Source organism: Eulemur rufifrons, chromosome 2 (assembly GCF_041146395.1).
Source record: "Eulemur rufifrons isolate Redbay chromosome 2, OSU_ERuf_1, whole genome shotgun sequence".
NCBI lineage: Eukaryota > Metazoa > Chordata > Mammalia > Primates > Lemuridae > Eulemur > Eulemur rufifrons.
Genome location: NC_090984.1, coordinates 4,180,771 through 4,284,670, shown reverse-complemented (window position 1 = coordinate 4,284,670; position 103,900 = coordinate 4,180,771). Strand labels below are relative to the sequence as shown.

The window sequence follows — 103,900 nt, the reverse complement described above, 5'->3', positions numbered from 1 at the left end:
TGTCTGAGACTTTCCCGGTGCTTTTGCCCTGCATATGTAAAGAGCTCACACAAAACAGTAAGACAACAGTCCAGTAGAGCAATGGGTCCCTGGGCAAAGCCGCTCGGCCTCCATCTCCGTGCTGTGGGAGGCACGCTGGCACACCTGCGGAGGAAACCTGGCAGTGCCCGCTCAGTCCAGGGCCGGCCCGAGCAGTGGCGTTTACAACTCATTGATCACAACCAGAGACTCCTTTGTCCCCTCTCCAGTCCCACCGCTTTACCTGACCAGCCTTCAGTAACAACAAAACTCAGGCCAGCGGCTTCTCAGTCACCCCACGTGATGCAGACAGAGGGCACGTGTCACCCATCACTGCCCTTCCCAGGTCCTGACCACCCAGGCATTTATCCAACAAAGGGTCACTGAGCCTATTCTGGGGACACAGTGGGTGACACGTCGTCCCCGCCCTCTGGTGGGAGACAGAAACACGTGACTAGCTGCGTGGCTTACATACCTCAGTGAGGCCGACCCAGTGACAATCTGTGGAGTGTTCTGGGCAAAGCACTCAACTGCTCGGCCCTGAGGTGGGAAGGAGCCAGCTGTTGGTCGCCTGCGAGGTCCTGTCTCCAGGTCCCAGGCTCCCCCTTCAATGTTTCAGCCTTCACCAGGTGGAGAGGCCCAACCAGGGCAGCCACCCCAGGGGGGGATTAGCTTCGTGCCTGGAATTTTCCAGGCCTAAGGCGGTTTCCTGGAGACAGATTCCCTGGCTGAGATCCCGATCTCTTTGGGGCAAGATCAGGGCAGCATCAGAGAGGCCGCAGACTGGCAAAAAGGGCCCCAGAGCCCCAGTGCAGCAGACCCGCCCCTCTAGGGTGCCCCCTCGTGTCTGCTCTCAGACTCTCAGGCGCCACAGCCCCGGGTTCCAGGTGGGGACGGAATCTCAACCCCACCCTCTCCAAGGATTCTCCCCAGGGCCCAGGGTCAGAAGGGAGCCACTGGAGGCCAGCGTCTGGCCAGACAGCTGGGACAGACTCAGGGGCCCTAACGCCTACAGTGCAGCCTGCAGCCAGGGTGGCCCGACAACCCCCACTAGACTTGGGTGGAGGTGAGCACACAGGAGGGGCCAGGGGACAGGGCCTCAACCTCTCCTGGAGGATCCTGAGGATTTATTTGTGTGCACGAGGACTATCCCAGGACGCAGGAGGAGACCCTGGGGGCTGGCCTCTCAGAGGACCCTTTAGAGCTCTGCAGAGCCAGCAAAGAAAACAGGCCGGAGCACCCTCGCGTTCTCGAGTTTATTTGAGCAGCCCCGGGAGGCCCCGCACCTAGAAGAAGGTGTTGGGCCTCTTGGTGGTGAAGCGCGGCTTGTGCTGACGACGCAGGACCCGGTGGGGCAGCGGGAACTTGATCTTGGAGTCCTGTGAGCAGAGGGGAATGAGGGGGTTGGAGGACTCTTAACCCTGTCCTTGGGGAGTCACTGAGGTGTGGCTGGCCCCAGAGGGTTCCTGCGTCGGAGCAGGAGCCCCTTCCCAGCCTCCCGGGCCCCACCCGCCAGGCCTGCAGGGCACTCACGTGGAACTGCTTGACCGCCGGCCGCCGGCACTTGCTGGCCGCGATCTCCTCCACCTTCATGATCTGGATCGAGTGGGCCCGGGCTCGGTGCCGGGCGCCCATGTCCCGGTCTGCGGAAAGGGGGAGGGGGCAGGGAGACCGAGTTTGCCGGCAAATCTATGCAGCGCCTGCCCCGTGACCTGGCATGTCCGGTCAAACACAGCAACTGCGTGGGAGCCCCAGCTTGGGGCTGACTGGGGGGCTAGGTGGCCACAGGCTCTGGTCCCAGCAGGCACTAGCCACGAGGAATGTAGAATCTCCAAATTCACTTTGAGGGGCACAGCCACAGCTCCCCAAAGGCGACAGGATCCACTTGCTGTTTGCACCTCTGTTTAAACCACTGTTACAAGAAACAGCGATTCTTGGGTTTAGGTGCAAGCAGGGAGGTGTGGGGGCCTCAGGGGCCCAGTGGGTGAACTCCTAGGGCTGGCACACTTGGTGCCAGCCCCCAACACGGACAGAGGCTGAACTAGGTTTTAAGTGGGTTCCCCAAAGCAGCTGCGATGTGTAGCCTGGAGAGGCAGACCCCAAAGAGGGAAGCATAACAGATGTGACGCAGGACCCAGCCTGGCCAGGTTCCCTCGGAGTCCCCAGATGCACCTGCTGCCTGGCTCCAGAAACAAGCACATCTGGGCCGTGGAGCATCCTCTACTCTTCCCGCCACCCGGGAGCCTCTGGCATTTGCCCTGCCTCAGTCTGAGGGGGCCGGGGGAGTCTAGCTGCGGGAGGCGGGGCCCGGCAGCTTACAGCACTGGGTGACAGCACCCGCCGTGGTCAGGTCCCGGTACTCCCGGTACATGTTGTGGGTCCCGCTGCGGGAGTCATAGCGAAGCCAGATGCCGAAGTTCTTCACGCGGAGGGGGGATTTCTCAAACACCTGCCAGGGAGAGGACGCAGGAGGAGACAAAAGCAACAAACAGGTCTCGCCCCGGCCCCCCGGCCTCCCTGGGGACCAGACTGCTGTGCCTTAGTTCCCTGGTGCCCGCACCTTCAGGCACCCTCGGGGAACCTGCCGTGTGAGGGAAGCTCCCCCGCGCAGCGCAGGCAGAGCTCGACTCCTCCCCACACAACTCCCCTGAGCCTTGCTGCTACCAGCGCCCAGGTGATAGCGCCCCTGCCCCTTTTATAGATGCAGCCCGGGGAGGATGACAGCCACCCCCTCCCTGGGTCCCAGGCTTTTGCGGGTCCAGTCCTGTGGCCTAAACATGAGCATGGCCCAGGGCTCTGTGGGGCACCATGCCCCATAAGAAGGTGTGAATCCACTCCATACCTGCCCACAGTAGACGATTTCTCCTGAAGATTTCTTCATCTTCTTTAGCTGAGATACGAAGTACCAAAAGCGGGACTTTGCGACAACATGGTTAGGCGCAAAGATCCGCATGCGGTAGAGGGGTGGCGTGTGGCATTTGGGGGTAGGCAAGCAGCGCCCCACTACTTTGTACTCTCGCAGCTGAAAGGAAACGGGGGTGAGGTAGGGTCAGCACCCAGAACCCCCAGAAGCAAAGGGGAGATCCCCTGCTCCCTTTCCCAAGCCCAGTGACGACAGGATTCAAGAAATCGAGGAGGCAGGTAAGTCCCAGGGGGCTCTGAGTGGAATTCTGGTAACTGTGGGTCACAGCACTGACCTGAGCTTTATCCAAAAAATGAAGTGAGGACAGGGAGGGGGTTCAGAGAGTATTACTTGCGATGCCTGCCTGTCCTTTGCCCTGGCTAAGAGCTTCAGGCCAGGAAAGCTAAACCCTACCCCACGCCTTCCTCCCTGCTGCAATCCTGGACTGCTCTGCAGTCCCTGTTAGCCACTCTGCAGCTCACAACATCGAAGCATCATCCTCTTTCCCTCGGGGCCCAGAGACAGCGAGCAGGCTGGCACCTTGCAGCCCACTCTGGGTGGAACCAGGACGAGACCCCAGGCCCCTCCCTCCCCAGCCCTGGGCTCCCCGCACTGCTGCCATTCAACCCTCAGCCGCCGGTTTTCCCAGCTGTGGTCCAAAGGTTTGGACCAGAGAAGGTTCACTGTAAAAGGTGAGAAAGTTGCCAAATCCCGGTCCTATCATATGGCAAGAAAAGCTTCTTCCATAAATAATTTGTAAGCTTTTACTAATGTCAATGAAAATTAGCCCCAACTATCAGACTTGGCTCCTACCTCCTGCTCTGAACCTGACCGCCTCCAGCCCGCACATTCAGGAAAGGAATGAGGGAGCCTGCCTCTTTCCCAGTGAGATCTGTACATGGGCTCACTCGTCTGGTTTTTCTCATGTCTGCGCCACAGCATCATCTGATTTTGCCTAGTGTATGTCACAGCGATAAGCCCGACACTCCCCGTTTCAGCTCCTTGTTTATAATTTTTATCTGCTTTTCACAGCCATGCCATAGTGCTCCCCCAACATGTCCGCTTTGCAGATGGGGAAACTGAGGGCTGGCGACTCTACGAGTTGCCGTGGCACGGGCCTCCATGCTACGCGACTTGTTCCCTCTACTGGAAAGGAGACCCAGCATTCTTGGTCTCCGCGATCTGCGAGCCGGACCAAACCACGCACAGGCCTCCCCACGCGGCGCCCGCCATGTTGGCTGCACTTGCGGACGGAGGCGCGTGGCCAAAGGAGACTCAAAAGGGGTTGCGCAGCATCGACCCGACCCACACCACCTCCCCAGGTCCCCGATGGGGTCCGCGCCCCGTCCCCGAGCCCGCAGCCCCATCGCCCGCGCCTTACTGTGCCAGAAGCCTTCATGGCGCTCTCTCCAAGCTCGCCGCCACCCACAAAAGGAAGTTCCTCTCTTCGCGCAGCCGCTCCCCACGACTTCACTGCCGGAAGTCCCGCCCTCCCAGATCCACGCGTCCATTGGCTTCTCGGCGTTGCACTCAAGAAGATCAGGTTCTCGGCCGGGCGCGGTGGCTCACGCCTGTAATCCTAGCACTCTGGGAGGCCGAGGCGGGAGGATCGCTCAAGGTCAGGAGTTCGAGACCAGCCTGAGCAAGAGGGAGACCCCCGTCTCTACTAAAAATAGAAAGAAATTATCTGGCCAACTAAAATATATATAGAAAAAATTAGCCGGGCATGGTGGCACATGCCTGTAGTCCCAGCTATCCGGGAGGCTGAGGCAGTAGGATCGCTTAAGCCCAGGAGTTTGAGGTTGCTGTGAGCTAGGTTGACGCCACGGCACTCACTCTAGCCCGGGCAACAAAGCGAGATTCTGTCTCAAAAAAAAAAGAAAAAAGAAAAAGAAAAGAAAAAAAGAAAAAGAAGAAGATCAGGTTCTTCATTGGCTCCGGGTCCGCCTACCACGCACAGCCCTGCCTCGCTTCACGGCAAGACTACATTTCCCAGAAGGCAGAGAGGCTAGCCCCACCTCTTCCACCACCGTGGCAGCAATGCAGCGTGGGCACGCAGGGCACGCCGGGAATTGTAGGCGCCCCGCTGGTCTAGGTGACAGATTCAAGCGTTGCTCTTCCCCTGGATGCCTAAGCCTTGAACTCTATGTGGGACGGCTGCGGTGCTTTATGATGATATCTCGGCCTTTCGTCGTACTCGGGGCCTCTTCTCCCCGGGAGCTGTGGTACGGAGGTCTCGAGCCACGTACCTGAGAGTTCTCATCTGTAAAATGGGAATAAAAATAATATTTTTCTCCTAGAGATCGTACAGCACGAATATTGATTAAGCACTGGAACGCTGATTGTTGTTGTTATTGGGGATCCGATTTGGGTTTCAAACTCCATCTGCTTGCTTCCAGTTCTTACAGGTCCTGGGGCAACGGGCGTGGGAGGGAGAGCGGGCAGGAGGCGCTGGGATTGAGCAAGATCCGGCCCCCACCTTTGAAGGCTTCGCAGTTTGCTCAGTCTGAGAGAGGCTTCCCTGGGAGCGGCGGGGGTGGGGGGTGAGACCAAAGACAGAAGAAGAAACAATCGCAAACGGCTCACTGATAACAGGCTACGAAGTAAAACGAAGAGGAAACAGAATAAACAGGGAATTTATTTTGGGGTGGGGAGACTCTTGGAGGAGGCGATAGCTGAGCCCAATTGGCATTTTTCTTTTTTTTTTTTTTATTAAAAAATTGGTAAAGCTTAATTGACATATGATTTATATACTACACAATTCAATGGTTTTTTTAAGTACATTTTGTATACACGCATATATGTTTAGTATAGGCACAGTTGTGTTGTAACAGAGGAAATGACCTGAAAAAATGGCAAAAATATTTTCTGTCTCTAAAGCCTGCATCCCCGCCTCAGTGGTTGGGAGGGGCAGGGTAAGTCTTTTGTTTATTTGTGCGACAGGAGATGGCCCAGCCCGACCTGGTAAAGGAGATCCTGGGCGGAGGTCATGAGACTGTCTTCAACAGAGATGGATGGTCAGAATTATCAACTGTAATTGCCTGAACCTGAGAACCCATCCTTTAAAAGCTCTGTATGTCTGTGAATGTTTGGGGAAATTTGGGATTTTGAGACAAGAAAGTCTGCCATTTTTCCTCCTTTGCCAGCAAAGTAAACTCTCTTTCCTTCCTCTTCAAACCGCTTGTCCTCGTTCTTCTCCAGCCTCGTGGACGAGTGCCGAGTTTTCAGTAACAGTGTGACCATCACCATAATTTTATTTTGAGACAGAGTCTCGCTCTGTCACCTGGGCTAGAGTGCTGTGGCATCAGCCTAGCTCACAGCAACCTCAAACTCCTGGGCTCAAGCGATCCTCCTGCCTCAGCCTCCCGAGTAGCTGGGACTACAGGCATGCGCCACTATGCCCGGCTAATTTTTTCTATATAGATTTTTAGTTGTCCATATAATTTCTTTCTATTTTTAGTAGAGACGGGGTCTCGCTCTTGCTCAGGCTGGTCTCGAACTCCTGACCTCGAGTGATCCTCCCGCCTCGGCCTCCCAGAGTGCTAGGATTACAGGTGTGAGCCACCGCGCCCGGCCAAGGGTCCAAATCTTTGTGTCAATGTATGCTTTCATTTTTCTTGGCCATATAGCTAGAAGTAGAACTCCTAGGTCACATGGTAATTCTGTGTTTAACCTTTCAAGAAACTGCCGGACGATTTTCCAAAATGCCTGCATTCATTTTATGTTCGCACCAGCAATGTATGAAGGTTCCAACCTCATTATGTCCTCAGCAACACTTCTTATTGTTTTTCTTTTTGTAACAGCCATCTAGCGAGTGTGCAGCAGTACATCATTGTGGTTTTGATCTAATGATGTTGAGCATCTTTTCCTGTGCTTCTTGGCCAGTTGTCTATCTTCTCTGGAGAAATGTCTATTCCAATCCTTTGCCCTTTTTTTTTTTTTTTTAAAGAGACAGGGTCTCATTCTGTTGCTCAGAATGGCGTGTGCTTGCTATATATTCCAGCTCCTGATCAGATACATGATTTGTAAAATTTTTCCACTCTGTGGGTTACCCTTTTACTTCCTTGGTGGAGCCCTTTGAAGCACAAAGGTTTTTCATTTTGATGAAGTCCAATTTATCCTTTTTTGTTAGTTTATGTAACAACAAAAGAAATGTGTTTAATTCTAGATTGCCAGTTGTTGTACCTCGTGCTCTTGGTGTCTTATCCAAGAAACCACTGCCTAATCCAAAATTATGATGTTTATGCCTGTTTTCTTCGAAGACATTTACGGTTTTAGGTGTGTGATTAATTGGGAGTTCCTTTTTGTACATGGCATGAGGTAGGGGTCCGACTTCATCCTTTTGCACGTGGAGATCTAGTTGTCCCAGCACCATTTGTTGGAAAGACTGTTCTTCCCTCATTAAGTTATCTTGTCAAAAAGGAATGTGTTTCTCTCCGGGCTGGGACCTAGTTTGCAGCGACATGGCTAAACCCACCAAGAAGTCGGCATCGTTGATAGCTGCTATGGTGCCTTCCTCAGGAAAATGAAGAAAATTGAAGTCAGCCAGCCAGCACACTTGCTCCTTTATATGTGGTCTTCAGTTTTTGTGTGAATTTGAATAAACATCTGGGGTCACTTGTTTTCAGATTAAAGATTTTCCTTTAGTATTTCTCGTAAAGTGGGCCAATGGGCTTTTTGCACGGAAGCCTTTAGCCCAACATAACACAGCACGCGTGGGAGGGGGTTAAATAGCCAGTGTCTTCCTGGTAGACACTTAGGTTGTGACAGTTCGGAAAATCTGCGGGAGAGGGGCATGATGCGTTGTGGGGAGGTCAGGGGACCACGCCAGCCCTTCTCTGCCTGGGATCCCCAGCCCTCGCGCCAGCGACAGCAGGGGGACTCTGTCTGAACGGCGCTGCCGCGAGATCCCACCAGGTGGCAGCAGAAGCTCCGTGTGCCGCTGCCCAGTCCAGGCCAAGAGGCGGGAGGCGCTGGGGTGGTTTGCAACGCGGTTCCCAGCGCACCGGTGGATCCCTGGTGCACGGCCGCTCTGGGCCTCTCTTTCCCCATTCACAAAACGGGGCCGGTAAAGGTCCCCAACCTCTAGAGCTGATATGAGAGGTCGAAATGGCATATGATTGTTGGACTGGGGAGGTCAGGCCCTGCCCCTTCCTTGGTGCTTGAACTCACCGCTCTGGGCCTCAGTTTACCCAAGCTGCGGGGAGGGGACAAATGGGTAGGAAGAGATCCTGGAAGCGGAGAGCAAAGTCCGTAGGGCAAATGGGATCCCGGGAGGACAGGGGAGAAGGAAGTGGGGCAGAGGCGGGGGCTGGCACCCTGCCCTGCCTTGGGACCTGCCCCTTCTAGCTCCAAGGCCTGGATGGGGTGACTCCCGCAGCTGGAGAGGAAGGCAGGGCTCTCAGAGAGGGGGCGTGCAATGATGTTCTGCCTGATGTTTGTTTCAAAGCTTATTTATTTTTCGAGACAGAATCTTGCTTTGTCACCAGGCTGGAGTGCAGTGGGGTCAGCACAGCTCACAGCAACCTCAAACTCCTGGGCTCAAGTGATCCTCCTGCCTCGGCCTCCCAGAGTGCTGGGATTACAGGCGAGAACCACCTTGCTAGGCTTGTTTATTTATTTATTTTACATTTTGGCTGCACCTGAGCGATACCAAGGCCCCTCCCTTTCCTGGTGACACAGCTGCCCCGGAAGCAGCCCCTCTCGGATGCCTCCACCAAGCCTCTGGTCACACAGGAATCCCAGCCGAGCCGAACCGGGCAGTCTGGTCCTGGGCAGCCGACCACAAGCTGTACATCCCTCTGCCTCTGTCACCACCATTCAATCAGGCCAACATGAGTTCCTGGTTGGCGAGGCAGCCCCAGGGTGCTCCGTCCTCCCTGTCTTTTTTCTTCCGAGGGACCTTCAAGCTGCCCGCTTGTTAATCCAGGATCCTGAGCCAAGCCCCAGCTTGGATCACTGCAGGTCCACAATGCCCATCTGTCCCCATCCTGCTCACTCCCTTCCCTATTTCAGCTATTGGCACCTGCATCCTTCCAGGGCTGGTCCCAGGACCAGGGAGAATGCCAAGATTATGCCCCTGTCCCTTGGTCCCCTAAACACCCCAAAGCCACCCACTTTCATGCACCCCAGTTTCCAAGTGCTGGCCTCCTGCCCCTTCCTCTCCTGCCTCCAACTGTCCCTGCTCCCAACCCTCCTAAGTTTCCTCCTCTGAATCCATTCATCCATTTATTCATTCCTTCACTGAGTACCTACTGTGTGCCAGCCCCTGTGCTGGCACTGGGAACACAGCTGTGACTGGGGCACACAGAAGCCCGAGCCCTGGGAGAGTTGACAGGGAAAATGATGGAGGAAATGGACAAAAACAAGATAAATAAGAAAAATACGCAATGGCAGGATACGATGTGTGCTAGGTGGAAAAATAAGGTGAGGCAGGGTGTCTGCTGGCCCCCCACACCTTTTACTCCTTCCAGCCTAAAGGGGAGAGGCTCCTAGGGCATTGTGCAGAGGGGAAGCAGAGCTAGCTGGGGTCTCTTCCCTGCTGTCATGTGACCTCTCAGAGCCTCAGTTTTCCCCTCTGTAATTGGGGATCACAGTGCACACCTCTGAGGTCGCTGGGAGATTAAATTAACTGCTACCGTAAAATGCCACCGTGGGCACCTGGTGCACAGTGTACACAGGTGTTTGCTGTTCTCATTATCAATTAGATTGTTTTGATTCCTGGTCAACCTCCCATATTTCATCTCCCGTCCATGTGGTTAAATATGCTTCCTGGCCGGGCACCGTGGCTCACACCTGTAATCTCAGAACTTTGGGAGGCTGAGGCAGGAGGATCAAATGAGCCCAAGAGTTCGAGGCTGCAGCGAGCTATGATCGGGCCACTGCACTCCAGCCTGGGTGACAGAGGGAGACATTGTCTCCAATTCAAACACACACACAAACACACACACGGCTCCAGCAAATAAATAACAGTGTATAGGTGTCATTCCCAAAAGACCGAATTCCGAAAAGGAGCACAGCTGAGTCCCAGAGCTTCCTGCTTGGAGGCTACAAACCTGCACGGCATGTAACTGCACTGGGTACTGTGGGCGACTGTGACGCAGTGGTAAGCATTTGTGTATCTAAACATATGCAAACACAGAGAAGGTACAGTAAGATGCGATATAAAGGATAAAAATGGCGCACCTGTATAGGGCAGGTAGCATGAATGGAGCCTGCAGGACTGAAGTTGCCCTGGGTGAGTCAGTGAGGGAGGGGTGCGTGAATGTGAAGGTCGAGGATGTTACTGTGCACCACTGCAGACTGTATAAACACTGTACGCTTAGGCCGCACTGAAATTATTTTTGTTTCACACAGGGTCTCACTACGTTACCTAGGCTGGACTTCAACTGTTGTCAATTAATCTTCCCACCCCAGCCTCCCCAGGAGCTGGGACTGCAGGCGTGTGCACCACGCCTGGCCGTGCCCAGCTCATTTATTTTTCGTGTCATATTACAACGGCTAGGACGGCCAGAACAATGCTGAATAGAAGTGGTGAAAAGGGACATCCTTGTCTTTTGTTCCCAGTCTCAAGAGGAAACAATTCAATCTTTCACCATTTAGTGTAATATTACTCATGGGCTTTTTTTGTAGATATTCCTTATTGGGGAATTCCCATTTACACTTAGGTTGCTGAGAGGTATATTTTTATTTATTTCATTTTATTTTTTTATCATGAATGGGTTTTGAATTTTGTCAAATCTTTCCCTCAGCCACTGAAATGATCATATGGTTTCACTGTACTTTAAATTTTCATTTCGTAAGAAAGGCAGAGCACCTTTTTACTGGGTTTACAAGCCATTTTGTACTTCATTTTTTGTGCTTTCTGGCTCCATATCTTGCTAAGTTGTTGGCATTTTCTTGCTGTTTTCTAGCTGTTGCTTATGTAATGAGGATTTTTTAATCCACGAGTTCAACTTTATTTTCAGTTTCACTTGTTCATTCTTTCACTGTGTTTATTGGCTTTTTGCCAGCAGGGAAAAAAAAAACAAAACTTGGATGTTTGCATCACTGATGCTCCCACTTTCTCCTTGGGCGGGCTCTGGGCTCTGCCCCCGGAACTTCCCTATTAAGTCTTCACTTGTCCCTCCCTGACCACCGTGAGGTACCACCTTTGTCCTCACCCCTTTCCTGTCCTGCTCATTCTCAAAGTGTTGCAGAAACCATCACACTGGAGTTTGACCCAGAAACTCACTGTACTTCCGGGAGGGCAGAAGCCGCAGTCTCAGGGCCGGGCACGGACGTTTGCACTGCTCTCTGCTGAAGCCACCCAGGAAGCGAAAGAAAAATACTACAGCTAAGCTCCAGCTTGGCACTTCCTGCCACAAGTCTGCTGTGGCTCCACTGAGCAGAGGACACATCCATGCCCCTCTCTCTCCACCCACGAATCCCCTCCCACGCCTCCAAATGAGCCTTAGCTCCCCGTGTGCCCACCTCACTCTTCTCAGGAACACCCTGAGCTCATACACTCTTTGCCTGGGCTGTTCCCTCTGCCAGAACTCCTCACGCCCACATCCTTAGGGCCCTCTCTGGCTATTCCCATTGTCCTTGGATTTCAGTATCAAAGTCACCTCCTCCAAGAAGCCCTCCCAGACTCAGCCATCTCTCTTAGCAACCTGGCCCCAAGGGGCAACTGAAATACTTATCGGGTAATAGTTTGTTTATTGCCCTCTCCCCACTGGACTGTCAGCTCCCCTGGCCAGGGACTGGGTCTGCCTTGTCCCCATGCCCTGCACAATGGCAGTGCCAGTAAGCACCCACTCAGTAAGTGGTGGTTAAAGTCAACAATATACTTGCCAAAGCCATTGTTGTGTCAGTGACTTGTGATGGAATTATAGAGATGAAGGAGGCCTTTTTTTTTTTTTTTTTTTTTGAGACAGGGTCTCACTCTTTTTTTCTTTTTTCTTCCCCCGGATCTCACTCTATCACCCAGATGTTGTCTCACCTTGATGTTGTCCGACCTGCTCCTCTGCACCGTGGTGGCCTCAATGCCAAATCTGATCCCTCCTGTGGCTCCAGATTACTCTCAGGACAAAACCCACCCTCCTCCTAAGGACCCTGAGCTGGGCCCCATGATCTGGCCCTGCCAGCCGCCCTGCCGTTCCCTTCCTCCTCCTCCGTGTGGCACACAGGCCTCCAGCGGCTCTGCTAACTGCCCAGCGCCCGCCCCCGCAGGTCTGTGCCCCGGCTGTGCCCTCCGCCCAGGCCTCTCCGGGCCAGATCTGCGTCCCGTCTCAGGCGTCAGCTTCCTCCGTGTCTGCCCCGCCACCCTGGCTTTCCTCATTACCCAGGATGATTTGAACCGCTCATTGGTTAACTGTGTCCAGCGCAAGCCGGGCTGCCTGGTTTTCTAGGATGGCGCAGAAAAAAATGTGTCATTATCTCTGCTGAAGTCTTACGGAGACATACCTCGAAGGGAACGTGACTTTGTCTGGGCACCCTCCCTGCCTCCGTCCTGCGCAGAGCCAGCCCTCGCCCGCGTAGTCAGTGCCACCGGGTCCCCACCCCACACATGCGGCACAGAGATCAACTGAGGCTGCGGGGGCGGACGAGACCTCCGTGTGACCTGGGTCCCTCTCTGCGCTGTCATCCTTTCCTTGGGTCTGGGGTCTCCAGCAGCCTGTCTGTGCAGCGCCGCCACTGCAGGGGCTTCCGGAACTTTCTGCCCCTCCCTGCCGGGCCTTTTCACCTCCCCGCCCCTGGTCCCCCACAGGGCTGACTTTCGGTAAGCGACGGTGGTTCAGGAAACCAAGGGGCCCACACAGGAAGGAGCACAGTGGGACTTTCCTCTTGCTGCCTCCCGGCTCTGCCGTCCTGTCGTCGGCCCAGGGTCCCCGTCTGCCAGGTAGGAACTGATGATGCCACATGGCTCTGGCCAGGCACTGAGGGTGGACAGTAGCTGGTGGCGGGTTCTACAAAGGCAAAGGCGAGGCCGCCTTCCAGGCCAGTGAGGAAGGCTGCGGGGCAGCCGAGACCTGGGACTCGCCTCCCGCGAATGCCACCCCCTCTGGGCCTCGGCTTCCTCCTGCACAAAAGGAGACCCGGGATTCCCAGTCCCTCTGGCCCTGGATGGGGGCTTGCGCACGCGCCACGGCAGGAGGGCGACCCCTGGGGACAAAGTTCCCAGCTCCGATGGTCCAAGCCCCGGGGCCTAAGGACAGGAAGCCCAACCACCCCAGGATGCAGGACTTTGGGTGTTAAAAACAGGGGTGCCTTATAGACAAACTAAGGCTTAGAGAAATTTAAAAAAAAAAAATTTTTTTTTTAAAGGAGGCATTTTCTGGGCCCAAACGCCACCTCTGACTTTTTCCCTTTCCCCTTTCTATTTTTTCCCCCCTCCTCTACTCTGAAGGAATTTTCACTTTCAGTATTTAAAACATCATGTTTCTTTAAGATTTATTTTGGGGCCAGGCGCTGTGGCTCCACCTGTAGTCCCAGCTACTCGGGAGGCTGAGGCAGGAGGACAGAGCCCAGGGGTTCGAGGTTGCGGTGAGCTGTGATGACGCCGCTGGGACAAAGAGGCAAAACCAGGCAACGTCAGCTCCGGTGCTAGAATAACAACCAGGGTCCCCTCTGTGGGGAGTGATGGGGATCCCCCTGTTCCTGGGGACTGGGAATGTTCTGATTCTTGGCCTGGGCACTGGCGACACCGCGGTGTCACTTTGGGAATGTTGTCTTCCCCAGGACTTCCCTTCTCATGGTAATCACTACACCACCCGCCATGTGTCCCTCCTGTCTGGTTGAGCAGGCGTTTGTTGAGCACTCACAGGGATTATTCGAGCTAATGCAGATTAAACATCATGGAGACTTTGGGCCTGGGCTGGGCTCAGCAAACCACCTCACTGGAACTAGTGGGGAGTCAGCCCATGTCACAGCTGGGAAAGCCGAGTGGGGGGGGGGGTCCTCACTCTGCGGGGGGCCAAATGGCCCGAATATGACGAATATGACGGGGCTGGGATTTAAACCCAGAGCCTGGGGTCACCACCCACCCCCAGCAGGAGGCTTCTAGGCTGGGTGTGCTAACACCTCATTAATGCTCCCCGCCTCAGCCTGAGGGCCTTATTTTGGAACATAGTTTTTCCTTCCTCCCTTCTCCCCTCCCCTCCCCTCTTTCCCTTCCCCCCTCCCGTTTCTCCTCCTCTCCTGTTTCCCCTTCCCCCCTCTTCTCTTTTCTTTTGTTGTCCCTGTCACCCAGGCTGGAGTGCAGTGGCACTATCACAGCTCACTGCAGCCTTGAACTCCTGGACTCAAGCGATCCTCCCGCCTCGGCCTCCCAAAGTGCCAGGAACATAGACTTTTTTTTTACCCAACATTGTCTTTGGACCTTCCTCATTCAGGTCCATTTGAGGGACCTGCTTCCTCTCTCTGGGCTCGAAGCCCCACCCCTTGCCTCACCCAGCTGGGGGTCCGGAGCTCTGAGGGCCCCCAGGGAGAGAGAGCTGGGGGTTGGGAGGGGTGTGAGGGGCTGGAAAGCAGGGGGGAGGTTTCCTGCTGTGAGGGCCTAGAGGGGCCTAAGGAAGATGCTGTGGGGGTGGGGCTGAGTGGCGCAGTAGGGAGGGACTGAGAGAGAGAGAGAGAGAGAGAGAGAGACTCCTGTTGGTGTAGTCACCAGACTGGACCCACCCCCCAGGGCATGCATCGTATTAGGTGCAGAATTTCCAGCCCCAGCCTCAGATGGGCTGAAGGCCCCAAGACCCACAGAGAATGACAAACCTCTGTGGGTACAGCCAGCACCCATTCTGGCAAATCTGTACATCTGTGATCAATTGCTCATGCCTGCTGGGGGCACAGGCTAGGCCAGTTGGGGAGATGTGGAGGCTGCAGGTTGATTGGAGATGTCTGCCCTGGGCATGACAAATACAAATCCAGGTGCGAATGTCCTCCAGCCCCCAGCATGGCCCCTGCCTGCAGGTAATGGCCACCCACCTTGCACACTCACTCCCTCTCCAGATTCTATTTCTTTTCATGTCTGACTTTCTGTCTCTGTGTGTCTCTGTTCCGCTGTCCCCTCCTCTTTCTCCAGCAGTCCCCTCCCCCACCCCAGAAGCCTTGTCCTTACGACTGGGACTGAGGGGCTGCCTCTCTCTGTGCCCCAGGCAGGTTGCACTCATGGCGCCTCCGAGTGAGGAGACACCCCTGATTCCTCAGCGCTCCTGCAGCCTGTCGTCCTCAGAGGCTGGTGCCCTGCACGTGCTGCTGCCCGCTCGGGGCCCTGGGCCACCCCAGCGCCTGTCTTTCTCCTTTGGGGACCACTTGGCTGAGGAGCTGTGTGTGCAGGCTGCCAAGGCCAGCGGTGGGTGTGTCCCTGGAGGACTCAGCCAGAGGGAAGTACAGGGCTGTGGGGGGGGGGGGCAGATTGGGAGCTGAAATCATTGCCTGCGGGAGTCAACACTGGAGCTGGGGCTTTGGGGGATGAGTAGGAGTTTGACAATGGAGAAGGGTGCACAGGGTGGGCATTTGAGGCAGAGGGAACGGCCTGTACGAAGACTCAGAGGTGCGATGGCACATGAGCAGAATAGCCGCTCACCTCGAGATAGAGTGTACAGTGGCTTCTCGCCTGAGAGCAATGGGGTAGGGGGCAGAGTGTGTGTAGGGGTGAGGGGTAGGGGGCAGAGTGTGTGTAGGGGTGAGGGGTAGGGGGCAGAGTGTGTGTAGGGGTGAGGGGTAGGGGGCAGAGTGTGTGTAGGGGTGAGGGGTAGGGGGCAGAGTGTGTGTAGGGGTGAGGGGTAGGGGGCAGGGGTAGGGGGCAGGGGTAAGACATAGTGTCAGAGTCCAAGGTGAGGTTGCATGAGGGTGACCCTCGCAGCCCTGCGGGGGACAGATGGGGTCACTCCAGAGTTTGCTGATAGAACTGTCCCTTAGGCATCCTGCCTGTGTACCACTCACTCTTTGCCCTGGCCACGGAGGACCTGTCCTGCTGGTTCCCCCCGAGCCACATCTTCTCTGTGGAGGACGCGGGCACCCAAGTCCTGCTCTACAGGCTCCGGTAGGCAGTGCTGTCCAGCCCCCCGGGACCGTGCAATTTTATCACCTCCTTGCACCTCGAGGTGCCCCCCGCCCAGAGAGGGTCTGATCGTTACCCATTTCACAGAAGAAAATGAGACCACAGAGGGTGGGTGGCTTGCCCAAGGTCACACAGCAAATTATTGGCACAACCTGGGCTCTGTAAGTCCTAAGCAGAGTCTGCCACCTGCCACATACCCTCAGTCCTGCTGAGGTGGGTTCTCTCCTCTCCCATAGCTTTTACTTCCCTAACTGGTTTGGGCTGGAGAAGTGCCACCGCTTCGGGTTACGCAAGGATCTGGCCAGTGCCATCCTTGACCTGCCAGTCCTGGAGCACCTCTTTGCCCAGGTAGGGGTCTCCGTGGGGCTCCACCAGGGGTAGGGGTCTGCGGGGCACCCTTAGCGCTGGCGATTGGGTGGGGGGCCTCAGGAGACACTCCCTGTGGTAGCCCAGCATTGGGGGGTCTGCAGGGCAACATCAGGGCTCGTGGTTGGGTGCCCTTAGCTGACGCTTCCTGTGGCTGGCCCCCAGCACCGCAGTGACCTGCTGAGCGGGCACCTCCCCGTAGGCCTCAGCCTCAAGGAGCAGGGTGAGTGTCTCAGCCTGGCCGTGCTGGACCTGGCCCGGATGGCCCGCGAGCAGGCCCAGCGGCCCGCGGAGCTGCTAAAGACCGTCAGGTGAGGACCTCCCGGCCGCGAGGTCAGGCCTCTGCCTGGGAATGAGCAAGCGTGGGCTCCGCGGGGGGCCCAGTCCCCCCACCCCCCGCCATGGGATTTCCCTACAAGCTTGCAGCGTGTCCCTGTGACCCAGGGCCTCCCATGCACCCGGCCCCCCATGAAGCTCCGACAGGACGGAGACCCACCTCCTGCAGCGGAAAGGCCTGCGGTGTCCCTGTTCTACCCGTGGGTGCTCACGGCCCTCCCCACCCTGAGGTCCTGTGCCCACGTGTGCCCCTGAGTGAGTCCGTGTGTGCCTCCGGGCCCCACTGAGACCGCACTCCAGCCCCTCGGCTAAAGCCCGTGTCGCCCACCCCGCAGCTACAAGGCCTGCCTGCCCCCCAGCCTGCGCGACATGATCCAGGGCCTGAGCTTCGTCACGCGGAGGCGCATTCGCAGGACTGTGCGCCGGGCCCTGCGCCGCGTGGCCGCCTGCCAGGCAGACCGCCACTCGCTCATGGCCAAGTACATCCTGGACCTGGAGCGGCTGGATCCAGCGGGGGCCGCCGAAACCTTCCGCGTGGGGCTCCCAGGGGCCTCTGGGGGCCAGGACGGGCTGAGGCTGCTCCGCGTGGCTGGTGGCAGCGGCGTGGCCTGGAGCCCGGGAGAAGACCAGGTGTGCCCGGCCCGGACAACCTGGGGGGCGGGGATCTGGGGGGAGGGGCAGGAGTGGGCGGGGCCAAGAGGGGGGAAGGGGCGGAGACTGGGGAGTGGGAGGGGGCAGTTGAGTGGGGGTGGGGATGAGAGAGGGGATGGGACCGAAATGGGAGAGGCTTAGAAGGAGGGGCCTGGGCGGGTGGGCGCGACTCTGGGAAGGGGTTTGGCAGCATTGCGGGAGGGGCGAGGGGTGGGCATTGGGCGGGCGTGGCTGAGAGGGGCGTGGCTCCTAGGCCTGGGTGCGTGGGGTGGCTCTGGCCCCCCCCCTGCTCCAGCCCTCCCCCTCTTTCCCAGGCCTTCCAGCCTTTCTGCGACTTTCCAGAGATCGTAGACATTAGCATCAAGCAGGCTCCTCGTGTTGGTCCGGCCGGGGAGCACCGCCTGGTCACCGTCACCAGGACAGACAACCAGATCCTGGTGGGTGCGGGACCCCGAGGGCGGGGACGCCAGACGGGGTGCACGGGGCGCTGAGGCTGGGCCCTTGCAGGAGGCTGAGTTCCCGGGGCTGCCCGAGGCGCTGTCCTTCGTGGCGCTCGTGGACGGCTACTTCCGGCTGACCACGGACTCCCGGCACTTCTTCTGCAAGGAGGTGGCCCCACCGCGGCTGCTGGAAGAGGTGGCCGAGCAGTGCCACGGCCCCATCACGTAAGGACCCCCCCCATGCCTGTCCTCCGCGGCCACTCGGGGGTCACTCCCCTTCTGGACGTCTCAGTGTCCTCACCTTCCGGGAGCCCTGGACAGGGGTCGCGCGCTCACAGCGCGCCTGGTGCATAATCAGTGCTCAGTGAGGCTGGGTCTCCCTCCTGCTGCCCAGGGCGCCATTCTCCTCCGTCTGCTCCCTGGGGCCCCAGGGCCACTCCTGGGCATGCACGAGTCACCCAGCATCACCCACAGCCTCTTATTTAATCTCCCAGGGAGAGGCCAAGACTTTCGGCCAGTTTTATAGATGGTGGAGGGGCGTTGCCTGGCAAGGACCCCAGAGCTCCAGAGGGCCCAGAACTTGAACCCAGGTCTCTCTGTCACTCTGCGTCTTTCGCTGTCCCCTCTGTTCCCTCCACCTTTCTCCACAGTCTGGATTTCGCCGTCCACAAGCTCAAGGCTGCAGGCTCACGGCCGGGCTCCTATGTTCTCCGCCGCAGCCCGCAGGACTTCGACAGCTTCCTCCTGACCGTCTGTGTCCAGGTCAGTGCGCTGTGAGAGCGGCGGAGGGCTCCCTGGAGGAGGTGACATTGGAGTTGAGACCTGAAAGATGTGTCAGCATTTGCTCCCTGAGGAAGGGGAGGGAAAAGATATTCCCAGGGAAGGGAACAGCATGTGCAAAGGTCCGGAGGTTGGAAAGAACTTGCAGTGCTTTAGAAAGGGCATGAAGGGGAGGGAGCCGTGTGCTCCCACTCAGGGACCGCTCCGCTCTGCAGACCCCCCTGGGCCCTGACTACAAGGGCTGCCTCATTCGGCGAGACCCCCCAGGAACCTTCTCCCTGGTTGACCTTGGCCGGCCCCACAGCAGTCTTCGAGAGCTCCTGGCAGCCTGCTGGGATGGTGGGCTGCACGTGGATGGGGTGGCACTGACCCTCACCTCCTGCTGCACCCCGAGACCCAAAGGTGAGCCCGCCCCCTCTCCTGAGCTGAGCAATCGTGGGGCCCTGACTTTCTGTGGCGGTGAGAGCTCCTGTGTGGTGGCAAGTGGCAGAAACTGCAGGTCGAGGTGGTTTGGGAAAGAAAAGGCGATTTTTTGGCTCCTGGGTTAGGGCGCAGCCTGCAGGTGTGGCCAGATCCAGGAGGAGCCGGGTCTTAGTCACGTCACCAGCGCTTTGTCTCCGTCTCGCCCTGCTCCTCTGGGTGAATTTCACTCTCAGACAAACCCTTCCATGAGATAGTTCTGAAGTGCGGGTTCTCCGGAATTTCCCACGATTCCTAGTAGGACTGAGCCCTGGTGGTGCCACAGTGTCACCTGCTTCTTGGCACCTCCTGCAGGAACTTCCCTCCGTGTCTCATGTCCCTAACACCTATTGGGGCTTCCTGGAGTCTCTGTTCCTATAAACACGTGCCCTGGGGTCCTCACCTCAGGGTCGGCTTCTGGGGCCACCCAACCTACGGCAAGGAGTGAGCTGACCCTTGGGGACTTTTCATCTCTGACCTCTGTTTATTTCTCCCCCGTCCTCTGCTCATAGAAAAGTCCAACCTGATTGTGGTCCGGAGTGGTTGCAGCCCACCCACGTCATCGCCTGTTCATCCCCAATGCCAACGCCGGCTGAGTCAGATGACATTTCACAAGATCCCTGCCAACAGCCTGCAGTGGGTAAGGGGTCCCAGTACCTCAGTGTGGGGTGCAGAGACGTGGGTCTATATCTGTGCAGCCTCAGGCATGTGCCGTAGCCCTCCACGGCCTCTGTCTCCCCATCTGTAAAATGGGGCCAGCGTCCGTGTCTCGCTTGGGCCAGGGCCAGGGGCTGGGATGCTGTAGGAACCCGCTCAGTGGCATCTCTTGATGTCGCCTCACCCACCAGCACGAGAACCTGGGCCATGGGTCCTTCACCAAGATTTACCGGGGTTGTCGCCACGAGGCTGTGGATGGCGAGGCCCGAGACACAGAGGTGCTGTTGAAGGTGATGGATGCCAAGCACAAGAACTGCATGGAGGTGAGCAAAGGGAACCAGACCTTTTGGGTCAGGACTGGCTGGAGAGGGGCTCGTGGATTCAGAGAATTTAAAAACACACAGAGTCTTGAAGCAACAGAAGTATGGCCACCACCTTGCTGAGCCTGAACCATGAAAGGACCCGGGAATTTAGATGCCAATGGGAAATATACCAGTTATAGGGAACGGCCAGTGCAAAGGTCCTGGGGCAGGGCTGAGCCTGACAGGTTTAAGAAACATGGAGGAGGCCAGTTGGCTGGAGAGGAGGAGCATGGAAGAGGCGAGTAATATGGCTGAAGACAGCAGGAGGGGTTGGACCACACAGGGGAAGGCTCAGCCCTTCTCAACCCCCAAATCTCCCACTTATATGTGAGAGACTTGAGGTAGACTATAGTGGAACTTCCAGCCGCATGAGAATCGTGACGGGGCGTTGTGTGTGCTAATGGCCAGCTATGCGTCTTCCTTCCCTCCCGCCCTCCCCAGTCATTCCTGGAAGCCGCGAGCTTGATGAGCCAAGTGTCCTACCAGCATCTAGTGCTGCTCCATGGCGTGTGCATGGCTGGAGACAGTGAGACGCCCCCGCACCCCACCCCTGCCTCGCCCAAGTCCGGGCTGCTCCTCCCACCTCTGCTCTGAGCCTCCCTGTGGCGGCACCAGCAGTACACTGAGCCCAGCCTGGATGGGGCCCAGTGTCCCCTGGGGTCCGTCATCCTGTCCTCATGTTTCTCGCTCATCACTCCTTGGGCAGCGACTCCAGGTCCCCAGCAATACCCAGCCCGAGAATTCTCTCGTCGGACAAACTTGGGTTTCCAGTCTCACTCCACAGCTTTGCCTGGGGCGTGTAACCTTTCTAAGCCTTGATTTGGGCAGTTTTAGTTGAGCAGTTACTATATTTACTGGGAGCCCAGTATGCGCCAGGGGCTGGGCGCGGTGGGGTGCGAAGAGGGCAGCACAGGGCGCTGTGGGTGGTCAGAGCGGCAGCTGGCCCAGCCTGGGGCTCAGGCAACGCTTTGGGTGGGCGAGGATGCGGGGCAAGGCAAGGCCAAGTGTGAATCAGGGAAGGGAAGGAAGAGGGGTGTTTCAGGCAGAGGACGAGGACGCAGGACATGTAAAGCACTGGAAGGGAGAGACAGGGAGGAGTTTGCACCTTCCAGGCGTTTCAGCCAAATAATTCAGAGGTGGGAGGTGGGGAGGAGGAGGGTGGAGTGGGGCAGAGCCTGCTGACCACAGTGCAGTTCCACCTCCCAACCCTGCCGCTCCCTGACACCACCAGGCACCATGGTGCAGGAATTCGTACACCTCGGAGCCATAGACACGTATCTGCGCAAGCGTGGCCACCTGGTGCCAGCCAGCTGGAAGCTGCAGGTGACCAAACAGCTGGCCTATGCCCTCAACTATCTGGTGAGTGCTTCTCCGCCCTCTCCACCCTCCATTTGCAGGGAAGGCGTCCTCTGGGTGGAGGGGGAATTAGGAATGGGCTCTGTAGCATGGTTAGGAGTTTGGTGAGAGTACAAAGGAAGGGCATTTTAGACTGAGGGAGCAGCATGTGTGCAGGCTGAGAGGTGTGAGAGTACTAGAAGGGGACAGCTGGTCATTCATGCATGTCAAGGGGAGTAGCGAATGGTGGAGCTGGACGAGGGGAAGGTTTCCTAAAAGAGGGAACACTGGAGTTGGGACCTTGACGGTTGAATAGGAGTTCATCAGGAAGAGAAAGGAAGGAGGACATGTCAGGCTGAGGCAACAGCCTGAGCAAAGGCCTGCAGGCTAGATAGTGTGTTGCACATCTTGGGACCCATCAGGCAGTTTGGTGGGCAGGAAACCAAGGTGGGGGGTGTGGAAGAGAAGCTCATGGGAAGAGTGAGTGAGGCCCTTAGATGCCAGGCTGAGGAGATTTGACTTTGTCCCAAAGGCAATGGGAGTGATGTTTGAGACGGGAAGGGACACAGATCAGCATAAGGTAAGACAGGATGCTAGGAGTCTAGGGAGGATGCTGGAGCTGGTTTGAGCAGTCCCAGGTGGGCTTTGAGGGATGTATAGGAGTTTTCCAAACAGACCATTCATTGAACACTCCTTGGCATTTCCCTATGCCTGGCCTGCTTAGGAGGACAAAGGCCTTCCCCATGGCAATGTCTCAGCTCGGAAGGTGCTCCTGGCTCGGGAGGGGGCTGATGGGAGCCCACCCTTCATCAAGCTGAGTGACCCTGGGGTCAGCCCCACAGTGCTAAGCCTGGAGAGTAAGTGCCTAGAGGCGAAGGAGGGAGGGGCCTGGAGGGCGCAGAAGTGGATCTCTGACCCCCTCCCGCCCCTCAGTGCTCACCGACAGGATCCCCTGGGTGGCCCCTGAGTGTCTCCAGGAGGCCCAGACACTTGGCTTGGAAGCTGACAAGTGGGGCTTCGGTGCCACGGTCTGGGAGGTGTTCAGCGGGGTCACCATGCCCATCAGCGCCCTGGATCCTGCCAAGGTTAGAGCTCTCTACCCGGCTTTGGTCTTGAGAACCTCCGTTTCGACAGAAGGGTGGATGAAGCCTAGTTTGGGGGAGGCTGAGTGGGTCTTGTGGGGCCTCCTGAGGGTCCGTTGGGGGTGACCAGCCCCTCCTCCTGCCCTCAGAAACTCCAGTTTTACGAGCAACGGAAGCAGCTGCCAGCCCCCAAGTGGACAGAGCTGGCCCTGCTGATCCAACAGTGCATGGCCTACGATCCCGGCCAGAGGCCCTCCTTCCGGGCCGTCATCCGTGACCTCAACAACCTCATCACTTCAGGTGCCCCCTGGGCCAGGCAGGGTGGGCAGGGCTGCCATGTCATATTGGGCCCAGTGGGAGGAGTGTGTTGTGCACGCAGAAACCACCCTGTGTACCTGGCAAGACTGGGGTGGTTCGTGATTGTAACAGCCAGTGTGAGCTGTGACAGATGCTGTAACAAACAGGCCCTTGGCTCAAGGTTCAACATGATGATATTTAGTTGGTTTTTTTTTTTTTTTTTTTTTTTTGAGACAGGGTCTTGCTCTGTCGCCCAGGCTGGAGTGCAGTGGTGTGATCAGAGCTCACTGCAGCCTCAAACTCCTGGGCTCAGGTGATCCTCCTGCCTCAGCCTCCCAAGTAGTTGGGATTACAGGCGTGTGTCACCACACCAGCTAATTTATAAATTTTTTTCTAGAGAAAGAGTCTTGATATGTTGCTCCTTGGCCTCTCAAAGTGCTGGGATTACAGGTGTGAGCCAGCACGCCCAGCCTGATATTTAGTTCCTATTTGATGAAGGTGTCCGTGTCCGCAGGAACGTTTCACTTTGTGGCTCTACCCACCGCATGGCCTTGGGTCCCTGTTGGGTCCTCTGCAGATGAGAGAGAGTATGGAGGGCCCCATGCCAGGTTTCCCTGGGTCAGGACTGGAGGGGCACCCAGCATGTCTCACCCATCAGCTTGCGCTCAGCGATGTGGCCACATCTCCTAGCAGTGGAAGCCAGGAAATGGGGTCTCACCCATGTGGGGTTGCACTGCACGAGGAGGCTGCCTTTGCCCAGAGGGTACCTTTTTCCTGTCCCACAAGGTACCCTTTGACTTGCAGTGGCCCTTCCATAATGCACAGAGAGGGTAAGCGTGCTGATTGAGGTCACACAGCAAGGCTCAGGAGCAGGGCCCGGGATGAGATGGGCTGCTCACCACTCCCCACGCTCCCGCAGATTATGAGCTCCTCTCAGACCCCACACCTGGTGCCCTGGCGCCCCGTGATGGGCTGTGGAGTGGTGCCCAGCTCTATGCCTGCCAGGACCCCACCATCTTTGAGGAGAGACACCTGAAGTACATCTCACAGCTGGGCAAGGTGAGGTGGGCTGGGCTGGGTGGGCAGGGCAGCACCCAGGCACGGGGACACCAGCCCTGCCATCGCCCAGGGCAACTTTGGCAGTGTGGAGCTGTGCCGCTACGACCCGCTGGGGGACAACACAGGCGCCCTGGTGGCTGTGAAGCAGCTGCAGCACAGTGGGCCAGACCAGCAGAGGGACTTCCAGCGAGAGATCCAGATCCTCAAAGCCATGCACAGTGACTTCATCGTCAAGTACCGTGGTGTCAGCTATGGCCCCGGTAAGCACCTCCCAGGTGGATGAACCAGGGCCTGTCGGTGCCTCCTGCGTGCTGTTTTGGGTGGGCTGGGACCATCCGGGATGCTGTTAACATACTTGTTTATCCACATTCAGATGGGACATAGGTTCAAATCCTGACTGCACTTCTTACCAGCTGGGCAACCTTGAGCAGGCAATTTAAACCTCTCTGAGCCTCAGTTTCCCCAGCTGAAAAGTGTGTTCATGTGATATTTAAATGAAGCAGTGTATGTTGTGAAAGATGCTTAAGAGATATCAGCAAGACGTGTCATTGTCCCCGTTCCCATTTTACAGACAGCAACACTGAGGTCTGTAGGGACACAAGGTGCCACCGTGAATTGGGGGGAAGAATGAGGGGAGCAGTCAGGGCTGGGCCCTGTGGTGACACCTCCCGCCTCCTCCAGGCCGCCAGAGCCTGCGTCTGGTCATGGAGTACCTGCCCAGCGGCTGCCTGCGCGACTTCCTGCAGCGGCACCGCGCGCGCCTGGACCCCAGCCGGCTCCTCCTCTACGCCTCGCAGATCTGCAAGGTGCGGGGGTCGCTGGGGGGTGGCAGAGTGGTGAGGGTGGGTCTGGGCAGGGCAAGGCTTCGGGTCTGGGCTGGGGTTGGGGCTTGGGCTTAGATGCCAAGTCAGGCTTGGGGTCCCCGCCGGATCATCCCGAGGTCCCTCTGCATGTTCACCCCGCGCGCGCGCGCAGGGCATGGAGTACCTGGGCTCCCGCCGCTGCGTGCACCGCGACCTGGCCGCCCGGAACATCCTAGTGGAGAGCGAGGCGCACGTCAAGATCGCTGACTTCGGCCTGGCCAAGCTGCTGCCGCTCGACAAAGACTACTACGTGGTCCGCGAGCCCGGCCAGAGCCCGATCTTCTGGTGGGGACCCACGCGGGGGCCCTGCCCCTCCCCCCACGTCTCCGCCCCGCCCCCAGCCATGGCCCCGCCCCTTCCCGCAGTCCTGCGCTCGTCCCCAGCCTTAGTCCCGGCCTTTCCCAGCTCCGGCCCCTCCTCCTCCTCCTGCCTAGCCCCGCCTAGCGTTCTGGCCACGCCCCCTGTCCAGGCACCACCCAGCCCAGCCCCAAGCCTTAGCCCTGCCCCCTCCCAACTCTGTCCCCTGTCCCTCATTGTGCCTAGCCCCGCCTAGCGTTTCTGGCCACGCCCCCTGTCCAGGCACCACCCAGCCCAGCCCCAAGCCTTAGCCCTGCCCCCTCCCAACTCTGTCCCCTGTCCCTCATTGTGCCTAGTCCCGCCTAGCGTTCTGGCCACGCCCCCTGTCCTGGCTCTGCCCAGCTCCGCCCCCAGCCTTAGCCTCGCCCTTTCCCAGCTCAGGCCCCTCCCCCGATCCTGCACAGCCCCGCCCAGCCGTCTGACCACGCCCCTCCATCTATTCTGGCTCCGCCCCCAGCGCTGGCCCCGCCTCCTCCCAGACAAGTCACAGGGTCGGAGAACCCACCCATTCCACAGCTGGGGCAACTGAGCCCCTGGGGCCGGGACTGACCGTCTTGCAGCTGACCGGTGCCCCGTTCCGAGTTCCGAGGCTGCCCCTTCCTGTCCTTTGCCCCACCCTCGCGTCTCAAGTCCCGCTTGTCCTGAGCCAGGTACGCCCCCGAGTCCCTCTCGGACAACATCTTCTCGCGCCAGTCAGACGTCTGGAGCTTCGGGGTCGTCCTGTACGAGCTCTTCACCTACAGCGACAAAAGCTGCAGCCCCTCGTCCGTGAGTCCAGGCACCCTGCACCCCCGGCCTCCTGCTCGCCAACCCCCTTGTGGCCACTCTCCACCTGCCCGCGCCCGCGTCCCTCTTTAGCTTGGGGTCACCAGGTCCCAGCATCGCAGGCCTCAGTGGGGACGACCCTCTTTCGCCATGCCGACCCCCACCGCAGCAGCCCCGCCCCCTGCATCACCGGGATCCCTCCCCCACCACGGTGCTCTCCCTTGGCCCCAGGAGTTCCTGCGGATGATGGGATGTGAGCGAGATGCCCCTGCCCTCTGTCGCCTCCTGGAACTGTTGGAGGAGGGTCAGAGGCTGCCGGCGCCTCCTGCCTGCCCTGCTGAGGTGAGCGCTGCAAGGCCAGCCTCAGTTTCCCAATCTGTAGATTCCGCTGGGGTCTCAGGCAAGCCGGCTGGCCCCTCTCTCTGGGCCTCTGGGCTGCCCTGTCTCTTGACTGCGAGTGTGAGGCCGAACGGGATGCTGGCCTCGGCCTGGCTGCTCTTTCATCCTGTGGCGCGTCAGCCACGCTTTCGGAGCCTCAGTTTATCCATTTCCACAGTGGGAATCGTAAAGCCTTATAGGGTGGGGGAAGATCAGACTAGTTAATGCCTATGATCGCTTAGCTCAGAGCTCCGCACACAGTTGGCACTCCATAAGAGGTGGTGACGCTTAGGGTTGACAATCGTGACTTTTGTGGAAGTGTCTGTCACGCGGCTGGTCATTCATACATCAACTCACTCGGTCCACAGACAGTTACCGAATGCCAGGCCCTGTCGTGGGCGCTGGGGACCTAGTCAGGGAGAGAAGAGACACTACTAGCCTGTCCTCCCATAACCAGTGGTAGCTATTAAGAACATTCTGGTAGTGACAGGTGCCTTGAAAGAGAGGAGCAGGGGGGAGGGTGGGGTGGGGTGACTGAAGAGGGCCTCGCAGGGGGTGATGCCTGTAGGAGGAGGAGGAGCCCACCCATGAATAAAGCCAGGAGGAGGCATTCCCAGTGGTAGGCGCAAAGGCCCTGGGGTGGGAATGAACTTGGTGCCTTTAACTCACAGTGAGATGGAAGCAGGTGTGGCTGCGTGGAACAAGTGGCAGGGTGCTGGTGTGGTTGGAGGGAAGTGATGGAGGGAAGGGTTGAGATTTAGTTGATTTTGTTCTAAGATCCATAGGGAGCCATGGGAGGTTATGGAGCAGAGATAGGGTAAAATCTCATTTATGTTTTAAAATCTGTGAATGGGAGTCATGTCCTTCCAACAGCTCAAGCATGACCCCATTTTCTTCCCCTGCCCTACAGGTTCACGAGCTCATGAAGCTGTGCTGGGCCCCTGGCCCCCAGGACCGGCCGTCATTCAGCACCTTGGGCCCCCAGCTGGAGGCGTTGTGGAGCGGAAGCCGGGGGTAGCAGCTGGGGTGTGAGACCCAGGTCTTCCCTGCTCATCCGGAGGGCAAACCCCACTCCCTGTCATTTTTATAGCTCCCGCACACAAACCTCTGGATTTGGTCTTTACTAACTGGCTGTGTGTGTGACTTTAGTAGGCAGGGAAGTGCCCCTCTCTGGCCTCAGGCCTCATGAGGGTCCCCTGTTTGATGGACACCCCCATGTGGCAAATGACATTGCATTTGGGGGGCTCCCCTGGCTTGTGGAGCAGCCTGGTGGCCTTTGGAATTTGTAAAGATTCAAGATGGATGGGCCAGTGGGACCTCCTGGGCCCTGGCCAAGCTCCTCCCATCATTCCATTCCCCTGAGTTTTTTTTTCTCTTCCTTTTTTTTTTTTTTTAAACAGACAGGGTCTCACTATGTTGCCCAGTCTGGCCTCCAACTCCTGGGCTCAGGCAATCCTCCCACCTCAGCCTCCCAAGCAGCTGGGACAACAGGCCTGAGCCACCGCACCTGGCTTGGAGTCTCCTGTCTTATTGCCAATAGGGACATTAATGTAACTTTAAGCATACGACATCAGACTTCTGCCCTCTCTCTCTTTCCCCAGAGGAGGCCAAGGACAAGAGCAGTTGCGGGGGTTGGGACTTTGCTGTGTGGGGGAGCCCATGTGTCTGTTTGGGATCCTGTGCAATGGGGCCCTTTTTGTCCTGCCCCTCCGAGAGTCACAAAGGGCTGGCACAGAGCCCGGTGGGAGCTTTCTGGACAGTCGAGGGAATGACGGACATTCCACGCAGAGGGAATAGCATGTCCAGGGCAAGGAGGCTCAGAGGAAGGAGGTTGACAGCCCACGTGTTGGAGCCCAGGGTTTTGCCACTTGCGCTCGTGCCGGTGGGCGCGTCGCTTTCCCTCTCTGGGGTCTCAGCTCTCTGCGCGGTGACACGGGCAGAGCGTGCTCCTTGGCTATGCAGAGTCAACTTCCTGAGGCTGGTGCGGGGCACCTTGTGAGGCTAAGCCCCCACTGCTCCTTCTCACCTGCCCGCAAAGCTTTCCCGCCACTTTTGCCTCCCCGGAAAACTCATCCATCTCTCAAAACCCCGCTGTCACATCCTTGCAGCCTTCCCACCACTATCCCAGCCCTGTCCTTTCCTCCAGCCCAACTCTGACCCCGGGGCTGGGGGAGTGTCTGTGTCCAGCTCCGTCTTCCTTGACTTGGGGGCTCCTTGGGGGCTGGGCTGAGGCCTTAGCACAGGGTGGACACAGATGGGGCTCTGGAGCGTTTGTTGACGGAATAAAGAAATTCAGTGGAAAAGATGGTTCGTTGTTGGACTTGGGGTGATGGGGAGCGTCACGGGGTCTGTGAGCCAGGCGGGATTGGTTACGGCTAGAGGCTGAGACCTCTTGGGGGTCCTCGTGGGGGCCTCAGGACAGGCTGGGGATGAAGGACAGCTGGGTAGAGCCTTGACTGGGGCCCTTGAGGACAGACCGTCTCCCCCCAGCCCCAGCTGGTGGCCTTGGCTCCAGCCTGAGGGTGCCGATTACGGGCTCTTGGTGGGTGGAAGGAACAGGCTCTTCTGGGGGGTCAGAGGGCAAGGCCAGGCTGGGGGAGGGGACCAACATCACTGGGGCCAGGCCGCCCCCGCCCCACCCCGGCGTGGGCCTCGGGACTGCTGGAAAGATATGGAGAGAGCGCCGAGACAGACAGACAGACAGAGACAGAAGGAACCGGAGAGAAATGAAGGAGGAGAGAAACTCAGAGACAGAGAGAGACAGAGACCTCTTCCCCTGTTCTCTGAGCCCCAGAAAGGCCCCTGATTTGGTGGAAACCTGGAAGGGGCTGCCCTGGGGTCCGTCCCAGGTTCTTCCCTGGGAAGATACTTGGGTCAAGTATCCTCGCCTGTCTCTGCCTCAGTTTCTCTCCTTGGTAAAACAGAGCCGTAAGTCCCCGCTAGACAACCGAGCTGTCGCCAGGCAGGTGGTCAGCGAACAAACCCTGCTCTGCCCGGGGCTGCCGCCTCTGCCCGGCCTTCGCCAGCCCCGGGCTCTGCTCAGCGCCCTGTGGCCTCGGCCGCTGGGCCCCTCGCTGCACCTGTTCCCTCATTTGTGCAGTGACAGGACCAGCGAGGTTCTGAATGCTGCTGGTCTCTGAAGATGGCCACTCTCCCCCCCCCATGAGATGTGGGGTTATTATTTTTTCAGTTTACCTATTGCACTTCCTTTTTCTTTCTCTCCCTCCCTCCTTCCTTCCCCTCTTTCTTTCTTTTTCTTTATTTCTTCTTTTCTTTTCTTTCTCTTTTCTTTCTGACACGGTTTCTCTCTGTTGCCCAGTGCAAGTGGCATGATCATAGTTCACTGAAGCCTCGAACTCCTGGGCGCAGGCGATCCTCCTGCCTCAGCCTCCCGAGTAGCTGGGACTACAGATGTGCACCACCACGCCCCATTAATTTTTCTTCTTCTTCTTCTTCTTTTTTTTTTTTTTAGAGATGGGGTCTGGCTATGTTGCCCAGGCTGATCTCAAACTCCTGGGCTCAAACGATCCTCCCACCTCGGCCTCCCAAAGGGCTGGGGTTACAAGCCTGAGCCATGCTCCAGGCCTATTTCACCTCTTTAAAACAGTTAAAAATAAATAAACAAAAATAAATAAATACAGACTCCTCTCCCAGTGCTCCCCTTGGGGGAGGTAAGTCCAAGGCCCTGGGAGAGGAGCCCCAGCACTGACCCACCCTTGACCCTCCCCCTGGGCAGTCCAGTGGAATGCTCTGTCCCCATTCCAAGGTCCCCAGCTGGGGCGGACCAGGCGCCTATAAGGAGGGGGGTCCGGCCCTGGCCAGGCACTTCCCGCCGCCATGGACCGCCGCCTGTCCCTCTGGGCGCTGGTGCTGCTGGGTCCTGCCCTGGTTTGCGCGCTGGGCCCCACGCCTTCCCTGGAGACGCGTGAGAAGTTGTGCGGCCACCACTTCGTGCGCGTGCTGGTGCGCCTGTGCGGGGGCCCGCGCTGGTCCCCCGAGGCCGGGCGGCCGGTGGCTGGCGGTGACCGTAAGTGGGGGCGGGCGGGGACGGCGCTCTGGGCAGCCTAGGTGGGGCAGGTGCAGGCGGGCGCACGCGCACACGCGCAGGTGGGCAACGCGGGCAGGTGGGCTCACCTGTAGGCACAGCACGGGCCGCCCTCGCGTGCGGGAAAGTCCTCGGAGGACTCGTCCCCTGTCCCTCCAGAAACAGGGCGAGGCAAGCGAGACAGAGCCTTGTAAGTGAACGGTGGGATCCTGTCATTATTTAAAATGTCAGTATTTTGGCTGGGCAGGGTGATGAGCACCTGTAACCACAGCACTGTGGGAGGCTGAGGCAGGAGGATCGCTTGAGCCCAGGAGTTTGAGGCTACAGTGAGCTATGATGATGCCACTGCACTCTAGCCAGGGTGACAGAGCAATGCCTTGTAAAAAAAAAAAAAAAAAAAAAGTCAATATTTTTATCTTCAATAATTTTTGTCTTAATTTTGAGTTTTAAAAGTATTGCATTAAAATACATATCTTGATTGCCATGGGTTTTTGAGATGGGAACAGGCTGTGCCACCCAGGCTGGGGTGCAGTGGCCCCATCATACCTCAGTGCAGCCTTGAATTCCGGGGCTGAAGGGATCCTCCTGCCTCAGCCTCCTGAGTAGCTGGGAATACAGGTGTGCGACACCATGCCCGGCTAATTAAAAAAAATTTTTAGTAGAGATGGGGTCTCACTGCGTTGCCCAGACGAGTCTCAAACTCCTGGCCTCAACAGATCCTCCCGCCTTGGCCTCCCATCGTGCTGGGATTACAGGTGTGAGCCACCGCGCCCGTGAGCCACCGCGCCCGTGAGCCACCGCGCCCGTGAGCCACCGCGCCCCGCCCTCACTGGCCCTTGGACCGGCTTGGGAACTGACACCATCTGAAGCTTCAGGAACCGTGACACTCCCTGGGCAGGGCTCAGGGCATGGAGGTGGCATGTGCTGGGGACACGAGTGTGGACATAAACTGAGAATACACAAGGGCATTAAATAGGTGCCTGGCATTCAGTCGGAGCTTATTAAGTGCACACTGCTTTCTATTTGCACCCATGACGAACATTTGGTGGGTCACTCAGTGGGGCGTGAGTGTGCAGATGTGCACACACATGGCACGGGGGTGTCCTCTGGGGTCCCCGTCCCCATGAGCTCTGCTCTGTCCCCAGGTGAACTGCTACAGTGGCTGGAGAGACGACATCTGCTCCATGGGCTGGCGGCCGACAGTGACCCTGCACCGGGACCTGGCCTGCAACCCCTGTCCCAGGCCTCTCACCGTCATCGCCAGCACCGGGCAGCCACCGCCAACCCTGCTCGCCGCTGCTGTCTCAGTGGCTGCAGCCAACGAGACCTGCTGATTCTCTGTCCCCACTGACCCTTGGTGCAGTCTCAGGGGAGCCCAAGGCGCAGAGGGGTCTGGTCTGTGAGCTCCCGAGGCCACACAGCACCGTAAAGTCCCACATCTGGGGAGATGTTGTTAGTTACCTCCTGGGGCGGGGTGCTCACCACCTACCCCAGGCCAGTGCCGCCAGCCCTCTGTGGAGTCAACTGGGGAATAAAACACACCCCAACCATGGCTTGGAGGCTCCCCACTTTTACAGAGCTGCCAGACACGGAGGGCAAAAACGTCCTCACCCCAGAGGAGCTCCAGACGCCACCCTCCCTGCTTGTGTAACGCCCCTTCTCGCTGGCTCCCCAGTAGGAAATAAATAATCCAAAGCAGCTTCTTGCATTTTCTTCTAGAAAAAAGGGACAAGCCTTGGTCAGCCCTTGTGTGAGCTTGTCCCCAGCAGCCATGAACATGCCGACACTTCTAGGAGCTTGCTAACAATATAGTACAAAGTGGGGAAACTGAGGCCCAGGGAGAGGGAATGGCTAATTGCAGGACTTGAACCTGGATCTCTACCAAGGCCCTAGAACGATGGACACAACACACAAATATCTGAATGACAATCACAGCAGACATTTATTGATCCAACCCCAGCTGTTCCTCACTGCATCCTCCCTTCACCTTGAGATGGGGATTGTATGATATGACCCCCCTTGTCAGACTAATCAAGCATTTGGCTATGTGACCCATTCACTTAGTTTCTAGGGCCGCTGTCACCAGTGACCAAAGACTGGGTGACTTAAGACAACAGGAGTTTATTCTATCACAGTTCTGGAGGCCAGAAGTCCCAAACCAAGGTGTCAGCAAGGTTGGAGGGAAGATCTGTCCCAGGCTTCTCTCCCGGCTTCTGGTGGCTCCTGGCCACCCTTGGCTTGTGGTTGCATCACTCCAATCTCTGCCTCTGGTGTCATGTGGCCTTTTCTGTGTTCGTGTCTCCTTTTCTGTCTCTTATGGGGACAGCGATCATTGGATTTAGGTCTCACCCCAATCCAGGATAACCATACCTCGATCTTTACCTTAACCTCATCTGTAGAGACGCTATTTCTAATTCATGTCCAGGTGGACATGAGTTCCTGTGGGGCACTGCTCAATCCAGGGCAGCAGGGGAGCTGGGACTCTCCCCTGAGGGTGATAGGGAGCCACAGAGGGTGTGTGAGCAGGGCAGGCTGAGATCAGATGCGCCTGTTAGAAACCCCTGCAGGCCCCACCTCATCGGGCCTGATTCTCTTGCCTGGATGCTGCCTCAGCCTCCCCACGGGCCCATCCCCACAGCAGCCATTTTTCGGCTTCTTAAAACTTAAAAATCAATCATGTCGTCTCCTTGCTCGCAAGGTGCCATGACCCTCAAAATAACCTCCTCTCCTCACCCAGCCCATAAGGCCCTGCTTGGCCAGGCCTGTGTGGCCGCCCCCTGTCCTGCTTTCTTCCATCTTTTCCTTATGTCACTCCCGCCGTGCCTCCAGGACTCCCTGCTCCTCCTACCTCAGGGCCTTTGCACGTGCTGTGACCCCGCCTGGACTGCCTCTCTCTCAGCTCTCCCCAAGGTCACCTCCTCCCTCTTCCTGCCTCAGCTCAAACATCACCTCCGTAGTTCTGGCTCCCTGAGCTCCCAGCTAATGCTTGTCCCCAGCACCATGTCTCTGTCACTTTACTATAATTCTCTTCAAAGTTCTTATTTCCTATTTGATCATCCACAGGTTCGTCTCCTCGCTGTAACGTGGGTCAGTGTTGCTGACTCTTCGCCTGGGAAGGAGGAGAAGTACAGGGCAAGGTGTGTTGCACACAGCAGGTGCATAATAAATACTTGTGGAAGGAAAGAAAGGACGAGGGACAGAGAGTGGCAGAGCCGTAGTCCCAGCAGGAGATGGCAAGCCTAGTGAGGCTGGGTGGTGGCCAGGATGGGATTCGGGTGCTGGAAGGCCGGGCGTCCCACCCTGTGCCTCTCGCTCCTGGGCCTGCCGACAAGCCGGCAGCAAGAACCCATCTCGGAGGGCTGAGATGTGGGCAGTAGGGAGCCACGGAGGGTGTGTGAGCAGGGATGGGGTGAGGTCAGATCTGCCTGATGGAAACCCCTGCAACCTCTGCCTCCTCCACGTCCTGTCTTGACTTGTAGATATTTTCTATGGAAATAAGCCTTTTAGGAACGAATGCAGACTAGTCTCTGTTAAAACTTGTAAATTGCTTTAAGAAAAAGAAGATCTCCAGGTCTTCACAAAACATTTTATTCCCTGAGGACCCACTCCCTAGACACCCTACCCCCAACTGCCGTGCCCGTGAAGCCTGGTCCCAGATGCCGCGGCGGGGGCACGCAGGGGCTCCCCGGCTCACTTGGACGTCTCCAATCTGTGAAATGCACGGCGGGGGGGGGTACCTGAGGACCCGAATCTCCCTCTCTCTGGGTGCCGGGCTGTGTGCAAACTGGCCTGAGCCCAGCGCTGTCCCTGGGTTCTTGGGTAGCGCATGGGGCTGACTCCTGCTGGGGACTCCGGGAACTCTGAGCTCCCACACTCAGACGGCCAGCGGCCCCCCTCCTCTGCCCAACACTTCGGCCATCTAAGCTCTTGATACCACAAGCAATGAGGGGGTGGTCCTATTCTATGGCCGCTCTGTCCCCTCCTGCCATCTGATGGGTCCAAGACTCATTAAGGGATTGGGATCAGGACTTCTCTTATTTGGGGCTGAAAAATATTTCTCACTTCAGCCGTACGTGGGCACAGGAGTTTCTGGTTGGCCTTGACGCGTGGCCAGAACTCAGCCACCATGAAACCACGGTGGGCTCACTACCAACAGAAGCTGGCCGCCGCTTAGGGTCCACTGTGATTAAGGTCGGGGCTGGGAGGTGGGACCCTGCCCTAAACAGGATGGATGCACCCACAGCTGGAACCCTGCAGAGGTGCTTTGCCACTGGCCGCCGTGGAAAGGAGACGACGGTAAGGTTTTCTGGAGTGGCCGGTGCCAGAGAAGGAAAGACGAGCCGAGTTGAAAGGGGTAAGCAACGAGGCTTTATTGGGGCGCTCCCGGGCGGGGGGTAACGGGTCCCAAGAGTGGGGCCAGAGAAGTCTCGCTGCCCAGGAGTTTTGCGTAGGCTTACATATGTTTTTAGAGTTGGGGGATGGGGGTTTCTTTGGCGAGAAGAGTTTTGGCGAGAAGAGTGAGGAATTTCTTTGTTACAGTTTTAGGGCGGGTATTGAGGAATAGGAGGCGCTGGTGGGATGTGTGGACTCCAGGAACCGAATCTCTTATCAAGGTGACCATCCAGGTGTGGTCAGTCCTTAACTTGGCTGGACCTAGCAGTTATTGTTCTTGGCAGGTCTCAGGGCTTCTTCTTTTTCTCATTAGGGAAGGGAGGGGTGCCCGCCACCGGCCTTAAAATGACATCTTCAGGGTTCCTCTGTCCATCCAGAGCAGACGCTACAGCAGCACCAGGTGGGTTTTGAAGGATGTGTAGGAGTTCACCAGCCAGAATATTCACTCATCAAACCTTCCCTGGCACTCCCCTATGCCAGGCTCACTTAGGAGGGCAAACATCTCAGCTTCCTGGGAGGAAGGTGCTGCCGCTCCCTATGGGGGTGGACGGAAGCCCAGAGGCTGGAGACCGCGTGGCTGCCTCAGTAGACCTGTGCCTGTTTGCCGCAGGCGAGGTCCGGCTGGTTCAGCGCATCCCACATGAGCAGCGTCTCATACGGCAGGAAGCGGTGCACCAGCAGCAGCTCCCGGTAGAAGCAGGGGTCGAAGGAAGACAGGTGCTGAGAGGGGGCCGGCACGCCGGCTGTGCGGATGCCGCTGTGCGAGGCGGGCTTCAGTCCCTCGTGCTTTAGGCACATGCCCAGGAAGACGTCGTCAATGGGGAAGAGGTCCAGGACACGGGTAGCCCTGCGCAGGGCGGCAGCCGTGAAGCGGGACAGTAGGAAGCCCCCACCCCCGCAGTAGGGTGGGTATTGCTCCTCCTGAGTCACCACCTGTGGCACATAGTACTTGCTCCACTGAGCCCGGATGGGGCCCACGTTCTGGATCAGATGGCCGACAAAGAGGTGGTGGCCCGGGTCGTGGCCCTGCAGGTAAGAGACCATGTTGTCTGTGTGTGCGAAGACATCGTCGTCCCCGTTGAGCATGAAGCTGGCGTTGGGGCACCTCGCCTCCTGCCACCGTAGGAACAGCACCTGTGGGCGGGTGAGTGAGGCAGGCTGGCTTGAGGGCTGGAGACATTGGCCTTGGGCCCCTGTTGGCCACCCCAGCCCAGCGAACCCGGTAAAGGCCGTGTCCCCAGTCAGGCCTGCGGTTGAGGCCCCGCCCTGTGGGGTGACCTGGGAAGCCCTCTCTGTGCCTCAGTTTCCAACTTTCCAAACAGGCCTCGTCATAGAACCTGCCTCCAGGAGTGTTGGGGATCCGTGGAGACAGTGCTCTGTGAAGCTCCGAGAAATGCTTGAAAATTGTCTCGTTTACATTTATTGTGACATTTCCCAACTCTGCCTGGGCAAGCCCCGTTGTTAAATAATGACGCATGTGCTTGCTATTTAAGATCCACCTCCCCCCCACTAGATCTGGGACAACGTTTCTCCTACTCATGCATCTCGCCAGCACCCAGCGTGGGGACGGTGCCTCATGGGTGCTGGGTTCCTACTTGTCAGGTTGACCTTGATCACACACGTCTGTGTTTTAACGGCCCGGCGTGTTGATAGCTCCTGGCCCTCTAGTGGCCTTGGCCTCAGCGTCCCCCACAATAACCTGCGTGCACTGGAAACCTGCTCCACACCGGTGCGGCGCGGCCCTCGCCTCACCTGGACAGCGGATGCCGCCTTAGGAGGCAGGCGTGGCCCTTGTTTACAGATAAGAGAATGGCGGAGAGTGCACCGGGCAAAGTCACACACAGACAGGCAGCAGGAGAGGCCTCGGCCCCGCCTGCTTGTCCCCACCCCAAGCGGGAACCTGCACCGCAGCCCCTGACCCGTCTCTGCTCGGTCTGCCCCAGCCGGGGCCCTAGGGTGGGTCCCCGGACCCCCAGCCCCTCATCTGCGGATGGGCAGGATTTTCTCGCCTCTCGTGGGTTCTTGTCCATCAAAAAGGTCTTCGTGGAGCACCTACTGTGTGCTGGGGCCCATTCTAGGCATGAGGGATGCAGAAGTAAGGGGAACAGACACGGACGCCAACCTCACAGGCAGCCGGACCAGCGCCGATAGGCGAGAAGATGGACCCGCATCATGGCCAAGGTTGGCCGAGCACCGGGCGCTGGTCCAGCGCCTTATAAATGCCATCTCGAGTAATCCTCACTGCAGCCCTCGTGGGCGGGGGGCTCTAATTCCCATCCCACGTCCCAGGTGCGGGAACCGAGGCACAGAGAGGGCAATGGACTTCTCCAAGGTCAAACAGCAAGAAAGAGGCGGAGCCTGGATTCAAACCCGTGTCCTGAGGCTGGGATCTGTGCCGGTGCCCGGCGGCCCTGTGCCCTTCCTCCCCGCCGGCTGCAGGTCACCTCGAGGCCAGCGCAGAGGCAGGGTGGGGCCAACGGGGCGTCTGGTGCCCCAGGGCCCGCAGAGGAAGTGGCAGGAAGGACAGGTGGCCCCGACAGCTGCCCCTTGTCCAGCCCACCTGCTTGAGCGTGAGGTTGAAGAAGGAGTCGTGGAAGTCCCACTGCAGGATGTCGCCGTGCGTCCGCGCCTCCATCTTCAGCAGCCGGTTGACCTTGCGGGCCTGGTGGGGGTCGGGGGCCGTGCCCACCAGGAACAGGCGGCGCAGCTGCAGGCCCCGCACCCCGCGCTCGCGGCCCCACGTGCGCCGCACCAGCTCGCGGCGCTCGTAGTGGCTGGGCGAGGACTTGATCACCAGCAGCAGGAAGACCGGCCCCGCGCACTTAGCCAGGGGCGCGTCCTGCAGCAGCGGGAACTCGCGGCAGTGTCTGTGCAGCAGGAAGTCGCGGACGTGCAGCGGCTGCCTCGCGAAGTCCGGGTGGGTGGCCACAGAGGTGTTGGCCTGGCACCGGGCCGCGCGTGGGCGGGCAGGCGGCGAGGGCCAGGCCAGAGTCTGGGGGGTAGCTGGTGGCTTCTGGGGGACCACACAGGTGGATGGCCACTCGTGCAGACTGAACAGGAAGAGGGAAGTGAAGGCGCCCACAGCCAAAGCGAGGCCCAGGTGAGGCCGCAGCTGCCGGGGACACTTCATCCTGGCCAGCCCAGGTCTGGGGTCCATCTGCGGAGCCCCCTCGGCAGCTCCTGTGGGAGAACAGTGCTCACTGAATGCTCCCAATGGGCAGAGGCTTTCCCAGAACTACCAACACCTGGTTGCACCCGCACGGTTGCTCAGGTTGTCAAAAATTCTGAAATTCACCCCCCACTTATTCCTTCCACCCCTTGCAAGACTGACCCCACGGCAGATTAAATGCTTTCACCGTCACCTCATTTTACGGGGGAATCTGAGGAACAGCTATGCCAAGGTGGGCACCCTCGGGCTCAGGGTGCCCAGAAGCCCCACCCAACCTGATCCGCCTCATCATGCTCCTGCCTCAGAGACGGCCCCCCCGGAGCCTCCCTTAGGGGGTGGGAGAACCCTTCCTCCATCAGATGAGAGCTGCTGGGGTCCTTCCTCTGTCCCTGTCACTGAGCTTCCGGGCGTCGGGCACAGCCACTCCCTGTCCTTCGTGTTTTTACTGGTCCTCGCACCTGAGCACGGGCCCTGGAGCTTCACAGACCCTGAGGCCCAGCACGTCCCCAGTGAAGCTGTTTTCCTTGGCCAACTCCTGTTCCTCCCTTAAATTCCATCTCAAATGATTCATGCTCTAGGAACCCTCAGAACGAGTCTTGGCTTCCTGTCTGGCTCCTGGAGTCCCTTTCTCCCCTCTGGCCCAGGCCTGATCCCATGGTGGCATCTGTGTCTGCCTTTGTCCTCCCCTGATGGGGGAGGGGGGGAATCTTGGGGGTTCTGGTGTCACCCAGCATCAGGCAGACACATGGGGGAGGCAGGGAGCGTATGATGAATTTATGAATAAAAGTGAATTCATTCAGTTTCTCTCTGGCAAACTCTTACACATCCTTCAAAACCCCAGCTCTAATCACTGCTCCTCCTGGAAACTTTCCCTCCCCAAATCCAGACAGGGCCTTCGGTCTCCCTTCCAGGTCCCCTCCCTGAACTCCCTCAATGCCTTTTTCTCTGCAAAGGTGGTATCGGTGTTCTTCAGCCCCGAATGGGGAGCTACGTTCCAGTGAAGCACAAAATTGCTAGATTAGACTCAAGGCAGGACTTACCTATTCAGCAAAGACTTATTGGCACCCACAGTACCCGGAGAGGTACAGAACACTTCTGTGCCCAAGAGAGTGGGCACACTCTCATGAGTCCAACTGCTGCGTTCGAACCCTAACCCGCCACATCCTGGCTCTGCGCTTTGCCTGGTTTCCCGGCCGCAAGGGGCATCTAAGCAGGCCCCAGCCCACAGGGCTGTGTGGACACGAAGAGCTCCTAGCACCCAGCACCTAGTAGGCACCCAATGAGCGTTTGTTGAATGAATACGTAAACCTCAGAACTTACCTCAGGCTGCCTTGGGGTGTTCGTGCTCACTGGGGTCTCCTCTGTCTCCGCAGCAGCACCTGGAACAGTATGTGGCAGTCGGTGGGTCCCTTGGGCCCCTTCAGCCCCGAGCAGCCTCACCCAGCTCCCACCTCACAGCGAGGCAGAAGGCAGCCTCTTGTTCTCATCTGGAGCCGCAAATTGGGTTGGAGCTGGGGACGGGGCCTCGCTGCCTGATCTCTGACGCGCACGTCCCTCTCTCCGTGTACCGCCTAGCCGACGCCTCTTGGGCCAGATAGGCATGTGCAGCCTCAAAGCACAGCTCAGATCCTGCCCCAAAGGTTCTGCTGTGTGAGCTTCAGAAGGGAGCTTGACCTCTCTGAGTATCGATAAAATAGGAAGAATCAACCCTGTGTAAAAGTATTGCTGTGGCGACTTTATCCTCCAACACTCTGGACGTGGTCCTGCCCCAGGACCTTGGCACAGGCTGTTCCCTCTGCCCGGAATGCTCTCCCTAGGCCTCCGCACATGCCCCCATTGCCTTCCCACCTCTGCTCAACACACCCTTCGTAGGGAGGTCTCTGCAGGACAGGCCACCCTGTCCACTCCCGATCCCCCACCCTATTCTACTTTTTCTTTTTTCTGAGACGGGGTCTTGCTCTGTTTCCCAGGCTGGAGTGCAGTGGCGCGATCACAGCTCACTGTAGCCTCCAAGTCCTGGGCTCGAGCGATCCTCCTGCCTCAGCCTCCCAAAGTGCTGGGATTATAGGTGGGAGCCACTGCGCCCGGCCACTTTTTTTCCTTTTTCCATAGCACTTCTCACTGCCTAAAATACGTAGTAAGATTAAAAATGTATTGTTTCTTTGCATCTCCCTATCCCGGCCGGTGGGCGGGGCCTGGCCCCCAGCAGGGGCTCAGCAAATGTGCACTGAATAGACGGACGAACGCTGGGCTGCCACGGCACCTGCCAAAACACCGACTCTCGGAATGAATTTACACACTCGTCCATTCAAGCCCGTGCTGGCGGGGCTCCTCCCGCGCCCCCTGCGCCCCCTGGGAGCCGAGGGACAGGGACAGTCGGAAGCAGGTGCTGGAGGCATGGCCGAGCCACACGCTCAGGAGGGAGCAGACGCTGAGTGAGTGACTCGGGGAAGGCTGCGAGGGAACACAAGCCAGTGGAGGAGACGGCGTCTGGCGGCTGGTTTCGAATTGGAGGTCTGGGTGACCTTTGGGCGAAGGCGTGAATGGCAAGGAGAAGCCGGGTGGCTGAGGTCTGCGGAAAGGTGTCAGGGAGGAGGCGGTGGGTGCAAAGGCCCCGAGGCAGGAATGAGCGGCTGAGGGACCCTGCGTGGGGTGGCTCAGAGCCCGTCCTGTGGCTGCCGCATCCCCCGCTGGAGGTGGCTGCCAGCCCTAGGGGCGCGGCTGCTGCCGGGCAGGTCTGGGAGACCCCAGGTAAGACAGGAAAAACCTCGCAGGCTCCAGTAGAAAGATCGAGTCGCCAAAAAGAAAATCAAATGAGAGAAGCCTCAAGTGTTCCCCCGGGCCACGCTGGGGACCAGAGACCCACAGATGCCGGGACACGACGGTGCGCCGGGGAAGCCTCTTGGGCTTAAACACGTGAAACATACAAGAACATTAATGACTCGGGAAAATTTAGAGGGAGATTCATCCGCAGTTTACAATGCAAACCAGTGGTTCACAAACCAGTGACTTTTCTTCCCCAGGGGACACGTGTCTAGGGACAGTTTTGGCTGTCATGACTTGGGCGGGGTGTGGCACTGCTAATGGCAGTCGTGGACGGAGGCCAGGAATGCTACCCGGCACCCCGCGACCCTCACCGCCACGTCTTCCCCCAAATGTCAGCATCGTCAAGGTTGCAAAAACCCTGTCCTAACCCAACCCAGAAGCGGGACAGGAAATGCGAAGTGAGGGTCGCTTGGAGGAGGAAACCCAGGGTGTGAGGGAAGAACCTTGCTATATACAGGTTTCTATAAATTCATCCTGTGCGGTGTTTATCAGATTGCTTGTATGTTATTCACTTTATTTATTTATTGAGACAGAGTCTTGCTCTGTTGCCCAGGCTGGAGTGCAGTGGCATTATCGCAGCTCACTGCAGCCTCCAACTCCTGGGCTCCAGCAATCCTCCTGCCTCAGCCTCCCGAGTAGCTGGGACTACAGGCCTGTCATCACACCCGGCTAATTTTTCTATTTTTTTTTTTTTTAGAGACGGGGTCTCGCTCTTCTCAGGCTGGTCTCGAACTCCTGAGCTCAAGCGATCCTCCCGCCTCGGCCTCCCAGCGTGCTGAGATCCCAGGCATGGGGCTGGGGCTGGGGAGTTGATGGGAAGCCCTTTCCGGGCCTTGGGTCAAATCTCTGACTGCCCCATCCCCAAGGCAAGATTCCGCTGCCCACCCTCTCCAGGTCACATTGTAAAATGGGATGATTGGACGTGTTGAAACCCAAACAGCTTCTTGCTCTGAAGTTTGTGGGATCTGAGCCAGACACCTGTGGAGTCAGGGCTGGGCTAAGAAGAAGAGACTGGGATACTGAGGCTGAGGCTTTGAAGGATGTGTAGGAGTTCACCAAGGGGAGTTAAAGTGGAGGCAAGAGCAAATGCCAAAGTGTGGAGGGAAAAGAAAACGAGTCCTATTCAAAGAACCACGTGTAGTTTATATTGTTGAAAAGCCGAATTTGGGGAAGAGGTGATTTCTGAGGCTGGGGAGTAGGGACTGGACCCTGTAAGGACCTAGAATGCCAGGATGAGAAGTAGGGCTGTTTCTTAGGGGCGATGGGGAGCTACAGAGGTGTGGGGACAGTGACCAAGCCAGCTTTGCCCTCACTATACGAATATGTTAATGACGTTAACAACTGGTGGCAATGCCGTGATAACTGTTACTGAGGAAGGAGGAGTCCACAGGGGGACATGACCAACCTGGAGATCAGGAATATCCCTAAGGATGATGGGGAGATTCCTTTCCTGAATTCCAGGAAGTAGGCACAGCACGTGCAAAGGCCCTGGGGTAGGCACAAGTTTAGCGTGCTGGTGGCAGAGTGAGGAGGTTGGTTTTGTTGGAACGGGGGAGAGGAGGGAGACGATGGCGGGTTACTGGAGCATGTTGGGGTGGGAAAGTAGAACAGGGCAGACTATGACAAACCTCTATGTTACATGTAAGGAGCAATGGGGAGCCATGGAGGGTGTTTGAGCAGGGGAAGAACCAGATCGATTTACGCATTAAAGAAGTCCTCCATGACTGCCAAGGGGGGAGGGACGATTGGGATAGGGGAAGAGGCCAGGGCAGTGTCCAGGTGGAAAGTTTGGTAGCCTGGACAGAGGCATACCTGGTGCCAACAGGAGGCGGAGCACATCCACATATTGCTGGCACACGGTAGGGCTTGGGTGGGGGACGTTTACCCCAAGTGGGACATGAAGCTACCAGCGCACAGGGTCCCAGAGCGACACTCTCTGGGATCCTTGCCTGGCGCCCCACCGCCAGACCTGTCAGTCCTGCCCGGGGCTGTTTGGCGATTTCGCCATGCCCCAGAACCCACTTCCTCGAGCGCACACAGGAAGGCCACTCGTTTTCCTTTGCCAAGACCCAGGAGCCCCCTCTTCCCCACAGCCCCTGCACTGGCTCGCCGGCCTCAGCCCTGCCTCAGGGGCTTCTCACCTGCTGCTGCCTCTGTAGGGACACCCTTCCTTCCCACTGTCCCGACTGTCCCCGAGCCCAGCCCTAGAGAGGCCTCAGCCTCCCGCCCCAGTCACCTCCGGCCCACTGGGAATCGCTCCCTCCTCTCCCGTCTGCCACAAAACACTAACAGTGACCCGCATGCTGCCTGGGTTCAGTCTTGCCCCCACCGCAAGTGACAACAGCCGCTGTCCTCGACCACACGTGTTCTGCCTCAGAAAACGGACAGATTTACAACTTGTGAGATCCAGCAGGCTCCGGAGGATGCACGTGATTCAGTGGACAAGTCAGCAAGAGCCAGGCCAGGCCGGACGCGGTGGCTCACGCCCGTCATCCCAGCCTCTGGGGAGCCCAGGCGGAAGGGTCGCTTGAGCTCAGGAGTTCGAGACCAGCCTGAGCAAGAGCGAGACCCCGTCTCTATTAAAACTAGAAAAATTAGGCAGGCATGGTGGTGCGTGCCTGTAGTCCCAGATAGTCGGGAGGCTGAGGCAGGAGGATCGCTTGAGCAGGGGAGTTTGAGGCTGCTGTGAGCTATGATGATGCCACTGTAGACTCTATCTCAAAAAAAAAAAAAAGACAAAAAAAGGAAGAAAAGAAAAGCTGCAATTTGTATTCATGATGCATTAATAAATATTAATAGCGTCACAGTGAATATTAACAAGCCACTGCATAGTTCCAAGGCACCAAACATTCGTGGTCACGAAATAGTCATGACTCACGGCCTGCACACAGTGCTGGATAGGAATAACTCGCTGGCTATTAATGAGCCGCTAGAGCTACGGAGGCAGCTGCCGGCTCAGCACGGTGCCTGGCTGGCAGTGCTCCGGCCCCACGCGCTCTGCCACGGCCAAGGCCAGGCCTTTGCCCCCGGAGCATGTGGCTCCGGGAACCTTGTCTCCTCTAACCCAGTTCTTATCGCTGTGTCCCCGGAGGCCCCGGGCTGAGAGATAGCAGGGGTATGTGCATGTCAGCAAGGCCCCTGCGGCCCACTCTGTCCCTGGCCTCTTCTGAGCCCATGAGGGGCCTGCCTGATACTGACTTGGGGTCTCCACAGTGTCAGGGTAATTCCCCACGTGACGCCCCCTTTTTCTAGAGGAGAGAACTGAGGTTCCAATAGGGCTACTTCTGGATCCCTGTCCTGGCCTGTCGGACACCCCCTGCCCTGGGCCCCCGGCCCCAGGGACCGCAGGCTGGGTGGTCCTGCCCGGCCGGTCACTGGCCCTGTCTCCACCAGGAAGGCAAGTCTTGTCTCCGCCTCGCCCGGCGGCTGTGAGCGCTGGCCTGCGGGCTGGTGGCCTTAAGGCAGCTGCGGGGACCCCGGCGGCCACTGAGGAAGGGTGTTCTGATCCGACCACTGACTGTCCATGGCACCTGGACCAGGTGGCTGGAACCCCCCAGCTTCGACTGGTGGCAGCTGTCAACTGACTCGGCATTGCTGTGGCCGTCGTCCCTGCAGCTGCCGCCAACCCTGAACGGGGATTTGGAGGGAGGCGTGGAAACTTCGGAGGGGTGGGGGGTGACAGAAGCATCTGGAACGCCCGTTTGTGTGCGTGAGGGCTTGAGTCCTGGGAAAGGTTGGAGAATCAAGTGACAGCTCCAAGCGGTGGCCTTTTCTGCAGGTGACACATTTACGAAGTGTGGACAGTGAGATATTAACAGTAGCACGACTGCTCTGAGCAAGTGCTGAGCACCTAGTGTGTGACAGGCCTGGGTCTCAGTGCTGGGGACACAGCCAAGATGACGGACAGAAACCCCTGCGCTCGAGGAGCTGATGCGCTAACAGGGGACAGAGAGGCAGCGAACGAGAGAATTTGCTGGAGAAGAGCAAAGGTAGGAGGCGGGGGCGCTTACAGGAGAGAGCATGAACCTCCTGCCAGGGAAGGAGCCCTCGTGACTCTGAGCCTCGCCGAGAGGAAGCCTAGTTTGCAGGTGGATGATCTGAGCACAGAGAGGGTGCCCACCTGCCCGAGGTCACACAGCCGGCCGAGGCTGGGAAGGGTTGGTGGGGTTTGAACCCTGACCTGCCTGACCCTGAGGGTGAGTCCTCTTCAGTTCATGCCAGTTTGGTCTCCCAGTAATGCTGGGTTGGTCCCCTTTCACAAGCAGCAGGAGTTGCTCTTGTAAACAGAAGAAAAAGCCCAGTAAAACCCTTCCTTAGAAAGGAACATAGGGCCAGACCCTGCTCTAGTAAAAGCAGGCGTGCAGTGGGTCTCAGGTCAACATATGCCAGTGCTCGCGCCGAATACCTGGGTGTGGGGACAGGGGTGGCGCCGGGATAGGCTGAGACATGCACTTTAGGCCTTAACGTCCGGATCGCCAGTCCAGAGGCTCTGTCACAGATGACTTATTGGCCGAGGCGGACTTCCCCCATTGCAGGAACCGCCTGGGGCCCCTGGGGCGGGTCCAGGAAGGGATCTGCGGCTGCACACGGCCCCTGAAACGTGTGACGCTGGCCCAGCGGAGCCTCCAAGAGCATCTCTGGGCTCATTTCCCAGGGGGGGAAACTGAGGCTGGGGGAGGCAGGCTGTGCATCCCAGTTCAACCTCAGACCCTTCGCACGATCTTGGGCCGATGGGAGAACTGGAGTCTCGTGGGCCCCTCCTCTGGGGACTTCCTGGCCCCCCCACACCCTCAGGCCGGTAAGGGCACTCCTCTGGGCTCTGCGATATTCACGTTATTATTTCTGTCATGCAAAGATAAACGTTACGGATGAGAACACAATGAGCTGCGTGATCAGGATCAGCGTTACCGCGCCAGGTCCTGTGGGAAGCCCTGCCACCGTCTGCTCATCTGAATGCCACACCTGTACTGGGAGGTACGGCTGTGTTGGCCCCATTGTTATGGATAGGGAAACTGAGGCACACGAAGGTCAAGGAACTCACCTAAGGGAGGCTGGGTGGGAACCCAGTTCCTGCCTTTAATTTCCACCTGATGGGGCTTCCTTTAGTTTGCTATGTTGGTAGTGAGTTCCCCGTCCTGGGGGACAATCAAGCCAAGCCAGAATCCCTCCAGGGAGTGGGACCACAATGGGCATGCTCCCTGGCTCATGGGGGGGCCTGGGCAAGTTCCTGTGCTGCTCTGGGCCTCCGAGGCTGGTGGCAGGAGGGGAAGTCACCTAAAGCGACCTTACTTGCCCTGCCCTGGCTGACCAAGCCCTGCCTGGCGGGGCTGGGCTGAGCTGGCTTGTTTGTATTCCACCTGGAGCAGAGAAGCTCCAAGGCCCCCTCTTGGCTCCCCTGACCCCGAGCACCTGGCAGAAACTGCCACACCCTGGGCTTAAGGGAGAGGCACAGGGAGAGTGTCTGGGCTGGGCTGGGCTGGGCTGGGCTGGGCAAACACCTCGCTGCTCACTCAGTCCGGGTGGGGGCCCAGCTGTCCGACTGGGGGGCTACATACACCTCCTTCTCCTGCCCCTAGGGCTATTTGCCCTGCCTGGGGTGGTGGCCGCCTTGCAGACCGACAGGACAGTGGGCGAACGCGGTGGCCCCCAGGGCTGTCCGCAGACCAGTTCCCCCGGACCCTAAACCCCAGATCTGGAGTATAGGAGGCCCTGGTCCGGGTTGGGAGAGCCTCAGTTTCCACATCTGAAAAGTGGCCAAAACAAAAAAAAAATCTTACCCGGGGTGAAGTTGGTCAGGAACTTGGGAAAGGGATCGGAGTGGTGGGTGGAGACATAATTATTATTAATATAACGAAGGTGACGGCCGACCGTCTCTGGGCGCCCAATGAAGGGGCACAGCTGTTTTCGACTCAGTTCCTCTTCCCCGCAATCCCGTGCCATGAGCCTCACTCGACACGTAGGGAAACTGAGGCTCGGAGACCTAAAGCCACTCGCCCAAGGACACCAGTGACCAGAAGTGCGCCTCATAAAGTTTTTTTGGCTGGATGCTTCAGGCATCCTCATCACAGCTGTGTCATCCCCTCACTTCCCTCGGGGGAAACTGAGGCACCTTCAGAGCCCAGGAACAATCTGTGCCACGCAGCCGGGGGAGCCCTGGGGTGCGACCCAGCACCTGGCAAGGCCGGGAGCATCGGGCAGAGGCCGGGTGGCAGCTGCAAGTCCCCTCAACTCAGGAAACAACAAGAAACCCCGTCGGGGGACCCTCCCAGTCAGCACCCTAACAAGCTCAAAAATCACGGCATCAGTAACAGTAACGGCCAAGGCTGCTGGGCGCCACAGCGCCTCGGTCTGACCGCGGTCTCGGGAGCAGGGCGGGCGTCCCTGTCGCCGGGCGTCGCCGCCGGGCGTGGGGGAGGCTTCCTCCGGGCCACGATCGGTCGCAGCTGGCCTTGGAAAGGAAGGCGGCTGTCGCGACGGGGCAGGGCTCCCCCAGGACCCAGGCCCGCCCGCCCGCCCGCCAGGTCCTCGGGGCCCCGGTCGGACTCACCCCCGACGGCGGGCCAGGCTCCCCTGCGCTCCGGCAGGAGGAAGAGCTGGAGCAGGAGCCCCCGCCCCACCCGCCGGCTCCTTCCTGCCCCCGCCCGCAGGCCGCCCGCCAGGCTCCCCTCTCGCAGGTGCTGCCGCTTCCTGGTGGCCCCTCCCGGCCAAGCCGCCGCCGCCGCCGCCATCCTCTCCTGCCCCCCTTCCCGCTGTGCGCACGCCCCTGCGGCCCGCTCTCAGCTGGGCGACCGGCGGCACCTGGCGCGCCTGGCGCCGGCCCAGGTGTGTTGCACGGGGACACGACGAGATGACGGCGCAGGGGGGACCCCGTGGCCTTCCAGGTCTCTGCCGGGGTTCAAGGACTCCAGAGCTGCCGAGACACCTGTCCTTTGCCCCCGCAAGCCAGCCGCAGGTTGCCACTCAGGGTCTGCAAGTCCAAGGTCGGAGCTGTAGATTTTGGGGGTTGCGGTTCGCAGGGATTCACACTCTGTAGCTCGCCGCGTCTGAGTCTCTAGAAGTTTCCAGGCTTGACACGTGGGCCTCGGGGACCCTGGGTTGGGGGAGTCCCGGAGGGGAGAGCCCAGGAGGGTGCAAGCCCACCCCTGCTTCCTTCTTCAACCCTATTTATTCCTGAAGAGGAATGGTGTAGGGGAGGGGGTGTCAGGCCGTGCCTCAGTTTCCTCATCTGTAAAATGGGGGAGCTAGCCCCTGGGTCCTCTAGTTGGGAGAGGTCTGGGGAGTCAACTGCTCAGAGCAAATGCATGATCAAAACTGACTTTATTAAAGGCGACGACATCAAAGGATCTTGTATCAAGTAGGGGCCCAGATGCAGCCGGGCTGCGGGCGCTTCCTCAGGGCGACACACACCTGGACTTTGTTCAGAGCCCTGCAGGGCCCCTGGGATCCCCGAGGTCGTGGACCCCGGGAAGGGAGCTGGCGCCCCCAGGGCCAGGGTTCAAATCCAGACTAGAATTATCATGTGACTCAGCGGTTCTACTCCCAGGGATCTAATTAGTAGAACCAGAAACAGGCGTTCCAAGGACACCCGTGTAGGAATGTCCACAGCCGCCCTAGTCCCGACAGCCCCCGGATGGCCCCCGCGGACGGACGGGCGAGCGGTATGTGGCGCGTCCAGGCAACGGGACGTTACTCAGCATAAAAAGGCACGAAGCTGACACCCGCTATGGGAGGGGGCGCCCCGAGAACATGGTGCCGAGCGGGAGAAGCCGACACCAAAGGCCTTATATGGTGCGATTCCGTTTGTAGAAATGTCCCCAACAGGCAATTCTTAGAGACAGGAAGCGGATCAGCGGCTGCCAGGGGCTAGGGGAAGGGAGTGGGCAGTGGCCCCTGATGGGGACGGGGTGTCCTTTTGGGGGGATGAAAATGTTCTGGGACCAGCGGAGGTGATGGTGGCGCAACGTGGGGAATTGCTCACTTTGAAGTGGTTAATTCTCTGTTATGTGAATTTTGCCTCAATTTTTAAGACACCAACTGGGCTACTCACCGGGGGGTGGAGGGGGGAGCTGGGGCGGCCTCTGGCAAGCCACTGCATCGGTCACTTTGTGGCAGGGCTGACGTCTTGGAGTCACCCAGGTGAAAGAGACCAAGGCGTGTAAACCGATTGCACCCCGCCCGCCCGCCACCTGGGCTTGGCTAGTTCAACGGGCTCCTCTCGCCCCCCTCTCGGGACTCAGCTCCCTGAGACAGGCACATGTCACACCTGCTCTGGAAGGCCTGGCATTTAGGAGGCCACACCCGGGGAATAATGCCTTCTGTGTTCTAAAAGGTGCCCTCCTCACTTGTGACCCGAGAAAAGCAAATTAAAGCCACTAGGAGGTGCCATGTTCCTGCTACTTATCAGATGGGCAAGAACCCAAACCCACCTTTTTTTTTTTTTTTTTTCCTTGAGACAAGGTTTTGCTCTGTCACCCAGGCTGGAGTGCAGTGGCATCATCGTAGCTCACTGCAGCCTCAGACTCCCGGGCTCAAGCGATCCTCCTCAGCCTCCCAAGTAGCTGGGACTATAGGCGCACACCATCTCACCTGGCTAACTTTTAAAATTTTTTAGAGATAGGGTCTCACTGTGTTGCCCAGTCTGGTCTCAAACTCCTGGCCTTAAGCGATCCTCCCACCTCAGCCTCCCAAAGTGCTGGGATTACAGGCGTGAGCCACTGTGCCTGGTCTAGAATTGCTCTTTGATTCTGTCACTTCGTGGAGCCGTAGCTCCGTCCCTGAGGCCCAGGGCCGCACTGGGCAGGTGTGGGCTCTGATTCACAGCCTGTGAGTTGAGGCCTGGGCCAGGGGCGATGAGGGCAAAGGGCTGCCCAAGCCCGGTGCTGTTTGGCCGGAGAGTGCCCCCACTGGACACTAGGACCCCTGGAATCACTCCTGTGGTCACCCGTCACGTACCTAGTGTCAACTGTGCACCTGGTCTGAGCTAAGGACACCCCCCAGACCTCGCCCAACTAGAGGAGCCCCGCATCATACGGACAGGACACGGAGGCACAGCCAGATGCCCGGTCTCTTCAGAGGACAGGCTGGGAGGATCGGGGGCACAAGGCGGGTCTTGGGCTCACCCGGCTTCCTGCTCCTACTTCCGGCTTTCTGAGTCCCGCCTGGGCTTGGTCCCTGGGATGCACACAGCCCCGGTGTCAGGCAGCTGGGTTCCCGCGTGTCCGTGAGGACCCAAGGCGGCCCGCCGAGCTCGGGCCTGCCCCCCGCCGCAGTCTGCTGGTCCCCCCAGCTGCCCTGGGCCCACCTGGGCCACCCTCGCCCACCTGCACCAACTCCACCCTCCACGCAGTGCTCCCCAAACACAAGCGCTGCCGGCACTGCCGGTGGGCTTCCTCTGTGGGGCACTCTTCGGAGCGTGTGACTACCCCACGGACACCCAGGGAGGTGGGTTGCAGAAGAGGAGAGTGGGGCTCAAGTTATTCATTCAGAGTCACATAGCCAGTGCTGGCCAGGCAGGCTGCAGACCCAGGCCTCCTGCGTCTATATCCTCACAGCTTCCGAGAACTACGTTCCTGGGTTGACTGATTGCTTCCTCACAGAACAAGCAACTCCCCATCCCTCAGACTGGGGGGGCCATTCCCCATCTTACAAACTCCTATTCATATCTCAAAACCCCATTTATAATGCCCCTTCTTTAGGAAGTCTTCCTGACTCCCTGGGAAGAGCCCTGGCATCCCCCACTGGGCTCCTCTAGTCCTCCTCCCTCCTTCTAGCCTGGCTCTGAGCCCCTGGGGCTGGGACGCCTACGTCTGGCTCTTTCTCCCCTAGGAAGGCTCTGTACAGGCTGGGAACAGGGTAGGAGGGGACGGCATTAGGGACAATAGGTCTCTCCCACGCACCCATTTTCTCTTCCTTTCCTCTCTGGCAATGTGAAGGAGACTTCCTGGAGCAGGGAAAGGTTTCCTGTTTTATTTTATTAGAAAATAAAGTGTTTATTGAAAGACCATTAAAAGGCCAGGACCTGCGTGGGGTTGGCATGAGCAGGAGCGAATCTCGGGCTCAGCCAGGCTGGGCGTGGGGCTCCTTTCCACGGAGTTCGGGCCTCAGGGAGGCCGGGGTAGGGGACCCCAGCGTCCAACAGGAGGGCAGGGACGCCAGTCAGCACCAGGACACGGCAGAGGGCTCAGCAGCTCACCAGGTACATGCCTGTGGGGCGGGGCTGTGAGGGGGGCGGGGCCGGGGAGGGGCCCCTCGCCCCTCCCTGGGATCCCCCAGTCATCCTCATCATCTTCAAAGCACCCCCCAAACTTACTGTCCCAAAGCCCCCCGGCAGGGCGGGGATGGCTGTGTGTGGCTCCCCACCTTGGATTGCCCCTCCCAGGGCCAGCCCCGGCACACACACCTTCCTTCCGGTCCCCGCCGCTGGGGCCCTGGCTCCCTCCCTCTGGCCCCCCACCCGGCTCTCCTTGTCCCAACACCCACCTGTTCTTCCCAAACGGCCCAAATCCCCCCCTGCCACCCAGCAGAAGCAGGGGATAGGGCTTGCCCCCCACCCCCCAGACCCCAGCACGGTCCCAGCTCCTCCTGGGCTTGCCGGGGGCCAGGGCGTAGCCGCACCTGTGGCGAACCTCCTCTTCACCAGCGACATGCGGTAGCCGCTGCCCACCAGTTCCAGGTCCACGCCCGACAGAGTGGCCCCCTCGCTGGTGAACTGTGCGGCCACGGGGCTGGGTGTGCTGGGGCCCGAGAGCGGCTCCCAGCTGGCGGACAGGCGACCAGAGCCTGGAGAGGCCTGAGGTCAGCTGTGCCCCAGCGCCAGCCTCAGCCCCGCTGTGATTTTGGCTTCTCCGCCCCGAGCCTGAGAACCTCTGTCTGCCCCGCCCGACCTCCTCTCCAGCCCCAGTGCCCTTCTCTTCTGCCCCCACCGGGCTTTGTGTGGTTTGCACAGGAGTCCTGCCCCAGGGCCTTTGCACGTGCCGGGATGCCCTCTTCTCCGGCCTTTTCGAGCTTTCCTGGAGGCCCGCCCATCCCCTGGCACAGCCCCAATTCTCCCCCAGCTTAAATAAGCCACCCCCGACCTACCCAGCCCTGGTGCACAACAGTAGCTCACCCCCTGCCTCGGACACATCTGGAAGCTTCCACATAAGCCGCTTCTCCTCCAGGTTCCTGGCGGGGAGAGAACCTTGATCAGGTCTTCCCCACAGAGGACACTGGGAGCCTGGGGTCCCGGCTCAGCTGCCTCTGGGCTGTGTGACCCCAGCAAACCTGATCCTCAACCTCACCTCAGTTTCCCCCTCTGTGAAATGGGGCTGAGGTACAGAGTCGCCGTGGAGCCATGCAGCCTTGCGGCACTTTTAGATGACACATTCGGTCCTGTAAGTCTGGCTTCTTTGTGGCAGTTTCTACCTTTTGTACAAATTAAAGCCAGTACGTGCAGCGACTAAAAGCCCAGCACGAAGAGTAGACGGACCGGTTCAAATCTTAGTGTGACCTCCCTGTGCCTCAGTTTCCCCCCTGTTAGTGTAGATGACATATCCATATGTCATGGGACCTCACTACTGGGCTCACAGTGAACCGGGCGCGGCGGCGTCTCCTTTGGCTCCCCGCATGCCCTCACCAGGTGGCGGCAGGCTGCAGGCGGACATTGGTCACAGGCTCCGCCACAGACAGCAGCACCTGGACGTTTGTGAGCGGCGTGGGCACGGCCGTGGCGCCAGGCCGGTAGCTGTACTCCACCGAGACCTGCGTGAGGGTCGCCCCACAGTGCCAGTGGGCGCTCAGCTGCAGAGGCACGGACTGGGGACCTGGGCGGGAGAACTAGGAGGAACAAGAACGGGAAAGAGGACACGGCGTGAGGTCCTGCCACCTGTGCACTGCTCAGCCACCCTGACCACGCGGCCCGCGTGCCGGGACACTTCATGTAGATTGGAGTCTCTATTACACCACGTGTCCAGCAGGGGGCGGGCGCGCGCATCCCTCCAACAAAGTCTGGCCGACAAAGTTCAAGTCCAAGGTCCTGGAGACTGGCCCTTCCAGTTTGCATAATGGCGCTGTCTGCACCGGCGGATGCAGCGCCCTCCCACACTGACCCGGCCACCCTGCCTGCCGCCCCAGCCCACCCGGCACTCCATTCCTGCTGCCTGCCCACCCTGTCCTCCCCCTGCCACCCCTCCCTGGTCCCCTGGCCCGCCCCATGCACGTGGCCCACCTGGTATCGCAGCAGCACCACGTTGTAGTAGGAAGCCGTGGGGTTCTGCTCCGCCTGGCGCTGCAGGGCCTCAGTCAGAGCTGCCATGTTGAGCCAGAAGTCTTTGGTCTCGGGGTCGCTCTGGGAGGGGTCACTGCAGAGACCCCAGATTCGTTATAACCCCGACCCTCAGGGCGACCAGCACCCAACCTACCCCCAGGGGCTTCCAGCTTCCTGGCCCACCCTGGGCCCATCAATGCCCTACCTGGGTTGGGGGGGGGCAGGAAAGGAGGGAAGGAAAGTAAGTTTTAGAGAGGGCAAGCAACTTGCCCCAGGCCACACAGCAACCCCAAGAGGGAGAACAGGAATTCAGGGGCAGGAGTCCCCGACCCCCATCCCCACTGCCCACAGGTGGTACCTGAAGAGCAGATCCGCGTTGGGCTGGAAGTGCTCAATGGGGGCCGCGTGTACAAGCCGGAAGCTGAGGACAGGCGGGGGTGGGGTGCCCCCGAACACACGCACAATGCCCGCGGGGAACGTCATGGTCAGCTCTCCAGTTACTCGGGCCAGGCAGCTGGGCAGTCGGGGAATGGGGTGTTGGTGCAGGGCTCTGCCCAGCTCCTCACCCTCCCCTCTTGGTTCCACTGCAGCCTGTGGCTCCCCAGACCCTTCAGATACAGCCAGGTCTTGATGGTGCCCGGCATCCTCTCCCCCAGTCTCCTCTTCTTTTGTCCCTGTCTGGACAGGAAGACTACACCCTAGGCTCAAGAAGGCAGGAATGTCCACTTCCCTAGTTCCCTTTTCTCATAGGCCACCAGGAAGCTCAAAACAAAATGTTCAGTTTTTTTAACTATCCTCAGCTTGAGTTTCAGATCTAACACTCTTCTCCTCTTTGTGGTTTGACTTTAAGGTCCTTTCTGCTGGATGACACCCTCAGTGTCCCTCACCCCTCAGCTCGCCCCTAACCTACCCCCTTAAGGCTAAGCCTAGCTCTCTTCAGCTTGATGGCCATGGCCGCCTCAGAGGAGTCTACGACAATGCGCAGCCCTGCTCAAACACCCTCCATGGCCCCCACTGCCCTCAAGACAGGGGCCTGATTGCTCAGCTCAGTGTTCAAGGCTCTTCTACCATATAACAGGCCATGAAGCCCACCTGAAGGCTGTCCCTGCTGGACCCGGATGCAGAGCCCCCACGGAGCCCTGTTTGCCTGTCACTGAATACCTGAGGCTGTGGCCACGGAAGTAGGCGTGGACGTACTCGGTGAAGGCCGTGGCCACGGGCAGGGCATCCAGGGAGCCTAGGACCACAGGGCTGGGGCCCCGGGACACTCCTGGGGGTGCTGGGGAGGGAATGCGGGACAGATGGACGGAGCGAGCACAGGTCCCCGGCTCCAGACGCCCCCCCACCAATGGGGCCTCCATCGTATCATTCAGCCCCCCACCCACACCAGAAGGCAGGCCCAGCGGGCCCAGGGCTGCCCCCACATACCGTGTCCTGTCTGGGACGAGAAGCTGGGCCGTTCCGGGACAGTGCTGGGGGCCGAAGAGCCCAGTGGGGAGGGGCTCAGGGAGCGAGACTGGAAGGGAAGGAGCGGGCTGGGCTGCGAGCACCCAGGAGCAGCGCCCGGAAGCTGACCCCAGAGGCGACCCCCAGCCCCGCTCCGGCCTTGCCCCTCACCCTACCAGGCTGCCGTTGCTGCGTGTGACGGGGCAGGACACCTTCCTGGATCGGGGTCTCCGGGGTGGGGCTGCCAGGCCCTCCCGGGCTGTGGGGTCAGCAGGGCCAGGCGCCAGGTCTGAGGGGCAAGTGCAAGAAAAGGCACCACTGAGACGCTGCTCTGGGCCTCTCGGGCCTCCCCCGGGGCAGGAGCTCAGCCAAAGACTGGGAGAGGGGGGTATGTTGGGGATCCCGATGGTCTGAAGTCCTGGGGCTGCAGACAGAGAAGGTGCTGGGCAGGACCGAGGACACCGTCCACAGCCCTGAACCTCCCAGACACCAGAATGGTGGCCCAATGAGGGGTGAGCTCCCTGTCACTGGGGGTATGCAACAAGGGCTGAAAGCTTAGGAGGCAGGCACACTATAGGGGGATTCAGCAGAGGGTTTGTAGCCAACAGTCAGCTATTCCATGACCTTCCCCCTCTCTGAGAGCGTGAGAGCCACCACCTACTGTGGCCTAGGCCCGAGTCTCACCCCTCTACGTTGTAACACCGGGCTCTGCCCCCCCCACTTCCCCTCCCACCGACACCCCAGGCTGTGCTCCCGCTGCCCCAGGGTTTCCTGGCCCAGACGCTGAAGTTTGGGGCTGGGTCATTCTCTACGGTTGGGGGCGCCCCCTTCTGGTGGTGACAACCAAAAATGTCTCCAGACATTGTCAGTGTCCCCTGGGCGCAGAATGGGCCCGGTTGTTAAGAACCCCTGCTTTCCACCTGCGGTCTCCCTTGACCGGGCTCCAAGCAGGCTGTGGCATGGAGGGGTCAAGCACCCTCGTCAGCACTGCCGGGGACATCGTGTGGTCACAGCCCCCAGACCCTCTGACTTGGGGGAACCCCCCTTTCTCCTACTCCCCCCACCTGCTGTCCTCCTCCTCCCACCTCTGCCCTGCCTGGGCTGCATCCACTCCCCTGCCCTTTCTGGGAGGCCGCCCCCTCTGCTTTGATGACATGGTCGTGCAGGGCTGCCCATGGGGTGTTCCAGCCCAGCCTCCCACAAACTCAGGGTCCACTGTCCACCTGACATCTACAGGCCCAGCCTCCGCACGTCCCCACCCCAGATGGTCTTCAAACATGCCCCGCGCGCCTGCCCCAGGGCCTTTGCACTGGCTATGCGCGCTGCCCCGCGTGCCTTTCCCCATCTTCGCCACCATCAGATCTGAGCTTGGATGTCTCTTCCCCAGGAAAGCGCCCGCCAGGTGCCGCCACGTCCTGCCTTAATGTCCTCGCCCCCCACCCCCAGGGCTCCACTGACTCGCAGACTGGGGCCCTGGACTCACCTCCTCCCGCCAAGGCCTCCAGCGCCCAGGGTCCTGGAGAGGGAGAGTCCGGTGGCGGCAGGACCCGCAGCCCCCTCGACTCAGGGGGCGGCGCCCGACAACTGGGCGGGCTCTGCGGGGTGCCCGGGCGGGGGACCCAGGAATCCGGGGAGGGGCCCGGCGCCGCGTGGGACGGCGAGTCCAGGCCCGAGTCTTCCACGTTTTCGGGCGATGAAGAGGAGAAGGGGGAGGGGCTGGAAGTGAAGCCCAGGCTGCTGGAGCCTTGGGGAGGGAAGGGGCGGTCAGCTCCGGGCCGCGCCCACGCGCGGTCCCCACCGTCCCCCTTTAGGCCACACCCACGTGGAGGAACCGCTGGGCCCGATTCAAAGTCCCTGTCCTCCCCAGGCCACGCCCTCTGGTTACTTGTGGCTAATGCCCTGCTGACTCTGGCCCCGCCCCCGACTCAGGTTTGCCCCGCCCCTCCTGTCCGCCCTCCGGCCTAGCCTACCCTCCGCTGGACCAGAGCTGCCTAATCTTGCAACGGCCCCACCCACCCTCCCTTAGGACACGCCCATGCCCCACCCCCTACCCCGTCACCTGTAAAATCTTCATGGTCAAAGGCCGACTCCAGGGGTGGCCCAAAGAGGTTCTTGGCCACCTGCTCATCCGATTGCAGCTTCTCCACACAGCTAGGGACGTGGAGGCCGAGAGGGGAAGGTTCTACCTCAGGGCCTTTGCACGTGCTCTTTTCGGTCTTGAACTCCATTTCCCCAGCTCTCCTCGGGGCCACCTCCTGCTCCTTTTCCGGGCTTGGCACCAAGTCATCCCCTCAGGGAGGTCCCCCACCAGCACCCCAACTGAAGTCACCCCTCCTGTCTCCACCACACTGCCTGCTTTGGTTTCTTCACAGCACTTACAAATATTGAATAGGCTCTTGTTGGCTATTCTTAAAATTGGAGTCACTAATACGTGACTCTGAGAAGGCAGACCTCTCTCAGAACCCAGGTCCCAGGCCTCTGACCAGCACGAGTACACAGCAGGAGCCCAGTACATGTTTGCCAAGTGAATAAGTGATCCCTATAAAAGCAGCATGGCCTCGTGTTCCAGCCAGGGTGCGAGAACACCGGGCAGGGAAACGGGGAGGCAGCGGGAGGGGCAGGGAAGAGGTGAGGACAGCCCCCACCTGCTCACTCATATGGAACCCACCTGCCGGCTCGAGGGGCAGACCGAGGCCTCTGTGGCTTCCCAGCAGTGTCCCCTACGAGAGATGTACCTCTTTGAGCCTTCCTGTCACCCTGCCTGCAATGCTCCCTGCTCCACAGACCAGGGGACAGAGGCTTGGAGCTGTCCAGCCAGCCCAAGGTGACCAGCAAATCAGGCAGAGAGGGATTCGAACCTGAGCCAACCTGTTTCCAGGTGTTGGTTCTTTTCCTGGCCCCGGCTACCCCTTTCAGCTCTCATTTAATTCTCGTAATGACCCCATTTTACAGAAGAAGAGACCGAGGGTCAGAGTGATTAAGCAACCTGCCTTTCCTCAAGGCTACTCACGTGAAGAATGGCGTTTCATGGTGCCCTGTGGACAAAAGGGGCAACGTCAGGCATGGATGGGTGCATCCAGCCAGCCCCACCAGCACTACCCAGAGCGCCTCTCCCACACCTCACCCCTGGGCCAGGAGGAAGGATGAGGCTGCCGGCTGTGGCCCTGAGCTGTGCCGCCGCTGCCTCAGGGCTGCAGGCTGGAGCCCAGGCCGGGGCGGGCTTGATGTGCACGTGGAACTTGCGGGGCTCCTCGTCATCGAAGTCCGAGTCGCTGGATGAGAAGCGGGAGGGCTCGGCTGTGCGTAGTCCGCAGTCAAGGCTCCAAGCAGATCCCAACATGGGCTTCCCTCCAGTCGGCCCTCAAATCCGACCACATACCTGCCTGCTCAAACTCTTCAAGGTCCCACCTCCACCGGCACCAACCCCCATGCACCAAGCCTTTGCACAAGCATACCCTCACCTCACTGGCAAACTCCTATTCAGCTGCTATACCCCAACCCAGGTGCCCCTAGTGCAGGAAGCTCTTCTGGCTTTCCCTCTGGGGTAACGCAAATCCCCGTCTGTCTTGCCTAACCCTGACCCCACAGGGCGGGTGTTTGCATTTAGGTCTGCTTTGTCCACCACAGAGGCTCTTTCCAGGGTGCACACAGAGAGGGCTGCTAACGGTCATGGTGTACAGTTTTGTCCTTGCTGTGGCAGCAACTGTCCCCAGGGGGGCGCCAGAAGGATATTGTTCTGCGTCACGTCAGGCCGGACCGTGAAGCCTTCTTCATCCACCTCCCGACTCGCCTAGGCAGGCGGCAAACGGTGACTCAGGCTCCCCGTCCCCTAACGTCCCGTCCCCCCTACCACCCCGTCGCCTCCAGACTCGATCGCCACTTTCCCCTGGCTCAGTGAGGACATCGATCCTGACCACGTGGTCCACAGGAGTTTGCAGCTGGGGCGGAATTTGAACCCAGCCCCCGGCGCCCCGTCCAGCCCGCCCCGCTTTGGCTTCCAGCTGGGCTCTGGACTTTGGGGGCCGAGGTGGCATCGCACCCCTCCCGCCTGCAGCCCAGGGTGGCCCCTCACACGCCACTCACCTCTGAACCGGGCTCCAGGGTGTCTCTGGGGATGGGGGAAGAGACGTCGGTGTCAGCTCCGCCACCTCATCTAGCGCCCCCTCTCAGCCCCCAACCCGGGCCTGGGAACCTGGGGGCGGCCCCTGGGCTGCGACACTGTCCCGAGCTAGCCCTGGAGGCAGAGGGATCCGGGGGCTCCCGCGCCCGGCCCGCAGGGGTCGCACTGAGCTGGCCCGGGACAGAGGGGCGCTGGTCTAGCCTGGTGGAGGGAACCCCGGGCGCCTGGGCCAGGGCTGGGCAGGGCCCTTCCTCACACAGCTGCACGTGGCTCCGGCTCCCGCTCCCGCCGGCTCAGTCCTGGCAGGCGAAAGGCCTTGGCTCCCCGCAGGCGTTTCATTGCTGGGGACAGACGGGGGCAGCTGAGCCCGGGGAGGCGCCCCCTTTCCACCCTGAGCCCCCTCCTCCCGCCACGGTCCAGCCTGGGCGGCCAGGCCCAGACGTACTTGCCTTCCTGCAGGGCAGCCGCGCTGTACGCTTCGAAGTCCAGGGGCCCTGCGGCAGGAGACGGGGAACTTGACCGAGGGCGGGGAGACCGCGCCGGGAGGGGCCTTCTCCCCGCTCTCCGGCCACACCGCGGCACCCAGATCTGGGCTCGGGGTCAGTCCGGTTCCAGGCAAGAGCCAAGATGCTGAACCAGCCCCGCAGACAGTCGTGAGTGGGATGAGCCACCGGGCTGGTTCTAGTCCCGGCTGGGCAGTGCCACCTTGGGACGGGCTGGAGGGGGTGACGCCTGAGCTGCTTCTAGGCACTTCCAGGATTTCTGGAAGTGGGTTGGATCAGGGGATGGAACGTGAGTCTATGCAGTGGGGCTGGGCTTCAAGCACCAGGATGAGGAGCAGGGCAGTAGGGAGCCATGGAGGGTGTGTGAGCAGGAGCGGGACATGACAGATCTGGGGCCCGTAAAGGGCAGGAGCGGGCACCCACACAGGGAGGGGTGGCTTGAGCCAGGGCTGAGCCAGAGAGACAGGAGGGAGAAAGGACAGGCCTACTGGCTGACTAGACTTGGGGATGCAGACTGTACCAGCATTTAGTGAGTGCCTACTGTGTGCCAGGCGCTGTACCAAAGGCCCTTTACTGTATCAAATCAGTGAATGTTACAACATTAGGCGGGGCTTGTTATCCTCCCCACTTTACAGATGAGGAAACTGAGGCTCAGAGAAGTCAAGACACAGGTCCAAGGTCACACAGCAAAGATGAAGGAAAGGCTCAAACCTGGCTCTGACTTCAAAACTCTTGCACTCAACCCCTCCCCAGTCCCGCATCTGAGCATTTTCCAGTTGTTCTTTTGCTTAACAATACTCAATGGCTCCCTTGGGCCATTGGGGTGAAGTCTGAGTGGCTGAGCCTGGCATTCAAGGCCCCACTGGGATCTGGTTCTAAGAGATTTACGCATAAGATCAGGCTCGGGAATTGGACTTGTCATCAGCCCATTTTTGTGATGAAGAAACCAAGGCCCTGGAAGGTTCATTTTCCTGCCTCTCGAGTCCCCACAGCCCGGCCCCACAGCTGCCCACTCACCTGGCTTCTCCCGGCCTGTGCCCTTGCTCTCTGCGAACTTCCTGAGAAGCACCTCCACACTGACGTTCTCGATGTTCTGCTTAAATTCCTCATGCACCTGGGCCGGGTGGGCGGGCTGCGTGACTGGAGGTCCCTCCTGCCGAGCACTGGCCCCGCCTCGTTCCGCACACCCAGCCCGACTCACCTGCCCAATCTGCACGTGGGTGTCCTCCACGGAGTGGGCGTAGGAGCCCAGCAGAGCCTTCATGTGCCTTAGGTGGGTCTCCTCCATGGCTTGGAAGCGCTGAGGCAGCAGGGAGGGGCAGAGGGGAAGGTCAAAGCTACAATCAAAATGTCCCACCCCCTGGCCTCAGTGATTGATTTAGGGAAGAGCCAATGAGTCTTCCCTAGGACTTCTGCTGAAACTGGGAGAAGAAACGTTCATTTCTGGGCCAATGAATTGGATTTAAGTGGAGGCTGCTGGCGGCCACTTTGCTGTGTGCACGTGGGCATGTCTGCCTGGGAGTGAAATCCCCAGGAAGGAGAACAGATGTGAGAAGCAGAGAGTCGCAACTCACTGTAACACCATTTGAGCACCTGGATCCAGCTGTGCCTGAAACCTCCCCTGCCCGAAAAAAACTTCAGTTCCCTGAGCCTGTAAATCTCTTTGTTAATGGAATAAAGGTTTCTATCACTTGCAACTTGAGAAAAAATTCTGATTCCTAATCCTGGGATTCCAATCTGCTTTTTGTACACTGAGGTGGACTGAGGCCCACAGAAGTGTGGAATCTTACGAAAGATCACATAGCTGGTGAGGGATGGAGGCTGTGCCACAGAACCTAGGTCTTTCAGCCACCCGGAAATGTCAGGAGACTTGCGGCTTCTAAACTCTGCCCTGTCTCATTCAAAAGCCCCATCAATAATAGCAGAAATAATAATAGCTCATGGAATGATTTCTATGCATCTGGTCTGAAAACTTCCCATAAAGTGACCCATTTAATCTTCACAACAACTCTATTCTCCACTTTACAGATGGGGAAACTGAGGCACAAGATAATTTTTTTTTTTTTTTTTTTTTTTTTGCTTCTGAAATCATAATGCATGATTCTAAGAAACCCAGGGCTTCAGAGGCCCATGGCATCTCTGGCCAAGGAGTGTGTGTGTCCCAAAGGGGCGCATGCTTGGTTCTTACCAGGGCTGAGTCTAGCATCTTCTGCTCGAAGTCGGCCCGGGCCGAGTTGTACTTTTCCACGGAGCGGCGCAGGCTCTCTGCTGCCTTCTTGGTTTTGGTCTCTGCCTAGGTGGCACAGGGAAGGGGTGGGGTTTGAGTGGGGACACTCAGGGGCTTTTCTCCTGGTCCCCTCACCTGGCAGGTAGACGCCTCTGGGTACCCGGGCTGCGATCACACACAGGTTCATTGACCTCGCTTTGGGACACGTCTGCCCTCTGCGATCAGACCGCCCCAGGAGGTGGCGGCTGGGAGCGCACCTTGTCCATTTCCTTCTGACTGGTGCTTTCTCTCCGCAGCCGCTCCTGGTCCAGGCAGCGGTTCAGGTAGTTCTCGCGGGACTTGGGCAGGAGCTGGCTGACGCCCGCGAGCACCTGCACGGCGTCCAAGGTGCCCATCACTTCCTCCTTGCACTGCAGGGATGGGGGGGGGAGGGCGTGAGTGGACTGTGAAATTCCTGGCTTCCCAAACACTCCATGTGATTCCAGGTCTTTTCTGAATATTTTACTAATTTCAAAACATTTAAAATTTTTTAGTAGGTGCTTTTTTTTTTGAGACAAGGTCTTGCTCTGTTGCTTGGGCTAGAGTGTAGTGGCATCATCAGAGCTCACTGAAGCCTCAAACTCCTGGGCTCAAGCGATCCTCCTGCCTCAGCCTCCCAGAGTGCTGGGATTACAGGGGTGAGCCACCGCGCCCAGCCCAGATGCCCCCGTTTAAAAAAAATAGTGGTAAAATACACATAACACAAACTTTAATATCTTAACCATTTTAAGGGTATATTCAGTGGTGTTAAGTATACCAACCCCCCTTTTTAGTGAGAGTTAAAAGTACACAGATTCTAGAACTCCGTCCATGCACAGCCTCTGTGATTCCACAGCAACAAGCTTCAGAGATTGTGGCTTCCCAAGAGTCTAAGGGTTGGATCTTCCAAGATTCTTGCTTTGGAAGAGTCTAGATATGTTACATGCCCAGATCTGCAGCTTTCGATACTTTAGGACAGGGGCTGGCAAGTCTTTTCTGTAAAGGGGCAGAGAGTAACTGTGTTTGGCTGGATGCAAACAGGCGGCTCTGCCACTGAACCGCAGACACGGCCACCGAAGGTGCGCCCGTGGGCGGGCTTGGCCGTGCGCCGAGAAAACTGGATCTGCCACCCCTGGAATCTGGGTGTCATATAAATTTCATGTGCCATGAAATTTCATTCTTCTTTTGCTATTTTTCTCCCCCTACCACTTAAAAATGCAAAATCCCTTCTTAGCTGTACAAACACAGGTGGCTGGACTGGGTCTGGCCCGAGGGCCGCAGTTTGCGGACTCCCGGTCTAGAATCCGGAGCGTCCCACAGTGTTCGGGCCTGCGGCTTCTGGGCTCTGTGCTGTGGGATTTGCAGAATTCCAAGAGGCGCACACACCCGAGGCCGCAGACATTCTGGGATCGTGGAGCCGCCGGCGTCCCCCGCCCGCCCGCCGGCGTCCCCCGCCCGCCCACCGGCAGCACCAGGACACGCACCTTCTTGTGGGTCTTCAGCTGCTCGTCCCCGTAGCGGAGCACGTCTTTGATGAGATCTTGCAGCTTCCTGGTGAGCTCCAGGTGGCAGAGCGCCAGCTTGTCCGAGGACACGCGGAAGACCTCCCAGAGCGGGGCGAAGGTCCTGGGGACAGGCGGGGTCACACCCAGGGCCCAGCGGTCCCACGCCCTGCGGGGGCCCCTCGGACAACACCACTGGCATTGGCTCAGGCACCTACTGTGTGCCGGGCCCCGCTAAGCACCAATGCCCATTAATCCATTTCATCCCCACTACGAGCGTCAAGAGGTGGGCCTGGGACAGATGGGGAAACTGAGGCATGGGAGGCTCCATAACTCACCCAAGGCCCCTCAGCAAATGAACATCAGAGCTGGAATTTAAACTCTTGCCCTCCTGACAGAAATTGTGTCCTACAGCAGCCACAGGGAATTTTGCAAATGCCAACGGGACCACATCGTGTCTTCACTTAAAAGTCCCTTGTGTGCCGGGCCCCTGTGGCCTCCCCCCATCTCCCTGTCCCCCTCACTCGGGTCCTGCAGCCACGCCAGCCTCCTCACTCTTTCTTGAACATGGCAAGTGTGTTGCTGCCTCAGGGCCTTTGCACGGCTGAGCCGCCTGCCTGTGTCTCTGTCCCTCAGACGCCCCCACGGCCAGCAACTTCTCCCTATGAAGGGCCCAGCCCGCAGAGCCGGGCCCACCCCAGAGGAAGTGCCCAGTCCCTCGTTCTCCCAGTTCATTCCCTTCCTAGCACTTTTCTCCCCAGGACAAGGCTGTGTGCGTCTAGCGCGTGTCACATCCGTCATCGCAGAGGCACCTGGGCTGCGCCGGTGCCCGGCACGCCGAAGCTGCTCGGTAATCGCAGACTGAACGAATGAGCCAGTGCGGGAATGGATCCTGCACGTCCCCCTGGCCAGTCAGCCCCATAAGTGGGGCAGATGACACCCTCTTCTACATGTCATGAGCGTGAAGAGAGGTACACCCAAGGGGAGGCTCCCAATGCCACCAGGGTCCCCGGAGGCCAACTCACCCCACAGGGGTCCCGTTGCTGGCCAGCTTGGAAAGTTTCGCCATAGCCTTCGAGTAGGTCTCCTCGATGGTGGCTCTGGGTAGGCGGACAGGGTGAAGACAAGGACACTTAGGGACACTTTTAGGAGAGGCGCCACCGCTCCGAGCCTCAGTTTCCCCATCTCAGACATCTGAGAAGTAGCTCTACTATGGAGGGGGGGGTGATACACAACCCTGGGGGGACGTTTTGGAAATTCATAGGAGGCTTTTTCTTCGGTAAAACATTTTATCGACAACAGTGGTGACCACAGCAGCCGCAGGCAGAACACTTTTTGAGCACATACGATAAGGCCGGCGCCGTGCTACAAACTTTATACAGCCGGCTCATTTAATCGCAGGGAAAAAGTGTATCTTTCCTTTTCCCCTCTTGGGAGACACTGCTGAATGCCCGTCCGAGATCCACTCGCAGCCTGGTCCTGACAGAACCTCGATTTTGTTCGGGGCGTGCGCGGGAGCAGAGGTTGCCTCACAACTCACGTTCGTTATGTTTTCTAGAACGTGGGTGTCTGCGTATTGACAAGCTGAAATGTACATGCTCTCGTTGTATGTGTTTGCACTGATCATCTCGGGGGCACGAGATGGAGTTTCCATCCCCCCGCAAGTAGTCATGTTATCTTGTCTGCAGGAAGGCGTTCGAGAGCTGGCGATTGTTGGTCAGAAGGGATATGGGGCCGGCAGGGTTGAGGACGCCTGGTTTCCAGGCTCTTCAGGCCCCTTTGGTTCCCGGATCCCCCAGGGACGTAGACCCGAACTGAACAGGGCGTGGTGTGGCCACGAAGTGGGTGTGGCTCTGGTGGGTGGGGTTGGGGGACCTCACCTCTCCCGGATAAAGTCTGCCAGCTCCTTGGTGGAGATGGGTCCCTGCTTCACACTGTGGTACAGGACCTCAAAGCCATGGTTTTTCTCACCCTGCAGGGCACGGGGGTTGAGATTCAGAAAGAGGCTGTAGGGGACATCAAACTTGCCTAGCAACAGGGGTGTGGGCCAAAGAGCAAGCTAGCAGAAGTCCATCCCCTTGGCTGTAGGGATAGGTTCAGGCCTGAACCAATCAGCATGTTGCATTTCCCCCAGCCACAGGGATTGGTTCAAGGGCCTTGAGTTGGTCCAATCAGAGAGAAATCTGGGATTTTTTTGTCCCATAGTTGAGGAAGGTCAATCTCATGTGTTCATAGTCTCTTTGTCTCTGTCTGTGTCTTTGTGTCTGTCTCCCTCTTTCCCTCCCTGTTTTTCTGTGTCTCTCTGCCTCTGTTTCTGTCTCAATCAGTCTCTTCCCCTCTATTCTTCACTTTGTGACTTTCCACAAATGAGGAATTATGTGCTCACAGGAGATACCGGAAGTCAAGTGGCAACCACGAACCTTGGAACGAAGGTGAACCAGAGAGAGTCCATATAGAAAAACATGTGTTGGGTCTAGCTGCTGGATCAAACCCACCCTGAAAGCCACATTACCCCACAGTTGTTCAGTTTTGTAAACCAATGCAACCCCTATGTTTAAGTCACTGCAGTTGTGTTCTCTGTTCTCATCAACATGGAAACTCCTTCTCTGAGAACACAGAGAAGGGTCCAGGTCTGAGTTCACTCTCTGGACCCAGCAAAGCCCAGCACAGAGTGAGGCTTTGAGTTTGTTGAATAAATGAACAAATGAGTTATTCTGCTGTTACCTGCTAGTACTGATGGCAACTGGGCCTCTGTCCTGGTGGGTCCTGATGCCCCACACAGAACCTCTTTCCTCCACATTCTGGGGTCCTCGCAGCAGAGGAGGCCAGGCCTGTGCTGTGTAACCTGGGAAACTCACTGCTCTTCTCTGAACTTTTAGTAGCTCTTCATTAAGACAGAGCAGGGGCTCATCTGCCTCTTATGTGGGGACGAAGCGAGCACCAGGATGACCCCACATCATCGTCCCCCAAAGCCCCAAAGGGAACCCTAGTTTTTGCTAATTCGTCACATGGTTAGTTAACACTTTGTTTTAAATTCGCTTACGTTTCTGCTCCGAATGCAACCGTGTAAAAGGGCAACTTTTACTGCTATTCTAGACGGAAAATCAGGACCCCTTGCCGTGTGATGGAAATAGGAAAACACGAGACAACAGTTATATTCTAATGCCAGCCAGATCCTGCGCCTGTGAAGGGCATCATGTCTGAACTAAGCTGTCCATTAAGAGGGGCAGGCAGCTGGGGTCCGAGGGAACTGGAGACATTTTTAGCACCAAATGAGGCCCTGTAACTGAGACTGAAAGAGGAGGCTCTCGGGGGGATCTGATGCTATTTAGGTACCGACGCAAATCACTAAAGCGATCCCTTTGGCAGCACTTGGCAGCCTCTCCATAAATGGTGGTTTCCTCCTCCTCCTCCCACCTGTGAGTTCACCGCCCCCCCCCCCAGTTACCTGGAGGCTTCGAAGGCTAAAGCCAGAAGTTGCTGCTAGATAAGCCCTCTTGCTGCAGAAATGGAGAAACTGAAGCCAAGACTGGGGCAGACCCAGGTCAACCTCAAGCCCAGAGCTCCCAACGGTTACCCCTCCTTCTAGAATCATCAATGGCTCCCTATTGCCCACCAGCAACTGAAGTCCACGTCCTTAGCCTGGAATTTTCTTTCCAGCCTCATCTCCTAGCTTTTCCCTAAACTTTCCAGCAAAACAAAAAAGAACAAAGACACGCAGTGCCTTTCCACCACCACCCAGGGCATCCCTGCCACCAACTCCCCAGCCTCTCTCTCCTCCCACGCATCCAAATCCTCCCACTTCGCAAACATCACCGCCAGGCCCACCTTCTCTAGGAAGCTTCTCAGACTTTCTTCCCTCCAGCTCCCCAGTAATAACACGTTTTCTCTCCTCTCATGTTCGGAGTTGTATTATCAGGGTTCAAGGGTCAATTCCTCCTTACGCGCACTGGCTCGCTTTGGGTTGGTGACTTCATTCCCTGGGCCTCAATTTCCTCCCTTGTCTGACAAGTGGGGACAAATGACAGCACCCGGCTCCCAAGGGGCTTGGTGAGACGAGGCTGCCACAGTGCTGGCCCCGGGGGATCCTCGGATGAGGCTGCACCAGGCACCGCCGCCCAGGCCAGCATCTGTGGCTGACTCAGAGCCAACCACTGGCCTGTTTCCCAGACCTGGCAAAACCCCCGTGGTGTCTGCCTCCCTTGGACTGGGCTGGCAGCTGAGGGTCCAGGAGGGGCCTCGGGCCCGTGTCTCCCACCAGAACCTCTAGATCCAAGTTTCCCTGTGCCAGCCTGAGTAGAGTCTTTCCAACAGAGCTTGACCATGTCCCTATCCTGCTCACACGTTCCCCATGGCTCCCTAGTGCCCTCTATACCTCTGGCCCTGCCCTGGCCCAACAAGACTGGGGCATCGCTGTCTGGTTTGATGTGCCCTGACGGGAGCGTCCTATGGGCCACCCAGGGGCAGCATCACCCAGCAAAATGCCAGGCACATGTGGCGGCTCCAATACAAGCAACTGTTGAAAAGACACCTTGCTAGTAACAGATGTCACGGGAGCCCTCCCTGAGTCCAGGAGTGAGGCAGGAATTTCATTCCCCGTTCCCCAAAGGGGAAACTGACCCTCGGGGAGCCGAAGCCACGAAGCCACCTGCCCGAGGGCTCCCAGCAGAGCCCAATTCGAATCCTGAATTCAGAGCTCTTAACCACTTTGCACTGGGCTATCTTTGGGTGAGGTGGGGGAGTTGGGGGTGGTTTCTATTTTCTCTTTGCTGATCTGAATTTTCTGCAGGGAGCTTGCATGCCTCACACAATTAAAAAGAATTTAAAATACATGTAGGTGCCACTGTCAGGGTTCCAAAATGCGGGTGACTTTTGATCCTGAAATGGTCAACCCCCTTACACAGAGGCACTAACAGGGGCTCAGAGAGGCATAGCCCTTTGCTGGGGCCACACAGCCTTTCAAGGGATAATCTGGGGAGTTTGACCCTTGCAGAGAGGGTGGAGGTCAGACCTCTGTAGGTGGCAAGGGGGTGAGGCCCCTTTAAGAAAGCAAGTGCCAGTAAGAGGAGCCCCAGCTGGGAAGGGAGAAAGGAAGGGAGTGGGGCTTGTTGCCTGGGGCAACCAGTTGCCTAGCAACAGGCTTCCTCTGCAAGCTCAGGGCCTGCAACTGGGGAAGGGGCTTTCTCCTCTGGTCCCCCCCGACTCCTGGGCCCTCTCCTGTTCACACATGCTCAGTGGCTTCCCATTAGTCCGGCCCTGCAAGAGGAGTCCCTGTTCCCTGACTTGCCCAGGCTGTCCCACAGCAAGTGTGGCTCTGTGTCCTGGCTGCCACTCTGGGTGCGCTCCTCGTACAGGGCTCAGCCCTGGTCCTGCAGGGCTGGGGATGTCTGGCTGGCCAGAGTGGGTCGCCCAGACTTGGGGACTCCTCCTTGGGGCCCAGGGCTGGGGTGGGGCCTCTTGGAGGTCCCAGAATGTCCCAGAGTTGGCTGGGCACGAGGTCGTGGTGGCAGAGGAGGAGGAAATCAATGAGTGAAAACAAATCTGTCTCACTCAGCCCCACCTCGGGCCACGTAGGTGGGCCCCAGCCGTGACAGCAGAGGGGTGCAGGGGCCGTGAGAGGTCAAGCCAAGAAAACCCCCAACTCTCCGGGACGGGAGCACGTGGGAATTCCCTGGCTGCAATGACCCTGGATCCTGGAAGTTCGGTCCCCTGGGCCCCGGGTTTGGGCTCTTACTCTGCACTTTTGCACGGGGCACGTAAGGTCGGGTAAGAGACTCCTACTTTGGGCCTCAGTCTCCCCGTGGTGCAAGCTGTGACTTGGCCTGTGAGGTCTGGGGGTGTGGATTCAAACCCAGCCTGGTCCTCTCCCCTTTAACTTCTATGCCCTGCAGACCTTCGACCTGCCCAAGACTCCGCCCACAACATGCCCAGTCCCCCATCTCCGTGAAATTCCCTACCGCCCTGCCAGGAGCCCCTGCCAAAATAACAGTAGGTCTTACCCAAAAATGCTCCCCAAAATACGACATCCTGATGGCCTCTGTGGAGACCCCCGCAGGTCCCTGTCTGGTGCCTGCCTGAAGAGAGAGGCAAGTGTGAGCCACAGGGTCGTTGCCAATATGGGCCTGAGGAGGGGAATCCCCCGTGGAGGCAGGAGAGGAAGGCTGGAGGAGGAACAGAAAGTCCCAGTGCTGTGAGCATGCCAGGGCCCCTGAGATAATCCACCCTTTGCCCTGACACCAGGTAGTTCTCAGTCTAGGGGGACAGAACGGGACACAGATACCCCCAGTCCCAGAGGGTCAAGGCTAGGCTAGACAGAGGGATAAGGGTGAGGGCGGTCTAGATTAGAGGAAGGGGCGTAGAAAGTCGGGTTTTTAAGCATGTGTAAGAGTTCATGGGAAGGGGTGAGAATAGTGTTAGATGAGCCCCGGCCTAGGTAGAGAAGCTTTGAGCCATTTCACAGATGGGGAAACCAAGCCCCCCCCCCGCCACCCCCCATCCCCCACCGCACCGAAGCGGGGAAGCCACTTGCCAGTCACACAACCAGGAAGTGACAGGAGATTTGCACCCTGGACCAGCTGAGCCCAGATCTGAGCTCTCAGATCCACTCCAGGTGGTTCCTGCAGGAAAAGGGTTTGGTGAGAGATGGATGCTGGGGCTATGATCAGGGGTCCCTGCGGGTCCCCTGGGGTCTCCTGAACCCCTCTACAACAGTCCCCACCTCAGGAACACACCCAGGATGGAGGGCTCCCCTGTCACTGTGGTGACCCAGCTGGCACTAGTGCCCCCATGAGTCCCCACCCTGCCCTTGGAAGCCAGTGTTCACCTGGTGCTTGAGTCACTGTCCAGCTCTGTGCCTCAGTTTCCCCATCTGCAAAACAAGAGGGAATGCTTAGAAGGGGTCTCTCTGCACAGGGGTTTGGGCCAGGCCTCCCAGCAGGGGAAGGGCATGCAGTGTCCTTGGCCTGTTCTCGAGGCCAGGCTTGTCACTGGAGCCTGCAGGCCCATCCATAATTCATGACCCCACCGGCAGCTCAGCAGCAGCTGGGAGCCTCAGAGGCACAGTGGCCGCAGGGACAGGGCTCAGTGGCCGCAGGATGGGAAAGCTCCCTGGGCTAACTGGGAAGGGACCAAGCAGGATGTTGGGCAAGGCTGCCCCTCTCTGAGCCTCAGTCTACCTAATCTTGAAAGTTAGTTTAATTCGACCCATTGTCATCCAGCCTCCAGTCCAGGGACTTCTGGAGTCATCCAGCTCCTTCCATGCACGCACGCTGGCCAGGACAATGCCAGGGTCCCTGAGATGATTGAGCCCCGGGCCCGGCCCCAAAGAAGTCTGCAGTCTAGGGGAACAGAGCTGGACACAACGCCCCTGGTTCCACACGTTCAGGGCTGAGCCAGGTGGAAGGACAAGGGCTGGACTGCAAAGGAGGGGTCGTGGGAGTTGGAGTTTTAAAGCATGAATAGGAGTTCACCAGGTAAAAAATCATTTGTTTCAACAAATGTCCCCAACCACCACCCTATACTGCACAATGCTGGGGACCCTGAGAACTTCAGTCCCCAGAGCAGCCCCAGAGGATGCCTAGTCTGGGGTGGGGGTGGGGCTAACCCGGCTGACATTGCCTAGAGGGACAAGCCCCAGATTCCCTTATCATGTCTGAGCTCTGGCTGCGACCTGGTCCCCGAGCTTCCAAAGCCCTCCGAGCTGTGCTGCCTGATACGGGAGCCACCAGCCCCACGTGGCAACTTAATTTTAAACTAAGCAAAATCAGTACAATTACACACCAACTCCTCGGTTTACTAGCCTTTTTTTTAAGGGTGTTGATTGGAAAAGAACATACTGGCTTGCTTTCTGTTGCCACGCGGGGCTGGCGGCGGCCGTGTTGGACTCAGAGAAACCCAGGAATCTTGCTGCTGTTTTTTCACTTCCAGTGACATGGCCCCGCCGCGCCCATCACCCACACACAGACACTCGCTGAGCACCAGTGTGTGCTCGGCCCGGGCCTGGCTGTCACAGTCACCAGCGAAGCCCAATCCCAACTTCACACGTGAGGCCACTGAGGCACAGAGAAGCGAATCATTGGTTCCCCGGGTGACGGGGATTTGAGCCCTGGCCTGTCTGCCAAAGAATTCCTGTTCGGAACCCCCACCCTGGCCTTGGTCCCCTCCGCCGCCCCCAGCTTGCCTCACCACTCAAAGCCCTGATGGGGTGCCCCCACCCCCAGCAGACCCTGGCCCGGCCCGGGAAGTGACACCTGCTGCTTCTCCCGAAACCCAGGCCTGGGACAGGCAGGGAGGTCCCCCCTCTGTTCCCGAGGGGGGCCAGGGTTCAACTCACCCGACAGGGCAGCGAGTGGGGCTGGGGCTCTGTCTGATGGGGCAGGCGCCAGGAGACACAACGGGGCCCCTGCCACTTCCGTCAGCACAAGCAGACGCCTGTGTGCACAGTGGGGACAGGAAGCGCGCTCCGCCCCACCCACCACCCAACCGCCACGTCCCCTCCCCCGGCCGATCGGCACCCCTGGGACCTCCGTGGGACCACACAGGCCATGGCTGGGTAAGCTGCGGCGCCTGAACCTGGGGCCCCCAGCCTGGGGCTGTTATTATCGAAAAAACAATAATCGTGACAACACTTGTGAAATGCCAGTACCCCCAGCGGAGCGCCCACCCGGCCTCGGCAGCCCGGAGACGCGGCGCCATCCCTAGGTGGGCCGGAGGGAGAAACTGAGGCTCAGAGAGGGCGATCCGCTCAGAACGGGGAAGGCACTTTGCCTTTTTCCTTTGTTAAAAACATTTAAATCATATTTTACAACTGCATTGGGATGGAGACAAATATATTAATATCACAGGTGAAAATACTTCCTTCAGCCCGAAAGTTCATTTTTTCTTCCCTGCTGACTTTAAAAGAATTGAAAACATCCCCGGGGCCCCTAAAAGTACCGCGAACCCGAGACGCGGTGCTCACTGGGTCCGATGGGGCAGTGAGCCCGGCTGGCACCCAGGTCTCCCAGCCTGTGCAGCCCCAGGGCAAAGCCCAGAGACCAAGACTTCCCAAGGCCACACAGCAGGCTGCCAGCTGACCCAGGGGCCCGGTCTGCCTCCCCAGCACCAGTGCTTGAAACCTGGCAGGCACGTGAGCAGCCTGGGAAGGAACAGAACAGGACAGGAACCGAGTCAGCAAAGGCGGCCGCGCTGGAGCTCCCAGCCCTGGGAATCAGGTGGGGCCCAGCCGGGTGTCCGGAGCCCCTGACCTCTTGCTGGGTGACCCTGGGCTGCCCCTGGCCTGTCTGGGCCCCCAGCGTCCGCAGGATTGGACACTTTTCTCTGTCTTGGACTCCAGTTTGCACACAGTAGGGCCAGTCTGGGGTTTTCTCTTCTTTCCCAGGGACCAACTAGCTGGCCCGCGTGGGCGCCACACTGTTTCAACGACCAACTCTCCCACGTCTCCTTCTGGGGCTGTGGTCACTTCCACAGTCTGGCTGGGTTCTCACAGTGATGCCTTGCGGCAGTGTGCACCCCACTGGGGAAACTGAGGCACACGTCTCAGGTCACCCAGCAACTCGGCCACCAAGTGGGCATCTGAGCTCGTGCTCAGGAGTTTCTCAGCCCTCACCACCGGTCACTTCCCTGTTCGTCACTTCATTTGGCAAACACCCACCGTGTACCTGGCTTTGCCAGATGCCGCAGTCTTAGCAGACAGCACCCTTTGCCGACCTTCTCTCCGCCCTCCTCCCTGTCGGCTGTGACCCCATTTAACGAGCACTGATATTGCAATTAATATTATAATGATCATGTTTGCACGCACAGCGCTTCCCTCCTCCCCCAGGCTTCTCTGATCTTCCCAGAGGGAGTCCAACCATTTCACAAAAGGACAAACTGAGGCACAGAAGGGAAAAACCACACACACAGGTAGAGGCAGATCCAACCTGGAAGTGTTGAGCTCCCAGCCCAGTGCTCACTCCTGGGCTCACTGCTGGGATGGAACCCCAAGGGACAGGGGATGGGCTGGCCTGGCGCCTCCCACCTCCTCCTGCCCAGGGCCTCTCCCAGAACAGGCTCGCCCCTGGCGTGGGTGACGGTATGTGGGTCAGGGTGCGCCCCAGGCAGTACCACCAGTGAGACCAGGGTGGCTTGAACTCCTGTTGCAATGACTGCGGCTTGGTCATATGTTTTACTGGCTGGCAGTTCAGTCCCCCTCCCTGTCCCCAGCCCCGATGCCAGACTGTGACCATCAACCCATTTAGCAGTGCAGTGCACTGAGGCTCAGAGGCCAGCAAGGCCTATGGGGGGGGGGGTCTCCAAATCCAGTGCTCTCTCCACCCCAAACCACCTACATCTTAAACAAAAGAGTAGAATCACAATGTGACAAAAGGTAGGACGAAGGGTTCAGAATCTGTACAATGTCTCAAGCTCCCAACCTCAATTTTCAAAAGAGGAAACCAAGACTCAGGGAGGTGTTGTCACCTGCCCAAGGTCACCAGTGAAGCAGATCCATTTGATGCTGCCTCTTGGTCCCCAATGCAGCTGGGGCAGGTGACTCGGGGGATCTGAGGCAGATGGAGGGGCCGCCCACCCCCCGCCCCTCCTCCGCACCCCACTCACAGCAAGCCTCTGGCAAGATCCTAATTTACCTCGATTTATTTTAATCCCCAGGAACAGATGCTTGCTGTCCCCCTCCCCCCCACTGAGAGAGGGACCCCCAAGTCCAAGCTCCAGGCCCTTCCAGGCCTTGCCTAGCCAGGCAGGGAACCCCATACTGACCTCCTCCCCAGAATTCTAACCTTGGGGTCCCTACGGAGAATGCCAGTGAAAGGATCCCCATCCCATCCTTGAGACGGGGGCTAGGATGGGGCGGTCTAGGGTCTAGGGCAGGGGGCAGGGGACCCCCAGTTCCTCCAGCAGTCAGGCCTGGATAGGGGTTCACACTGTAGTGAAAGGGGAGTGGGTCCCTCACCTCGGTCCCTGGGGGTCTGCAGGCCAAAGCCAGGAAGAGGAAAATCGGGGGTGGTCTCCTTGGCCGCACCGGGTCCCAGGCTCTAAGGGGAGCGGCGCCCCGATCTTTGCAGCCCCAGAACCCAAATCCGGATCCAGGCTTAGAATAAAGGGATGTGGGGAGGGGTCTCACGTTGCAGCCGCCCCGTCACGCTCCGGTTCCGGGCCAGGAGACGGAGGATTTGAGCAGGGGTCCCCATCTCCTCCTGCAGACCCTCCATTGCCCCCGGAAGGGGGACGCTGGGGCGCCCACCGCGCAGCCCCCCGCCCCTGCTCGCCACCCCTGCGCCCGCCGCAGCTGCCGGGGCCGTGGGGCACGGCGCGCACGGGAGGCAGCGCGCGTGGGTGTCCCGCGGGGCTCCGGGGGCAGCACTCACCTCCGGCGCTCGGCCGACCCCGCGCTGGCCGCCACCTGCGGCTCCGCCGTTGACACCCGAGCCCGCCCCGCCCCGCCCCTCCCCTCCCCTCCCCTCCCCTCCCCTCCCCTCCCCTCCCCTCCCCTCCCTTCCCTCGGCGGCTGCGGCGCGGCCGCCGGCTGGCTCCGCCCCCGGGGCGTGGCCTAGGCAGAGCCCTCCCCCGCGATGGCGCCGGGAGGCAGAGGCGGGCTCTGAGTCCTCGCGGCCCACCGTTGGGGGATTTAGGCGGTCAGCTCCTCCAGCCCGGCGCGCTGATTGGCTGATCCGAGACGAGGATGCTTTTTAGCCACTCCACCACCTGCAGTTCATTTGCATAATTTAAAGAGACAGGTGCCGCTCCTTCCACCTCAGACTCCTTGGGAAGAGGGAAGGCGTGACCAGCGTTTACTGAGCACCTACTGTGTGCTAGGCTCACAGCTGGGTTCATTTGATGACCTCCCACCAACCCGTGAGCGGGACATTATTGATGCTTATTTTACAGATGGGAAAAACTGAGGCTCAGAGAGGGCAAGGACTTCCTTGGAGGCCACACAGCAAGTCTGCAGCTGGGTGCGGGAAGCCCTGGGATCCGGCTCCCTGGACTGGAGAGGCCCATGCCCACACATGCCACCACGCCATGTGACAATTCTGAGATTCTCCCGTCCCCTTTGCCAGCGCCCTCATAAAATAAGACTGCTGGTCTCCCGCTCAGCACCATTTAGGGACAGAGCGTGGGGCTGACCTGGCCTCGGGCCGCTCCTCCGCCAGCCTCCCCAGCTCAGCAAGGGCAGCCCAAGAAGCTTCCCCGGAGCTCCTGAGAATCCTGTCTTCCCTTCGTCAACACGTCATCCTGCAACCCCAGTGTCTCGGAAACACCCCCGAATTTCCCATTTTCCCACATCCCACAGTGGTCCGGGTCAAGGCTCGGTCACCTGCAGCCTGAGCGCTGCCTCAGCGTCCCACGGGGCTCTTGTTTCCTCCACCCCTGCTCCAGATGATCCCTGTTGCCCAAGACAACTATAGCTCTTGTTTTCTTTTTTTTGATAATCTTTTTGTTTTAGAGCAGTTTTAGATTTGCAGAATTATTGTGAACATAGCACAGACAGTTCCTGTATACCCCCCACCCTGCTTTCTCCTTTTATTAACATCTTACATTAGTACGGTACACTTACTACAATTACTGAACCAATATGGAGACATTATTTTTAACTAAAGTCTATACTTTATTCAGATTTCCTCAGTTTTTCCCTAATGTCTTTTTTCTGTTTGAGATCTCATATAACTGTTTTTTTGTTGTTTTGTTTTGTTTTGTTTGAGACAGGGTCTCACTCTGTTGCCCAGGCTGGAGTGCAGCAGTGTGATCATAGCTCACTGCAGCCTGGAACCCCCAGGCCCAGTCATTCCCCCTGCTGGGACTACAGGTGTGCACTACCACCCCTGGGGTTAATGTTTTCTATTTATTTGCAGAGATGGGGTCTCACTGTGTTGTCCAGGCTGGTCTCAAACTCCCCACCTTACCTCCCAAAGTGCTGGGAATACAGGTGTGAGCCACCACGCCTGGCCAGGATCCCACATGACATTTAGTCATCATATCTCCTTAGACTCCTCTGGGCTGTGACAGTTTATCAAACTTGCTTGTTTTTGATGTATCCCCCCGGCCCCGGTCCTTTTTATGCTATCTCCTTTGGAAAGAAGTCGTATGCGCAGTCTATACCTAAGGAGTGGGGAGTTATATCCCCCTTCCTTGAAGACTGAATAGCTACATAAATTATTTGGAATTCCTCTGCATAGGAATGTGTTCCCTCCGACGTTTATTTATTCATTCAATCATTTATATCAGTACGGACTCACAGATATTTATTCTGCGCTTGGTGTTATAATCCAACACTACCGTTTAGATTTTGTCACTGAGCTTGTTCTAGCTTTGGCCGCTGGAAGCTCTTTCAATTAGTTCTCACGTGGCTTTGACATGCCTCCATGTTGTTTTTTCTTTTTAGCATGGCCTTACTTTGTAGCACGACGAGATGCTCTGGGCTCACCTTGTGTTTTTCCTGCCCTAGTCCTAGAACCAGCCTTTTCTTCAAGGCGCAGCCCCAGTCCGGTGCCTTTTATTGGAGAATGGAATTGGAAACCAAGATCCGGGCAGCGGGCGTGCTTGTCGTTATCGGGGTGTCATTGCTTCCAGGCCCTCATGGCAGACAGAGCAAGGAACTGTGTGTACACCACCCTGCGTATGTACACTTACCTGTGAATATTTCAATGTAACTGTATAGTAGGCTGAACAGCCTTCTGCCCTTGCTGCTCTGTGACTTTCCACTTCATAAGTGACAAACCTGGCTCCTAGCGTCTGCCCTCCAACTGCCGAATTGTCCATTCCCAGCACATGTGCAGCGGTTCCAGGATGCTAACCCGGACCCACACGGGTGTTTCAAATAGAAATTGATCACCTCCTCCAGCTGCGAGCCCAGGCACCCTTGGTAAAAACCCCAAGCCCCTCCCAGCTGCCCACCTGCCTGTGTGGTCTGGCCCTGCCCAAGTCCCTGTCCTCACCTCTGTCTACCTCACGGCCTTTGCCCTTGCTGTCCAACCACCACCTGGAGCACTCTCTTCCCAGCGCCACATCTGACTGGTGACCTCCTCACCTTTAGCTCTTAGCTTCTATGTGGTCCCCTCCTCTGGGAAGCACTCCATCTGCCTTCCCAGGCTCCCGAGAACCTGTCTGGCCTGCCTTCCAGCCCACTGCTCGCCCCTGAGAACTGGGACGTCCGGTTGGCGTCTGCCCTCTCCCAGCCTGGGAGCTCCCTGGGGCCCCTGGCACCACCCACACTGCCAGATGAGGTCTCAACTGCAGTCACGCGCCCCTATATACTCCCCTCTCAAGCCTGTGCCAGGGGCAAGGTGGGAAGGGGGAATGATTCCTGTTTTAAAGCTGTAGAAACTGTGGCTCAGAGACAGGAAGCTACTCTCTGAGGTCACACAGCGAAGATGAATCTGAGTCAGGACTTGAGCCAGGCGTGCTGGTGCCAAAGATCTCACCTGCCCTGGCCTTGGATCCCAAAAGATGCTGTGGGGGAGGGGAGGGCAGGGGCTGAACAGGCCACGGAAGGAAACTCAAGGGTTCAGTTGCCACCAATACAGCACAAGGACCCACCCCCACCCCGCAAGATTCAGGCCAACTTTCTTATTTCTGAGATTGGAGACGGCAGAAGCCCAGAGAGGTTAAGTAATATTCCCAAGGTCACCCAGCAGTGCTGTCAAGCTGGGACACAGTCACCATTTCCTGAGTACCTGCAGTGCACAGGTGGATGCTAGACCTTGTCCTTGCCATTGGGGACCCAGCAACCACCAAAACAGAATGAGTGCGGCTCGCACCAGCTCACAGTGAGGGGGAAGGGTTATCACACAAACAGGAGAGACTGGCAGGGCTACAAACTAGAAGGGAATAAAAGAGGGTGATGTGCTCGTGGGCAGGATGACATTTTAAAGGGAGTGGGTCAGAAAGGGCCAGGGAAAGGGCTGAGGAAGTGGACCAGCAGGGAGCAAGGAGGGCTTCCTGGAGGAGGGGCCATAGCAGTGGGGTTCCCTGTCACCACCTCCCACATCTTCCCCGAAATGTGCCCTGGCCAGGCCTCACCAGGACCCAGCCCCCTCCCCACCACACACTTCCCCCAAGTCCATGTCCAAAGCCCACCCCCTGCCCTTGGTGGTTAGTCCCAGCTGCTCAGCGGGGTGTCCAGGCAGCTGCAGAGCACCCGTCTATTCCGGTCTATTCCGGGAGCAGACCAGGCCTTTGCCTCTGCCCCACCCTCCTCCAGGAGCCCGTCCTCCTCCGCAAAGGAGGCTCACTCCTTGCACCCCCAGGTGGCAGTGCTGGGGGCCACCTCTGATTCCTCGCGGTGGTGCCACTGCCACCTCACCACGACCCACGGTGCCGGCTGTTGCTTCCTTGTGTGTGTCCAGCCCTCCCTGGAGGGCAGCATCCAGGGCATTCCAGGGAGAGGACGCCGCCATGAAGACCTGGGGCCGGGACCTGGGGGTGCTGAAGCAACACTGAGAAATGGGAGAAATCTGGGTGGCTGTGGCTCAGGGTTCCTATCAGGGAGGCGGCCGCTGCAGAGGAGCCCCAGCCAAGGTCACACATCCGCCTCCTGCCACCTGCTCCAGGGTCCCCAGGTGCTTTGACAGCAGCCAGGATATTTTTAGCGCATGCTCCAGCAGAAGGGGGCAGAGTCTGGGCCAGACAGCTGGCAGGAGGGATTTAGGGGGTGAGGGAGAGGGGGAGAGAAGGGAAGAGACAAAGAGAGAGACAGAGACAGAGGCATGCCCCGCAGCTCCCAAACTCTCCTAGCCTGTAATGGGCAAGAGTCAGGCCACTGTCCTGGACCCGGGGTTGGCAAACGACAGCCCACCCCAAACTGAGCCCACTGCCTCTTTTTATAAAGTTTTATTGGAATGCAGCCACCGTCACGGAGCAATGGGACCCGGCCGACACACACAGAAGCCAGTACCACGACACCAACTTTTGAGAAATGAAAAAAGATTTATTTTGAGGGGCAAGGAGACAGAGGTGACATCTCCCCCAGCGGGGTTTGGGGGTAGGTTTCACAGGCAGAGGGTAACTAGCGGGGAGAGGGGGGACGGAGCCAGGTGTGGTCTGACCGGTCATGCAAGCAGTGATCGCGGGGCCTTGGCTCTGAAGTCCGGACCGCAACGAAACAGGGCGCCCCTTGCTTCCTAATCCGGTCCCTGCTCCTCTTTCTGGGTCAGGGTAGTTTCCCCTGTGCTGACTTTCTCTGGGGCCATGACTGTCGTGCGTGGTCCACCCGGGCGTGCTCCGGTTATGTGACTCGCAGCCTGGGGTCCCTTGCACTGAGACACTCGTCATTTTGTTACAGCGCATTAGTGACATATGCAAGTTACAGCATACTGGACCGAATCAGCTGCACCAGCATAGTTCTGTGGTCTCAGGGACGGTGGCATGGCACGTGATACCAAAAAATGCCGCTCTTTGGTTCTTTACAGAAAGTTTGCCAACTCTTGCCCAGGACAAGATGATCTCTCTTGGGGACAGTTGTCAGTGGTCATTAGTGGTTTTCACCACTATTTCTGGTTCTCCTTCTAGGTACAAGGGAGGAATACCTTTCTGCTCCTGGTTAGGGTCATGTGACCTGATTTGGCCAATGAAATGAGAGCAGAAAGTGTGTCACTTTTCCGGGAAGCCTCTACGGGCGGTGCCTGACTCCCGCGTCTCCTTGCCCTCTCGGGACCTGTGACGTTCTAGGTGGGGGAAGCTGTCACGCTGGGCTGCTGAGTGAGAGCGGTGACGTACACAGCAACATCAGAAACCCAAGGGGTAGGATCATAGTCACCAAACACGGAGGGCTAAAGCCCAGACCACACAGCTTATTGAGATGGAAGTAAAATCAGACAAAGTGGGGTTCTTTCTAGGAATATAAGGCTACATCAGTGTCAGAAAAATCTAGTGACAGATCTAAAACAAAGATAAACTTATGATCCCCTGCAGTGGTTCTTAACTTTATATGTTTTGAGGCCCTGTTATTAGGTACATACAAGTTTGGGACTGTTTTCTCTTCTTGGTGAATTAAAAGCTCTGATTTGACAGTCCTTATATTTACACCCAAAACAGAACTATTGGCCAGCTCCGCTGCCACAACAAAGTCTGAGACTGGGTGGCTTAAACGAGAGAATTTATTTTCACTGCTTTTGGAGGCTGGAGCTTGAGCCCAGGCGCCAGCAGGCCGGGCTCCGTGAGGGCCCTCTTCCTGGCTTGCAGGAAAGGGGCCAACAGGCCGGGCGCGCTGGCTCACGCCTGTAATCCCAGGGGAGGCCAAGGCCGGAGGATCACTTGAGGCCAGGAGTTTGAGGCTGCTGGGAGCTACGATGAAGCCTCCTGGGGCACTCTGCCTGGGGCAACAGAGTGACACACTGTACCTTAATGAGAAAGAGGCAGATGTCACCTAACGGTTTAGCCAAATGAAAAATCGGGATGAGTTGGCCTCACATAGAAAGGATGTCCCCGGAAGTCCCTCCTTACCTGGTGACAACTGGGAAAGGGTCATGACCTATGTCCCAGGCAACAGGAGACTGAGCAGGACTGGCTTTGTGCTGCTGTGTCAACTGGTCTAGGCAGAGCCCTGTCTCCGGGGGCTCTTGTCCCCGTAAGTTCTCGCTGGGAAGGTGTGGAGCGGGGTGGCAGCCGGCTGAGCTCAGTGACGAGCTGAGCTGCTCAGGCGTCCGGCAGGAGGTGGTGGGCACGGGCACAGCTCCTGTCCCATCTACCTTTCCCGATGGCCTGTCCTGTGGCCATTAAGACCCAACATCCCACAAAGATCCCACGAAGATGGTCAGAGACCGGCTCCCACTCAGAGTGTCTGTAACTAATCATTTGTGGGGGTTTCCACGCTGGCCAGCGGCCCTCAGACTCTAAACCCCAACTGTTATGGATTGAATGCTGTGTGCCCCCCAAACTCCTGTGGTGAAGCCCCGAGCTGCGGTGCGATCGTAGTTGCAGACAGGGACCTCGGGCGGTGCTTAGAGTGAGACGAGGCCGCGAGGGTGGGGCGGTGGGGACTCCGCGGAGCCTGCGCACCGCACCGCCTTGCCCTGTCTCTCTGCCCCGCTTCCGGCCACGTGAAGACACAGAAGAAGGTGGCCATCTGCAAGCCAGGAGAGTCCTCAGCTGAACCCAAGTCGGCCAGCTGCTTGATCTTGGACTTCCCAGCCTCTAGAACCGACATAAGTAAATGTCAAGTCGTTTAGGCCACCAGCACGTGGGATTTTGTTACAGCGGCCCGAGCTGACGGGGACACCAGTGACACAGCCGAGGGAGAAGGCTGGACCACAAAGTCTCACAGAGCTGCAGACGCGGTTTACACCGCCGCTTCCAGGGAGAGGGCTGTGTGCTGGCCAGCTCGGGACACACAACGGAGGGTGTGTTAGTTACCCGTGGCTGCTGTAACAAAGGACCACAAACCAGTGCTTTAAAACCGCGGGACACTATTTTCTCACGGTTCTGGAGACCAGAAGTCCAAACTCAAGGTGTCGGCGGGGTTGGTCCCTTCAGGAGGCTCAAGGGGAGGGTCCTCGCTTGTCTCCTTCCAGTTTCTGATGGCTCCAGCAGTTCCCTGGCATGGGCCCAAATCACTCCAATCTCTGCCTCCGTCTTCGATGGTCTCCTTTTCTTTCACAGGGACACGTGTCATTGGATCCTGGGCCACCCTGGATAATCCAGGATTAGCTCATCTTCAGCTCCTTCACTTAATTATACCTGCAGAGACCCCTTTTTAAAATAAGACCACATTCACAGGTGTCAGGGCTAGGACTGGGACATGTGTTCTGGGGTTGCCATTCAACCCAGCATGGACACCACATCTAACGCTAAATCCGAAGCTTCTGTACATGCAGAGGAAGGTCAAGGAGCGTGTTCCTCAGGAAGTGATGATTTGTAATCTCTGGGTTTCAGATTCCTCTATAGAACCTTCCAGGCCGGGCACAGTGGCGCACGCCTATAACCCCAGCACTCCAGGAAGCCGAGGTGGGAGGATTACTTGAGGCCAGGAGTTTGACACCAGCCTGGACAACATTGTGAGACCCCTGTCTCTACAAAAAATAAAAAATTAGCCAGGCATGACAGCACATGACTGTAGTCCCAGCTACTCAGGAGGCTGAGGCAGGAGAATCGCTTGAGCCCAGGAGGTTGAGGCTGCTGTGAGCTATGACAATGCCACTGCACTCCAGCCTGGGCAACAGAGTGAGACTCTGTTTCAAGAAAAAAAAGAAAAGAAAAACCTCCCGGTACAGTGTGACTTTCCTGGAACGAACATCAATCATCTCTGGAGACAGAAGGGTAATCTTGCTTTATGGTTTTGGAGCACAGCAACCGGCATTCAAACCCTACCCTGGGCACCAACTGGCTTGTGCGATGGGGTCAGGCAGCTACTTCCCTTCAGTGACGTGGGTCCTCGTGGTTGCTGCGCTGGGGTGGAGGCCACGGTCCTTAACTCTGAGAAGCTCCTCCTTCCCCCGCCAGGGCCTGAGGGGCCCAGGTTTCCCCATGGGCCACGAGGCGGCCAGAGCGAGCCTCACCTATGGGGTCACTGGGGAGTCCACGGGACAGAAGCTGCTCCCCGAGGACTGGGGCCCGCAGGGTGAGTCTCCTGTTGGCCGACGGAATGGAGGCCACAGCCAGGCAGAGGGCTGGGTTTACTCGTGGTGTGGGGAGCGTCGCGGCAGAGGCGGTGCCGGGGGCACGGCTAGAACTCCACCTTGCAGGCCGGGAAGGCTTCGTCCTGCATGGACACCATGCTGTTGCTGCCCAGCACCGTGATGCCCAGCGCCTGGTGCCGGGCGCGTGTCTCCTCGTACCACCTGTGCATGGCCACCGAGTCAAAGGTGGGAATCAGGGTCACCTGCAGGAAGGACAGACGGACCACCAGTGAGTGGGGCGTGCCCTCCGCCCTCCTGGCCCAGCCCAACTCTCCTTCCTTTCCCAGCACTCAAGGCCCCTCCAGCCTCTTTTCTGAACTTGTTCGCTCTGCCCTGATGTCTGCGGTTGGTGGTCAGCCACCCCTGAAGTCGCTTTTCCTCCCCACAGCACTCCAGGGACCCTCACGACACAGGAGACCAGGCCGCTCCTCCGCAAATCCCTCCCCAGGCCAACCCCCTCTTCCCTCTCCCGCGCCTCGCTCCCGCCCTGCGCCTCTGCCTGGGCTGTGCCCTCTGCCTGGGCTGTGCCCTCTGCCTGGGCTGTGCCCTCTGCCTGGGCTGCTCCTCCCGGGCAGGACCAGCAGCTGCGCCAGCGCGGGGCTGCACACCCAGACGCGCACTGTGACAGTCCCTCCCCTACCCAAACTCGCCTCACCCTCCCAGGCTCAGTGTCAATCTGATGGCTTCCTGCGGCCTTTAGGGTGACCCCAGCCCTCAGGGGTGGGGCTCTCAGCTGCGTGGACACTGCACAGCCCACCTACCGCATCCCGGCTGATCCGCACAACAGAGGTGGTTAAGTGACAGGGTGTCGGGGAGGGGATAAAATTGCCCCGGCCCTGGGTCCTCCCCCCGGCTTCCTGCGCAGCCAACGAGGAAGGTGACCCGACAGAAACGGTCACCTAAGGGCTGAGCTGGCCGGGACTCCTGCGTTCGCCCTCGTCCCTGTGTGGCACAGGGGATGTGCAGCTTCCTCTCTCTGAGCCCTGCCGGCCTGGGAGGGCCATGTGGGTCAAGCACAGCTCACCCTGCCTAGGCAGACGGGGTTTACTGTCTTGGGCACAGGGTGGCACGTACCTGGAGGTCGCGGTCCCACTGCTGCTTGCTGGCCAGCAGCGCGTCCAGGATGGCCCGCATGCCCTCCTCCTTGTGCCGGTCCTGGCCGCTGATGACGTAGCAGAGCGCGCGCACCCTCCGGAAGAACTCCTTGTCCACCAGGCGGGCGCTGCTCCCGCCGGGCAGGTAGGCCAGGTCCAGGTAGATGGGGGAGCCGGGCGGGGCAGCTGACCCACCTGGCCGGCTGCCAGCTGACCCTGCGGGCAGGAGGGACAGAGTCAGTGACAGGGCCCTGGGACCCAGGGCCCGGGCTGAGGCTCCCGGTTCAGCCCGCACCCTCTTTGGCAGGAGGCCTGATCTCACTGTTTCACGGCTGCCAGGCCCTCCCTGGTGGGCTCATTACTGCAGTGAATCCTTACACGCTCTGCAAACACCACCGGCTGACCCTCTGTGCCAGGGGCCTGCGGTGGGGTGAGCCATCCCCCGGTGGCAGGGGGAGGGAGGGGCAGTCAGGGAGCCAGGGGGGATGGGGGAGCCTCCGGCAGCGTCTGTCTGCTCGAGGACTGGAGGGGAGTGTTCGCCAAGCCCTCCTGGGCACTGGGTGCTAGGGAGCAGGGGGACCGGGGCAGGTGTGAAAGGAACAGTCTTCGGAGAGGGACCCAGGATGCGGCAGCTGAATGAGGCGAGGCAGCTGCTCCCTGGGCCTCGTCCGAGCCGCAGCCTCAGGGCCGAAGGGGCCGAGGCCACCAGCCCTGGCGAGTGAGCTAATAACCGACTGACGGCAGAGCGCGGCTTGTCCCGGCCTGACCCTCACGGCCGCCCGGCTCGGCTCGGAGGCGGCTCGGAGGCGGGAGCAGCGCAAAGGACCGCACACCGACACGCCCAGTGACCGTGGTGAAACGCACAAATTCCTGGAAACGCAAAGGCTACCGAGACCAAATCAGGAAGAAACAGAAAAATCTGAACATCCCTATAATTATCAGGGAGAATGAATGCGTGACTGGAAACCTCTGGACCAAGGAATGCCCTGGACCTCATGACGTCACTGGGAAATTCTACCAACATTTCAAGAACTAGAACTGAGCTTCCTCAAACTTTCCAACCACTTCCTAACTCACTGTGTGGCGGCATCGCCCGGCACCAAAGCTGCACAGAGCCGCTGTGAGCGGACGGCAGGTCAGTGTCCTCTCTGGACGATAACGTCAAAACCTTCAACACGCAATCACACACCCAACTCGGCAGCACATTAAATGAGCACGCACCATGACCAAGTGGGGTTTATTCATGGAACGCAAGGGTGGCTCAACACAGGGAAAATCAAGGGAACATACCACATTAACAGAATAAAGGGGAAAAAAAACACGTGATCATCTCGATTGACGCAGAAAGAGCAGCTGACAAAATCCAACATGGCAAAAACACTCAAACTAAGCATAGAAGAAAACTACCTCAACATAATAAAAACCACATATGAAAAACCCACAGATCTCGTCATACTCAATGGTGGCAGGCGGGAAGCGTTCCAAGGTCAGGAAGAAACAAGACATGGACGCCCACCTTCATCACTTCTATTCCACAGGGTGCTGGGAATTCCACCCAGAGCAACTGCACAGAAAACCCAAAAGGTGTCCAAGTTGGAAAGGAAAAAGTAAAATTCTCTGTAGATGATATGATCTCATATGTATAAAACCTAAAAACATCATAAGTACTGTTAGAAATAACTGAATTCAGCAAAGTGGCAAGATAAAAAAATATGCAAAAAGCAGTTGAATTTCTAGGCACTGATAGAGCAATCTGAAAAAGAAATTAAGAAAATAATTCCATTTACAAAAGTCTAAACAATTAGGAGTTAATGAAAAAAGTAAAAGACTTGTACAATGAAAACTACAAAACACTGTTGAAAGAAATTCGTGAATTAGAATTAGTTCGTGAATTAGAAGACTTATTATTATTTAATAAGATGTCAACAATCCTCAGAGTGATCTACAAATTCAATGCAATCCCAATCAAAATGCCAATGACTTTTTTTTTTTTTGGCAGAAATAGAAAAAAAAAAATCCTCAAATTCACCTGGAATCTTAAAGGATCCCAAAGAGCCAAAACGACTGTGAAATAGAGGAATAAAGTTGGAGGCCTGAAACATCCTGATTTCAAAACTTACTACACAGCTGTGGTAACGAAGATAGCATGTACTGGCATATAGACACATGGACCAGACCAATGGAATGGAAAGCCCAGAAGTAAATGCTTGCAAACAGTCAAATTATCTTTAACAAGAGTGCCAAGGCCATTCAACGGGGAAAGGACAGTCTTTTCAACAAATGCTGCTGGGAAAACTGGATCTCCACATGCAAAAGGATGAAGTTGGCTCCCTACCTCACACCATATACAAAAACTATCTCCAAATGAACCACAGACCTAAACATAAAAAGCTCAAACTATAAAACCCTTAGGAAGAAAACACAGGACAAAAATCTTCCCAACATTGGATTTGGCAATGATTTCTTGGGTATGACACCAAAAGCACAGGCAACAAAAGAAAAAATAGATGAAATGGACTTCATGAAAATGTAAAACTTTTGTGCATCAAAGGACACAATCAGGCCAGGCACAGTGGCTCACACATATAATAATGGTACTTGGGGAGGCTGAAGCAGGAGGATTGCTTGAGCACAGAAGTTTAAGACCAGCCTGAGCAACACAGCAAGACTATTTCTACAAAAAAAATTTTTTTAAAAAACTAGCCAGGTGTGGTGGCGTGCGCCCATAGTCCCAGCTACTCAGGAGGCTGGGGCAGGAGGATCGCTTGAGCCCAGGAGTTTGAGATTGCTGTGAGCTATGATGATGCCACTGCACTCCAGCCTGGGCAAAAGAAAGAGACCTTGTCTCAAAAAAAAAATAACAACCCGCAGAATGGGAGAAAATATTTGCAAATCATATATTTGATATGGGGTTGATATCCAGAATATATTTTTAAAACTTCTAAAACTCAACAAAAAAATAAACAAGCCAATCAAAAAATGGGCAAAGGATTTGAATAGACATTTCTACAAAGAAAGATATACAAATGGCCAATAAGCACACAAAAAGATGCTGGACATCACTGATCATTAGGGAAATGCAAATTGAGACCACAAGGAGATATCACTTCACACCCATTAGGATGACTACTATCGATAACAAAAGGAAAACAACAGATGTTGGCAAGGATGTAGAGAAACTGGAAGCCTTGTGCATTGCTGGTGAGAATGCAAAATGGTGTAGCCGGTGTGGGAAACAGCCTGGAGGCTCCCCCCATATACCCAAAAGAATTAATGTAGAGTCTTGAAGAGATATTTGTACACCTGTGTTCATGGCATTATTCAAAATAGCTAAAATGTGGAAGCAACCTCAGTGCCCACCAGTGGATGAACGGATAAGCAAAATGTGGTCCATCCACTCGACCATAAAAAAGAATGAAGTCCCTGAACATGCTACAACACGGATGAACCTGGAGGACATCATGCTATGCAAAATAAGCGAGTGACAGAAAGACAGATGCTGTGTGAGCCCACTTCTGTGAGTTATATAATGTAATCGGACTCACAGAGACAAACTAGAACAGCGGGTGCCAGGGGCTGGGGAGGGGGAACGGGGAGTGAGTGTTTTAATGGGGACAGAGTTTCCGCTTGGCAAGGAGAGTTCTGGGGATGGATGGTGTCGACAGTTGTACCACAGTATGAAGGTACAATTAATTCTACTAAACTGTACACTTAAAAATGGTTAAGATGGCAATCTGTATAATTTTTAATAACTGAAAAAGCACAGCAGGCCAGAGACCCTCTCTCCTCAGCAGCACCTGCTAAAAGGCTGGCCCTTGCAGGCCCTGGGGACTTGATCTCGGGAGGGCCCCGGCCAGCCCCGCCTGGGGAGAGGGGCTCACAGGCCTCGACTGTGCAACACGGCGGGGGTTGGGGGGGGTTCTGCTCCCCACCTGCCCTCCCCTTTCCAGAAAGTCCAGCATGTCTGCACACACCAGGCAGGTGTGTTGTCACGCTTATTGCTGGGGGAATTAAGCATGTGTTGTGTGGCCCCACCAGGGGGATTCTAGAAGCTTCTGCCTGGTTTCCTCTGGACTTCACCCTGGTGCCTTTCCCCTTTGCTGCTTCTGCGCTGCTGCGACACGCCCTGGCTGTGAGCATGGCCACGTGCAGCAGCCTCCGGGCCAATGTGTTAAACAAAATATACTAGTAAAGTGTCACCGGTTTCTTTCTACTTATTGCAGCTTCCCGAAAACCCACAGGGCCAGACAGGCTCACTTCGTTTCCACTGATGGTGCCGCACAGAAGCTTCGGGACGGCAAGTGCTTCAACAGGGAGGCTGGAATCTCGTTTTGCGGGAGAAACTGAACGCCCAAGAGGGTGGCGTGCATGGCTGAGGTCACACCAGCACGCAGGAACGGGCACTCCGATGGCTGGTCACCCAGCACGGGGCCCCAGCTCCCGGTACTCACCTGACAAGCCTCGGGTGGCAGTCTTGGGGACCGAGGGCTTTCTGGACAGGGGTGCTCGGCCTCCCTTGTCACTGGCCTCACTCCGAGCACTCAGCGGTCGGCTGGCCCGGTCCCCACCGGCAAGTCCCTTGGTTTTGGCAGCAGCCACTGGAGCAGCTTTGGGGGCCGCAGTGCCTGAGCTGGGCCGGGCCAGGGGCTTCCGTGTGCAACCAGGGTTCTCTGTCTGCCGGGTGGGCTTGGGGGGCATCATCTCAGGGTCCACCATGCAGATGCCGGGCGGGTCAGGTAGTGGTGGGGGGACCTTTAGGGGGTCAGGCAGAGGGTCGTGGCCTGGAACTCCGAAGCCCTCTGTGTTGTCATCTGAGTCCCCGGCACCAGGGGTAGCGGGCAGGGGGTCCGAGTCAGACAGGGTGGGCAGGGACTCGCTGACAGATGTGGGTGGGGTCTCCTCGGCCCCTGGCCCACCTGCCCGCTCCTGTGACCGGGCACTGCTGTCATTGGAGCTGCCGGGAGACGCAGCTGCCAGTGCCATAGGCACGGACTTGCGGTGCTCAAACTCACAAGGCGACACCAGGCACAGGTCCACATCGTGCGGGGAGGCTGAGCGCCGGGCCCGGGGGCCGCGCAGAGGGAGGCTCAGCCCGGCCTCGCTCGTGGAGGCAGGTGGCGGCAGCACTTGCTCAAAAGACACAGACAGGGACTCGTCCACCTCTGTGGAGTGCGGGGAGCCCACCTCTGCGGGCAGCGAAGGTGTAGTCAGTGTGGGCGTGGTCGCCGTGGGCGAGGCGTCGGGCCCGGCCTCTCCCGCCCGCAGTGGACTAAGGGACAGCCGTCCGCTGCCCTCGGCGGGGCTCCGGCGAGTCTCAGGGGAGGGTGTGCGCGGCCGGGGGGCGCTGGCAGCCAGTAGCAGCTCCATGGCCTTCTCCTCCCCGCCCGGGTTCAGCCCCAGCTCCAGGCTGGGCGTGGCCACCAGCTGCGGGGCCGGGGAGCTGCAGGTCGTGGCGGCTGTTGGGGGACTGGCCTCTCCACGGCGCACGCCAGGGGGGCTACGGGGCCCGTTGTCCACAGGTAGTACGCCCGACCTGGCCGCCCTGCGGGGCTTGGGGGCCGCCTGGGTGCCTGCCGTCTTGAGGCTGGGGGCAGCAGAGGCTGCCCGGCGCGCCTCCAAAGGCTGGGTCCGGGGCGCGCTGGGCTTGGGGTTCTTCTTCACCTCCCGGGACGGCCTGGCTTCTTTCTCAGCCCTGCGCAGGGCCTCCGCCTGTGCCGACTCCTTGCGGGCGCCCCCGGGGCGGTCCTGGCCCGGCCTGGCGGGGACCGGGGCCCGGCCCTCTCTCTTTAAGCTGTCTCGAGAGCCCACGCTCTCTTTGCTCTCCGCTCGCCGCGGGCCCTCTAGGTCCTGGGGCGTCACCACGGGCTCGCGCAAGAACCCCAAGTGCTGTAGGCGGACCAGGCTGTCCAGGAGGCGGGCCGGCGGCGTGCACCCCGGGAACAGGACGCGCACCACCTTCTCAGTGGGCCCCGCGGGGTGCCACACCAGCAGGGCGCACACGGAGGCCGGCGAGCGCTCAGCGCCGGCGGACGGCGGGTGCAGCACGTACATGTCCAGCCGGCCCACGCCCATCTTCTGGAAGAGCACGGTGGGCTGGGCTGGCGGAGGGCCACGGCTCAGAGACAGGGGTGCGATGCCCAGCTGGGTCAGGAGGCTCAGCGCCAGCTCCGCCTCGTCCTCGCCACGCACCAGGCGCACGGCGGCCTCCCGGGCGTTGAGGAACACGACGCCCAGGTTGGGGGAGATGAGCCTGCGCAGCCGGTCGTTCCAGGAGCCCCCGCCGGCCGCCACCTCCTGGCGCTCTGCCAGCTTGCGTCGCAGTAAGCTGTTGAGGCCGGGCAGGCTGTCGGCGCCGGCGTGGGTCACCAAAACCGCATCCACCCGGTCCAGGTGCCGCACCAGCTTCCAGAAGCTGGACTTGGGGTTCGAGCCACCGTTGACAAGCATCGTGAAGCCATTGACGGCGAAGAAGGCGGCGTCCCCGAGGCCCCCGGGGAAGATGTAGCAGCACGGCTGGGCCAGCCGGAGGAAGCCCCCCGAGGACGGAGGCTCCAGCAGCTCGAAGGGGGACGGCGGCTCCAGAGACTCCGCCACGTACTCCAGGAACTCGCGCAGGCCCTCAGAGGCCGGCAGCTGTGCCGGCGGGTTCAGCCGCAGCTGCAGCCGCAGCGCGCCCTGCAGGCCGGGCAGGTCAGGCGCCAGCTGGGCCCAGTCTCCGAAGGTCGGGCAGGTGATGGTGAGTGCGGGCAGGCGTGCCGGCGGGGGCCTGGAGGCTAGGATGTTCTGGATCTGCGGGTGGGAGGGAGTGGTGAGGGGCCACCCAGAGCCAGGCAACACCCAGCCCCTTGGGAAAACCGGGTGAGGACATCTCTTCTGCCTCCTGGACCTGGAAGGGCCCCTGCCTGCTCCTCACCACACTCTGGCAATACCCAGCCTCCCCCGGCCACCCCCGAGGCCCCATGGTCTGGCCTATCTCCTGCCTCCCTTTCCCTCCCCCTCAAATACCTCCCTGCCCCAGGACCTTTGCACTGGCTGTTCTTGCCTTCTGGGGCACAGCTCCCTCCAAGGAGACCTTCCACGGCCCCCTCTGCCTACTGCACTATGACGTGAAAATGTGATCGGCCAGGGATTTTGGCCCATTTTCCCCACCCAGACTGAGGGCTCCAGGAAGGACCCACTTGGATCCATCCCAGCTGGGACCTGGAATCTGGGGCACCACATCAGGCCTCTGGGACATGGGCTGACCCACAGGCCCCACTCACACCATGCCCTGTCGAGGACGACGGGACTGATCCCTGACAGCCAGGAGGCACGTGTGTCACCACTGCCATCCTGCAGAGGAGGAGGAGACGGGGTCAGGGAGGACAGCAGGGCACCGGGGCTGCATAGCCTGATGGGGACAAGCTGGGATCCAGAGCAGGAGGAGGGGAGGACGGCAGGGGGGCGGCTCACCTCTCTGTCCCCCAGGACCTGGAGGAAGTGGTGGGGTGAGAAGCCCCCTGTCTGCAGCAGCAGCTCCCCTGTCTCTTCCAGGCAGGGCCCAGCCAGCACCAGCAGCTTATGAGGGGCGGGGTCCAACAGAAGGTTCCGAAGCTGGGGGCGGGGCAAGCATTAAAGGGCCCGTTCTGTGCAGCGATGTATCTAGCAGTCCCCTTTGGGGTACCCCCAGCCCCAGACCACCCACCTTCTGTCCCTACCCCACAGCCAGCCCAGTGCTCAACTAGCTAGGAAAGGCTGCCTATGCCAGCCCCACTGCGCCCCACCCCGCCAACCCCTGTGGCATCTCCATGGGCTCATGCCCAGCTCTGATACCCCCTCCTCACCCCTCCCAGGCTCTTTCAAGCCCGCCTCTCCCTCCAGCCCAGCTGCGGATATCTGTGTCCAGCTCTGTCTCTTACAGACAGAGAGCTCCTTGAGAGAGCACAAGGGAATGTTTCTGATCACAGGAATCAACCTGTAAGAGGGTCCCTAGTGGGATGTCCCAATGCTTTTTCTTTTTGGAGACAAGGGTCTCTGGCTCTGCTGCCCAGGCTGGAGTGCAGCGGCATCATCAGAGCTCACTGCAGCCTCAAACTCCTGGCTCGGCCTCCCGAGTAGCTAGGACTATAGGTGCACACCACCGCATCTGGCTAATTTTTTGTTTTTTTGCAGAGATAGGATCTTGCTATGTTGCCCCGGCTGGACTCAAACTCCTGGGCTCAAGCCATCCTCCAGCCTCACCTCCCAAAGTGCTGGCATTACAGGCGAGAGCCACCATGCCCAGCCTCGTGCATCTTTTTGATATATAACTGAGAGAAGGACACAGATGTCCACGAGCCAATTAATATTAATAAGTCAACTCACACGAGTACTGTGGCCTAGCTGGCGGGAACTCACAGGACGCAAACATCAGTTGGGCCCTGCCTCCCACCTAGAGAACCGTGCCATCCCGGGCCCCGTGCTGTGAGTGCTTCCCCCCTCAACGCCAGCCTTTTCCGCCCCTGGGTTCGGTGCTGGGGGTCTCAAGGAGAGGACTTTAGGTGGTATGAAGATGGGGACATGAGATGAGGACAGGGATGATACTCGTCCCCACAGCCTCTCCCTCTAGGACGTCAGTTGTTCCCTACCTCGTCACATAGGGACTTGTCTGACGGGTTCAGGAGGACCAGGGTCTCCACGGTGTCTCCGCGGTGATGCAGGCTCCGCTGGCCTGTGGGGGAATCGGACCAGGCCACCCACGTGGGGTCAGGCTGCCCTGGAGCCAAATCCTGCCTCCCCGCGTGACCCACAGGTAACACAAACCCCTCTGGGAACCCACCCACGGGCCATATGGGCGCTAACAGACGCACGGCAGAGCTGCAGGTCGGGAAGAGGCAAGGACACACTGGAAATGCAAGTAACAAGAGGCCCCCACCGTGAGCCGGGCTTCACCGGCAGCTGGCAGCCCAATGGCGGATGCCATTGTCACCCGCATCTTATAGGCAAGAAGCCCCGGGGCCGGGGGTGGGATGGGAGGGGTGTCAATGAGGGCACACCTCGAAGAAGAGACAACCTGGGCAAAGGCCGAGAGGCTGGACAGGGTGGGGCAGGGTGCGGCCGGTTGCTTTTGGAACCCTGACCCAGCTCCGTCTCCCAGAACCCAGATGTGTCTTAAACACGAAGCCCCGGCCCCTGTGGCTGGAGAGGCGATGACCCCCTAGCGCTGGCCAACCTTTGTCGTGTTTGTCATGCTTCTTATCACACAGATATTGCCCCATTCGGGTGGGGAAACCAAGGCGGAGAGGGAAAGTGGCTGCAGAGGCCACACAGAGCAGATAGTATTTTCAGCCCGCCTCTCTGCCCCAAGAGAGGTCCGGAAGCCACCAGGACCTGCCGGGACAATGAGGACGGACACTTCCTTCCCCTCCCCTCCAGTAGCAGCTAGGAGGTGACTCAACCAGCAGGCCAGAGCGGGGAGAGGTGCGGGCAACACGCGAGCCCTGCTCACCAAGTGCCCCTGTCCACTCTGGGTCACCCCAGGATCCCCAGGGAGCTTCTCGCAGAGTGGGGCCCTTCTTGATCTCATTCCTTCTCAGTTCTCCACCTACTGAGCGCCTACTGTGTACCCACCATGTGCAGGGGTCAGAGCCGTGAACCAGATTAGGTCCCCGCCTACAAGGGGCCCACGTGCCATCCTCCGGGCCGGCTCAGTGACCCCCCACCCCACCTTCCAGATGTTCTGTCTCACTGCTGGGGCCCTTCCCGCCACCTGATACTCCCACCCCAGCAGTTTCTCGTCCAGAAAGCCACCTCCTCGGAGGACTTCCCGCCCCTTCGACACCAAGGTCTCCTCACCTGTAAATCGGGGACAAAAACACTAGTTCCTGCCCGTGGGCTGTGGAGGACCAAAGGAGTTATCACTGGATCAGGGCTTGCTCCTGTTCAGCACTCAGAAGGTCCTGGCTGTATTATTACTGTAGTAATAATACCCCCCAATGCCTGACACACAGCTGGCACTTTGCAAGCACCTGCCCAATGAACACACAGAAGGGAAGCAGCCAGGGCACACGGGGACGCCAGCCTCACCTTTCACGATGCTGGAGAAGGTGGCCGAGTGTCGGGACACAAAGACCTTGAGCTGTTCATCGAGGCTGCAGACACCAGGATCAACATCCCAGGACCGGACACCTGGTGGGAGGGGGGAGTTCAGCTGGGCCCCCCCCCCCCAGGTACCAAAATATTTCAATAACTAGCACCAGGTGGGCGGGGCCCACCCCAGCTCCCTCCCACCTGTTCTCACGGGCTGCAGCCTGGAGACTCACCACCCAGCAACCCAACACCCACAGGTCTTGCCGCAGCTGGTTCAAGGAACCCACAGCACATGTAAGCATTTTACAGACCAAACTCAGGACATCAGCAACAGAGTCCCCACCTCTCCCACCTATCTCCCCCCGTCACTGCTCCTATGTCCTGCAGGGCACGTGTCCACGCTCTGCCTTTGCATCAGCTGTTCCCACTGCCTGGAGGCCTGGCCCCCTACCTCCCCACCTGCTCCCTCTGCCCAGACGCCCTTCCCTCTGTGTCCCCACCCTTCAGGTGCTAAGACCAGCTGTCCTCTCAGCTCTTTGCATCCTAACACTATGTAAGTGTAAAACCTGTTCCGTCTCCTCCTCCACTTTGGGCCCATCCCCCGACCAGACCATGAGGCCTGTGAGCGGAGGAAGGCCCAGTGCACAGCGGGTGCTCAGGGAACATTCCCCAAGCACAAGGACAGAGATAGGTGCTGCTGTGCCATAGTACATACAACGTCCCACGGGATGCGGAATAACCCTCTTCCAGACCCAGGGCTGTACCACGCCTGCCAGTCCCACCGTGCCAAGCGGCTACAGGTGAACCTTACAGGTGCACCCATGACTCACCTCCCTCGGTGCCAAATCCCCCGGGCAGGCTGCACCCGCCTACACCCCAATTAGCAGGTCCTCGTGCAGCAACAAAAAGCGGGCCCCGGGGCTCCAGGCCCGACCTCCCCCACATCTGCTCCTCTCCCCAGGCCGTCCAGGCCGCTAAGACCTGGGGATCCAAGGCGACGCTCCCCTCCCCCGCGGGCGGGCCTGTCAGGCGGGAAGCCGATCCAAAGCCCAGGCCCGTGTCCCCTCCGGCGTCTGCACCCGGAGCTGGGATGGGACAGCCCAGTCCAGGCCCGATGCCGCTTCCTCCACGGGCGCCATCCCGCCTTTGCCGGCGCCGTGAGCCCAGCCGAGCCCCGGCCGCCGACGCCCCGGATCCCGGGCCCCTCCGCCCCACGCCCCGACCCCAGGCCGAGACGCGCGGCCTCCCGGGCTCCCGCGCCGCCGGGCCGGCCCGACCTCGTTCGAGCTCCTCCAGGACGTAGGCGAGGAGCCCGGGGCACCCGCACTCGCCGCCCACCACAAGCAGCAGCGAGCTCGGCGGCTCCGGCTCCGCCGCCATCTTTGCGCCGCCCTGCCCGAGAAGGCCCGGCCCCGGGCCCCGCCCCTTAAAGGGGCCGTACCGGAAGTGCTGGAGACCCCGCCCGGAAGCCCCTCCTCGCCCCTTTGTGGGGCCCCCTCCAAGCCCTTTGAGGTCGTGGGTAGCAGGGGGTGGGGGCGCCAAAGCGGTTGGTGGGTGGCCGGGTCTCCACTTCGTCCCCCCCCCCCCCCCCCCGCAAATGACCATCCATCCATTCATTCATTCATGCATTCAGCAAGCTTTGACCGCGTGCCTGTCACGTGTCAGTGAGACTTCAGGCTCTGGGGGAACTCACATCACGTGGCAGTGAGCCCAGTCGAACCCAGGAGCAGATGGCTGGTCCCAGCTCTCCAGGTCAGGGCTTGAACAGAGAAAAGAAATGTATCCTGAAGGTAGGGCTTTGAAGGATGTGTAGGAGTTTGCCAGATGTGGGTGGTCTTCAGGCCAGAGCACTTGAGGCAGAAGTTACAGCACGTGCAGAGTTTTAGAGGTGAGAAAGTACATGTGTGTTTGGGACACACAGGAAGTGCTCATTCTGGAGCAGGATAACACACTTATCCTGCACCTATTGTATACCCGGCATTTTACTCCATTAGCTCATTGAATACGTGCACAAAGCTATGAGGCAGGCACCGTTATTAGGGTTATTTCAGAGTGTAAGATTTTTAAGACAAGCAGACTTGAAAGGGATAATAAGTAAAGAGGCTTTTTGGGCCGGGCGTGGTGGCTCACGCCTGTAATCCTAGCACTCTGGGAGGCCGAGGTGGGCGGATCGTTTGAGCTCAGGAGTTCGAGACCAGCCTGAGCAAGAGCGAGACCCCACCTCTACTAAAAGTAGAAAGAAATTATATGGACAGCTAAAAAATATATATAGAAAAAAAATTAGCCGGGCATAGTGGCGCATGCCTGTAGTCCCAGCTACTCGGGAGGCTGAGACAGGAGGATCGCTTGAGCTCAGGAGTTTGAGGTTGCTGTGAGCTAGGCTGACGCCACGGCACTCACTCTAGCCTGGGCAACAGAGTGAGACTCTGTCTCAAAAAAAAAAAAAAAAAAAAAAAAAAAAAAAGAGGCTTTTTGGAGCACTCCTGGATGAGAGTAACGGGTCCCAAGAGAGGGGGGCCCCCCGGGTGAGATTCTCGGGTCCCGGAAGAGAAAGAGAGACCCGAGAAGTTGCATCACCCAGAAGTTTTGAGTGGGCATATATATGTTTTTAGGGCTGGGGGTAGGGGTTTCTTTGGCAGGAAGATTTATGGTAGGGAGAGCAAGGAATTTTCCGTTGCAGTTTTAGGGCGGGTATTGAGAAATAGGAGGGGCCGGTGGTATGTATGGATTTCAGGAACTGAGACTGTTATCAGGGTAACCATCCAGCTGTGGTCATCCTTTAACTTAGCTGGGCCTTGCAGGCGATATTCTCGGCAGGTCTCGTGGGCTTCTTCCTTTTCCATTCGGGAGGGGAGGGGTGCCCGCCACCAACCTTGCACAGAGGAAAGGAGAGGAAACTGGGATTTAGAGGGATGAAGTCGCCAGGCCTGCAAGCAAATGGTAGAGCTGATTCGATCCCAAGTGGGTCTGCCTGTGTGGCTCTCACACGGGTACCCCTTTCTCCCCCAAACAATCTCCTTCAGCCCTTGTACCTATAGCAGCCTCTACTTGACACATCATCTTGCACTGAACTTTTGGACAGTCGCCCATACCAGGGGAGGACTGAGCTGTCTTCCTCAGGAGTGAGCTGTCTGTCTCCAGAAGTATGCAAAGCAAATCAGGACAGCAATAGGAAAGGTCTGGGAAGCAGGATCAGCCTCCCACTGCTGTTCATTATCTGGGCTGTTCAGCCCAGCTTCCTCTCTGGCCAGTGTGTAACAGCCGCTGGCCACGTGCCGTCTACTCCACTTCCTCTCTCTTTTTGGCCCTGACATCCTTCCTCTGTCCTGGTCCCTCGCCCTTGGCTCCCTTCCCTGAGCCCCGACTGCCTGTGATTTCCTCTGTTGCTGCTCTGAGTGATCATGGGGGTGGGAGCATCTGTGTTGGGCTCTGTCTGTCCCCAGCTCGTGCAGGACAAGGCTGGGCATCTGAGAAGGGCGTGACTCAGACTTGCGGAGTGGGCAGAAAGGCCTGTCTACCTACCATTCATTCATTCACTTACCCCTCCGCATGTACGTATTCATTGGCCCAGGATTGGAGCCCAGGCACTTCCCACTGAAGTCCACCCTCTCCTGTCCAAGGCTGTGAGTTGTAATTGTTGGTACTAATTCTAGTTGGTCTTAAAGGGCCCCAGGTGCCAAGATATGCCTCCACCATGGGGGTCTGATTTGCGGGGAAGGTCCCCCCCTTGGGCTTTGGGAGTTAATGTGCTGAGTGTTCTGGAGCCCTGAGCTCTTCCTGTCTCAGAGTGTCCCCAGGTTGAGGACCCTGGTGTGGGGAGTGTGGGGAGCATTTCACCAGAGATTGAGAAGCATCTGGGGACCATCTCTGAAATCCCAGGCACGGGACTGCTCTTTGTCCACGCCCAGCTTCCTGCTTGTTTCCAAGTCAGCAGTCCACGGAGGGGTCAGGTGATGGCATCCGTGGACACATTGGAACCCGGGGCCCTCAGGACTGTCAGAGGCTTTCATCTTCTTCCCCTGGCAATTCTTTTCTCTTTAACATTTTTGCTGAGGTTTGACATAGGCATGGTCAAATTCGTGAATGTCAAGAGTGGAGCTTAGTGACACTGACAGCCCTCCGGTCAAGATCAGGGTACATCGTCAAGCCCTCAGGTACACCATCGGGCCCTGGTGGTTCCTATGACCCTCTGGTTAATTCTCCCCTCCCTCAAGGTGACCACTGCCCTGGCCTCCATCACTGCAGGAGAGTTCGCTGGTTTTGAACTTCACCTACAGAGAGCTGGATCTGGCTCATGTTGTGCTGAGGAGTAGGCACTTATTCCTTTTCATGGCTGTGTAGTATTCCACATTGCCAATATTTTTGTTGTTGTTGTTGTTCTTTTTTATCATGGTAAAATACACATAACATAACATTTACCGTTTTAACCATTTTAAGTGTACAATTCAGGCCGGGCGCGGTGGCTCACGCCTGTAATCCTAGCACTTTGGGAGGCCGAGGCAGGTGGATCACTCGAGGTCAGGAGTTCGAGACCAGCCTGAGCAAGAGCGAGACCCTGTCTCTACTAAAAATAGAAAGAAATTATCTGGCCAACTAAAATATATGTAGAAAAAATTAGCCGGGCATGGTGGTGCATGCCTGTAGTCCCAGCTACTCGGAAGGCTGACGCAGGAGGATTGCTTGAGCCCAGGAGTCTGAGGTTGCTGTGAGCTAGGCTGACGCCACGGCACTCACTCTAGCCAGGGTAACAAAGCGACACTCTGTCTCAAAAAATAAAAATAAAATTAAGTGTGCAATTCAGTGACATTGAGAGCATTCACGATATTGTGTACCCTCCCAGAATACTTTCATCCTCTTAAAGAGAGACCCCATGCCCATCAGCACTCACTCACGCCTGTTTGCCCTTCCTCCAGCCCCTGGCAACCACTAACCCACCGTTCTGTCCCTAAGGATTTGCCCATTCTGGACCTTTCGTACAGTGTGTGACCTTTTGTGTCTGGCTTCTTTCACGCAGCAGGGTGTTTTCAAGGCACACCCACGTTGTAATGTGGATCGGGGCTTTGTGCCCTTTGTGGCTGAGCAATATTCCATTGCATGGTGGGACCACATTTGGCTTCTCCATTCATCTGTTGATGGACACTTGGGTTGTTTCCACTTTCGTGATTGTCGGCTACTGTGATTCTACGATTTGGTTATTTTTAGCTATGAAAATGTGTGTACAAATTTTTGTTTGAGCCGGGCGCGGTGGCTCATACCTGTAACCTTAGCAGTTTGGAAGGCTGAGGCAGGAGGATCACTTGAGCCCAGGAGTTGGAGGTCGCTGTGAGCCATAATCACACCACGGCACTCTAGCCTGGGTGACAGAGTGAGACCCTGCCTCAAAAAAAAAAATTTTTTTTTTTTTTTTGTTTGAACACTTGTTTTCAATTCTCTTGGTATATACCTAGGAGTAGAATTGCTGGGTCACATGATAATTCCATGTTTAGCTTTTTGGGGAGCTGCTAGACTGTTTCCCACAGCAGCTGCACCATGCTATGCTCCTGCCAGCCGTGCATGGGAGTTCCAATATCCTACATCCTCATCAACACTTGGGTGGGTTTTTTCCCATTAAAAAAAATTATAACCACCGGGTACAAATTTTTCAGTATTTATCCATTCTCCTGTTGGTGTGCATTTGGGTGGTTTGCAGGTTGGACTATTGTGGAGAAAGCAGCTCTGAGCCTTTTGGTCAACGTCCCCCCTTCTCCCTAGTGAGTGCCCGGGGTGGAATGGCTGGGTAAGAAATGGCCAGGCTGTTTCTCAAGCGGCCTATGAGGGAGGCCATGTCACCTCATGTCCTGAACACTCAGGCTGTCAGATTTTTAACATATCTGCCTTTCTGGCCTCCCCACTCCCCACCCCATCTGATCACCTTTGTTTATTAACATTCACTAAGCCACACTTCTGTTCTGGGTGCTGTGGGGGAGGGGACCAAAGTCGCTGGTCCTGGGTGTGAGTCACTCCTGGTCTGGGCTGTGAGGGAGCCTGAGGTCACAAGATTTGTGTGTTAGTTCATTTCATCTTTGCAGCAGCCTGGGCACAGGCTCTGAGTTAGCCCACTTAGCAGATGGGAAAGTGAGCTTCAGAGAGGGCGAGGGGCAGATTCAGTGACTGACGCATCAGCTGCGATTTCACCTGGTTCATCCCGCACCTGACTCCAGGCTCTGCAACAGGCTTGTCCGTTCATTCATTCATTAATTCATTCGACACGGCCTGACAACTTTCCTGTGCCGGGTGCTGCCGGAGTACCCAAGCGGCCTCGGTCCTGGTCCCCAAGGAAACATCATTCTGGAGGACGATGAGGTGGACACAGATGTCCCCCAGTTCTGTGAAGTCAGGGCTGGGACAGAGGGTGAAGCCAAGAGCTGGGGAAGTGGGGGGTATCCCTGGGGAGACAGGGAAAGTATCCTGAAAAAAGGAACATTGGAACTGGGTTTTTGAAGAGTGCATAGGAGTCTGCCAGGCAGATGATGCATTCATTAATTCAACAAACACCTCCTCACCCCCGGCCAAGCCCACTGTGCCGCCCCCACCGCAGCCTGGCCCCAAGGATCCTCCAGGCTCAGGGAGGCAGAACCAGATACAGACGCCCCAAGGGATCACAGATGGGCGCAAAGCAGAGGTGGAGGCAGGAATCGCCCTGGGTAGAGGAGCACAGGGGCTCCCAAGGGGACCAGCGGCAGTCTCTTGGGAGGAGGGTGCGGTTCCAGTTGATTTGCCTAGAGCAGAGGATGGTGCTGAATGTTTTTGATTTGAAATACATGGCTTGGGCTAAATCAGGTCGAGACAACCTGATTCTGACTCAGAGAGACGCCTGGACCTGCTCTGATCCACCTCCCAGCAGTGGGGCCTCAGTTTCCCCAGGTGGGATATATAAGAGCAAAAACAGGCATAATGCCCACACTCCCCTGCCATGGGCCTGGCCATGTGGTGGTGATGGAAGGGACTTCAGTTTTTTTGCCTGTGGATGGAGGTCCATGCATCCCAGATGAATAGAACAGGGACATTCCAGGTTCTAGGAAGACTTCGCTGGGAGAAGTAATGCTCAAACCAGGACCTAAGGGAAGAGGAGAAATTGAGCACAAGTATGGGACAGTGGTAGAGGAGCACTAGAAAAGAGCATCCCCTGTGGCGGGAAGAGCATGTGCAAAGGCCCTGAGGTCAGAACAAGCTGGGTGTGTTTGAAGGCTGCGAGGCGACCGCAGAGTGACAGGGAGACACAGGGAGGTGAGGGCAGGAAGTCCCATGGGCGGCAGGCCATGTGGGGCCTCCTGGGTCATGGAAATGGGTGTGGCTTTTATTCTGAAGGGCATGAGGAACCCTGGAGGGTGTGGGAACAAAGGGAACAGGAAAAGTGAACTGTAAAAATCGCTACGAATCGGTTCAAGCATTTCCCCAGATTAACGTGTAATTTTCAGAGACTGAAAGGACGACAGGTGGGGAAACTGAGGCCCAGAAAGATCATGTGGCCAAGATCATATGGACAGCACGTGGCGGACCCAGGATTTGATCCCAGGGGGCCTCAGTTTCAAGGACTGGGCTCTTAAACACGCTATCCTCTCAAAAGGGGAAGGAGAGGCTGGGAGCGGCCTGGCTGGGGTGGGCGTCCACCTGCAAGCAGTTTATTTTGTAAGATCGCCAGGATGCGGTGGGGGGCGGGGGAAACTGCATTCTGTTTATAATCCAGTCTTCTCTCGGGGTCCCCAGCCGCTCCGATAGTCCCCTAGTTAGTGCAAAGACGATGCCCCCAGAAATGGGGCCGCCCCCCTGCCCAGCTACCCCAGCTCGGGCTCCCACCAAAGCTCCACCCACGGGGACTCTCAGTGTTTCCCCAGTCTTTGAGATCGGATTAATTCCTTGATCATTCCCTTTGACATGTATTTCTTGAGCGTCCGCTATGAGCCAGGCGGTGGAGAGACAATGCTTTGTGGGACCCAGTCCCGGCTTTGGAGAAGCTTGCCGCGCGTTCGGGGAAACAGACAAGAAAACCGGTGAGAGCTGACCTCCACCTAGGCTTGGCAGTCAGGGAAGGCTTCCGGAAGGAAGGGGCATTTCGGCTGAGCGACGTAGAGAAAGCAGCTCATCCTGGAGAAGAGAGGGTACAGCGTGCTTCCCGCGGTGGGAGCAGCGCGTGCAAAAGCCTGCGGGGCAGATGTGGCGGAGGAATTAGGGACTTCCAGGGAGGCTGCAGTCTAGAGGATGCCAGAAGTGACAGGCAGGCAGAAGGGCCAATTACCACGCGAGAAGGACCTTGTGGGCGGAACTGTGCCCTCTCATTGGTTGCCAGCCGCGCCCTGGTCCAATCAGTGGCTGCCAAAGGGGCGTGGTCGGGGCGAGGCGGCTTCCGGTCCAGGCTATCCAGACGCGTAGCGGGATGCGAGCGGAGCCTTGGCCGGGTAGAGGCTACCGAGCCGGGTTCGGACCCCGCTTCCCATCCCCGCCCAGGTCTGGTTCCCAAGCAGGGCCGCGTTCAGACCCGATCACCAAGGTACCCTCCTCGCCCTTCCCATTGATGACCCCGTCGTAACACGCGAGGTTGAGGCCAGGTCAGGGGTCAAGGGTGCAGACAGCAGGCCTGGTGGGGTTCAAGTCCCAGCGGTGTCTCTCCCCAGCAGTGCCACCTCCCTGTGCCTCGGTTTCCCAGTCGCTTGAAACGGTAGGGTCCGGTGGGGAGTTGGAACAGCCAGAGGGCCCAGCCAGCACGTGCTCCGCGCTCACCTCGTGTTATTGATTCTCGTAATTTATCGTTGTGCTTTGGAAATCAACTGGGTACAGGTAGCTCTGAGCAGACAGCCGGCAACGACCTGGTTGGGGCCTTCCCAAGGAGAGCATAGCGAACCCCGGGACTGCTTTCGGATGCACCAAATTTAACCCTAACTACAGTTGACCTCCTGCTCCTGAATTTAAACATCTGTTCATTTGGACTTTACAGTTCCTTTTCTGCATTTTGGAGCCAAAGCGAGCATGCATCTGGGTCTCAGACGGTTTCATCGGGCCCTCGAGTGCCAGCTGTGGGCACCGAGGGGCCAAGACAGCCCTGCCTGACAATGCCTTATGGTGGTCCCATAGGCATGAGAGGCCAAAGCCCTGGCTTGGGGTCCGGCTGTGCCTCCTACTGCCTGGGTGTTTTAGGCAAATGCCTTGGCATCTCTGATCCAGTTTTCCCACCTGTCAAAGGGTAGAGAAGCCCAGTATTGAGGGTCCTCAGCCCTCCCTCCTGTTGACCCCCAGGCTGGTATCCAACCAGGTTGGGGTGGGGAAGCAAGACTTGGAGGGGCGGTATGAATGGGGGTGCAGCCCTGAGCTGGGCAGATCTAAGGACTTGGCTGGGGCAGCGGCATGGGGTGGGGGTGGGGTGCGGTGTACTGGAGGCTGCAGGGGGCAAGGTTGGTGCGGGCCCCTCCGTGCACGAGTCCCACATGCTCCTAGGATTCTCGAATTGGACATAGCACCACGTTGGCTCCCAGCGTCAATCCTTCGTGCTTTGGTTTCCTCATCTGTAAAATGGACATGATCATACCTCCGCATATGGCACATAAGTGAGGTGCGCAGGAAGAAGGGTTGAGAGGAAGTCCTTGCTTTCTTTGATTTTAAAAAACTGTCATTTTAGGAAATTTAGGGAAAGTAGAGCCAGTGGAGTACGGGGCTTACGGGCCTCAGCTGGGTTTCCTAAATTCAAACCCCAGCTGTGCCACTTGGCTGCTGTGTGACCGTGGGCCAGTGACTTAATGTTCCTGTTCTGTTTCCCCAGCTGTAAACTTTATTATAGGGATTAATCGAGTGAACATTTGTAGAGTTCTGCTCAGCGCCTGGCACACTGCAGTTGAATAAACTAACTCCCCTCACAGCGTCCCTGGCTTCCGGCTGCCCCCAGCCAGAGGAGCGCTCTGGGGACTTTGGGCTGGGCCCCGCCTCTGAGTTGGTTCCACCCTACAGCCCTGCGGGTTGATGCTGCCCTCGCCCCATTTAGTGCTCTGGGAAACAACAAGTTTTTATCCCCATTTTAAAGACGGTAAAACAAGGTTGCCCTCCCTGATTTCTCTTCATCACAGCCGGCCTGAGGGACACAGCTAGGTCCAGGAGGAGGTCCAGCCTCAGGGCATTTGCATACGCCCTGCCCTCTGCCGGGAATACCGTTCCTCCAGTTCCGGAGTGCTCAGCGAGATCCTCCTGGCTCTCCAGGAAGCCTCTCCCAACATCCCAATCAGAGCCTCCTTCCTCCCTAGCCCCTCGCCCTTCCTTTGTCCCAGCCTTGACCTTAGAGGTTCCATTCTCTTGCCACGCACCCCCACCCAGACCCCCCATCCTTGGGCACGGCATGGGCGTGGGCATGGATCCAGGCTGTGTTTGTTGAATGAATGAATGATTGAATGATTACACGGATGACTGCACTGCAGAAATGGTCTGTGCTCACAGTCAGTCCAGCTTCCCTTCACATCCAAGCCTTGCCCCCCTCACTGCCCAGACTCTCA

The 103,900-nt window shown here is 58.1% G+C and overlaps 6 protein-coding genes and 1 non-coding gene across 16 annotated transcripts; 2 read left to right on the top strand and 5 right to left on the bottom strand.

The window, feature by feature from the left end:
- Positions 1–1,260: 1,260 nt before the first annotated feature.
- Positions 1,261–4,365, bottom strand: RPL18A (ribosomal protein L18a). The gene is made up of 5 exons (XM_069493784.1): positions 4,302–4,365; positions 2,861–3,040; positions 2,338–2,467; positions 1,552–1,661; positions 1,261–1,397 (listed from the first exon to the last, which is right to left on the bottom strand). The coding sequence occupies exons 1-5, from the start codon at positions 4,317–4,319 to the stop codon at positions 1,305–1,307; spliced, it is 531 nt and encodes a 176-aa protein (XP_069349885.1). The 5' UTR covers positions 4,320–4,365; the 3' UTR covers positions 1,261–1,304.
- Positions 1,837–1,969, bottom strand: LOC138381186 (small nucleolar RNA SNORA68). Its single transcript, XR_011233098.1, has one exon. It is a non-coding gene; the product is annotated as a small nucleolar RNA SNORA68 (small nucleolar RNA).
- An 8,386-nt stretch (positions 4,366–12,751) lies between the features above and the next one.
- Positions 12,752–28,423, top strand: JAK3 (Janus kinase 3). The gene is made up of 24 exons (XM_069493783.1): positions 12,752–12,803; positions 15,055–15,251; positions 15,821–15,944; positions 16,199–16,310; positions 16,494–16,639; positions 17,000–17,294; positions 17,630–17,752; positions 17,823–17,980; positions 18,406–18,517; positions 18,751–18,937; positions 19,507–19,634; positions 19,843–19,974; positions 20,455–20,539; positions 21,245–21,372; positions 22,073–22,205; positions 22,282–22,433; positions 22,580–22,730; positions 23,647–23,786; positions 23,857–24,046; positions 24,468–24,592; positions 24,762–24,934; positions 25,657–25,774; positions 26,003–26,113; positions 27,060–28,423. Exons 2-24 carry the CDS (start codon positions 15,068–15,070, stop codon positions 27,165–27,167), a joined length of 3,315 nt encoding a protein of 1,104 aa, XP_069349884.1. The 5' UTR covers positions 12,752–12,803; positions 15,055–15,067; the 3' UTR covers positions 27,168–28,423.
- Positions 28,424–29,986: 1,563 nt separating this feature from the next.
- INSL3 (insulin like 3) lies at positions 29,987–31,545 on the top strand. 2 transcript variants are annotated; one of them, XM_069493763.1, is made up of 3 exons: positions 29,987–30,176; positions 30,857–30,951; positions 31,340–31,528. In XM_069493763.1, the coding sequence occupies exons 1-3, from the start codon at positions 29,987–29,989 to the stop codon at positions 31,526–31,528; spliced, it is 474 nt and encodes a 157-aa protein (XP_069349864.1). The 2 variants fall into 2 exon arrangements, with proteins under 2 accessions (XP_069349864.1, XP_069349874.1); XM_069493773.1 differs by lacking the exon at positions 30,857–30,951 and having other exon boundaries at positions 31,340–31,545.
- A 3,623-nt stretch (positions 31,546–35,168) lies between these two features.
- B3GNT3 (UDP-GlcNAc:betaGal beta-1,3-N-acetylglucosaminyltransferase 3) lies at positions 35,169–47,141 on the bottom strand. The gene is made up of 4 exons (XM_069476515.1): positions 47,129–47,141; positions 39,076–39,134; positions 37,147–37,766; positions 35,169–35,720 (listed from the first exon to the last, which is right to left on the bottom strand). Exons 3-4 carry the CDS (start codon positions 37,741–37,743, stop codon positions 35,169–35,171), a joined length of 1,149 nt encoding a protein of 382 aa, XP_069332616.1. The 5' UTR covers positions 37,744–37,766; positions 39,076–39,134; positions 47,129–47,141.
- MAP1S (microtubule associated protein 1S) lies at positions 40,387–94,781 on the bottom strand. 3 transcript variants are annotated; one of them, XR_011234115.1, is made up of 8 exons: positions 94,667–94,781; positions 93,387–93,488; positions 91,949–92,031; positions 90,795–90,935; positions 87,794–90,131; positions 83,323–83,558; positions 78,995–82,451; positions 40,387–40,398 (listed from the first exon to the last, which is right to left on the bottom strand). XR_011234115.1 is itself a non-coding variant. In XM_069476403.1 (7 exons), the coding sequence occupies exons 1-7, from the start codon at positions 94,767–94,769 to the stop codon at positions 82,296–82,298; spliced, it is 3,159 nt and encodes a 1,052-aa protein (XP_069332504.1). In that variant the 5' UTR covers positions 94,770–94,781; the 3' UTR covers positions 78,599–82,295. The 3 variants fall into 3 exon arrangements, 1 of the variants encoding a protein (XP_069332504.1); XR_011234116.1 differs by lacking the exon at positions 40,387–40,398 and having other exon boundaries at positions 78,599–81,310; positions 82,129–82,451; XM_069476403.1 differs by lacking the exon at positions 40,387–40,398 and having other exon boundaries at positions 78,599–82,451.
- On the bottom strand, positions 50,534–74,073 carry FCHO1 (FCH and mu domain containing endocytic adaptor 1). Of its 7 annotated transcripts, none has more exons than XM_069476439.1 (28): positions 74,005–74,073; positions 69,465–69,509; positions 68,641–68,715; positions 64,522–64,613; positions 63,667–63,741; positions 62,624–62,765; positions 61,379–61,531; positions 61,083–61,187; positions 60,096–60,194; positions 59,912–60,008; positions 58,841–58,885; positions 58,648–58,732; positions 58,355–58,379; positions 58,004–58,061; positions 57,396–57,574; positions 57,282–57,306; positions 56,940–56,991; positions 56,331–56,422; positions 55,755–56,015; positions 54,448–54,560; positions 54,254–54,341; positions 53,987–54,095; positions 53,184–53,339; positions 52,787–52,919; positions 52,196–52,395; positions 51,689–51,744; positions 51,196–51,360; positions 50,534–50,784 (listed from the first exon to the last, which is right to left on the bottom strand). In XM_069476439.1, the coding sequence occupies exons 3-28, from the start codon at positions 68,665–68,667 to the stop codon at positions 50,762–50,764; spliced, it is 2,655 nt and encodes an 884-aa protein (XP_069332540.1). In that variant the 5' UTR covers positions 68,668–68,715; positions 69,465–69,509; positions 74,005–74,073; the 3' UTR covers positions 50,534–50,761. The 7 variants fall into 7 exon arrangements, with proteins under 7 accessions (XP_069332540.1, XP_069332530.1, XP_069332578.1 ...); XM_069476429.1 differs by lacking the exon at positions 74,005–74,073 and adding an exon at positions 70,974–71,063; XM_069476477.1 differs by lacking the exon at positions 55,755–56,015.
- Positions 94,782–103,900: the final 9,119 nt, after the last annotated feature.

What these genes read in the sequence shown, in the direction of transcription:
- JAK3 (XM_069493783.1), top strand. Translation starts at nt 15,068, where the DNA reads ATGGCGCCTCCGAGTGAGGAGACACCCCTGATTCCTCAGCGCTCCTGC. An exon ending in GGACAGACAACCAGATCCTG is followed by an intron (nt 17,753 to 17,822) that starts GTGGGTGCGGGA and finishes GGGCCCTTGCAG; the next exon opens with GAGGCTGAGTTCCCGGGGCT. An exon ending in CACAGTGCTAAGCCTGGAGA is followed by an intron (nt 22,206 to 22,281) that starts GTAAGTGCCTAG and finishes CCCGCCCCTCAG; the next exon opens with TGCTCACCGACAGGATCCCC.
- INSL3 (XM_069493763.1), top strand. Translation starts at nt 29,987, where the DNA reads ATGGACCGCCGCCTGTCCCTCTGGGCGCTGGTGCTGCTGGGTCCTGCC. An exon ending in GCCGGTGGCTGGCGGTGACC is followed by an intron (nt 30,177 to 30,856) that starts GTAAGTGGGGGC and finishes AATTTTTAGTAG; the next exon opens with AGATGGGGTCTCACTGCGTT. An exon ending in ATCGTGCTGGGATTACAGGT is followed by an intron (nt 30,952 to 31,339) that starts GTGAGCCACCGC and finishes CTCTGTCCCCAG; the next exon opens with GTGAACTGCTACAGTGGCTG.
- MAP1S (XM_069476403.1), bottom strand. Translation starts at nt 94,769, where the DNA reads ATGGCGGCGGAGCCGGAGCCGCCGAGCTCGCTGCTGCTTGTGGTGGGC. An exon ending in ACAAGTCCCTATGTGACGAG is followed by an intron (nt 90,936 to 91,948) that starts GTAGGGAACAAC and finishes CCCCGCCCCCAG; the next exon opens with CTTCGGAACCTTCTGTTGGA. An exon ending in AGGTCCTGGGGGACAGAGAG is followed by an intron (nt 90,132 to 90,794) that starts GTGAGCCGCCCC and finishes TCCCACCCGCAG; the next exon opens with ATCCAGAACATCCTAGCCTC.
- B3GNT3 (XM_069476515.1), bottom strand. Translation starts at nt 37,743, where the DNA reads ATGGACCCCAGACCTGGGCTGGCCAGGATGAAGTGTCCCCGGCAGCTG. An exon ending in TCAACCTCACGCTCAAGCAG is followed by an intron (nt 35,721 to 37,146) that starts GTGGGCTGGACA and finishes ACCCGCCCACAG; the next exon opens with GTGCTGTTCCTACGGTGGCA.
- RPL18A (XM_069493784.1), bottom strand. An exon ending in AAATCGTCTACTGTGGGCAG is followed by an intron (nt 2,468 to 2,860) that starts GTATGGAGTGGA and finishes TCTCCCTGGCAG; the next exon opens with GTGTTTGAGAAATCCCCCCT. An exon ending in CGGCGGTCAAGCAGTTCCAC is followed by an intron (nt 1,398 to 1,551) that starts GTGAGTGCCCTG and finishes CTCTGCTCACAG; the next exon opens with GACTCCAAGATCAAGTTCCC.
- FCHO1 (XM_069476439.1), bottom strand. Translation starts at nt 68,667, where the DNA reads ATGTCGTATTTTGGGGAGCATTTTTGG. An exon ending in TCTGCCCCTCGAGCCGGCAG is followed by an intron (nt 56,423 to 56,939) that starts GTGGGTTCCATA and finishes CCACGTCCCTAG; the next exon opens with CTGTGTGGAGAAGCTGCAAT. An exon ending in TTCCGTGGCCACAGCCTCAG is followed by an intron (nt 53,340 to 53,986) that starts GTATTCAGTGAC and finishes CCGACTGCCCAG; the next exon opens with CTGCCTGGCCCGAGTAACTG.